The sequence below is a fragment of the Stegodyphus dumicola genome, chromosome 12 (assembly GCF_044657685.1).
Source record: "Stegodyphus dumicola isolate Sdum_Otavi_A_Nest chromosome 12, ASM4465768v1".
NCBI classification, from domain to species: domain Eukaryota; kingdom Metazoa; phylum Arthropoda; class Arachnida; order Araneae; family Eresidae; genus Stegodyphus; species Stegodyphus dumicola.
The window spans coordinates 32,879,576-32,994,120 of record NC_140779.1 but is presented as its reverse complement, the minus strand read 5'-3'; the positions used below and the strand labels follow the sequence as shown (position 1 = coordinate 32,994,120).

Below are 114,545 nucleotides of genomic sequence, written 5' to 3'. Positions count from 1 at the left end.
CGACAAGGATACTTAGCCGACAGGACAGTTAGCCGACACAAAGAGTTACCGTCAGGACATTTAGTTACGGGGCACTTAACTGTCAAGACATTTACTCAACAGGACACTAAGCCGACAGTGACGTTCAGCTGACACGCACAAATAATTCTTCAAACTTACTATCAATTACAAAATTTCTCAACTTATCCATAAGTTCAATATTTAAGTTATTTTTTTCACCTATCAGTAAAATTCATTTTTCGATTCTTCAAGGTCTCATATGTGCTTTAAATTCTTGTGTAATTTAGCATTGTTTGATAAGTATCGTACTGTTTGGTGTATATTGGCCAAATTGAAAAAGCGCTGAAATTTCTCGTCAGGGAATATGAATTAAATTTCGATAGGAAAAAAAAAATTTTTTTAGCTAAGTACGGCGATCACTGGATTACATTTTAATATGATCTTAAAATATTATCCGTAAAGTTACTTCATTTAATCAACTGGATTCTTTTGAACACCTTCAAATGATTAATAATTTTTCTTGTTTACTTAATGGCATTAATTTTCCAATCTCGCTCTTCCAAATGCTTTCAAATTTCTAATACCTTGATGTTTCATTACTATTTCACGTATCACGTCATGTTACATTCTTTCCCTTACAAATTCGTTTAGCTCCTCCCACTAATGAAATTTCTTTCCCTGTCATGAAAAATCTGAATAATGCAATAAAAATTGTTGTTATTCTTAAATTATGCTTTTTTATAGAAACATATGGTGGTAAGGGTTAGTTTAGCAAACATATTTTATTTTGTTATTAAAAACAATTAAAAAAAGTGAATTTTTAAGACAAGCAAGGGTATAAATTTTTTGTGACCTCTATAATTTGTTGTTCATGATGTTGTTCATTTTTGAGATAGAAATTCTGTAATATTTTATTGACCCCGTCTCTCGCTTAAAATACTTACTTAGGTTAATGTTTACATCACTAAATAGGAGCATAATGTTTAATTTAAAAGTAAAATATTCTTTAAGGTTTTGTTTTATTCATAACTGAAGCTGCAGAAGGAGGGGGCCACAAACCAAGCAGGCGAAGCAAAGCGTCACATCCTGAAAAGTGGTCGTAATGTAGTGCCATCTATCGATGCTGGATTTAACTAGATCAGTCATGTAAATACATAATATTATGTTCTATGTTTTGAAAGTCGCGATGTGTAATTTTAGATATAATAACTTATATTAACGTTGTTCTTATAAAATATAACTTTTCGCAATATCTGTTAAAAATGTAAAAATTTTCAATTCATTTTTCATTAATTTTATTTTTTTCCCTCTTTCATTCCTTCTCTTTCTCGTTTCCGGTTTAGCTACATGGTAATGGGAAAATTTTTGGTGCCCATTTTTCTGAATACATTTATAAAGTTCTAGCCTAAAAAGGCAATTTTCATTTGAAGAAACTCGTTATATATTAAGTAAAATGGTCACCCTATTTTTGTTAGACTCAGCAGAGGCCGAGCTTTAAAATCGTGAACCCTGGCATTTCGGTCCGAATTTCGAATTCCGCGAACAGACAGGCTGCATGGATGTTTTCGTGGTTTTCCCCATGTGTAACGTGTATACGAGCCAATTTTCATTAGAAAGTCGTCCACAACGGCATCTTTCCTTTGGCCAGATAGCCCTTTGGCTTTGGCGTAATTACATAAACCAAACCTACTTCTGTTAGGTGGCCGCAGACTAGGTTTGTGGCCCTCTCCTTCTGCAGCTTCAGTTATGAATAAAACAAAACCTTGAAGAATATTTTACTTCTAAATTAAACATTATGCACCAATTTAGTGATGTAAACATTAACCTAAGTAAGTATTTTAAGCGAGAGGCGTGGTCAATAAAAGGTTACAGAATTTCTATCTTAAGAATGGTGGCATGAATTGCAAATTATAGAGGTCACAAATAATTTATACCTTAGCTTGTCTTAAAAATTCACTTTTTTAATTGTTTTTAATAACAAAATAAAGTATATTTGCTAAACTAACCCTCACCAATATATGTTTATATAAAAAAAGTATAATTCAAGAATAACAATAATTTTTATTGCATTATTCAGATTTTTCATGACAGGGAAAGGAAATTTCTTTAGTGGGAGGAGCCAAACGATTTTGTAAGGGAAAGAATGTAAGATGATGTGATGAGTAAAATAGTAAGGAAACGTAAAGGTATTAGAAATTTGAAAGCATTTGGAAGAACGAAATTGGAAAATTAATATCATTAAGTAAACAAGAAAAATTGTTAGTGATGTAAAAGTGTTCAAAAGAACCCATTTGATTAAATGAAGAAACTTTACGGATAATTTTTTAAGATCATATTAAAATGTAATTAAGTGACCTCCGTACTTAGCTAAAAAAATTCTTTTTTCCTTTCGAAATTTAATTCATATTCCCTGACGAGAAATTTCAGCGCTTTTTCAATCTGGCCAATATATACCAAACGGTACGATAAATATCAAACAATGCTAAATTAACACAATAATTAAAAGAACATATGAGATCTTTAAGAATCGAAAAATGAATTTTACTGATAGTGAAAAAAATAACTTAAATATTGAACTTATGGAGAAGTCGAGAAATTTTGTAATTGATAGTAAAGTTGAATAATTATTGGGTACGTTTTAGCTAAACGTCACTGTCGGCTTAGTATTCTGTTGACTAAATGCGTTGACAGTTAAGTGTCCCGTAGCCAAATGTCCAGACGGCTAACTCTCTGTGTCGGCCAAATGTTCTGTCTGCTAAATATCCTGTCGGCTAACTGTCCGTGTCGGCTAAATGTCTTGTCGATTAATTGTCCGTGTCGGCTGAATGACCTGTCGGCTAAATGTCTTGTCGGCTAAATGTCCGTGTCGGTTAAATGTCCTGTCAGCTAAGTGTCCTGTCGGCTAAATGTCCGTGTCGGATAAATGTCGTGTCGGCTAAGTGTCCATGTCGGCTAAGTATTCCTGTCTGGTAAATGTCTTGTCGGCTAACTGGTGTCGGTGAAGTGTTCCGTCGGCTAAGTGGTTGTTTACCGATTAATTACATCATCTACCTCGTCATCATAGAACCCAATAACAGGGCATATGGGGCTATCAGAATTCTGGAAATTTCCCGAGGTACCGGATCCATAAGTCCACCTCTTCATCTAATATTAACCTGATATCACATTAATCGAACTACAGGACCCAAGCATCTATAAACAACAAGCTCATTGGAAAAAAAATTAATGGCTCTGAAGAGGTCCATTTCAGAGCATGGAACATGAAAAATGAACAATGCCCTCACAGGGTGACTCAAAAGGTGGTTACAACACTCCAAAAGAATTTAGTGATAAACTACTGATAAAATTAATCTCATCACCTAACACCTCGTCGTTAGCTCGTTGTAACTTCATATTTTCTGGATCGAGTTTTTTACTCCACAGCATAAAGCGTGGACATGAATTTTCATATCAAACCACTCCGACAATTTCTTAATGATGCCTTTATGCCAAGTCGGCTTAACGTTGTCGTCCTGGCATCTTGATGAAGATGACATTTTTCCTGGTATAAACCGGTCTTCGTAAGAGTATCAGGCACACTTGAAGCCAAACTCTGAAAGTTTCTCAGCACCTTTGTGCAAGTTGTCAGCACCGATCATACCAGCACCATCCACAAGTGCCAACGATAAGTTTACTACAATTAATGGACATTTTACAGAACCTTTTTTTAAATTTTAGCTCATTTGACCGGATTTAAACGAAACCAGTCTATTGTTTAAAAACCCATTCACACTAGCAGAACTTTGTGCCCAAGAAACTAACACGAAATTGATGATTCTCCTTGATAGCGAATGACATTAGTTCCGTACTCTCAACTGAAAATTCCTCTTGAAATTTTGAATAGCATTATCTATATCTTCAATGGCTCGACAGCCCGGGGTGGACCCTAGCCTTCTCCAGACGTCTTCTGCAGCCATCTCTGCTTTTGGCAACTGTTTTCCAGTTTTTAAAATTCAAAATATTAAGATTGTTTTCGACGCAATCAATCCACCTTAGCAGGGGTCTTCCCGAGGTCTATTTCTCATGGGCTTTGCCAGAAAGGTTTTCATGATCTTCAATTCATTCTAGCCAGATGGCCGGCCCATTTAAGTCTCTGTCATTTGACGAATTTTGCGATATCAGGTTGTTTGTAATTTTATAGCATTTTAAATTAGACCCTCTTCCCCATGATCCATTCACTTGGACCCCACCAAGAATGCAGCTTAAGAACTTTCCCTTAAAAATTCCCAGAGCTTCCTCGTCACATAAAGTCAATGCCCAAGTCTCTGATGCATAAATCAAGACAAATCTTATAAGACTTTTGTAAAGAAGCAATTTAGTTCTTAATTTAAGAAAGCTGAATTTTAATTACCTTTTCAGGGCATAAAAGCATCTATTTGTTACGAGAATAGCATTATCACCAATGTTATTTATTTGTTTCATGCAGTAAATAAATCGGTACTCTGGGTTTATCCCCCTTCAAAAGAATAAGTGTCCTCCTGCCCCTCTTCTAGTGGAGAAATCGATTTCGAGAGCATTTGCTGGACTTAAAATTCCGCTGATGTAAACAGACCTTCATTCTATGGAAGTGAAAGATTAGCTGAAGTCAAAGGATGATTATTAAGCGCAAGACACGCGTTTTTTTTTTTTTTTTTTTAATAAATAAGCAAGCAAGCAAAAAGAATGAGGGCCTCACAAATTAGAAATAAATTGAACAAAAGCTTGTGCAAGCTCCCTAAAGTTGATGATTGGTTAGAGCCCAATTAAGTACCCTAGAGCTTCTAAGAAATCCAACCTTCATGAAAAATACAGCCAACATTCGATGCTATCCCAAATCTTGCCCTTGCTTCTCACTGGGAATCCAAGCTCGGTGAGCTCTAAAAGCCCACTGTTCACTGCTATGCGGAAGTTTCGGAAAATGTCACTTTCTCCTTAAAATGAACTCTCTTATTTCCTACAAAAAAGACTTGCATTTATAAAGTATTAAGATTATGCAGTGGTAAAATCCTTTTATCATCTTCAAAAAACCTAAAATTTTAGAAATTAAAAAATAAGGACTATTGAACAATACGAAAAGTTATTAAATTAATAATTAAAACTGGCAATAGCTATTAATCCGGTTAAAATTGTAAATCTTTTAAATTGGTATCGAAGTTTCATGCGCAAAATTTAATTTTTGCTTCTTGTTTAGGTAAATAAAAATATGTTTACTATTTCTTTTACATAATTTAGATCACTACCAAATTTCTGTTATGCGCAGTGGGAAAAATCGATATCGCCGCCATGTTTTTATAGATTTTTCAAAGTAAACAAAACAGACGCTAACTACAGTATCCCTTGAGAATTTTTCAACTTGATATATATTGAGAAAATGAGGGTAAAAGTATTATCTAGCTTTTTTATTTGTTTTAATGTAATCAGAGCATTTAATTACATAAGAATATACGTATATTTTATAGATAAATTAAATATATGCCATATATACAAATTTCTGAAAGCCGGTTTCAGTACTGTGAAGTCGGTGACGGAAAAGCTGCTTTAAAAATACTTGTTGGAAATCTAATATGTATTTAAGAAAAGTATAATGTAAAGAAATCTTTCATGTTATCCTTAATTTGCTTAGCGAAATTGAGGATTTTATTGAGATGTGAAAATTTGCAACAACCTAAATGTAATTAATTTCTGTTGTTGACTACATTTTTTCTTTTGCGTAATGAAACAGGAGTGTGTACAGGAAAAAGCATGATTAAAAGTACCATTTTCCTTTTCTGTAATTTTTATTGAATTTTATTAGCGTATTTTCGTAATGTTAGCTGGCTTTGATAAGTTGACAGAGTAAATGTGCTTGTATTGAGCCATCAGATTTTAAAACAAGCTGTAAGTCGTGCTTGAAAACTAAAAGAACAGTTCAACTGAATACTCGAAACTCTTAGTTATTATCTGATATAATCATAATCTTGGTAGGCTGCTATTTTGAATCGGAAGGGTGTTTACTAAAAGGGTTTTTTCTGCTCATTATTATTTATTTTTTAAGAGGAAAGGGAACAGGGCTTTTTCTCTCAAAAAATATTTAAAATTTTGTATTACCAAATCAAATTTCTATTCTATTATAATTCTACAAATTTTTTATATTCTGCTAAAAGACTTTTAGTTCCAGGTTGGTCTATGCAATATACTCATGAAATGTTTGGTTTATTCAGATTCATAAGATTTAATGTTTCATTTATGTTTCTGATAAGTCATTCTGTGCAGTACATTTTTCTTTATGATAATCAAACTGAGTTATGGCTCATTTTTAGAATAATTGTATTTTTCATTGTATGCTTATTTTCAGCCACATTTGCTCAAATTAACATGTCACTTTTTGACAATCCTTGCTTGCTTAGGATAAAAGATTATCAACTTATGTAAACTTAAAAAATGTGCTTTACTTATGTTTAAAAAATAAAGTTGTAAAAGAAAAATCGGTTGATCTTTACATTATGGTAACTTGGCGAAAATTTGGCGACCAACTCTCCTACAGCAACCCTCTATTTTTTTTTCCCGCCGCCATTTTGTCTTCACGAAGTAAAGACATGTTTCTTTTCTTTTTATCTACTGAACACTTCTTCCAACAATCTACTAGCCGAATTACACTTATGCTAGAAATTTTATCTACAAAACTGCTTAATCATGACAAATATTCACTGCAAAATTGGGAAAAAGTGCACAATACCATACTTCTTATGCGTTTTTCAAAATAACACATACACATAAACCATGTCACATCGACTTATTTTTACTTGAAAAAACATCCCAGTATTACACAAAAATGGCATTGCACACACTCTTCACTATATCCATGTACACTGTTTTTTTCTTATAAATTAGAAAAATTTCATGAAAATACATGACAATTTTCTGAATCTTTAAACCCGGTAAAAAGAACATATATGAAATTACCTGATCGCGAAAAAGTATATACCCTTTCCAAATATGAACATTTCCACATATAAAATAAATAAAATATCCAAAAACTTTTACCTCTAAATCATCTATTATATTATAAACGTCACCAACGAATTCATACCGCAAGCATTACAAATACTTAGTGTCAAATATTTAAATTATTTCCATGCACGTTTACTTCAACTAAAACGTATACCAAATTCCTACAAACATAAAATTCACAAAATAACTATCATTTAATTAAAATATAATTAAATTCAAAAACACTACTTAAAATATAAATAAGCATATACATTAAATTAATAAAAATTAGCTTACAATCCTAATTACTTTAAACTAAATCATTGCTAATAACAATTTTCCCAATAATACCAAATTACTTTACTTCCACCTTACATTTAGAACAATGCATAAAAATAATATCCTCAAATAATTAAAAATACTAACTTACCTAATCTTCTTCAGAATCTTGATTACGTGTCCGATAAACTTTTCTTATTTCTGTTTCAGGATCTTTAAAATCATACTTATAGTTCACAGCAAGGTACCAGGTAAAATAAATAACTTAATAAAACATCTTTACTTCTATCTCGCACAACCTTAAAGAAACACTTATTACTACCCCTTTCAATCCCACTAAATACCCATTTCGAATTCACTTTAGTTAGGGCCTGTAACGTCGTCAGCTATTTTCCCACGGACTCCCACGAAGTCTGGGAAAAGGAGACTTCAGATGGGCGCCAGATGACCACCCTGATGACACTTACGAATTCTTGAGGTCGAACGTGACCCCCAACAAAGTGTGGAAAGCATATTGTTTTTACGAAAGGAGAAAACTTCCATACAAGTTCTCACGGGTTGTGGAGTGTCCATTGTGTGTATGCGATAGACTGTCGCCAACTGCCTGTTTCTCGAAATAATTTAGATAGACCTCCCAAAAAGACGTTCTGAATTTTCCCACGGAAAATTTCAGTTTCTCAGGCTGTCAAGACAGTATCTGAGAACAATCAGCGCCTGTTAACGAATGGAGAGATGCTCCGAAGAAGACGTTTAGCGAATCACTGCAGCAGACGCACAAGACACGCCCAGAAAACCTGGACATAAAAACAGTGAGTGAAAATAATTAGAGTTTTTTTTAGTCTGAAGAATACGCAGTCGTTGCGTAGAGAAGAGAGAGCCTTTCTCTTGTATTTTACGGCTCTTCCCGAGTCGCTAGTAAGCTTTAGAGAGCCCCTTTCTCTCTTGTGTATTTTACGGCTCGTCCCGAGTCGCTACTAAGCTCTGTCAAGAGTGGAAAAAGAAACCCTCAAAGAAGCGTAGCTGGACTTTTTCTCCGCTACCTCTGTTTGAACTCAAGTGATTATCATTTCCTATTGGAAATGGACTACTTTGCTAAGCAAACTACTTTGTTATGATAAGCAGTTGAACTTACCTTAAAATTCAATATGTGAAATTTAACACTTACCTTATTTTTAATTACGCTACCAATAAAAATTGCTACAGCTAAAATTGCTACAGGCCATGGGATCCAAAAATTAACGAACACTGTTTCACACAACACAGAATAAAGCCAAATACAAAATTTCCAGATTTTTTCCCAATTTCCCCCCTTTTCCGATTAAAGAACCATAATTCGTCCATTAATATCACATGACATATCCCATGATCTCTCATTTCCCTCACACAAAATAATGCGTAATCGGAACTGAGTACTGCTCACATTATTACCAAAGTCCCAGGTAGTAACCTTTATCGCCTCCAAACTGTCGCCAAACTACCAGTTACCATATTCTAAAGATCAGCCGAAAAATCATTAGTTTTCCGCTTTAAGTGAATCCAGTAGAAGTGCATGAAAAAAAAAATTAAATTTTTTTATTTGAAATAAGACAGAATATCATATTTCCTGACACATTTTCCCTTCCCTTTTTTTACTAATTTTATCCAAAAATCAAGAGGAAAAAAATTTGCGAATAATTCAGTTTCCACAGGATGAGCTTACAGTATCACCCTAACAAATTAAAAGTTAGTTGGTATGGATAAACTAGCAATAACTATCCCAGTATTCTTTCTTTTAAAGAAATCTACATAGTAATATTTAGAGTACATAGTAATATTAGCGTTACAATTTCTAATATGATATCTTCATTTCTACGTATCTGGAAACTCGAATCTCACTTCTTCTTATTGTTGTTTCTGCTACTCCTTAGACATCAAATCATCCATAAATAATTAGAGAAGGGTAATAGGCAGCTGACCAAGTGAAATCATAGACTGAATGTTAAGTTAATGTTTGCTTCACCGTGACTGGTCGGTTCTTGTATTAGGCTGGCATAAAGTTCAACAATTAAAAAGGGAAAGGATTATCGGCATGAGCTTCATAGGTAGTTTATGAATGTTGGTCTTTGTTAGTAATGCAAAAAAATTAGTACATGGATGTATCCATTTTAAAATATAAGGGAGTTCATTCTGTGAATGCATTGAGGAAGGGGGAGGAATACGTAAATATTTTTTTTTAATTTTCAGAACCTGGTGCTAAAAAGCTAGGAGGGAAATGCAGAAATATGGTTATTATGATAGATACGTGTTTAACATTAAAAAGATTGTTATCGTTAGTAAAAAATTTGGTTGATCTTTACATTATGGTAACTTGGCGATTTTTTGGCGAAAATTTCGCGACCAACTCTCCTACAGCAACCCTCTATTTTTTTTTCCCCGCCGCCATTTTGTCTTCACGAAGTAAAGACATGTTTCTTTTCTTTTTATCTCCTGAACACTTCTTCCAACAATCTACTAGCCGAATTACACTTATGCTAGAAATTTTATCAAACAAAACTGCTTAATCATGACAAATATTCACTGCAAAATTAGGAAAAACTGCACAATACCATTCTCCTTACGCATTTTTCAAAATAACACATACACATAAACCATGTACACGCCGACTTATTTGTACTTAAAAAAACATCCCATAATTGCACAAAAATGGCATTGTGCACACTCTTCACTATATCCATGTACACTGCTTTTTTCTCATAAATTAGAAAAATTTCACGAAAATACATGACAATTTTCTCAATCTTTAAACCCGGTAAAAAGAACATATATGAAATTACATGATCGCGAAAAAGTATTTACCTTTTACAAATATCAACATTTCCACATATAAAATAAATAGAATATCCAAAAACATTTACCTCTAAATCATCTATTACATTATACACGTCACCAACGAATTCATACCTCAAGCATTACAAATACTTAATATCAAATATTTAAATTATTTCCATGCACGTTTATTTCAACTTAAACGTATACCAAATTCCTACAAACATAAAATTCACAAAATAACTATCATTTCATTAAAATATAATTAAATTCAAAAACACTACTTAAAATATAAATGAGCACATACATTAAATTAATAAAAATTACCTTACAATCCTAATTACTTTAAACTAAATCATTGCTAATAACAATTTTCCCAATAATACCAAATTACTTTACTTCCACCTTACATTTAGAACAATGCATAAAAATAATATCCTCAAATAATTAAAAATACTAACTTACCTAATCTTCTTCAGAATCTTGATTACGTGTCCGATAAACTTTTCTTATTCTTATTTATATTTAAACCAAAATAAGAAGTCAAAGACCTACACAAACCAGGTGTCCATGTACACATCAACTTCTTTTAACTTTAAAAAAAATCAGAGAATTGCACAAACTAACCATTGTGCACTGCTTTAACTTTGTCCATGTACACATCGATCTATTTGCTCTTAAAAAAAAAATCGGGAAGCTAAAACAAAGTTTAAACTGTCATGGTAACCAGAAAAAAATTGCCTCTGTCTTAACATACAGAGACGAACAAATAACCAAAAATATACAGGCAGAGAGGAATAAACAATCAAAAACACATATTTCCTAGCATAAAAACATTAAACAACAAATCTTTTAACGAAAATTAATACACAGAGATGATAAATAAATGAAACGTCAATTTTTAACATGCCTTTTTTCACGTGCATATGTTTAGGCTTCCCACCACTATCTTCTCCATTCTCCAGGTAAGCAATTCAGTTAAATTGTTTGTCGTTCTGGCTCATTCATATCTATCAGCAATTAAACAAGCTTTCATGCAAAATAAAGCCATCATCCAACCAATACAAAAACCTCAAATTCACAATTTCATCATAATCCAACCCATCAACATTCATCCTCTTAGTCACGGACATACTCAAATGATGGTACCCACAGAAAAATAATAGCAAGTTCAAAATACAAGAGCACACCACGCACATTGCAACCAAGCATAGCAATTGAAAAGAATCGTAAGAACCAAAAATCCAGATCCATATAAAATGGTTTCTATTACAAAAAATAGCCAAAATCTAAATTTATCACAACACATTTGCCAATTTTCGCAGAAATAACCCCTTTTTAATGCCAAAAACTTTTTTAAAAAAATTCCCCAAGGCTAGATTTGCCAACATTATCAACATTAGTGTTACTGAGAAATGCAGCGGTCTTCCAGATTTTATAAACAGCCAATACCACTTGCTGATTTTTTCAGACAAAAATCAAGGGGTACCATACAGTAAAGATTAACCAGTAAGTCAAAGTTATTTTATATTTCAAATGAAGATATATTATATTCTAGAAAGATAAGGACAGTTATAAATTATTATAATTTTGGGTGCCTTTTTACTTTTAAAATTTCTGAAAAATATCCTTAAGTTTGTGCAGTTTGTATGTTATGGATCCTGCTGTAAAAGAATGGAATAGTTTATAAAAGTATGAACCGCATAAATTGTAGGAGGACTTCAAGCACCTGCTTAATTTAATGCACTCTTTCATTGGCATTATGCTGGATTTTAAACTGTGGAACTCAGACTTGAAGGAAAGTAAATTTAATGCTGTCAGTTTTAACATGGTTGGAACTTGCTTATTAATTAACTCTTGTTGGGTAAAAAGAGTGAATTTGATCAGTTTCTATCTGAATTAAAATGTCTTATTTTTTATATGAAACGTTTTGCAATCAGGTAAAACTGATTATGCCATTTAGTTACTTTTCGTTGTTATATTTTTGTACATTTATGTTATTTACAAACAAGATTTTGTAATTTTTTATAAAACTATCTTATATATTTCAGTATCTATAATTTTGTTAGGTAAGCCAGTTTTGATTTTGAGAGGGGACTTGAATCAGTTAAATTTATATTACATTAAAAATACATTTAAAAAAAATTATAAGTGTAGCAAAATTCAGCAAATAAATATTTTTATGTTCTGGATGAATGTAAACTTACTATTTATGAGAAATTCCATATGTTATTTACATGAATTAATTAAAATATTAACTTTTAATGCCCTTAATCTGTTAGCTTTCAGCTTCATGCCAATTTTCATCATGCATAGAAATCAAATAAATGTATGTGAGCTATTATTGAAATAGAAAGAGTTACAATTAAGATTCATGAAAAATAACAAATAAAGGATTATTAATGTTTTTTAACTTTTTAATATACATCTAGAAAAAAATTACGGAACTACCAAGTTGTGTGGTTTCATATCAATCAGATATTTTGGTGCTGTGGTCCAAGAGGTATAAATAATAAATTTTGGTCTTGTCATTACCCAAAAGGTCGAGTGACAGTGGTATTAGTTTCCACCTGCAAGGTACAGTTTTTTTTTTTTTTGTCCACTTGGGTAGCTTTTCCGTGAACCGCTGATAGTACTAGCAGTGCTTTGTATTACCCCGTCGTTGGTGGCTTGATGACTGACATTTTTTTGCCCTGCTGCTTTCGTACATTTGACTGTAATTTGGAATTGTTTCAATCCAAAGCATGCAAGATAAAATAGCCATCAACAAGTCCTTTAACGCAGTCTTTCACTTTTACTTCAAACACCAGAACACCATTTTCAGTGGCTGCCGTACCATCGACTATCTTGGTGACCTTGCCTAACACATTATTGGAAATGGCTACAATTTGTTGGAAGTGTATTGGTAGTCACTGCAGGAAAAGCAATTAAAGAAGATCTTCACCCTTTATGAGCCAGCCTCTCTTCACATCTCGAGTAAGAGGTGCGATGGTTTTTTGTCATCATGCTGCATTCTGTAAGTGAGGTCTCTAAGCCGCTGTTCTTCACTATTGGCATACTGTCTGCAGAGATGGTTCTTGATTACCATATACAGAGCTTTGGTTCGAAGGTTAAGAGTAACGTCTCCCATTATCGTTAACTCCGCAGGTCGTAAAGCGGAAACTGCATGATGGAATTTTGTGCGCTCCATTGTTACATCGACCAACACAAACTGGCATTCCATCTGCCGGAACCAGATTTCTAGATTTGCTGTCTGGAAAAGAGGAACTTCACCAGTACACATGTTATATTTCCAGCAGCTTGATCTATATCATTGTTTTCCATTTTAGGAAATGAGCAAAATATTTCATAAAAGAAACTAGCTTGTTGTAATTCTTGATGATAAAAAGTCCACTTAAATCCTTGTGCTTCATCGATGGAGTAAGATTAGCAAAATTCAGTCTATGTGCATACTCCGAAACCAGGTCATCAATTTATCATTTTATGTTGTGTCCATATCAGAATAATTGGCAAAATTTCACAAAGTGAGATGCAGCTCTTATTTATATTAGCATCAGAATTTATTTACACAAGCTACTTAAGCATGTGAGAAAATATTACAGCGTTTCCAAAATAAATAAATAAATAAAATAATAGGAGCTCTGAACAGTGTACCTCTAAACATAGTCGATAGTGTTGATGAGCTCCGATACCCTTTGCTTCACTCCTTGAGTAGCATCAGCACTTCTTCTCCTTTTCTTCATCCGAAGCACGCTTTTTCAAAATATAGTCCAGTGATCATAACCCTTATTTACTTTTTACTGTAGTCAATTAACTAGCTAGCATATTTTTAATTGTATTGATTTTTTTCCTCTTTCTTCTATTTTTAGCACCTTATAATGCAAGGTGAAAATATTGCTGCTCCTCCAAGCAATAATGGGAGTGCCCATACAAATATCAGTGCTCCTTTGCCATCTGGTAAGAATTTTTATATAGGTTATTTATTTCAGTAATACAAAATGAATTTCAAATCTAATATGTAATTAAAAATTTTCTTCATTTCAAAACATAAAATCTTATATGAGTAAATATTAAGAGTTAATACAGCATTTGTAAGGCCATACTTTAAATACTAATGCATTGTTATATAATAAAATGATAGATATTGTAGTATATTTAAAATTTCAAAATATTTGTAAATAAATTTGAATGTAAATGCATCTTGCTTCAATTCATTTTTGTATCTTATTTTGCTACTAAAATGCAATAACCACCCCAATGAACAGGGAAAACATCTGGGACAATGTCAATTAATCTCCTAGAAGTTGAAAAAGCACAGGAGAGTGGAATAACTTGCACTGTTATTAACAGAAAAATGGATTTTCACAATTAACCTTCATTTTTAAGTAGTTTTAATTTAGAGAACATGTCCATTTGATTATGTACATTAAATCAGCGTTCGAAAAGAGAACAACTTCAGAACTGAAAAACAATGTTTTTGTTTACATTGCTCTTGCATTTTGATAGGCATCGATTGGAAACAGGAGATTATTAACTGAGTCTTCAGCACTTTATATTTAACAGATGATTTAATGTTTATTTATTACAGTATATGTAAAATTAAATTATGTTCGTTTATGGATAAAAAAAATCTTGAATGTAATATCATGGCTATCATTGGTATGATCGTACAAATTTTCTTCCCTCCTCCCCCCACATTTAAAATTTTGCTTTATTCTAATTATTATTATGTTTTATTATTATTATTATGGTTTGTGATAATAATTCTGCCACAATGAACAAACCTTCTTCTTTTTTTTTTTTTTTTTTTTTTAAGACCTGTTTGAATTGCCCCCAGTTACTCAAGAGTTGATTGACTGTATGTCTGTACAGAATGTCTAAACCATACAGCTACCAGATACACATATGAAACTATAATACTTACATATTAATGCAACCACCTTGTGATCTCTTACGGATGAAAAGGTAAAAATAACTTATCAGGTGCAGGGTGGTATTGTCACAACACTTTTTTATAAGATTCCCAAACTATCAATATTTATTGAAAGTTGGCAAACATTATCAACATGTGAAAAGATTTTAGTAATTTAAAATACAAATTTCAATTATTAATTAAGTCTTACATGATACATTAAAAAATGAAATATATTGTCTCCAAATCTTTCTGTATTTTTTTCTACTATTCTTCCCCCTCCCCCCAAGTACATAACAATCTTTGTTTACACTTAAAAAAACATCAGATAATTCCAGAGATCATGCAGACTCTGGTAAGATTGGCTGTCTGCCAAATGTATTGTTCCATTTAGGAATTTTGCTTTAAAATTCTGTGTTTCTGAAAGAATTTTACCATATTTTCTTTCATAGCTGGGAAATTCCACAAGTGCATGTTTTAAAATTAAGTTTAAGGTATAAAATGTTACAATTTGTTTATAAAAGTCTGTGGAATACAATGAAAAGAGCATGCAAAAATGGCGACAACGTTGCTTTGACTTAATGATTGTTGTGAGCATGGTTACCTTAAGAATCCTTATATGCTTAGTTGCCAGAATTTAGCAACTTTACTAAGGGGGTTGTGATAACACATAAGTACCAAAAATATTTTTTTATTTTTTTAATATTAATTTCATAATGTTCCTTTTTATATATTCTTTTCAATTTTCATAGATATCAATCCAACTGAAAGCAACATGTCTATGAATACAGATCAGGATTCAAATATGATGGAGGTAAGCATTATTGCTTTCTTTTTTGCATTATTGCTTACTTTATTAGCCTTTTTTAAAATGAAATATTTGCTATCAGAGTTTTGGTCTTCCAGTCCATGTGAAAAACTTTGCTATGTGAGAACAAAAATGTACTAGATTATTTTTGAGAATTGGGTTTAATTTTAATATCAAGAGCTGCATATGTTACAATAACCTCTTTAATCATTTACAATTAGCTTAGTGATTAAGGACGAGCTAAGTGGTTATTGTAATACTGGTTGTCACTATTGTACACTGGTTATCATAGTCAGCAATTCACATATAAAGCACTGTAAAAAAGCATTAAGTAATAAATTCTGTAATTTGGGATCTATCCTACTTTTTTTTTCTATTAAAATACTTATGAATATTGTGTATTTAAACACAGTGTAATATAAAAATGTTGAAGTTAATCATCCACTGAATCCTGTTCCTAAAATTATTCCAATAATTTCAGCATTAATAAATATATACAGATTGCTTATTTCTACCATTTTCCTTAAGTGTTTAGTAATTTGAAGAGGGTCATTTTTGATACATTCCAATCATTGAAAAATACCTCACTCATGGATTAAATATGAATTTTAATGTTACTAAAATATATTTATTTACCTGTATCTCAAAATTACATTTTATGGGATTTAAGTGTACTAAATGTTTCAAATGATATAGGAGCATATGAAATTCTTACAGCTTTTATTTTTACATAACTTGCCAGAATGAAAGTAAAAAAGAGAAATGAAAAAGTTACTGAATAAGTTAATTTCAGTGGTTTGTAGTTGATATTTCCTTTTCTGTAGAAGGTCAAAATTAATTATGCAATAAATTATAATTATTAACTATGTCATGTATTTAGTTGATTGATGATCAATAATTTTAATTTTTTATACCTTATGCACTTGATTAATTTTTCTTAAAAATAATATAAAATTTTTAAAAAGGGAAGATTTTGGAACCATTTATTCTAAAATTTAAATATTGAGTATTATAAAAATTATAATATTCATGCTGTAAGAAAAAAAGATGTGTACTACAGTCAAAAGTCGTTAATTCGGACACCCATAATCCGGAATGATCTATAATCCGAACCTCAAAGCTCCAAATTTTCTGCGCATGTGTCACGTTGACGCATGCACGTAAGACCTTTACGGCTGCGAATATGCGTGTGCGCATGCGCACAATACGTTTACGCTTGCGCGTTTAATGTATAACGGAGGGTATAAGCTAAGCTAAAATTATCTAATTCAGTTAATGTTGCAGATTGCGTTGTTCCTTATTCTTCGAATTGGATCCGGCTTATTATTTTTTGCAGAATGTTAGAGCAATTTTATAAAAGTAAGCTTAAACTTTTGATTATGTCAAATAAAATTTCCGATATATATTTACTAATACGTAAAGGATCTGCAAAGCGAAAGTATGTTTCGAAGTCCATTAAACAAAAAGTGGAATTGCTGCAAAAAATGGATAAGGGCATAATCCTTTGTTTATCTAACCATTCCGAAATCTGTTTATCAATTTCACGCTGCTCTGCGATGGGGGGGGGGAAACGCCGCGGTGCGCAATGAATCGGAAGTTGATCTGTCAGCACTATCCTTATCTTCAGGGCAGATGTTTTTATTTTATTTGGCTTATAATTTCTTACTAAATGTAGTATTTCATCTTGATGTACTCTGTCTTTGATATGATTTAAATCAAATTCCTCGTCATTATAATTCGCTTCCGATAGTGATGAAAGTGGCACAGAGGTTATTGAAAACGAAAAAATTTCGATTGACAAATTAGTCAGTATTCTCGACACAGCAATTATAGGACTTCAACAGCGGAACTTTGTAACTGAACAAGAAATTATGTCTGTTTATAGAATTAAAGAGAAAGTATTATCACATAAAACGAAGCAACTTAAACAACTTATATTGAAAGAAATGTTTAATAAAGTAAACAAATAAATATTAAGTTTTTTTTTTTTTTTTTTTTTTTTTTTTTGTTTTTGTAAATTTTGATACTCTTTAGATCATAATTGTTCTTTATTTCATAAATTATGGTTTCATATTTTTAATTTTATAATTTCTGCATGCCATCTTACCAGATTTAAACTGATGTTCTATAATCCGGAAAAATCGATAATCCGGAATCGACGAGTCCGGATTAAAGACTTTTGACTGTATATCAAAATTAAATATTGTATATGATATTACTCAGCACTTAACACATATTTCATTCTTGTTCATTATCATTTTTACTAAAAAAATGTGTCATTTCCTTTGATCAGTATTCTACTTGATATATGTTTAACTGATTAATTGGAGTTTAAATGTTTTATGTATGTTCATTCTTATATCTGATGCATTACAATTGTATGTTTTTATGGAGTCCTTGGTCATTTATTATGCAAATTCTTGCTAAGAACGATTTTCCCCAGAAGAGAAGAGGTGGCTGGCCAAAGGGTCGAAAACGGCGTCGTGGACCGAGAGATATGAATGCACCTAAGCAACCTCTCACTGGTTATGTTCGATATCTCAATGAGAATCGTGAAAAAGTGAGAGGAGAAAACCCTGGTGCCAGTTTTTCTGAAGTAACTAAAATTCTTGCTTGTGACTGGAGTAAATTAGCAGCTCAAGAAAAGCAGGTATTTATGTTACATTTTTTTTAGTATTTGTTACATCAAAAGTTGCTTAAAACAAAAGCAGTAATTCTTTGAAGTGATATTACTGAACAGCTAAGTAATTAAATGTACTAAGAATGGAAAATTTTGAAGAATAAAAGACAGAAACATTCATAATTTTTAATTTTTTAAAAAACTGTTTCTATATGATGATTAATTAAATCCATATAATGTGCTTAAATTATAATTCAGCATTAAAATATCGTTCTTCTGAACAAAGTAAGCTTTGTTATTTTCATCAAAATTGAATAACTGTGACTGGTTATAAAAGTGAGAAAATAAAAAAAATGAACTAAAATATTTCTAAATATGTTGGAAAAATAATTTTATGTAATTGTTTCATTTTTACTTCCTTGTACAAAGTAAAAGACGTATTGTAATTTCAAAAAATTTTGGTTATCATGTTTCAACAAAAATGTCCGTTTTGATTATTTGAATCCTATTTTTGCTTCTGTACGTATGGACAGAATAAAGGACTGTTTTTCCAAAATGGATTCAGAAGATATTTTCTTCGTGGCTCTGTAGGTATGTATGTATGTATGTATACATTTCACATAACTCAAAAATGAGTAGCCTCAGAACATTAAAGCTTTATAAATGGGACTGCTAATAACATGTAGTTGTGCACCTTTCTTGGTTGCAATTGGCCACCCCAAAAGCATATAAATATATATATTTAAACATACCTGCTCTGTTACCCTGCTCGGTTAACTCTGTTTTTTTTATTCTTATATGTTGGTAAATTGTGGATTTTTTGCTTCAAAAGTGATTGAATTATGTTGTTCTTATGTTCAAGTTAAGGTTTTTATGCCTTAATTAATCTGCATGCAATAAATGTAGAATTATCAACGATTTAAAATTTGTTTAAGTGCTACTAAGCCTAATGAAGCTGCCATTTGTTTACATTTGAAATAGGTAGTAGAATAGTGAATCGAGTCAATTTCTTGCACCAAATTCAGTGTTTTTTTTTTTTTTTTTTTTTTTTTTTTTTGTTTTTTTGTTTTCCAAATAGGACCAAAAGTAAGCTTGCACTTTTGTGCACCAAAAAAATCTGTCTTCCTGCCCACTGTCCAAATTGCTTGTTTATGCAAAGAAACTCTAATTTTAATTGTAAAAATTGTTTTTCTTAACTGTTTTTAACTGTATTAGGTGTTTTATGTTTTTCTGTATTTTACAGTTTTTAATTAAAATATGAGTTTTTTTTATGCATTTTTGCCTTGATGCGAAGTGAGAACTGAATTTATTGAATGAGAAATATTTCTCTAATGAAATTCGATGAAATAAGTTTAAATGAAATGCAGCAAAAAGTGTGTATGATTTAATAGACCATACAAGGAAGTCATCATCATATCAGATTTTTTAATTTGTTTCATCATAGAACTATTTGAAAGAAGTTTTTAAATTTATTTTATTATTTTTGACTTTTAATTTTCTAATTTTTTTAATTGATTTTATCATAGAAATATTTAGAAGAAGCTGAAAAGGATAAAGAGCGCTATATGAAAGAATTGGAACAATATCAACAAACAGAAGCATATAAAATTTTTAAGAAACAGCAAGAAAAGAAGAGGAAAGGTAATTATTATATTCATTAGTAATACAGAATTAGAAATCAAGTTTACTTTTAATTTTTGATCAGTAATGCATTGTTTAATCTCTTTCTTTGAAAATATAATTAGAATTTGAAGATGGTGATGGATCTTACTATACTTCGTCCACTGTTGAAGTAAGTTATGTATTTTCATTTTTAAATATTAACAGAATAATAGACTATAAAAGTCATTTCTATTTTGTTGCTAGGTATGTTTTTGACATATTGAGTTGAAGTATTGGAATTATTGGATGATATCTTTCCTTTGATTAAGATATTTTATTGTTAATTAGTTTAAATTTATTTTTCAATCTTCGAAATTATTAATTGTATGGCGGATTTTTATTAAATCATCTACTTTGTAGAAAACATTACTGTGACATATCATATGCATAATAACTTTAGCTCCACAGCAAAATTATTAAAACTAAATCCACATCAAATAAATTTAATATCATATTAAACAAGCATTTATATATACTCATAAACTTTCTCAGTTGATGTTGCACAAAATTTCCTTTTTCATATTATTTGTCATCACTTTTTCATTTTGTGAAAAAGAGAAACTGAAGACTTTGAGGTCAGAGCTGTGATAATGCAGCAAATATGCCTGGTTAGTGTTCGAGTTTGGAGGTCAAAATTAAACAGTATAATGAAAAGCACACTGTATTGTTCAACGCATTCACTTAATTTAATTGAAAATACAAGTGCTGAATAGTATGTATGTGTTAGGCTATATTTTAATTTAGGAAAAAGAATCTGTATGTATTTTTTCATATAAGCTGGTAGATGGAGTACTTACATATTAATGTAACCACTTTGGTTCAGTTTGGCAGTTTTTTACTGATGAAAAAGAGCAATGACATAAATAATCATTTAGTTTGATTAAAAAAAAACATTTATTACATACAATAAATATTAGTGCACATATTTTACATTCTAATTAGATATTTGTACCAAAAATCAATCACATATATATTTTACATCTAATTATATATTTGTATTAAAAACCAATCAATAAATCTGCTTACTAACTTGTTTTTATAGCTTTTATTAATAGGAAATTCCATGACAGTTGTTTTAATAACACATTCAAAACAGCTTAGTGATTTTGTCGCAAAATATTGTATTCTTGCAGAAGTTTCAGTGCATTCTTTTTTCCCACTGTTGGTAAATTCCACAAGTGGTTATTTTAAAATTGAGCTTAATGCAAAAAAAATATCATAATTTATCTTTAAGACCATTGAAATTTAAAATACAACAAAAAGAAGACATGCAAAAATGGTGACATTGCTTGACTGAAGGATTGTTATGAGCATAATTGCCAGAGTTTGGCCCATTCCAAAAATTTGGTGACTTCTATTAACCATTCCGTCCTATCTACATGATGCAACGATTCCACTCCTACCAGCCCAGCGTCACGTATATGTAACTTTAAAACGGAATGATTTATTTGAATTTTTAAAAGCCAGTAGATGGCTCTAAGTGGTAACTGTTTTCACATGGGTTGATTCATATGACATTATTTTCTGTTTTGTGCTTCTGGTTTTGAAAGATTTATAGAAATAAACAAACTGGGAATCACAGCTTCTTATAAGTGTGCCTGTGAGGTAAAGGGACACAGGCATTTTTGTTTATTTCATCAGGATTTTCTTTTTTTCTTCTTTTTATTTTGAAACTTAACATAAGCTTTCTTGGTTAATTAAAAAGTAACGTTACAACATTATTACAGAAGGGAAAAGACTGTCAGCCTTCTCGGCGTGTAATGCTTCTTACTTGTCCACATTTCTCAGGAAAGAGCCAGAGTTTTTTTCTTACTCGATTTAATAGGTCATTATATATAATGCTTGAATGGTCATTATGTATAATGACACAGGCATTATATTTTGTATATAATTTATTTACTTTATATATAATGTATATATTGACATGATCTGTAATGGATATCCCGCCAGTGGGGGTCTTTCATTGATCACTTTACGGTCATCGTGGACACTGTCTCAGATTTAGAAAAACAGGAAGTTTTCTAATATAAACCTGATGTCAGACAGGGTTTGAGGATGAAATATTTCTGAGTGGCTTTTGAAGAAGTTTTGGGGCATATGTTTGGGTTATATTCAGTTTCATTTCCGTTAGCCATGGCTAAGATACCTTACTTAAAAACTTAAAAATTTGTCCAAAATCACTGGACACTCCACCTTTCCGTCTAACTGGAAGACTGTTTCTGAAAATTTACGTTAACAGAAAAGGTAATAAAGGTAGAAGAAGATGCGTTGTGTGCACTAAAACCAAGGAAAAGCTAAAGCCAACGTATTTTGAGTGCAAAATATGCAATGTAGGACTGTGTGTCGATCCTTGTTTTGAATTATTTCACACACAGCAAAATTTAATTGGAATTTAATTACCTACAGGTAATTGCATATTTGTAATTTTTTTCATGTTTATAGTATTTATTTCTGTGTTATGGTTATGATTTTAATATTTTGCCTGTTTATTTCTAATAATGTGATATTCTTTATATTGCATTAAATATGCAACTTCAAAAATTAAAGTCATAATAACAAAATGCTGATTTTATACTTTTTTTTTTTTTTGTTTGTTTGTTTGTTTGTTTTGTAAAATTAGGCTGCTGAAAGTGCACGGGCCAGTGGCAACGATCCATTTCAGCGGGTCCAATCCCGTGACTGCGCTTCGTTCTCCCGCCACTGGTCCTTAAGGAGTTAAAGTGGTTGTGATAATACATGATGCCATAAATGGAATGTTCTGGAATCTAAATTGATCAAAAATGAAATGCATTTCACTATTTGGAGACATGCTAGATGGTCATGCTGAGCAAATGCAATAAAAACATTCCAAAAGGGGTATAATAATGAATACAAAATTTTTCTCCAAGTTGGAAAAAATATAAGAAAACTGAAGTTTATTCTGATGATTGTTATTTAGGGCAGATTACTGGTAAAGATGAATCCATTCTCACAAATCCATTTAATGTATTCTAATTTAAGAACCTGTGTAAGTTTGTTATAAAGTTTCAGTGCAGTACATACATGATTTGAAAGGGAAGTACAATAAAACTGAAAATGAGCCATTAGCAAGAAATATCTGACAAAAATTTTCCATTAATGAGACAAAGTCATTTAACATTGCCAAGGGCATTTCCTGGTGCCCTTGGCAATGTTAAATGACTTTGTCTCAGTCATGGGTCTCCATCATGCAAGTTAAACACCATACCACTGTTACAGAGAACTTCTATAATTCTAATATTTAAACTGATTTGTGGTGGAATTATTTGATCGGGTCTCAGGATGAATACAAGCTTATGATTTTTTGTTCAGGTTATGAATATTCAGAAAGTGTCATTTATTTTCTTAGCTGTATTTTTTATAATCTAAGATATTAAAAGTAAATAATATTTATAGCCTATGAATGAAGCACATCATGATGGTGAAGCTCCAGGCTTTGACATTCCTATATTTACTGAAGAATTCTTGGACCATAATAAAGGTACGACTTAATCAGTTTGATTCTATTTTTTATAATAGCCTAAGCTTAAAATTTCTTGTGTGTGTTTCTTATATCTGCCTCCCCCCCCTTTTTAGTCTTTGCCAAATTCACAGCTTCACTTTACTTCGAAAAGTAAATAAAGGAGGAAGAAACTTTTACAAATTTATAATATTTGAAATTAAGAAATACTGACTTTAAAATGTCACTTCAATTATCATTCTGTACTTGATAAAAATAATTCTTAAATAAAAAAGGAATTTTTTCTATAATAGTGATTTTGGATAAAGTTTTAAAAAGCAAAAGTACATATACATAAATCAAGATTGTTGTTTTAGATTCTACTGCTTTAGTAGTTACTTTATTTTTAGCCTATATTGTATTTCTTGGATTTTTAAGATGAGCCCCCTTAACTTCAGATCACAAACTGAAGTTAAGAATTTTGATTTTAAGGAAAAAACTTGCTAAAATTGTTAACAAGTATTTTATAAATAATTAATTTTAATATAATGACAATAACAGTATTCCTATTTAATTTGGAATAATTTGTAATTTAAAAAAAAAAAAAAAAATCTGTTTCTTAAATGCCATTGATTCTAAAGTGGACACCATTTTTAATTATGCATATATGAGGGAAAAGGTGTCTTGTCTTCAAAGAATGTCAGCATTTAAAAAGTTGCCTTCAATATGGTTTAACAGAAAAAGAAGAAAGATTTATTGATTTGCAGTAGAATGAGCAATTGTCTTATTTTTTAATATATCTTTCTTCTGATGCAGAAAATATTTATCATGTGAAGCTAGTGCATTAGAAAAAATTATCATCTACGTATTTAGTCTGTATGCATTTACCATTTGGAAGAGGAAAGTGGGTTAGGTGCAGTCATTCATTATATACCGTAAGGAAGGTTATATGGTAATCTGTTCTTAGTAATTGAAGGAATTGAGACAATTTTTTCTATTGATGCAGTGTTCAAATAGAGTTGTACTTGGAAATTAATATTCTTTAAAAAAATTGATATTAATTTAATGTAATGAAAATTTTAATTTGAATAGAATTAAAATTGATATCAGTTTTTGTGGCAAGGATTGTTTGTATTCTGAAGTGTATGTAATTTACATCATAATTAAAAAAATTAAATTATCTTAACTGTTGTTGGAAAGGTGGAAATCTCATTATGAAATCTGATCCGATAAAAGACTTTGTTTAAAAAAAGGAAGAAACAATATCTTTAAATTTATCTCGTAATGTTTTGTGCTCATTTCGCATTTAAAACAATATTTCCAAAATCAAATTATTAAATTTAGGTAAAGTAGAAGAATGTTGTTTGACTGAGAATATCCTACGTGATGGAATCTGAGGATCCATACTCTTCTTTCTTTAATCACCACCTTTAAGATCAATAGAGTTTACATGCCACCATTCTCTAAAGACCATGGAGTCACGTTCATATTTCTCTTTATTCTAAACTTAGACCAGACTCATTATGAGGTAAATTCAACTTCCACCATACCATTTGAGCCACTTGTGACTTCTTGCATCTTTAAGTCAAATGTAAATTTTAGGGCTTGATAAAATATGTTATTTCTTTAAGATGTTATAGAAAAATATTTTTTATTTAAAAAGAACAAATCTAGCTCTTAAAAATTATGTTTCGGAAATTTATGACATATCCTTTCAGTTTTATGTAAATAAACAAAAACTCGTATGAAAAGGCCCTTTTATTTTCCCCTTGAAGAACATTGTATGTATAGAGCTCTTTTATGTTCAATGTATGTGTAGAGCTCTTTTATGTTCATTTCCTGTTATCTTAATCTTTTTATCTCTAAATCTTTCTTTTCTTCCCCTCCCTCCTTCATAATATTTAATCTTTTGTATTTAGCTCGAGAAGCGGAGCTGAGGCAGTTGAGGAAATCAAATACGGAATATGAAGAACAAAATGCAATCCTTACTAAACATATTGAAAATATGAAATCTGCTATTGAAAAGCTGGAAATTGAAAATGCACAACAGCGTAGCAATAACATAGGCCTGCAGCAACATCTGGAAGCTTTGAGAAATATGCTATTAGACAGTTTTGCTGATTTCCCTTTGCCAAGTATGAAATATTTTTTATAATTAAAAAATTATAGTATTATATAATGCATTACTCCATTATGTATTTTGCATTAATGATAACGCATTAATGATATTTAGCATTAACGAAAGTTTAAGTATTAGATTTAATTTTTTAAAACTTTGAGAAAAATAATTCAAAGAATAATTTAATGTGCCTTTTATCATTGTATACTGTAAGTAGCAGCTCACACTTTTGATTATTAGATGGGAATAGTTGTAATTGTCAATCATAAAAATGATTTATGTGCATGTGTTATTTATTGGATGCATTTGCATATTATTGTGTTCCTTTTTACTTCGTACCTTTTTACTTCCTTGTACGAAGTAAAAAGGAAGTATTGTAATCGCGAAAAGTTTCAGGCAGCATATTTCAACGAAAATATCCCATTTTGACCTATTTCAAATGCAATTTAACGATGTATTTCCGTGATATCTGTATGTAAGGACAGAATAAAACACTTGTTTCCTCCAAAAAAAATTATAAAACTGCTTTAAAATGAATTCTGAAGAGAATTTTTCGTGGCGTCTGTACAAACGTATGTACGTACGTATCTCGCATAACTCAAAAACGAGTAGCCTCAGAACGTTGAAATTTTGTATATAGGACTGCTATAACGTGTAGATGTGCACCTCGTATTTTGGTTGCAATCGGCCGCACCAAACGTATATAAATATATTTATACATATATATCCACTCTGTTACCTGGCTCAGTGATCTCAGTTTCTTTACTCTTATATGTTTGTAAATTGTACATTTTTTGCTTTAAAAATGATTGTATTATGTTTTTTTTTATCTTCCGGTTAAGGTTTTTATGCCTTTAGTAAATCTGTATGCAATATTTTGAGAATTATCAACAATTTTAAAGTTGTCTAAGTGCCGCTAAGCCTTTTTTATATGGCGGCCATTGATGTTTACATTTGAAACAGAGACTAGTGGATTTGTTGCCGATCTAGAGAAACTTAACTTTGCAACAACAAAGATAACGCATTCATTTATTATTGCAAATTAAATCATGCTTAATTCTTTCTGGAATTTTTTTCGAAGAAATAAGTGTTTAAGATTTACTTCGTAATTTTTAATATAGATATTTTGAGTTTTTATGCATTTTTGCCTTCTCGTGAAGTGAGAACTGAATTAATTAAATGAGAAATACTCAATCGTCTGTGAAAAACTTTTTTTTTTTTTTTTTTTTTTTTGTTGTTGTTGTTGTTTGTTTGCTTAATTTCTTTTATACATCATTCTAGCTTTATTATAGTATTTGAATAGAACATGTGGCAACGATTAGATAATTCTATTCTTTAAATGATATAAATTTTGTGCATTATGAGTTATAATATGAACGAAATATATAAGTTAACTGTTATATAATTATTGGATTATATAACAGTTAGTTTCCGTTATATAATTATTATATAAGTTAACTGTCATATAATTATTAATACTGTTAAGTGAATCTAGCCCCAGAGTGTCGCTATGGTAAACAAATACTAGAGTCAATTTTAAAGAATGCATTTATTCTGTTGTGGTTTATGCGCTGTCGGCGAAGTAGATTTAATTCAATCTAATAAGTTTAAATGAAATGCAAGAAAAAATGCGTATAATTTAATATTCCGTACAAGAAAGTCATGTGGTGTACACATCAGATTTTTTCTTTATGTGTGTATACACACACATAAATAAAAAAGGAACACAATAATAAAATATATATATATCATATACTGTATATACCCGCGTATAAGTCGAGATATTTTGGACAAAAAAAAAGACGTCAAAGTGGGGGGGTCGACTTATACACAGGGCCATAAAAAATTATAAATAGTGAATGAATGCATAAATAGTAGTAAAAGTAAAAGCAGTGCAAACCAAAAGAAGTAGTGTCAATTTTTAAAAACATCTAAAGGCTTTTCAGATTTTAAATTATGTCTAAAGGGACCTTCTGAATTCTATATTCGATGACAAATTACAGCTTATTTCATTTCATTCTTTAAGGTTAATTACAGCTTCATGAATGAATTGCAACATTAGGTAAAAATTCTCAATTACCTAATTAAAGTTTGGCTCACAAATTTCTTATACCATTAAATTTACTTGCCACACTTAAATGTTTCAGAAAATGTTTTTATTTAATTTTTATACAATATTTGCATATAACTTCTTCAGTTCTACATCTGCACCTTTGAAAGTTTCGGCATTGTTAGAGTTTATAATTCGGAAAACTCCTCTTCTTGACACAAAGCGACGAAATACTAGAAGGAAATGTCCAGTGCTTAGGCTAGAAACAATTTCAAGATAAACTGCACAAGTAAAGTTCAATGTAAACCTTGTCTCCATTTTTTGTGAACGAAAGTCCAGCAAAATCAACAGCTATGATTTCAAAGGGATTCGCTTCATGAATTCTCTCTGCTGGTAATGGAGCAATCACTTGAATGCCCTTTTTTAGCCTTAAATTTCCTGCAAACAAAAGTTATTCAAGCACGATTTTACAGCTTGTCTGCCTCGGATGATCCAAAACTTTTCTCAAATTTGAGTGAGTGCATCTGAAACACCAGCATGAAGCAAGTTTTCATGTGCTCTTTTAAATTAGCAATTTAATGAATCTAGATTTTTTTTTCGGTATAATCCATGAATGCTTTTCTTGAAACTGAAAATCAGAATGTTGTAATCTACCACCAAGACATACACGTCTTTCTGCCGTTAGGATCGGGTTTAGACTGTATAGTATATATGGAATCAGAATTAAGTGGTTCCTTTCATGTCAATTTAATAAGATCCTTTTCAAACTTACTTTGCTGTATAAAACGAATTCAATAGCGTTCAGCCTTTGTGAGTTCTTCAGCAGTTAGCACTCCTTTACACTTTTCAGAATTCCTCTTACAGTTATCAATAAACTGTAGGACGTATGCAGTGATTCAAAGAACCTTAGATAAGTCACTGTAACTGTGCAAATTTAACAAGTTATCGGTACATTCAACATATTTTGGTAAAGCAATACAGCTCTTTTTTTTTTCCCTCTCCTTTTCTGCTTCAAATGTATCAATGTCAGCATTTGGTATTTCTTCACTGTTTAGAACATCAACTTCTATTAGCCACAAGGGGCCTCTCCACCATGTTTCATCATTAATTAAAGATCTTTCTCTTACTCCCCTAATAAGTTTATCTGCTGGATTCAGCTTTCTGTTGAAAAATTCCAATTCGATGGATTTGTCTTTTCTTTGATTTCCAATGTTATATTGCGGACAAATTGGTTCCAATCGTTTGCAACACCTTTAATCCAATGTAAACATATTGTAGAATCTGTCCACATGAAAATGTCACTTTCCTTCAAAGAAGAAAATGTGGATCGTATATAATCAGACAACCGTGTGGAAATCAAGTTTCCTAATAGTTCTAATCGTGGCAAAGTAATTTTCTTCAGTGGAGCTAGATAACATTTTGAAATTATAAAACTTGTCGCACTTTGTCATAGTACCTAATCTTGAAATATGCGACTGCACCATATGTTTTTGTGCTTGCATCAGAAAATATACAGTGGCTCCCAAAAGTGTTCGTACACTTATGATTTTCATTGAAATAGGGCTGTATCTATTAATTACATGTAAACTTTCTGAATGAGATTTTAATATGATCTATAATTTATTTGTAACAAAATTACATGAAATATTTTTAAAATATAGTGAAACTTTACTTTTTAAGAAATTAATAATCAAAAATTGACAAACATTTTATCTCACAAAAGTCTTCGTACACTTCAAAAAAATCTTTACTTATTAGTAAATATTTTCATTTTTTGTTAAATTAATATTTAGTAGAATATCCTTTAGCATCCACAACAGTTTTTAAATGTATGGTAATAAATTTTACTTTTTTTTATTTATTTATTTATTTCTGTAAATGTTTATCCATTCTTCCATCATGACTTGAGTTCCTGAGTTCTTCTGTTCTCAAGTTGATTCTTGAGTTCACTTTTTGTTTTGGATGTCCTGTTTTCGTACTCTAACCTCCAGTTCTTTCCAAATGTGTTCTATGGGGTTTAACTCTGGCGACTGAGGTGGTGTTTTCAAAACCTGTGGTCAATTATAGAGACACCACAGGCGAACGTTGAGAGCCATATGCTTAGGATCGTTATCATGATTAAAAATAAAGTTGTTTCCAATATCCAAATTTTGGGCTGATAATTTTAAATTGTCTCTTAAAATATTTAAATAAAGAGAATTATTCATTATGCCATCAATAAATACCAAATTACGTAGTCCTGACGCTACCATCCACCTCCACACAAGAACACCGTCATGCTTAACTGTTCCAACTAAGTTCTTAGAATGAAATTCCTCATTTTTCCTTCTCCAAACAGTTATTTGACCATCGGAACCAAAAATGTTAAATTTGCTTTCGTCAGTAAATAGGACATTATTTCAGTACGTTTCAGGTGTACTTATCATTGATTTAGCGAATGAAAGCCTGAGCTAGTTGGAACACCTCTGGTTGAATATATGATTTTATGTTCTATATTTTGATTTTTCTTGGTATCAGTTCCTAAACTAATATTCTAATCATAACTGTCTAGCTTAAAATTGTTTTAAGTATTAAACTGCAATAAGCATATAAAGATTTAATTCCAATTTTTTTATTTTCTGTTTTTTATTTCCAAATTTTTAGGTATTTTGTTTATTGTTTTGAAACTTTAATGGTAAATTCTTTGATATCTTGTATTATAGTGTGAAATTTTCAGGTAGACATGTACTTGCAGTCACAAAAATATTTAAAATGAAGCAAATATTAATATTTGGACATTTTTAAATTTAAAAATGATACGTATTTTGCTGTTGAACATTTTCAACAATGTTACCAAACAGTATAGTTTATTGCCAGTAACAGGTAAATGTGATGTTATAACACACTCTTAAGAATTGTGCTTTGGTTTTGTGTAAAGTAAGCAAGGTTAGGTTTTATAAAAAAAAAAAAAAAAGTTATAAGCTTTAATTGCTATTTCTCTGTTGTTTCTGTCACATTTTGAAGAAATGATAACAGAACAGCAACCAGCGGAGTATTTTTAAATTTACAAGACTGGTTATGCCGATGTACAAATGTAAAACATCAAAAAGAGTATGGAGTTCATCAATATAGTTTAATAAAATACTCAGTGGAATAGCTCCACTGAGTATTTTATTGACAGTTTTTCTACTGCTAGAAATTGCTTGCATTTTTCACACTACAAGTTTTTGTTTTTTGACACATACAATTTTTTTCAAAATTTAAGTTTATTCTTTTTTGTATTTTTGGCATAAATTTCATTTTATATTTTCCTGTATTTTTAAATTTAAGCCAAGTACTTTTTTCATTCCTGACAAGCAAGATAATGGTATTTTTTTCTTTTGAGGTGATGCCATTTTCAACATTTGTAGAAATGGAGTTGTGTGCATACTACAAAAACTTATACCCAAATTTTAAGCCACCATAAGCTGACAGTTGGCTTTTGAAATTACATGTTTTGATATTAAAAGTTTGTTTTAGTTAAAGTGGTGTAAACAAGTTAGTTTCACCATTAATTTAATATAAAAATTCTCCTTTAATCATACAAACCAAAATCCTCAATATCACTGTTATTCTATATTTAAATTTTTTATTGAGAAATTAAACATGTAATATCATTTTAAGAAATTGTTCATCCTCCAGTAAAGTAAATGTATTGTATTGATCATTCAATGATTACAGTGAAAATTTATCGTGATAAAAGCAACTAAAAAAAGTAGAATATGCAACTAAATTAATTTTTATGGTTGAAAACTTGAATAAAAATAAAAATTTACGGAAAGGAAAGTTCTTATTTAGAATTGTACATCAGTCCAAAACTCATCCACAGTATCGTTTGCATTGATTATGCTCTGAACTGCTGCTCAGTATTTTAAGAATTTTTACAGAGTTTAACAGTTTATTTAATTCGGTGAATGAAAGAGGCAAAAAGTCCCATAAAGTTGAGAATTTTGAAAGCAGTTGCTGACTGTAGTGAATAAAAATAAAAGATAAACTTTAGACAAATCAATAGTATTTGCTTATAGTATTGATTAGTGATGTATAATAATATGCAAATCCATTTATAACATATTTTACAAAATTATTGTAAAATAACTAATCAGTGCAATTCGTAACAACACGTAATTAACATTTTAATTGTCCAATTTTAACCCTTTCTTAAAAAATCATCTTGCATTAAGCTTGCTGACCGTATTCAAGTAATAAATTCAAGTACATAAAAAAATAAAGTCAAAAAAATATCTGGAAATACACAAAACAAGAAATGGATTTTGAAATTTTGAGTTGTAAGTTTGTCTTTAATTATTAATTATATAATTTTATAATTTTATTTAATATAATATTTTATAATTAATTATTTACTTTTAGTGTTAGAATCTTCATTATTATTATTATTAATGTCTTTATTGTCATTATTATTATTAGATACAAATGAAGTTCCTACTCCAGAAACTATCGATTCTTACATCAACCAGCTGCATAGTATTCTTGAAAATCCTAGTGAGAATGAAGTGCTGATAAACAAAGTTAGAGAAATTGTTAGCAAATTGGACTATCCATAAAGGCATGGGTTGCTTTCTTTTCAGTTTGTAATATAGTGTATGTATTTATGTGAGATCAATGTTTATCATACTTTTCATTGAAGTAAATTGCATTGTTTTTAAATGCATAAAATGCACAAATGATGTAATAAAATTGATTAATTTTAATTAATGTTGAATGTTCCATACTGATAATCAGTTTATTTTTGTTCTCATTTCATTCTGTGCTAGTTCAGTTTGTATAGCAAAGTGAAGGAACTTGGATTGAATAATAACATGAAATTTCTCATGTAAATAATGACATTTATTTCATAGCATAAAATATGTTATTTTGAATATCTGAAAATCTATGTATTCAAATTTAGGAGTATTTCCAAAGTTTTGTGATCGTAATTATTCTTTACAATTAAATACAAAATTAATACACAGTTGTGTTATTTATATAGTTGACTCTCTGATTGGCATAATTTTTTGGATCTGTATATGAAGAACTATATTTAAACATGATTTATTAGCTAAATTTTTATAATTAATTATTTAAGTCTGTTTTCATAAACTTTCTTTCATTAAGGTAGCATTTAAATCATTTAAGTAAGAAAGCCAAATATTTTAAAGGTAAAATATACCAAATAACAAAAAAATCTCATGATTAAAGCTGGTCATGCCTCTCAGGGGATAATTCTTGATATAAATATCATGACTGCAATCCATCCTTTAATTAATATATAACAATATTCTGCTAAATAATGGTTTAAAATATTCTTAAAACCATATGTGGATGTGCAAGTCTCTGCTAATTTGCAGTAGAAGAAGTAAAACACTAAGCAGTTAGTTTTAAAGTGCATCAAAGTAATAAAAGAAACATTTTTAACACATTTTATATTGTATTTCTCATTTTGGTATTATTTGATTTGTTTTTAGCTTAGAAGATAGTATTGAAGATATTATTGAAAATTGTGAAGGGGTCGTTTTAGATAGGGTCATAGAAGAGTCCTGAATAGTATAACAAGTATTTATTAACAGGTTTTAAGTTACACACGGACATTACAATTAACTTTAAGAAAATTACAGAGCAAGAGTCTGATACAACCTATCAAGTGGGACGCTTGGCTTTTACTGAAGTATTTCTCTGGCTACTCACCAGAGGGCAGCCTTGTTGTCACAGTTAGTGTAACAGTTTATGTTAAGGATTCATTACAAACTCCCCGTCTGGCTCCGCCGACGTCCCTCAAGGAGACAGAACTGGAAGACTTGGGAGCTCTTGTAACATTGTCTCTAGTCTCAGTTTTTTTGGTTTCCTCGGCAAGGGGACCTCTCTTTGGAGCACTGTCTGGAATCACAAGTTCTTGATTATTTCAGAAATGCAAAGTAACTTTTGGCGGCCTACTTCTCTTCCTGAGCAGAAGAATGGGAGAAGTGGATGAGTCTTTGAAAGGTGTCAGTGCAGACGTATATTAAGTTTCTAAGAATTCGTTTGGTTTATGAAGGCTTGAAATGACATAGGAAGTAGGTGATTTCTGTGTCATTACCAAATATGGACCGTCACACTTTGGGTATGAACTTTGAAGTCATTTTGTTTTTTGCATTGCTAACGGGATGTAAATTGACCCATACTTTATCACCTGGTGAATAAAACACTTGTCGCCTTCCTTTATCATATTGCTTTTTACGTTGAACTTGCTTTATTTCGATATGCTCTCATATGTCCTTTGTAATAGTTGCGAATTGTTTAAGATAAGGGGTGATTTCAGGAACAAAGTTATCATTTTCAAACACAGCTTTGAAATCGTGAACAATGTCATCGGCAGTCCTCAGCTCTTTTCCAAACATTAGGAATGCTGGTGTATGGCCTTGTAGTGTCACAGACGGCCATATTCATAGCGAAGCGAATAACTGGGAGTTTCGAATGCCAGTTGTCATGCGCATCTCCTACTAGGATTGCAAGACGAGGTTTTAAGTATCTATTTTTCCGTTCCACAGGATTTGACTGAGGAAAGTAAACTGGTATCGAGTTTTGATTGATATTTAATGTGCAGCAAACTTGTTGCATGACTGCACTGATAAACTGGGTGCCGTTATCGCTGATGATTCTTCGTGGTATACCATGCCACATGAATACTTCTTCGATTAGGGTTATAGCGCAGCCGCATGCTGTAGCTTGAGCAAGAGGAAATAATTCTACCCATCGCATAGCACAGTCTTCCACAATGAAGATCCATTGTTTTCCAGTGTCAGTTTTGGCAGTGGCCCAAACAAATTAATAGATATGATCTCAAAACGTTGAGAATAGACAGGGGTTCTTAGCAGTCCAGCTGGCTTTTGGTTGGTAGCCTTGTAGCGGTTGCTTTTCACATAGTCAGATATGTACTTTTTCATACCAGTCCAATAATAGCGTCTGGCAATTCTTTGGAATGTTCCTTTCTCTCCATAATGTCCAGCGATTGGGTCATCATGCTGCTTCCGCATGATTGATTCACGCTCGGCAGTTGGAATTACTAACTGGGCTTTTTCTGAATCGGAGTCAGGGACATATCGGTAGAGAACACCTTGATTAATTAAGAATCCCCGTTCAGTCCAGTTCGCACATTCTTCAGTTTTCTGAGTAGATTCGAAACTTTCTGTAATTTTTTTAAGTTTTCAACTTTAAGTTGGGATTCACGTGTGTCTTTTGGACTTCTTGTGGGCATGTCCGCCTGAAATATATTTGAAATCTCGCAACGAAAACAGCTTTGAGATCGGAAAGGTGTTTGTCGAATCAAACGAAATCTGTGCAGCTTCCGTCATCCGGAGTCGGAGCTGGAGCCTGGGCAGGTGGTTGTGGCTTTGATGCTTTACTCTGCTCTTCCATATGGATAGGAGAAGGGATGCTGCGTTGAGGCTTTGGTTGTTGACGTCCGGGATTGTATGAATGTCCAGAAACAACTGAAGAAAACATGGGGTCCATGCTGCTGAGAGGAGCAGGCGTAAATTTAGATTTCCCGGCACCGTGTCCAGAAGGGGGGATTTTTTTGCCTTATTCCTGTTATTTGGGTGGTGACGACAGTAAAGCCAGTTACTAGCATGACTGCCAAGGCAGTTTGCACAAGTATTAGGCTGGTCTGGGTCCTTAGTGCACTGAGCCTCAAAATGCGGTTCAGCACATTTCAGGCACTTGATGGGAAGCATACAGACCGCCGAACTATGGAAAAAGCCCTGGCAGCGCCAGCACTGACTCGGTCCTTTGCGTCCAATATGTTTTTCAATGCTGATATCGAGGCCCATCATTCTAGTTTCCTCAAAGATATCAAATGCATTGAGGGATGGATTGAGCTGGATCAGGAATAAAGGCATAGGGTGCTGGGTTTTATGTTTTTTGAACTGAGTGACACTGAGGACACTGTATCCAATATAAGACAGTTTTTGCATTATTTTCTCCGTCTTGGCATTATTAGGGAGTCCCCGAATTACTCTGCCTTGATCGGACGATGTTGTTTCAAATTGAAGGATTTGTATTGCACACCGTGCGTTGTGAGAATATTTGCAACAATGCGGTAATCAGTTTCAGTTTGTACAGCAATTCTTAGGTATCTTCCTTTCATTTGGCATTGAGCCGAAGGTACTGCATTTTGCACTACCGCGACTAAGAATTCAAAATCTTTCAGGTCGACGGAGAAATAAATTCTTCGTGACTGGGGGGGAGCGCTACTCTCTCCTTGCTCCTCTGAATCTTGACTCAGGATTTGTTCTGCTTCAGCAGGGAAAACATTTTCATCTTGGAGGGGCCGCTGTCTCCGCGCTCACTCCAAAATGGGGGGAGACTTTGAGAGCCGACCGTTTCTGGCTGTGTAGAAACTTGATTTCCCGCGCCTTTAGTGACAACATGGTGGGCAGGCTCGGTAAAACCTTTATTATCGGTTTTTCTTATTTTCTTGGATTTAGGATTTCCTAAGCTTTCTTTTTTGTTGGATATTTAGGTTTTGAATTTTTTTACTGGTTGAAATAATTGCTTTTTCTGTTTGAAGTTTAGCTGGTGTTCAGATTGTTTTTTTTCTCGGAGTTTTGAGAATTTTGTATTTTAGATTTTCTAGGAGAATTATTTTTGGCTGCATCGCTAACTGAATTTTTGGCTTGGTTGTTTTGCCTATGATCAAAAACTGGTCTATCTTTTTCTGCGGAATCAATTTTGGATTTTTTTACGATGGAAAGAATTTTGCTAATGCATTCCTCCTCTGTAGGGGGAATGCTGAAGAGAGGTAACTGTAAGCATTTGGCAAGCATGGTAAGTGAATGCAATATTACCTGACTTTCATGTTGAACAACCTTCAGGTCGAAGTTGGCCAGAGGAATGGTTCTTTTGGCTCTTGCAAGCGTCTACTCTAGGTCGGTAAACTGCGCCTTCAGTTGATAAAGTTGCTTTAATTCCATTAGGAGAGTATCAAGATCGGGAACCGGAACTAGAGTCAGGAACAGGAACATAAGAAGTAGAAGGTAGTATGGTCGATAGCTGCTGCAGCGTGGTGTCCATAGCGCTAGGGACGGTGGTGCCGGCCATTGCTTCCGGCTTCTTGGTGGTTGCATCGTTCGGTGCGGAGCTCATGTCAGACACGTCTGTCACCCACGGAGGTCACCTTGTGAATCTCGTGAGGGTTAGGATGTCCTCAAGTCCATTTCGAAAATGGTCTATCAATCTCTGGAATCTTGCTGGGGCATGCCGAAGACCAAAGGGCATTCGTAAGAAACGATATGTTCCGAAGGGACATACAAATGCTGTCTTGTCTTGATCATCAGTATGAACCTTCACTTGGTGATAACCTGCATGAATATCAAGGGTTGACATGAAAGGAGTAGGTTTCGCCTCATGTAACAGTTTATCCATTCTCGGAAGTTGGGTAGAAATCTGGAATTGTAATCATGTTCAATTTCCGGTAATCTATGCAGAGGCTTACTGTTCCATTAGGTTTTGGTATTAAAACAACTGGGGATGCATAAGAGGATTCGCATTCATCAATTATTCCTTCAGATAAGAACTTATCAATTTCTTGCTTTAAGATTTCTTTCTTAGCAGGGTTCATTCTGTATGGTGGTACAGCTACTGGGGGATGGTTTCCAGTTTTAATTCGATGTTCTATGAAAGGTGTTGCTTCTCCCCCTGGTTGGAAGATAGTTGAATATTGACTCAATAGTTCATATAATTGTGATCTTTGATGAGCCGATAGATGTTGTCCTTCACATTCTCTTAACAGTACAGTGTCAATTTCTGACGTACATTCGGTTCGATCATTGGGTTTAGAATCATCATCAATAAACTTAAACATTTGTTGCGGATTATCGTGGTAAAACCACCAATAATTTTATAGATCTAAAACAATTCCAGTGCTTCTAAGAAAATCCGATCCTAAAAGTGTCCTGTTACCTTTGCTGAGGAAAGCACAAATAAAGTTACGTGGAATGATCTTCCTTCGATGTGAATGTTTACCTGGGTCATGTGAACCTCTTCATCCTTTTGAATACCGTCGGCAAGAGTGACCTTCATGGTAGTTTTCTTAAATTCTAATCCTTGTTCTTTCAAGAGATTATATAATATTTCTCCCGCTATAGTGTGATTAGCGCCAGTATCAGCACAGACGATTCTCGTAAATCCGTTGATTTTTACTCAGAGAGTAATTTAAGAGTCGTGTAAGGTGTCTCTACAGACACTGTATGTAAGTTTATTGCTTTAAAGTTGGCTGATTCTTTACTTAAAGGAGGAGAGCAGGTTCAACACATATCCTTAACGATGTCTGATTTTCCACAACCATAACAACTAACAGTTGGTCGATCTTCTCTTATGCCAGAATTCCTTGTCGCTGAATTTTTAACAAGTTGAGGGTTATTTTTATAATTTTTAGGACCACTATGTTGAGACGGCTTTGGAGTGTTATTACTGATGTTTCTACTCCTGATGTTTTTAGCTTCTTCATATAAATCTAAAATAAGGGCCGTCTTTTAATTTGGTCATATCATCAAATCTTTTAACTTCTCAAAAGTATTGACTTTTAATTCGCCAATCCAGCCATCAAAGAAATTTCTCAAATCGGAGTAAAAATCTCGCCATGTACTATCAGGACTTTTGTGATGTTGCGAAAATAACTGTCGAAACTTTTCAGCACTCAATTTAAAACGCTTTAAGAGTATTTGCTTAATGTTGTCATAATCTTGTGCATCACCAGCAGGTTCCTTTGCAATCAGTTTTGCAACATCATTAGGTAACAAACCTAAGAGATACACTACCCATTTCCCTTGAAGAATGTTCAAAATTGTTAGTTGCCTTTCAGATAAAGTGAGAAAAAGGGTCATGTCATCACTTTTTGGATTAAAGTGAGGAATTAAAGTTTGTAATTGTAACCTAGGGATATCCGTGTCAATGAGTTTCAAAGCAGGTACGGAATCATGACTAGCACCTAAACTAGCTACTTGTATTTTCAATTTCTCAAGCTCGTGCTTGCGTTCTTCTATGTCTTTCCTTTCGTTATATTCGCGTTCCTCACGCTGTTTTCATTCGTTAAATTCATGTTCTTCTATTTCTTTTCGTTCTGCAATAATGCTACAAAAAAGATCTTTAGTGAACTCTTCATTATCTCCTATACTCCTTAAAATGGCATCCTTAATATCAACTATTGTCTTTGTTCTGTAACATTCACACCAAGTTCTTTTGCTAGAACACACATATCTTGTTTACGTCCTTTAGCAAAAAAACAACATGATGACACATTTCACTTAAAATAAATTCTTCGATGAAAAAAAAACACTTTATTGTGGCACTAACTAGAAGGTTGTAATGAGGTCACCTTACCCAGTAACGATTTGTAGTAATTTTATTATAGAACAGCACTATACTAAAGTTAGTTGTATCAAAAGTAACACAGTGTCAAAATAATATCTAAAAAAGGCACTCTTCCTTAAAAGAAAACATTTTACAGGGCTTAGAAATAGCACAGTTTAAATAGCATCAATAAAATCCTTTTCCGTTAATTATTTCTATTCTCAAAGAACAAAATAAAACATTCATGGCTAGCAATACACTTATGAAACTAAAAGAATTACGCACATCTGAAACGTACCAGGTTGTTCAATAAGTTTGCGGAACGGACACGAAACCAGTTTTTATTTGTAAAAATGACTTTTCCCTCAACTTCAATACACTTATTCCAACAGTCTTCTAATTTATGGATCCCTTGACTGTAGTGGTTTCTCCGCAGCTCTGCAAAATATCCCTCCACGGCAGCTATTACCTCTTCGTTTGAAGAAAATCGTTTTCCACGGAGATATTGTTTGAGGTGTGGGAAGTGCCAGAAGTCGGAGGGAATAAATCTGGCGAATAGGCTGGATGTTGCAACAATCCATACTTCAATTCAGTTATTTTAGCAAAGGTTTTTTGATCTATGTGCGCAGGTACGTTATCTTGGTGGAAAATGATTTTCTTCTTCTGTAATCCGGGTCTTCTTTCACGAATTTTTTCGTCTAATTGATTCAAAAGGTTACAATAATAATCCGAATTAATTATTTTGCCAGTTTGAAAGTAATCTATAAACAAAATTCCTTTCACTTCCCAAAAAACTGATGCTAACACCTTCTTGGCTGATTTTTGCATACAAACTCGCTTCGGCGCCGAAGAGCCGGGTTTACACCACCCCTTAACCTCCTGTTTTGATTCAGGATCATGATGGTAGACCCAAGTCTCATCAATTGTGTTAAATCGATGGATAAAGTCGCTTTTATTCTTCTTAAAACGCTCCAAATGTAGCTGGTAAATTTGCATCCGAATGTGTTTTTGCTCCATCGTTAGAGAATGTGGTACCCATTTTGCACAAAGTTTTTTGAAACCCAAATTAAGACTCAAAATATATCTCATTGTTCCCAATGAAATGCCTAAAGCCTCTGTTAAATCTCTTTCAGTCAATCGACGGTCTTCCTATACCATATCTTGTATTTTTCCGATGATTTCCAGTGTTGATGCAGTTTTTGGACGTCCCTCTCGCAGATCGTCTTCAAGGCTGGTACGACCACTTTTGAATAAACTAGCCAACTTGCAAACCACTGTTTTGGAAGGAGCAGATTCACCCAACACATTCACCATTTCGGTATGAATTTCCATTGCCTTTAAACCTTTCTTTACAAAGAATTTGATAACTGCACGTTGCTCAATTTTATCCATACCTGAAAAAAGGCACAACACATTAGATATAAAGGGTGGTTAAACAATAAATAAATTAACAGATCGAAATGAAACTTTTGACGTGTTCCTAAGAAAGAACAAATATGAAAATGGCGTCGAAGTTTTAGGTCTAATATTGACGAATAGATGGCGTTCCACGAACTTATTGAACAACCTTGTATATCAATCAGTGTATAAAAAATAATACTTTGGCAGACAGAATCTTACGCTTCTTTAATTCATCAAATATAAACAATTTTCTACAATGTAAGCAGAAATGGAAGAAAAAAATATCAATAAATAAAACTGTTATGGAGGCAACAGGGTAATAAACATGTCACTGAGTCACTGGTTCGTCAAGTTAAGCTCAAAAAGAAATTACATTTATAAGATTGAATACATTCAGCATATTATAATAACAATTGTAATACAGAAATTTACTCTTAAAATGTCTTGCTTTGAATATATTACACCTTTTTATATTTTATTACATTTACCATTTCGAAACAAAACTGAATATTATGATTATACAGTTCTCGAGCACTCATTATGTGTAAACAAAATGAAAGAATTTCTTAATCACTTCAGGATAATACAATATTCATAAATGATATACATATATACTTTAAGAACACAGTAAAGTATTTTTATGTTTTCATATTTAAACGATTTCAACGTTAAGGACTAACACATTATAGAACATTACTGTTTAAATGCAAAACAAATCATATCATTAACGACAACTATTTGTTGCTGATAGGCCATCGAAGTGGCACGCACAAAAAAACCTCATACCTGACGGGCGAGGTATCTCCTTTCTAAAGTTTTAGGAGTTAGATCCAGTGGGTGTGGCTGCAAGTACTGTTTCTGAAAAAGAAAGTGAGCGAAAGCCAAGCATTCCACTTGATAGGTTGTATTAGACTCTTGCTCTGTAATTTTCTTACAGTTAAATGTAATGTTCGTGTGTAACTTAACTCTATTAATAGATATTTGTTACACTGTACAGGAATCTTCTATTACCCTATCTAAAACAATCCCCACACAAAGTGGCACCCAACGTGGGGCGCCACTGTTAGACTAACTACTCTAACAGTTTATGTTAAGGATTGGTTACAAAATATTTTTACATACATAGAATTCTTAATTATCTATAACTCGAGTATGAAGAAATTTTAAATGAAATAATTACTGTATTATTATAAATGATGCTAAAACTCTTATAATTATTTAAGTATTTTTGCAATACCCTATTCAGTATAAAAATTATTGGTTAATCTTTGGATTATGGTAACTGGGCGATTTTTTGGCGAAAATTTGGCAACCAACCCTGCTACAGCAACCTGCTAGTTTTTGTTTGGACGCCATTTTGTTTTCATGAAGTAAAGGCATGTTTTTCTTACTCAACATTTACAACATTTTTCCCAACAATCTGCTAGCCGAATTACGCTTATGCTAGAACTTTTATGGAACAAAAGTGCTTAATCATGACGAAGATTAGGTGCGAAATTGGGAGAAAGTGCAGAATCGCCCACTGCTTGCCGCGTTTTTACGAATTGCACATACACGGTATCATCCATGTATACGTCGACCTATTTTCACTTAAAAAAACATCCCAGAATTGCACAAAAATGGCATTGCGCACACTCTTGACTATATCCATGTACACTGCTGAAGTCCTAGCTAGTAACCTTTATTGCCTTACCAAAATGTCGCCAAACCACCTGTTACCATATTCCAAAGATTAGCCAAACTATTTTTACAAATTTCAATCTTTTTCCCTTATTAAAATTAAATTAATATCAATTTTATTTACCCATTTAAAATTAAATTACCTAAAAATAACGGTTTGTAAGTAGTGATATAAATAGCTTCAACATTTGATCATTACAAAAACTTATATACAGATTCAGTTGTGCATTTATTCCATCTCTTTTTTCCCCTTTTTTATATGGATATTATACAGTGTTTACCATTTCTAAAGCAGAAGTTCAAATATATAGCAGATTAAAAAATGGATGTGAATAAATCACTCCAAAAGGGGTTGTTAGTTTTTTTATGCTTTTTCAGAGCTCACAGTCTACCAGTTTGCTCTTGCACTCACTCCTGCTACCCCCTCCCTTTTGTGGTCTTTTTAGCTTTATTGTTATTTTTTTTTTTTTTTTTTTTTTTTTTTTTTCCTTACACCACATACGCAGCAAAGTCACAAAATTTTTAAAAGCAACAGATGTTTAAAATTCTCAATGCAGTATTAAATGTTGCATTTTTCTTTTTCCATTCTTTTCCCAGTTCATGATATCAGTGTTTAGTTTTCTTACTAAGATTGCTTGGCTTACAAAAATTTTTATTTGTCTTCTTTTTATTAGCTTTTTTGTGTTAATTTTATTTATTAAATTTCATGTTCTTTGCACATAAAATTCAATTCAACGGCAAAATCACAAAATATTCAAAAACAGAATGATATCTTTTGAATTCTCAATAGAGTGTTAGAGGTAGCCATGGTATATTTTTATATTTGTTAGATTCTTTCTCTCTCTCTCTCTTTTTTTTAAAGAAATGATATACCAAATAATACAGTCAAAAGTCGTTAATTCGGACACCCATAATCCGGACCTCAAAGCTAAAAACTTTCTGCGCATGCGTCGCGTTGGCACATGAGCACAGGCGTTTTACGCGTGCGCGTAAGACCTTGACTACTGCGCATATGCGTGTGCGCAAGTGCAGAATACGTTTTCGCCTGCGCGTTTAATGTATAATGGACGGTGTAAGCTAAAATTATCTAATTATCTATTTCAGTTAATGTTAACGATTGCGTTGTTGCTTAATCTTCGAATTGGATCCCGCTTAATATTTTTTGCAGACTGTAAGAGCAATTTTATAAAAGTAAACTTGAACTTTCGATTATGTCAAATAGAATTTCCAATGCTGGAACTTCCAAAGGATCTACAAAACGAAAGTATGTTTCGATGTTCAACAAACAAAAAGTGAAATTGCAGCAAAAAATGGATAAAGACATGAAGAATGTGACAGAGAGGTTAGTGAAAACGAAAAAATTTCGATTGACAAGTTAGTCGGTATTCTCGGCACAGCAATTACAAGACTTGAACAGTGGAACTTAGTAACTGAACAAAAAATTATGTCTGTTTATAGAATTAAAGGAAAAGTATTAGCACAAAAAACGAAGCAACTTAAACAACTTACATTGAAAGAAATCGTTACTAATGTAAGCAAATAAATATTAAGCTTTTTTTTTTTTTGTAAATTTTGATTCCCTTTAGATCATAATTACTCTTTATTTCATAAATTACGGTTTCATATTTTTAATTTTAGAATTTCTGCATGCCATCTTACCAGATTTAAACTGATGATCTATAATCCGGAATCGCCAAAGTCCCGACGAGTCCGGATTAACGACTTTTGACTGTATAGCGAATATAATATAATAAAAGAAATAATATAACTGCAGCAACTATTGCAGCTTCAAATAAATATGCCTTTACCCAAAGAAAAAGCATTTTTTGGATACTTCAGAATGTTGCTAATGAAAAATTATCAAATATTGTCGACTTGCCAACCATTTTTGTCACTAAAATCCATTAGAGGAGTTTTTTTTTTTTTTTTTTTTTTCTTTTGTCTAATTCTAATTTAGTTCTCCTAACAGTTCCAGTGTCAGCTTATTCAGAATAAAAGTTCTTTAAAATAATATTTGAAATGAAGATATGGAAACACAATAAATAACCACAGATTTAAAATTAAATGAAATACTTATTCATGAAGAACAAAACTACCATACAAAATGCACCAATAATAAATGAAGCAAATACAGTAAAATCAACTTGTATTCAAATAAACAAGCATTTATAACAGTATGCATTTGGAACTGTATTATGTCATGTGTGCTCATAACATTATCACTAGTACTCTATCCAGAATGAAAAGAATTTCAACTATTGCCTATTGTTTTCTTTCATTTGTTATTATTTAAGTTTATTTTATGCTATGGATTTGTATGTATAAAATGCTGATGTAAATGTAATAAGATATTAGTGGACATTAATGTTGTAGATGCTTATAACATTTGATAATAAAATGTTTTAAACAAAAGTATTCAGTCAATCATGGAATGTGTTAAGTTACATAAACTTGATGCTGAAATTTTAAGTGGTATATATTTTGATGAAATTACATTTTTAATTTAAATAAATATTTATTATCTTTATTAGTAACTATTGCAAAAGTTGTTTCTCTTATAATTTAATGAAGAACTCAATAAAACATCTTTAAGTTTTATCCTAATGTTAAATTGTGGAATTCAAATTCTTTATTTTTATTGTGATAATTTAAATAAGCTTATCACTAGAACTATAAATGCGTGAAATAAGCATATACATAAGGCAAAGCATACATTAAGTTGCTCGTATTTGTTAATTTCAATATTATGTAATGCCTAATTTTCTTTAATTTATTTTATTTGCCTTTGTTTGTTAAAGTTTAGTAAATATCGCAATAATAATTTTTTGAGTATAAGTTACAGAAAATAAGTTCAATGTGAAGATTTAACAAATGATAAAAAATTTAAACTTATAGCATTGTACATTCCATAATACTAACCAGGACATTGCAGTTTATATGCATAGCTTTACCATTTTTCAAGTTTCTATAATTTGTAAATTTAAAAATTAATAATATATATTTGTTGAAAATGTTTCCATAGCTAGAAATTGTGGGGGAATAACATATGAGGTTATTTCTTAACACTGGAAACCATTCTTTATTTTGCTCAGTTGCACTGTGCAGTTACTTTTAATGTTAAAAAAAGGGGAGCTCATTGCTAAAATTAGCTTAGAAGGGCTGTAATTTAATAAGTTAACTGTGTAATGAAATACATGCTTTTTCACTTGAAATAGAAAAAAAAATTACACTTTTGTACTACTTACCATTAAAAGAATTTTTGCCCTTTTTAAAATAAAATTGAATGATTTTTAGTTTGTTAGATAGTTAAATATACCAAACTTCTCAACTGGTTATTTCTTCGAAATATAAGGACGAGTCAAATGAAAGTGAGCCAACCCCTCCTCAGCAAGAATGGTTCGGTCCATCATCTGCGGTGCATGCGCGTAGCACAGAGACAGCCTTCATTTACGAAAGTAGCGCGAAAGTGTGACGTTAAAGTTAAGGCGCTCTTACACTGGGTTGAAGTTGGTAGCGTGACATAATGGACGCTGCAAAAGAGGAACAGCGTGGTGTGGTCAGGTTTAAATTTTAAGATAAATAAATTTTAAGATTTAATTTAAAATTTAAGATAAATAAATTTTAAGATTTAATTTAAAATTTAAGATAAATAAATTTTAAAAATGTATTGTTAGGGCATGGAATGACATGTATTCAAAATATGAAGGCTGTAGATGCTACTGTCTTTCAACAATGTAACAAATACACATGCCGATTCTTTATTTTTTAATAACAGAAATTCTAGGAAATTCAGCCATTGCCCGATTCTTACATAATTGAGACAACCCACTTCTCAAATTATGCATCAGTTGCATGCGCTTTTGATACCCAGAATACATAACCATACCTCTAAAATAGATTACCTAACTTACGTGCAATGTGAATAAGAATTAACTGTAAAAAATATGAAGAAGCAATTTCATCCCCATCTTAGAGACCGTGGGAACTAAAATAAGCAGAACACAGTCATGTGCATTCCAATACTAAATATATCAAAGCCAAATATTATAATAAATACATATCAGAAGCTATTGAAAGTTAAAAGGTGTAAGGGAAAAAAAAAATCTTAAAAGAAATAATGAAGTATATGTTTGGAAGTCCTGGACCGATGATGGGTTTAACATGTTAACAAGAGATTTCCAAGTTTGTAATTCTTAACATGTATGTACTTCTTCAGAGATGGATATTTAAAACATATAAGGGCGAGTCAAATGAAAGTGAGCCAATGCGAATATATGACAAACAGAGTACTTTATTTAAAGGTAGTCTCCATGAACATTGAGACATTTATCCCATTGACAAATGAGCCGCGTGATCCCCGTCTCATAAAACTCCTTGGGCTGTCGATTCAAAAAGTCTGTAACCGACTCCTTCACGGCGTCATCCGACACGAATCTGGTACCCTTGAGATGTTTTTTCAGTTTCCCGAAAATCTGAAAGTCGCATGGCGACAAATCTGGGCTGTATGGAGGATGTTGCAGCGTGTCCCACTTGAACTTTGCCAGTTGTGTCTTAACCACATCAGCGATGTGGGGACGAGCATTGTCGTGTAGCAAGATCACACCATTCGTCAATCTTCCAGGTCGTTTGTTCTTGATTGCGACACGCAGCCGATCCAGCGTTGCACAATATCACGAACTATTGATAGTCTCTCCATGTTTAGCAAATTCAATCAGTAATGGCCCCTAACGATCAAAAAAAAAAGTCAATAGCACCTTTCCCGAGGAAATGACAGCCTTTGCTTTCTTCGGGGGTGGTGAATTCAAATGTTTCCACTGTAAGCTTTGCCGGCGTGTTTCAGGTTCGTAGTGGTGGCACCATGATTCGTCTCCGGTCATAATTGCAGACAAGAAGTCGTCACCCTCATTGTGATACCGGATGAGATGAGTCAAAGCAGCGCCGAACCTCTCCGTCTTCTGGCGGTCGTTCAAAATCTTGGGCATCCATTGAGCACATAAAAGCCGATAACCGAGATGATCATGAATTATGGTGTGAACCGAACCGTGACTGATGTTCACACGCTCTGCCAGTTCATCTATGCTTATCCTCCGTTCTTGTCTAATCAGCTCATCAACCTGTGCAATTGTGTCGGGGGTGATTGCAAGTTGGCTTTGGCCCGGTCTTGGATCATCTTTGCAACTTTCACGTCCTTCTCTGAACCGTTTGCTCCAACACTTCACAGTGGCCAATGCGATGTAATGTTCACCGTACACAGCAGTCATACGGCGACTAATTTCATGTTGGGAAACACCTTCAGCTGTCAAAAACCTGACCACGCCACGCTGTTCCTCTTTTGGAGCGTCCATTATGTCACGCTACCGTCTTCAACCCAGTGTAAGAGCGCCTTAAAGAACTTTAACCTTACACTTTCGCGCCACTTTCGTAAATGAAGGCTGTCCCTGTGCTACGCGCATGCGCCGCAGATAATGGACCGAACCATTCTTGCTGAGGAGAGGTTGGCTCACTTTCATTTGACTCGCCCTTAGTAAGAATCGGGCAATGGCTGAATTTCCTAGAATTTCTGTTATTAAAAAATAAAGAATCGGCATGTGTATTTATTACATTGTTTAAAGACAGTAGCATCTACAGCCTTCATATTTTGAATACATGTCATTCCATGCCCTAACAGTACATTTTTAAAATTTATTTATCTTAGATTTTATGCTAATTTAAGAAATTTTTGACTTCATGATTTATTTAAAACCAAGTGTGTTACATTTTGGCAAAGATATTTTTCTTTCAAATTTAATCAACAAACTTAGCATTTTAAAAGGAATGTATTGCCGTTTGACAAAGCATAAAATATTTATCTTTTGAACTTAATCTATAAACTTAGCAGTTTAAAACCAATGATTTGACACTGCCCAAAATAAAATACTTTTATCTTGTGTGTGGCAATATATTGTTATTTGACAAAGCACGAGATATTTGTGTTTCAATTTAATCTCTCTGCTTTTAACGAAAGCTTCCCGCCACTACAAATATCGTCTGCACGTTGGTATGTTTAATCATATTTTGCCATTTGAAAGGAAGAGACTTGCTTTAGAACAGTGTTTCTTAACCTGTGGTTCATGGACACTTGGGGGTATTATTATCATATTTTGGGGGTCCGCCTACTGCTCCTAATTTTTAAAATGTTTGCATCAATATTTTAAAAAAAACTTTTTTTGTCACGGGCAACCTCTGTAAGCCGCCTGTCTGCCATTTCCCAATTATAGAGACCTCCACAATACGAGGAAAAGAACATTCGCAAACCATATAAAATTTGAAAATTTTAGAAACACAAAGTAGCCTTTGAATTTTACTTCACTTGGAAATAAAGTGACGTTAAAATCAGTTCCACAAAGTTCTTGCAAAGTTTTAAAACAAAATTTTTGTTTTACTTTTTCATAAGTTGTAATTAAAGTATTTTTTCAGGTGTTTTTTTCTTAATGTTTGTTCTTAATGTTTCATTTGATTATTTGAAACTTTTTGTAGCCCAAATTGTCCAAAAAAAAAAAGGAAGTATGATGAAAATTATGTAAAATATGGATTCTGTTGCATGAAGGAATCGGACGGTGTTAAAAAGCCACAATGCTTTCTGTGTGGAAAAGTTTTGGCAAACGCCAGTATGAAACCAACAAAATTGATAGAGCTTCTCAAATCTCTTCATCCTGAAATGCATCTAAGGATCTAGAATTTTTTACAAAGAAGAAAGCCCAGTTTTCGAAATCTGGAACATTAACCAAACTTGGATTTGGTATTTCACAAAAACCTTTGGTTGAGGCATCTTTCAGAGTTGCATATCGTGTTGCCAAAAGTAAGAAACCGCATACTATTGGAGAGACATTAATTAAGCCATGTGTGCCAAAAATGGTTGAATTAGTTTGTGGACTGGAACAGAGGAAAAAACTTGAGGCTATTCCATTATCCAAGGATGTGAATACATTCAAGAATAGTTGAAATTTCTTGTAATATCTTGAAACAGATCATCGATGAATTGAAAGCATCGCCATTTCACTTTTTTATGCAAGTAGATGAAACTACAGACATCTCGAATTGTAGTCAACTTCTTGTTTTTGTTCGTTACGTGTCTGCTGATACTATCAAAAAAGAATTCTTATTTTGTGAGCCTCTTTTGCAAACTACAAAGGCAGTTTGGTGTTTTAGCGATTTTAAATGTTTTCTTTTCCAAACACGACTTCGACTGGAAACAAAAACTTCGTCTCTTTTTACGGATGGACCACCTGCGATGCTTTGGCAATAAATCTGGTTTTGCCCATTTGGTAAAAAACGAGGCTCCTAATGTTATTGTTACACATTGTTTTTTACATAGACATGCACTGGCTACAAAAACTCTTCCAACCAGCTTAAAAGAAGTATTGTCAATAGTTATTAAAACTGTGAATTTTATTAAAAGTAGAGCTCTTAATCATTGTCCTTTTAAAACACTGTGTCAAGAAATGAACGCAGAACATGAGGTACTTCTGTACCACACAGAAGTGTGCTGGCTGTCACGAGGGCAGGTTTTGAAACGAATTTTCATGTTGAAGACAGGAAGTATCACTTTTTTTAAAAGAAAAACATAACTCACTCTTCGAATATTTCAAGAAAAAAGATTTTACATGTAAATTGGCTTACCTGGCAGACATTTTTAACCACATGAACGATACATGTCTTTCAAACACTGTGTCAAGAAATGAACGCAGAACATGAGGTACTTCTGTACCACACAGAAGTGCGCTGGCTGTCACAAGGGCAGGTTTTGAAACGAATTTTCATGTTGAAGACAGGAAGTATCACTTTTTTTAAATAAAAACATAACTCACTCTTCAAATATTTCAAGAAAAAAGATTTTATATGTAAATTGGCTTACCTGGCAGACATTTTTAACCACATGAACGATATATGTCTTTCAATTCAAGGGCCTGATACAACAATTATGGATGCCACTGAGAAACTACAGGCATTTTTATTGAAAATATCACTTTGGAAAATTAGAATTCAAAATGGATTATATGCAAACTTTCAAATGTTGGACGAAGTGCTTTTTGAAAATGGATCTCGGAAATATAGTTTGTTAATGAATAACTTAAAAATGAAATCTGTGAACACCTGGAAGTACTTTAAGTTTCATTTGAAAAATATTTCAATTCGGACGGAATAACTATAAAATATGAGTTGTGGATTCATAATCCTTTTCTTTGTGATATTGGCTGTATCGATGACATGAACCTTGCCAAAGATGAGCTAATTGATTTGAAAACAAAGTCCTTGTTAAAAATGGATTTCGATTCAAAAACTCTTGGAGAGTTTTGGTCTTCTTTAAGAGAAGCCTACCCATTGCTTGTAAAACGAGCTATGGCAGTCATTATTCTGTTTGCTACAGTATATCTTTGTGAAGCGGGATTTTCCACACTTGTCACAATAAAAACAAAACATCGAAATAGACTGAATGCCGAACATGATATTTGCGTTGCTTTGTCGAAAACCATCCCTCAATTGAATATATTAATCAAGGAAAAGCAGCAACAGCCTTCACATTAAAAATTTTAATTTCTTCAATTTTTTATACTATTGAAATAAAAATATTAAAATAATTAAATAATAAAACAGAATATATTATGTAATAAATTATGTTTAAGCAATTTTTTTTTCACAGAGGGGTCCGTGACATATTTAAAATTTTTAAAGTGGTTCATTGTGCCAAAAAGGTTAAGAAACACTGCTTTAGAACACTGTTTTGCTAAATTTTTAAAATAATATCGTTATCATTAAGTACCAGTATGCTACCAGATTAGAACATCCTTTACTTCCAATTCTATTGCAAAAAGCCAGCTACAGAATGTCACCAAATAATATGCAGTACAAAGTCCGTAATCCGGACGTCCATTATCTGGAATGATCTATAATCTGGGCTTCAAAGCCACAAACTTAAGCATGCGCGTAAAGCCAGTAAAGCGTTTACCCATGCGCGCTTCCGATAGTGAAGAAAGTAACAGAGAACGTTATTCAAAATGAAAAAATTTCAATGGACAAGTTAGTCAGTATTCTCGACACAGCAATTACAAGACTTGAACAGTGGAACTTAGTAACTGAACAAAAAATTATGTCTGTTTATAGAATTAAAGGAAAAGTATTAGCACAAAAAACGAAGCAACTTAAACAACTTACATTGAAAGAAATCGTTACTAATGTAAGCAAATAAATATTAAGCTTTTTTTTTTTTGTAAATTTTGATTCCCTTTAGATCATAATTACTCTTTATTTCATAAATTACGGTTTCATATTTTTAATTGTATAATTTCTGCATGCCATCTTACCAGATTTAAATTGAAGATCTATAATCCGGAATCTCCGAAGTCCCGACGAGTCCGGATTACGGACTTTGTACTGTATATAGCTTTAGGTAGTAATGTTGTACAGTGGTGTGGCTAGGGTGGGGCAAGGGGGGACGTCTATACCCGGGCACAGCATCCAAGGGGTGCCAAATTTGTGCTATGAAATTTTTTAATGAAATGTTTTCAATTTTTGGTACACAGAAAGGATAGCAAATTCTTTAGGCACTGAAAACTAGCTATACCCCTGATGTTGTAGCATATAATACTGTGAAGGTTTGGTATTGAAAATTCAAAAACAAGTGCTATGACATTCAAGAAGCAGTGCTCTATTCGGCCTGCAACAACTTGTGAAGGAAGATCAGTTCACAACCACTTAAGAGCTCGCTAACGAGTTAGACATTAGTGCCATGACCATTAGTCATGCTATGCATTGCATAAACTTGATGTACAAGTTCAGTCGCTGGGTGCTGCTTGAGCTGACTCAAGCAAATAAAGACAGATGTGTCTGTACTAATCTGCTCGAATACCAATGCAAAGACAAAATTCTGGACTGGATTGTCACTTGTGCTATCTTCCATTCTGTCCGAAATAAAATTAACCTGGTTTTGGACTCGCTACAAAAACAATTTTCACAACTGAAGCTACGAAGCCGTCTAAATTTATAAACATCGGGCAAAAGTCAATCCATATAAAAATAATAGCAATTTACATTATATTTTGCAAGAAATTTGTGAAAGTCTACACTGGCAAATTTCTTTTCAATAATATCTGAACCAAATGGTAGGTTATCTATTTCTTATAATATTGACTACTAACTGCAAATTCAAGGAAACTGCATACTGTTGGGAAAGAATTGAGTCTACCATAAAGAAGATATTAGTGACTATGCTACATAAGTCACCGACCCAAAAAAGTCTCTTTTATTAATGCCAGAGTACGAAACAAGAACTGATAAGATGGATCAAAACACTGAAGACTTTTGAGAACATCTCATTTTTCAATACAATTTGATCAATCGACTTTGCCAGAGAATAAAACTTACATCTTGCTTATGTGGGTTTTACGAGGTATCAATAAATGTGTCCATAGTTATAATTTGACCAAACTTTAGTAACTAATACTAAAAGAGAAACATTATTTCATATCATATATTTTTTTTTATCAGAAAGAAATTTCCTTGAATGAAATATTGGCATCAACAAATGGTTAAATGGTTTTATGGCAAATTTGAAAGCAGAGTTACCAGATACTGGCCATATACTGTTATTCACTAGCAACATCTAGATTTTCTAGTGAATGTACCGGAATACTTACATATCTCACTTTATCTCGTCATCGTGAACAAACAGAGAAGTAATTCTTTGAATGATAGATCGCATGCGTAGCTCTGTATCGAAAATTCCGAGTTTCTTTGTACAGAAGATCCTTTACCATCAGAGCAAGTCTGCTTGATCCCATTTCCAAACATTTTAGCTCATTGCTAGAAATTTGCGGAGGCAAAAATGATATAAAACTAAAAAACAGATGTAGCTTATGCGATTTTTTTTAAAAAATAAATTCAGTGAATGGGACCTTCATCTATAAGATGAGGACTTAATTCTAATGAAAATCAAAAATGTAATTTCTATGTTTGTGATAAGCTCAGATATATATAAAAGAAACTCAATCTGGGGAGAATACAGCCAGTTTCCTATTTTATCAAATGTTGAAAAAAAAAGAACAAAGATGTACTTCAATGTTGGTGATATTTGGAAGATCAGAAACTGAAATTCAAGAACTAATTTTAAGATATTTTAAAAATGGATTCTGGATCTATTTACTATTGCAAGTTCTGAAGCATATCCAAAGTTAGAATAAGAACTTATTAAATAAAAGCAAATGGAAGATTTGAAATTTAAATTTAGATCTTCACAGCAGGAGAAGCAGAGTTCAAGACATTATCATGATTTACGAAATATTGCAGAAATATTTCTCATGGCATTCCCTTTGTCTTAATTGGTGGAATGGGTGTTCAAAGCAGTAGCAACTCTTAATAATTAAGAAAAGAAATTAGTAACAGATTATGGATATTTGAGAATATTGTTAAGAAAAATTATGTTGAATATAGATAAATTGATAGAAATCCATGATAATCCTTCTCATTAAATATTTTTCTTACTAGTTTAGATAATATTCTTAACTGTTATAGGGTAATTTAGTTAAATATTTAAATATATACTATCAGTTTCATTAATATATGAGGGTTGGGGCAAAAGTCATGGCAACTCTTTTTTTCTTGTAGATATGCGAATGGATCACAAAACGTGTATGTGTCGTGTGGAAGTTATGCAGGCATAGTGTGTATGCAGAACAACAGATGGCTCTGTGGTAGCGAGGGCTCTGAAATCAGTTGGTGAGTGTCGTGCGAGATGGAAGTAACCCGTGTTGAGCAGCACACTTACATCAAAATAGCCATTTTCCGAGGGAGAAATGTGATGGAATGTCACAGTGAATTAGTAGAAGCTCTTGGGAATAATGCCTTATCATACCGTACAGTAGCACGGTAAGTATGAAAGTTTCAGTAAGGACGTGTGTCAACCAGTGATGAGCAACGTTCAGAACGACCGGTGAGTGTGCTGACTCACTTGGCACGTGCCGTCATCGAGCACCTCACGGATGAAAACAGACGATGGACATTACTGGAGTTAGACAGGGCAAGTGGCATCGCGAAACGCACTATCCAAAGGATATTGTGTAATGAGCTACAACTACGCAAAATCGCTTTGCGGTGGGTACTGCATGCACTAACGGAAGTTCAAAGGTGGGTGTGCTATGCAATATGCTCTGACCACTTTGCATGCTGGCAACAGGACGGCGATCAATTCTTGTCACGAATAATCGCCATCGATGAATTTTGGGCCAGGGCATACGAAACAGAACTGAAACGTCAGTCCGCAGAGTTGCGACATCTTGGATCACCAAGGCAGCAGAAGGTCCATCAGAATCCTTCCCCAATCAAATTGATGTTGATCGTTGCATATGACATCAGGGGTGTCATTGCCACTTTGTTCCTCATGGCATCATGGCAGAACAAGGACTTCCTGGTCAGACAGGTACGACGTGGCGTTCGGGATAAACGTCGAGATCTTGTGGCCAGTGCAATAATTCTGCACGCAAGACCACATAAAGCAGAGTGTGTACGGCAGCTACTCTGACATTGGGAATGGGAAGAACTGAAGCATCCACCGTACTCTCCTGACCTTTCGCCCTGTGACTTTGATCTCATTCCCAAGGTTAAGGAACCAATGCGTAGTAGGTGGTTTGCAACACAAGAGGACATTGCGTCAACAGATGACCCGATTCACACATGGGGCGGCAAATGCTGAGGCTGATGGTATTCAGCGCCTCCCACATCATTGGCAGCATGTGGTGACAATAGCAGAGGGACTACATTGAGGGTCTTTAGGTCCAGATTTGTCATGTCAAATTTATGTGTATAGTGTTTTCATTCTTTCACGTGGTGAAGGCTATATTGTCCTATATACTACCATAATAAATCCGTGTGTTACGATATTTCAGTGCTATTCATTGTCCACACATGTAGTTAAGACCTTGTCCTTTCGTCTGTATATGTCACATTTTGCAACCGGACCAGACTGGTAAGAAAAAAATAGTTGCCATGGCTTTTGCCCCAAACTACATACAAGTAGCCCAATCTCATCATTACTGTTTTATTTTATTGTATATTTTTATTGAAAAAAAAATATTGGTTGTTTCTAGGGAAGTGCTGAGCCAGTGGCGTAGCAAGGGGGAGCAATGAGGTGCATGATGCCCTCGGCCCCGCTCGCAGAGGGGTGCCAAATGGTCTCCAAACAAGATTTTCATCATATCACTGTGTTTTTTCCAGGGGGTGCCAAGAAGGTACTTTCCCCTGGGCGCCAGTTATGCTCGCTACTCCACTGTGCTGAGCATTCAGCTTTTCTAAAAATGGGTGTTAAATTCAAAACATTTGAGAAACGCATATGTAATCTCTTCTGTATTTTAATGATATTATCATTAACCCCTTTCTGAGGAAACTTTACGAGGTTTTGTAACATACGTAAACAGAAAAAGGAATTTTACCGCAAAAATAATATGTATGATTGCTACAAAATGATTATGTTCTATATCATCCAATGTAGCTGCTATCTTGAAATTGTGCCTTCCTGGTGCCGATCTTGACGTCAAAAAAAAATCGCCAAAAAACAAGAGGCACCCAATTGTAAACTTTTACCCAGCATTTTTCCAGAAATTTGTTTTAAAACAACTTACAAATGCAAGAAATGTTGGTTGATCTTTGGATTATGGTAACTTGGCGATTTTTTGGCGACCAACTCTGCTACAGCAACCCTCTATTTTTTTTTCCCGCCGAGTAAAGACATGTTTCTTTTCTTTTTATTTACTGAACACTTTTTCCAACAATCTACCAGCCGAATTACGCTTATGCTAGAAATTTTATGTAACAAAACTGCTTAATCATGACAAATATTAACTGCAAAATTGAGAAAAAGTGCACAATCGCAAACTCCTTGTGCATTTTTCAGAATAGCACATACACATAAACCATTTACACGTCGACTTATTTTTACTTAAAACAACATCCCAGAATTGCACAAAAATGGCAATGCACACATTCTTAACTCTATCCATCTACACTGCTATTTTCTCATAAATTACAAAAATGTGCACGAAAATGCAAAAAAATTCTGTGAATCTTTAAACTCGGTAAAAAGCACATATACGAAATTACCTGATCGCGAAAAAGTATATACCCTTTCCAAAGATGAACATTTCCACGTATAAAAGAAATAAAATATCCAAAAACTTTTACCTCTAAATTATTATATTATAAACGTCACCAACGAATTCATACCGCAAACATTACAAATGATTACAAATACTTAGTGTCAAATATTTAAATTATTTCCATGCACGTTTACTTCCACTGAAACGTATACAAAATTCCTACAAACATATAATTCACAAAACAACAATCATTTAATTAAAATATAATTAAATTCAAAAACACTACTTAAAATATAAATAAGAACATACATTAAATTAATAAAAATTAGCTTACAATCCTAATTACTTTAAACTAAATCATTGCTAATAACAATTTTCCAATAATACGATATTAATTTATTTACTCCTTACATTTAGAACAATGCATAAAAATAATATCCTCAAATAATTAAAAATACTAACTTACCTAATCTGCGAATTTTTCCTCCATTCTTCCTCCGCTAAATAAAAAGCAAAATTCTCTTTATCACAATGCCTAAATAGCCATTTCGAATTCACTTTAGTTAGGGCCATGGGATCCAAAAATTAACCAACATTGTTTCACACAACACAGAATAAAGCTAAATACAAAATTTTCAGATTTCCCCCCTTTTCCGATTAAAGAACTGCAGTTCGTCCATTAATGTCACATGACATATCTCATGATCTCTCATTTCCCTCACACAAAATAATGCGTAATCGGAACTGAGTGCTTCTCACATTATTACCAAAGTCCTAGGTAGTAACCTTTATCGCCTCCAAAATGTCGCCAAACTACCAGTTACCATATTCCAAAGGTCAGCCGAAATGTTTAACTTTTAAGCAACATCATTTTAATATTATATATATTTTTTCCAAACTGAAACCTGTATAAGCAGTATTTAATAATAAGAACTTAATGGTACCATAAAAATAGAAAAAGATTATGAATAATATAAGGTAAGAGGGTGATAACGTATAACTTTAAGGATATTACACTGAAGAATATGAAATGGGCTCTAGTGTAGAATTGGGTGCCCCTTCGATTAGCGCCAATTGTTTGTAAAATTTTGGCGATGAAATCTCATTCCTGGTTATCATGATAGTTTAACTTTGCTTTAGCCTCCTGATTTTTTTTAAATAAAAATAATTTGATGTGTACACGGACAAATTTAAAGTAGTGCGCAATGCCTAGTGTGTGCAATTCTGGGAATTTTTTTTTAGTGAAAACAGATTGATGTGTACATGGACACAGAGTTTATGCAATTCTTTGACTTCTTATTTTGATTTTGTGTAGCGGCCATCTTGAAATTGTGTCTTCCTGGCGCCGATCTTGACCTCAAAAATGAATTGCCAAAAAACAAGGGGCACCCATTTGTAAACTTTTACCATGAAATGCAGCAGTGCAAAAAGATCTAGTTATTAATCACAGAAAATTAAAATATATAAGCACAAATATCTTCAAAATACTAAATTATTTCCCTATTTTAAATATCATTACAGTAATTATGTTTCATCATAAAAACTACAGTTCCTTGAAAAAAAAAAAAAAAACTGTTGTAATGAATAAGATGCTTTCGTTAATAAAATTTTTCAATAATGCCAATTCACAAAATTTACGATTCCTGGAATATTCTTGTTTAGAAATTATCATTATTTAATATAATCAATTAAGTTTAATTATAGTTTACTATTAATACTATTGAAAAATACAAAGAAACAACTGCTGTAATGAACAAGATGCTTTCATTAATAAAAGTTTTCAATTTGCAAAATTTAAGATTCCTGAAATATTCTTGTTTAGAAATTATCAGTATTTAATATGATAATTAATTATCTAATTTTAATTACAGTTTACTATTAAAAACTTATCAGCTTTAATTTATTGCTTTAAAAGAAAAAGTTGCCGATAACATTTTTATTCAAAGTAAAATCTGAAAATAAGAAACAGCTCATGGGATTATCTCTGTACATCACATATATGTTATATACAAATTTATATAAAAAATACCATTTAAAATAATAAATAATATTTAAATAAAAAATTTTATAAAAAATACTACCAGTTTCATAGTATACAAAATTTCAGTTATTATTTTAAACAAACATAGATTTTTTAACATGATTGAATGTTTCAAAAAGGTTTAAATTTTCTGTTGGCACGCATTAATGCTATGCGTTCTTTGTCCCTTTCAAATTTTTTACGAAGTTCTTCTATTTGCTGCATTTTGGCATCTCTCAGTTGACTCGTATAAAAGTTTAGTAAAGTTTTTTTGGCCTGTGCACGATTGTTCTTATCAAGTATCTTTTTACCAACAGCTTCAGAACGTGGAATTTTAGGTTTCCTGCTATGTCTCCTTACAGTAATCCATCCTTCTTCATCAGCAACACTATCCATTTGTTTACACTTGTCTTTCTCATCTTCAATTTTTTTATCATATTCACTCATATATGATTCTATCTCTTTTTGAGGATCATCAGGGTCAATAAATTGGGAATTGTATTCACGTGACCATTTATTAATCAATGACATTCCAGTCATCATGTTGAAGTAGCCAAAGAAGAAATAGAACCTAACAAAATGAAATTAAATAAATCAAATAAAATATTAAATTAAATGTATTATTTTTAAATTAAAAAATATGTTAAATTTAAGCTAACAATATATCAAACTAAAACACTGATAACATACAGGAATAAAGGCTTAGTAGTACAGGGGAAAAAATGCAGAAATAAATATTAATAACTTCTGAAATATGAAGAAATTACAAATATTCCTAAGTTACAGAAATAAAAATTTTAATATAATTAAAAATTAGTAATTCAAATATGCAAATATCAATAGATGCAAATAGATAAAAATTTAATTGAAAAAATACTTGCTTTGGCAGGTGATTCCTTTTGAAGTGATACACACAGAGCCAAGGAGGTTAGAATACATGGAGATGCCCTGCGCGCAGTCCAAGTGAAGCCAAAAAGTGGGGGAAAGCATGCCCTTAGTAGTCGTGGCTTTAGAAAGATTGACGAGCTCTTCAGCCAATGAGGCAGAACCTAGCCACACCCAGTTTCGTAAATTAAAGACCGTGGATTCTTCGCGCGCTTTTTCCTTCACTTTTTCCCGCCATTTCATTTTATTTCTACATTTTCTATCATCTTGTAGACGGCTGCAATATTGTTCCGAGAAGCAATTTTTATTCCTGCCAAAATGGTAAATTCCTGCGTCGCTTTCGGCTGTACAAATAGAAGAATAGCAGGATCCGGTATTACATTTCACAGGTAAATATTCTTTTAACATATATACTATCATTTATTTAATTATACTTTGCTCAAAGTTAGATAAAAATTTGCTGTGCATGTTTAAAACATATCCAAGGAAACGGCTGCAAGTGCTGATAATTGTATCAATTCTAATGATTATCAGGATATGCAGAGGGAAAATACAGTACAAAGGGACTGATTCCATTAAAAAAATACAGTACAAAGGGACTGATTCCATTAAAATGAGTTAAATGAGAAATGCATTATGTAATTACATGCTGTCATTAATGAATGCTAGCAATAAAGGTATTGTGAAAATAAATAAATAAATACTCAAACCATTAATTGATTATATTTTAGTTGTTCTAAATATATACAGGTATAATTCTCAATTTTCCATGTTAGAAATACTACTTACGTTTTGAAAAATATTAAATTGCATGAACAATGATAAAAAATATTATTTAAATTCTGCATTGTTATTTTTAAAACTCCCACAAATTTCACCCCAAATTAAATCCTGTTATTAAATATTTACTTGAACAGAAAATAAAATTAAATACATAAAATATGACTTGTAATGTAATATGATCACACCTTTAAAATAACGCATTTTCTTTTCCACGATGAGCTGACCACTCCCCCTTCCCTTGTTTACTTACCGTTTTGCTTTTACAACTCAGTTAATTACGAGTATAATACTCAAACCATTAATTGAAGAAAAATCTGAGAATTATAGATGTTTCTTCGCGCACGTCACACCGAGAAAATACTCAAACTCTTTGCTGACGGCTTTTCAAACGCACATTTCAATTATTCTACTTATTTATGCATGTTAAAAAAACATTCTTTTATATGAAAATGAAATCCGAAATGTAGACATTATTTCAATGTAACCATTCAGTACCTTATAACCCTTTCACGTCTTCACATAAGAAATCAGAAAACACACTGAAAACTTCAAACAAGCTGACGTTTCACATAGTAAGGGAAGCGTTTTCTTGCCCTCACGAGACGTGGCTTATTTGCTTCCCCCGGCTTCACTCTCCACGTATTGCGACAGCAGAGACGCCATCTCCATGTATTCTAACCTCCTTGCACAGAGCACTCAACCAAAATGATGTAGGTTCAGAGTTGAGAGGTCAAAGTTCGCGGGTTTTTGCGCCTACGTCATTTCGCGAAAAGTCGATTCCAAGTCAATATCGATATTTCGTAGAAAAATTAGTTTGCTTAAAATTACGTGCATAAACAGTAAAAATGTATATAAACGTATTTTATATTTTTATTTGTTAACATAATTTTGCATTAATAAGTAGCAGATATTTTTCAATAATAAAAGTTTTTGCAAAAATTAAATTTGATAGACGACTGTGGGGAAAAAAAAGTGTTCCTTTTTTAATATGTGTGTCTTTAATGTTGTTTATAAATTAACTGAATGAAAAAGTTATCTGAATTTTGTAACTAAATCGGCAATAAATTGGATACCACTGCGGCGACATCATTCGTGTTAATGAAGCCTTAATGCAAATACTGTACCAACCCGATGACTGATTTTTTGTCTGTGTGATTCTATATCTAAAAAATGTAAATAAACTTATTGGAGTAAGAGCAATGTTTAACATTTCCTATATTCAAGACATGCACAACCACAAAGCGAATCCAGTGCAGCTTAACCGTAACCGTTCATTGAAATAATCTTGACTTAACCAACCGGATTTTGTTTATTGTTTTATAAGCGCTATTTTTTTAAAGAAGGCGCTGTGATCACGTATGATGGAAGCAGGATCTTAGAGGAGCTCCTAAATTTTCAAAGATGTTTTTCACAAAATATCCATTTATTTAAGAAAAAATTTCGCGAATATCCTCTACATTGTCTCGTTCTCAACACCGAAAGTTCTCCTGAAGGTCTTATCTTCCTTGCAATATTTTACAACACCAAGACGGAACATTCAGATAAGTAGAACTTCTATTCTCTAAGCTAAATCAAATATCTGTCACTAAAGTACCTTTAAATTCATTTATTTATTATGATCATTATTATTATGCTCATTTTATTATGTTCTGGCATTAAATACTTAATTAATTGCTTTAAATCATGTGGTTCCTTTTTTTGTTTTTGTTTTTTGGTTACCATCTCGTAGGGACGCTATCCTTATCAGTAGCCCTTATCAGTAGTGTAGTCTTTTAGCGTTACCCATCGCGGCCCCCTTGAGGAATTTCTCGAGAGGCAAAAAACAGGATCTTGGGCCTCAATGAATGTATAGATTTGTAGTTTTTGCTCCTTTAATCTATATTTCCTATCTATTTAAATTAAAAGCATATATTAATTCAGTGTGCCTCAAATTGATAAAATAGTACACATATAATAAATTATGACCTTAATATATAAATAAAATGCTTATTTTTTAAAAAAAAATAGTTAATATTAAAATAAAAAAAAACTCTGTAATTTATTTACTTATTTATTTTTGCTGATGTGTTCTCGCCTTGTTTTAGATTTATGATTTTATCTGATGGTGTTTTCTGAATATATGAATACGTTGGAAACCGCAATTGATGATGTTACTTAAGTTAATGTATAATTTTGCATGATATTATATGCATCTTGATCTTATGTGTCTTCTGTTACTGTGTCTCATGGTAGAGGCTAACATATTGTTTCCCATGTTAAAAAGTAAAAGATTAATTTAAAATTTTTAAATTTTAGTTTCCCTGTTATAGCAAAAGTTAGCTTCTAAACTAGACTGTTATGTGACTGGACCCTCAATATTTATATTTTATTATTAATTTTCCCCCATCTTCACATCTATTCAGCTTTACAAAACACACTCATTACACACACCTGTAAGACTCTATTTAATGTAAATGACAACAACTTCCTTTGACTACACTAATGGACACAATCGTGGTGTTTTTTTTTTTTTTTTTTTTTTTTTTTTTTTTTTTTTTTTTACAAAATTCTCGTACTTCCTTTCCTTTTCTTTCTATAGGCCCTTTTTTTTAACTATAAATTTTTTCCCCTCTCCATTATTTTTGGGCCATTTATTTTTTACTTTATTTTGTCCCATCTTTTCTTTCTGGCCTTTCGAACTCGTATAAAATATACGAAGTTCCTTTTTACTCTCCTCTGAAATACGAAATTGCCCCCCTTTCTATATACCTTTCCTTCGCACCTATGCTTGATTTTTCGCCCATCGGTGCAGAAAGACTTAGCGGGTGCAACAAAAGACATCTGTCTACTTTGTCTGTCTGTCTCAAAAATAAGACATCTGTCTCTCTCTCTTTCTCCCCCTCCTTTTTTTTTTTTTTTTTTTTTTTTTTTTTTTTTTTAATTTTCGCGTTTTTTTACAGGTTTTTGCAAAAACCAGCATCTTTTGAATTTATTAGCACGGAAGCAGAATTTTTTTCCCCTTCGTCTTGAGACAAGAAAATAGTTTTAATGTAGGTAAACAAAGAAATGTAATCCTCAATTGCATACTGCAGGGAAACAAGATTTCTAGCAATATATTTCGGTTATGTATTTGTTGCAAATACGGTGATGCAAAAATTTCAATATGTATATTCATTACCATTAAAAGCTAACATGAGTAACAACACAGCAGAAAAAACTATGAAGATAAATCGTATTCAAAGGTTTGAAGATATAAATTTAATTAACTTTTATTTGTTTATCTAAGAAAGAATTTTGCTCATGTTTTGTTTAATAGTTTAATTTTTTTACTGATACACCGAACTTTAATCCACAAAATCCTCTATGTAGAGAAATCAGTGAAATATACTTGACATAGAAAAGTAGCAGAATACTGTTTCTTTAATATTTTACATTAACTTATTAGCATTTCAAAGTCTTATAAGCATTTTATTTTGATATAAACTTTATTAGAAGGGATTAAAAAATTGCTTGAATAATACAGAGTGTCTGTCAGCGAGATAGCGGTAAAACTGTTGTACCCTAGTAATTCGTCTTCGAGTTAAGTTCCGACTAACGGATTTCCGTCATCTTATGCAAATAACCCGCGAATACTTTTCTTATTCTAAATAATTCGTGTTAGGAATACAATTAATTTATTTAGAAATTAATTCCAGTTTGTTATGGCTAGATAAATAACATATGCTTAAGTATTATGTAAATAATCTTAAAAAATGTGCCAATGCGAACGATAAGTTAGGAAAAGACCATATGTTATCTACTTTGTTTTATTAGGGTAATTAATTTATAAGGTCATTAAGTTATTTAGAAAATAATTTATAAGGTAATTAAAAGACAACTGAGAGCCCGTCTCCTGAACTTTTTAACTTCTGGGATAAACAACAATTCATATTTAATTTAATAATAATTATTAATGAAATATAATTAATTAATCTTATTTAATTTATTAATGAAATATAATTAAATAGTCATATTTAATTTGATAATTATTAATAAAATAAAATTAATCATAATTATGAATTGATTATTTAATTTTTAAATCATTAATAATTTAATAGCAATTTTATTTCTAAAATTTTGTTAAGTTCTTTATTTTGTTCTAACAAAATAATTAAATAGCGAATGATCACATGTAACAACAAACAGCTTATGAGCGTATTCACCACGTCTCCTGACAAAGTCACGTGATCAGCACGAAGATTCATCTGCAGAGTCACATGACAGCCGAAGTATAGCGCGTAAGAAAATATCCCTTCCCTTTTCCCTTTTCCCTAGCTTAGTGAAGGTTTAAACTTTCAACCTGAACTGTCCTCCCACTGTTTGGCGCCTATCGCTCAAGTAGGTGAACGCGAATTCTGGAAGTTCGCCAAGTGCCGGTTATCTGAGTATCACCATAAAAATAGAAAAAGATTAGGAATATTATAAGGTAAGAGGATGCTAATGTATAATTTTAAGGATATTACACTGAAGAAAATGCAAAATGATTTAGTTATTAATTACAGAAAATTAAAATGTATAAGCACAAAGATCTTCAAAATACTTAATTATATCCCTATTTTAAATATCATTGCAGTAATTATGTTTCATCATAAAAACTACAGTTGCTTGAAAAAAAAAAAAGAAACAAATGCTGTAATGAATAAGATGCTTTCTTTAAAATTTTTCAATAATGCCAATTCACAAAATTTACAATTCCTAGAATTGCTGTAATGAACAAGATGCTTTCATTAATAAAAGTTTTCAATTTGCAAAATTTAAGATTCCTGAAATATTCTTGTTTAGAAATTATAAGTATTTAATATGATAATTAATTATCTAATTTTAATTACAGTTTACTATTAAAAACTTGTCAGCTTTAATTTACTGCTTTAAAAGAAAAAGTTGCCGATAACATTTTTATTCAAAGTAAAATCTGAAAATAAGAAACAGCTCATGGGATTATCTCTGTACATCACATATATGTTATATACAAATTTATATAAAAAATACCATTTAAAATAATAAATAATATTTAAATAAAAAATTTTATAAAAAATACTACCAGTTTCATAGTATACAAAATTTCAGTTATTATTTTAAACAAACATAGATTTTTTAACATGATTGAATGTTTCAAAAAGGTTTAAATTTTCTGTTGGCACGCATTAATGCTATGCGTTCTTTGTCCCTTTCAAATTTTTTACGAAGTTCTTCTATTTGCTGCATTTTGGCATCTCTCAGTTGACTCCTATAAAAGTTTAGTAAAGTTTTTTTGGCCTGTGCACGATTGTTCTTATCAAGTATCTTTTTACCAACAGCTTCAGAACGTGGAATTTTAGGTTTCCTGCTATGTCTCGTTACAGTAATCCATCCTTCTTCATCAGCAACACTATCCATTTGTAGTGAGTAGTACATAGTAGTGAGCATTTGTCAAGATCCGAAGCGTAATACTCTGAAACACTTGGATTTTCTTGAGTTGGCTATTGGCGGCTGTCGACCAGATGGCTGCAGCATAGGTCAGGATTGGGAAGATAGTGTTCTTGTAGAGAAGGACTTTGTTTTTCAGAGAGAGGTGGCTGATACGGTTAATTAGGCTGAGAAGTTGATTTCTGGCTGTTCTGGCTTTGGCTATTGTATAATTGATATGGGTGTTCCAGAGTAACTTCGAATCAAGATAAACTCCAAGATATTTGTATGAGTCCACCCAGGGTATGTCTTCGTCAAAGAGCCTGAGTGATTGGAGTTCCAGGTAACGAGCCAGGACTCTAAGTCTGACAAGTACTGTTGGAGGTGCGTGAGAGTGAGGTGCAGTGATGGGTGCTGTGAGATGATGGCTGTGTCGTCTGAGTGCTAGATCAACACTAGGTGATTGTAGTATATCATTTACATACAAGTTAAAGAGAAAAGGGCTAATTAGTCCTCCCTGCGGGACGCCGTCCTGGATAGGACGAGGAGAAGAGACAGAGTATTTTAACAGAAAAGGAACGATTAGTGAGGTAAGAGAGCATTAAGTGCACAAAATTTGCCGAAATATCAAGTCGCATGAGCTTGAATAAAATTCCGATATGCCAATACCTGTCGAAAGCTTTAGCTACGTCTAAATAAACAATAGCTGTAGGCTTTCCACTGCGAGAACCTGTATGAATGATTTCAACTACCCTCAGTAGCTGGGTCTGAATGAGTGTTTAGCTCGAAAACCGAATTGCTGAGAAATAATAATGTTTCAGCTTCGGCAGAAATCATTCAGGTATCTAAGCAGTATAACTTCGTAAATCTTACTAAGTGAAGACAGGAGGCTGATCGGTCTATAATTTTGGGGGACCTTTGGGTCCATTCCAGGTTTTAGGATAAGAATGACGCAAGCATTCTTCCAGCTATCAGGGAAGTATTTTAACCTTAGCATTGAGTTGATCAAGACTGCTAGGTAAAATATGAATTTGACTGGTAAATTCTCAATCATGCGATTAAAAATCCTATCAAGGCCTGGTGCTTTTGCAGGTTTGAGATTTTTGACAAAAGCAGAAATCTCGGACATTGTTGTGATAATGGGTTCCTCAGGTTGATTTGAGGAGAGAAACTCTTCAACTTGGTGTTGAACTTCATGCGTGTGCTCTGCACAGGAATCGAACATGAGTCCAATGTTAGGTGAGAATTGTGTTCGAAGACTGTCCGCAATGCGTTCAGTCTTCTCAGTGTCTGTTAATGCCATCCGGTCATTGACCGTGCCCATTAGGGGGGAATGTCATGTTTAGGTTTGCGTAGCCGAGCGCTAGCTTCCCAAATGCTGTTATTTGAAGTGTTGAGGGACTTAAGATATTTAGTGTATTTCTCATCTGAGAATTTCCTAATATCAGACTTGATCTCGTTCTGGAGTCTTCGCAGTTGAGTTCGAATAGATTCAAGACGTGTGTTTTCCCAGTCTCTGCGAAGGCGGTTTTTGATTTTTTCTTTAATGTTGGCCGGTAATTTGGAATAATTTGTCTTAAACTTGGGTTTAGAAGCCGCATTAAATGCGTTTAAGAGGGTTTGGTTGAGCCTTTGAATGGCTGAGTCAACCTCCTGATTACTGCTAATTTGGATAGGGGGGAGAATGCCAGATTCCAAAACAAACCGAAAATCGTCCCAATTTGTTGAGACTTGCGCCGGTAAATTTTGATCGATTTTGTTGCTATTAAGAGTGAGGTGAACCGGGTAGTGGTCCGAAGACAATTCCGGAATCACTTCAATCGAATAAGCTAAAGGTATATTTTTGCAGAGAGCCAAATCAATAATGGAGGGAGCACCAATACCCCCAGGCAACTGAAAATGGGTAGGTGCATTGGGCGCAATAATTTGGATATGGGAGTCCTGAGCCCAGTTTTTTAGTTTATCGCCATAGTTGTTGGCAGTGACACAATCCCAACTTCTATGACGAGCATTAAGATCTCCTGCAATAATCAGGTTATTAGAAATTCCACTAAGTTTTCTGAGATCGGAGATAAAGACAGGTCCCAATCTCTGAGGCATATAGCAGAACGCTATTGCTATGGGGGAGCAATTTGGAAGATAAATTTGGATAATTGTTGCCTCCAAAGCCTCTAACTGTGGAGTAGGAATTCGTGATTGTTTGATGGAGCATTTTACATAGATGGAAGTGCCGCCACTAGCACGAATAGTGTCACTGTTGCTATCCGCCCTGTCATTGCGGTAGCAGATGTAATTCGCGATATTCGCACTAAGTCCCTCAACCAGATGTGTCTCTGAAATGAGGAAGAGGTCCAAGTGGTGCTCACTAATATAATCCCGGACTTCGTGGATCTTTTTCTGATGCCGTTGGCATTCCAGAAGCTGATTAGGAGAGGGTCTTCAACTGCCGTCGAGTTGAACTTGAAGCCTTAGTTGAGGAGGCTGCAGTATGCCTCGTAGATGCAAAAGGCCCTCACCGGCCCAGAGGAGACAAGTCTGAGCTTTGGTAGAGCCTCACGGAATGCTTGAAGAAGGATATTATGTTGTATCCCGAACTCCCGGGAAATCTGGAAAACGTTGCGCATAGTATCTGTGCAGCTTCCGTCATCCGGAGTCGGGGATGGAGCCTGGGCAGGTGGTTGCTGCTTTGATGCTTTACTCTGCTCTTGCATCTGGATAGGAGAAGGGATGCTGCGTTGAGGCTTTGGTTGTTGAAGTCCGGGATTGTGCGAATGTCTGGAAACAACTGAAGAAAACAGGGGGTCCGTGCTGCTGAGAGGAGCAGGCGTAAATTTAGATTTCCCAGCACAGTGTCCAGAAGGGGGAATTTTTTTCGCCTTATTCCTGTTATTTGGGTGGCGAGGACAGTGAAGCCAGTTACTAGCATGACTGCCAAGGCAGTTTGCACAGGTATTAGGCTGGTCTGGGTCCTTAGTGCACTGAGCCGCAAAATGCGGTCCAGCGCATTTCAGGCACTTGATGGGAAGCATACAGACCGCAGAGCTATGGAAAAAGCCCTGGCAGCGCCAGCACTGACTCGGTCCTTTGCGTCCAATATGTTTTTCGATGCTGATATCGAGGCCCATCATTCTAATTTCCTCAAAGATATCAAATGCATTGAGGGATGGATTGATTTGGATCAGGAATAAAGGCATAGGGTGCTGGGTTTTATGTTTTCTGAACTGAGGACACTGTATCCAATATAAGACAGTTCTTGCATTATTTTCTCCGTCTTGGTATTATTACGGAGTCCCCGAATTACTGCCTTGATCGGACGATCTTGTTTCAAATTGAAGGATTTGTATTGCGCACCGTGCATTGTGAGAATATTTGCAACGGTGCGGTAATCAGTTTCAGTTTGTACAGCAATTCTTAGGTATCTTCCTTTCCTTTGGCATTGAGCGAAGGTACTGCGTTTTGCACTACCGTGACTAAGAATTCAAAATCTTTCGGGTCGACAAGAAATAAGGAATTCTTCGTGACTGGGTGGGGGGAGCACTACTCTCTCCTTGCTCCTCTGAATCATGATTCAGGACTTGTTCTGCTTCAGCTGGGGAAGCGTTTTCATCTTTGAGGGGGGGCGCTCTCTCTGCGCTCGCTCCAAAATGCGTGGAGGCTTTTAGAGACGACCGGTTCTGGCTGTGTTGAAACTTGATTTCCCGCGCCTTTAGTGACAAGATGGCGGTGAGGCTCGGTAAAACCTTCATTATCGGTTTTTCTTATTTTCTTGGATTTAGGATTTCCTAAGCTTTCTTTTTTGTTGATATTTAGGTTTTGAATATTTTTACTGGTTGAATTAATTGCTTTTCTGTTTGAAGTTTAGCTGGTGTTAAGATTGGTTTTTTTCTCGGAGTTTTGAGAATTTTTTATTTTAGATTTTTCTGGAGAATTATTTTTGCCTGCATCGCTAACCGAATTTTTGGCTTGGTTGTTTTGCCTATGATCTAAAACTGGTCTATCTTTTTCTGAGGAATCAGTTTTGGATTTTTTTACGACGGAAAGAATTTTGCTAATGCATTCCTCCTCTGTAGGGGGAATACTGAAGAGAGGTAACTGTAAGCGTTTGGCAAGCGTGATAAGTGAATGTAATATTACCTGACTTTCGTGTTGAACAACCTTTAGGTCGAAATTGGCCAAAGGAGTGATTCTTTTGGCTCTTGCAAGCGTCTGCTCTAGGTCGGTAAACTGCGCCTTCAGTTGATAAAGTTGCTTTAATTCCATTAGGAGAGTATCAGGATCGGGAACCGGAACTAGAGTCAGGAACAGGAACATAAGAAGTAGAAGGTAGTATGGTCGATAGCTGCTGCAGCGTGGTGTCCATAGCGCTAGGGACGGTGGTGCCGGCCATTGCTTCCGGCTTCTCGGTATTCTCTTCGTTCGGTGAGGAGCTCATGTCAGACATGTCTGTCACCCACGGAGGCCACCCTGCGAATCTCGTGAGGGTTAGGATGTCCTCAAGTCCATTTCGAAAATGGTCTATCAATCTCTGGAATGTTGCTGGGGCATTCCGAAGACCAAAGGGCATTCGTAAGAAACGATATGTTCCGAAGGGACACACAAATGCTGTCTTGTCTTGATCATGAGTATGAACCTTCACTTGGTGATAACCTGCACGAAGATCAAATGTTGACATGAAAGGAGTAGGTTTTGCCTCATGTAACAAGTCATCCATTCTCGGAAGTGGGTAGGAATCTGGAACTGTAATCGTGTTCAATTTCCGGTAATCTATGCAGAGGCTTACTGTTCCATTAGGCTTCGGTATTTAAACAACTGGGGATGCATAAGAGGATTCGCATTCATCAATTATTCCTTCAGATAAGAACTTATCAATTTCTTGCTTTAAGATTTCTTTCTTAGCAGGTTTCATTCTGTATGGTGGTACAGCTACTGGGGGATGGTTTTCAGTTTTAATTCGATGTTCTATGAAAGGTGTTGCTTCTCCCCCTGGTTGGAAGATAGTTGAATATTGACTCAATAGTTCATATAATTGTGATGTTTGATGAGCCGATAGATGTTGTCCTTCACATTCTCTTAACAGTACAGTGTCAACTTCCGACGTACATTCGGTTCGATCATTGGGTTTAGAATCATCATCGATAAACTTAAACATTTGTTGCGGATTATTGTGGTAAAACCACCAATAATTTTAACGATCTAAAACAATTCCAGTGCTTTTAAGAAAATCCGATCCTAAAAGTATCCTGTTACCTTTGCTGAGGAAAGCACAAATAAAGTTACGTGGAATGATCTTCCTTCAATGTGAATGTTTACCTGGGTCATGTGAACCTCTTCATCCTTTTGAATACCGTCGGCAAGAGTGACCTTCATAGTAGTTTTCTTAAATTCTAATCCTTGTTCTTTCAAGAGATTATATAATATTTCTCCAGCTGTAGTGTGATTAGCGCCAGTATCAGCACAGACGATTCTCGTAAATCCGTTGATTTTTACTCAGAGAGTAATTTAAGAGTCGTGTAAGGTGTCTCTACAGACACTGTATGTAAGTTTATTGCTTAAAATTGGCTGATTCTTTACCTCAAGAGGAGAGCATGTTGGACACTTGTCCTTAACGATGCCTGATTTTCCACAACCATAACAACTAACAGTTGGTCGATCTTCTCTCATGCCAGAATTCCTTGTCGCTGAGTTTTTAACAAGTTGAAGGTTATTTTTATAATTTTTAGGACCACTATGTTTAGACAGCTTTGGAGTGTTATTACTGATGTTTCTACTCCTGATGTTTATAGCTTCTTCATATAAATCTAATTTATCAGCCAGTTGAAGCGGATCAGTCCACTCGGACCAATGTTCTCTATACTTGGAAGGGGACCGTCTTTTAATTTGGTCTGATGTCATCAAATAATTTAACTTCTCAAAAGTATTGACTTTTAATTCGCCAATCCAGCCATCAAATAAATTTCTCAAATCGAAGTAAAAATCTCGCCATTTACTATCAGGACTTTTGCGATGATGCGAAAATAACTGTCGAAACTTTTCAGCACTCAATTTAAAACGCTTTAAGAATATTTGTTTAATGTTGTCATAATCTTGTGCATCTCCAGTAGGTTCCTTTGCAATCAGTTTTGAAATGTCATTAGGTAACAAACCTAAAAGATAACCTACCCATTTCCTTTGAAGAATGTTCAAAATCGTTAGTTGCCTTTCAGATAAAATGAGAAAAAGGGTCATGTGATCACTTTTTGGATTAAAGTGAGGAATTAAAGTTTGTAATTGTAACTTAGGGATATTCGTGTCAGCTAGTTTCAAAGCAGGTACGGAATCATGACTAGCTACTTGTATTTTCAATTTCTCAAGCTCGTGCTTACGTTCTTCTATCTCTTTCCTTTCGTTATATTTGCTTTCCTCGAGCTGTTTTCTTTCGTTAAATCCATGTTCTTCTATTTCTTTTCGTTCCGCAATAATGCTAAAAAATAGATCTTTAGTGAACTCTTCATTATCTCCTATACTCCTTAAAATGGCATCCTTAATATCAACTATTGTCATTTGTTCTGTAACATTCACACCAAGGTCTTTTGCTAGAACACACATATCTTGTTTACGTCCTTTAGCAAAAAAACGACATGATGACGCGTTTCACTTAAAATAAATTCTTCGATGAAAAAAACACTTTATTGTGGCACTAACTGGAAGGTTGTAATGAGGTCACCTTACCCAGTAACGATTTGTAGTAATTTTACTATAGAACAGCACTATACTAAAGTTAGTTGTATCAAAAGTAACACAGTGTCAAAATAATATCTAAAAAAGGCACTCTTCCTTAAAAGAAAACATTTTACAGGGCTTAGAAATAGCACAGTTTAAATAGCATCGATAAAATCCTTTTCTGTTAATTATTTCTATTTTCAAAGAACAAAATAAAACATTCATGGCTAGCAATACACTTATGAAACTAAAAGAATTACGCACATCTGAAACGTACCAGGTTGTTCAATAAGTTCGCGGAACGAAATGAAGAAACCAGTTTTTATTTGTAAAAATGACTTTATTTTTCAACGTATTTTCCCACAACTTCAATACACTTATTCCAACAGTCTTCTATTTTATGGATCCCTTGACTGTAGTGGTTTTTCAGCAGCTCTGCAAAATATCCCTTCACGGCAGTTTGAAGAAAATCGTTTTCTACGGAGATATTGTTTGAGGTGTGGGAAGAGCCAGAAGTCGGAGGGGGCAAAATCTGGCGAATAGGCTGGATGTTGCAACAATTCATACTTCAATTCAGTTATTTTAGCAATGGTTTTTTTGAGCCTGTGTGCGCAGGTGCGTTAGCTTGGTGGAAAATGATTTTCTTCTTCTGTAATCCGCGTCTTCTCTCACGAATTTTTTCGTCTAATTGATTCAAAAAGTTAACAATAATAATCCGAATTAATTGTTTTGCCAGTTTGAAGGTAATCTATAAACAAAATTCCTTTCGCATCCCAAAAAACTGATGCTAACACCTTATTGGCTGATTTTTGCATACGAACTCGCTTCGGCGCCGAAGAGCCTGGTTCACACCACTCCTTAACCTCCTTGTGTTAAATCGGTGGATAAAGTCGCTTTTATTCTTCTTAAAACGCTCCAAATGTAGCTGGCAAATTCGCATCCGAATGTGTTTTTGCTCCATCGTTAGAAAATGCGGCACCCATTTTGCACAGTTTTTTTAAACCCAAATTAACACTCAAAATATTGCTCAATGTGCTCACTCAATTTATCACTGTGCCCACTGAAATGCCTAAAGCCTCTGTTAAATCTCTTTCAGTCAATCGACGGTCTTCCAATACCATATCTTGTATTTTTCTGATGATTTCCGGTGTTGATGCAGTTTTGGGACGTTCCTCTCGCAGATCGTCTTCAAGGCTGGTACGACCACTCTTCAACAGTGGCGTAGCGACGGGGGTGCAAGGGGGTGTATGATGCCCCGGGCGCCGCTCGCAGAGGGGCGCCAAATTGTCTCCAAACAAGATTTTCCGGAAAATTTCAGTTTTTATTTTGATCGATTTTTGGAAAATATATTTAAAATTAATAATTATTGTAATATAATTAATTATTTATTTTTTTTTATTTGTCTGATAAAATGTGTAATAAATGTTTATGCTTGCAGTACATGAATCAAATATCTCCGTATACAAAACGTTCTTTCTGACCACTTTATTCTTCTAAAATAGAGAATTTTTTTTTTTTTTTTTTTAATGAAATGCATGTATAGCTCCCGCTTTTTATTTTAAAACGATAACAAACAGTACAGTCTCATATTATAACCCTTCGACCTTGAACTGTTATTTATTCGGGGGCTGAAACTATAGCTATAGAAATCTTTGATATGCATTTTACTTTTTAACATCAACTTGACGATTCCATTTTGCGTCTGAAATTGTTATGTGATAACCACGTTCCGCCAAAGTTCCATGCCCGTTTTTCTCACAGCCGCACCGTCGACGGATACTCCCCAGCAGCAAATCACGTGGTGTCAGTGGTGTAAATAAGGGTATGCAAGGAATGCCGTCGCATAGGGGCCCGAAGGCTTAGGGGGCCCTTAAATGTCCTGTTGAACTACATTTACATGTTTAAACTTAAAAGACGAATTCTATTACATATATATAGAAGCTTTAATTCATTAACCCTGATGAGTTTGGAATTGGAGTTTCAAAAAAAGAAGATTAATTATTATTTATGTATATTTTTATCTTGTATTTTTTTCCCTTTTGTATAGTTCTCACAATGTAATAAACGACGGTACTTGCAATCTGTGCAGTCGCACCAGGAGGCAGGGTAAGGGACAGAAATAGTTTGGATTTAGAAGTACGATTGGTATTACAGTTAAAGGCGGATCGATTTTTTTCCTCGGTTTTTTACACTAATAAGCTGGAGGAGGGAATTTCATTCGTAAGTATCAATTGCTAACAGCTAACTCTAGAATATGTGCTTTTCTTTCCTTTCTTAAGGACACAAAATCATTGACGTAAGTTGAGCAGTTGTGCCATGAAAGGACTTTGCCCCACCCACATGTCGAAATGCCGGACAGGAAACGCAAAGAATTTATGACACCACATTTGGAAAGGAGAGATTTCCCGTTCCACTTAGGGCGAAATATTTCAGTTAATTGTCGAGGTAAATTGCTTTTGTTCATTAAATTTATCGAAATTCATTATTATGAATTAACTGCATTAACTGAACGCATTTATAGTACATTTATAGTTATCATTAATTATGCATTAACTGAAATGCATTTATAGTACAGAGGAAATGTACTTTTTACTTTTTCTTCACTTATGGGGAGAGGAAATGGAATGGATAAATATTTTTACTTGAAATAATGAGTAAATCAATATTTATCCAATTTTTCAAAATATTCTCACATTGCAGATAAAATGCCGGTTAGGAATTCTTTAAAATCCCTAATCGAGAATGAAATCTGAAGGCATAGCACTCGTAAAATATATCTTACTTACTAAGCATATTTTAATGCTGGAGGATTTAATACATTTGCTTTAGAAAAGAAAAGAGCTGTTGTGTTTCTTAACCTGTAAAATTACCCATCTACCAAAAATTCACACTTATCTGTAAAAGATAACTCTGAAGACATTAAATTTGTTTCGAAAGTAATATATTAATTTCCCTTCGTTTGAAAAAATACAATAAATTACAATTCATTTTAACGACGTGAAACATTTAAGCGCATAATTCAGTAATGCGCAATAACTTATACGTTATTTTAACGAAATTGAATTATTATATAATAATAAAGCACTCGAGGACTATTTGCCTAAGGGCAAGAACGCCTTTCTAATCGTTATTTGAAAGGAAATTTTACAATTTGCTTTGCTTTTGCTTTTAATTTACTTTCCAGAGCACTCAGTACGTGAAACCGTCAATAAAAATATAATAATGACAATAAAAATGGCATCACTCAACTAAAAGTAGATACTACTTCGTAAATGTTGATAAATTAATTACCGAAAATATTAAAAATATCAATGGCAGCATTGCTCTAATAGTTTTAAGTTGCATTTCAACATTTGAAAGAACGCGAATTACATTGCTATCTTCACCACACAAACAAATGGAATATTTCAGAAAAGAATTCGCCCCCGTTATTCCAATATTTAAATAATTTCGCAAGTCAAAATTTTAATTAATACGTTTTAATAGTAAATGATGCGATTTTCACTCATAAAATCCCTTTGTACATTATTATCTTTTATTTCAGCACCACAGCATTACTTTTCTAAGACATAAATAGCTTCCATTAATATATGTTCCCATACATTATATTTATTTTTTATATTTTTGTCATTAATAAATTAATGATAGATAGATAAAAAATTGATACTACTTAATTTATAAACAATGTAAAAACTGGAAATCTGAGGTCGTTAATTTCTGAGACATAAATAGCTTTCCAAGATGCAAATAAAACAGATAACAGTAATCATAAATATTAATGCTCCTAAAATATATCCGCTTTTCCTAACTGATTTTTGCTTTTTGATCCTTCTGGGGTACAACAAACCTATTTTCATTAAATGAAGTTTTGCGCATTTCTCTACGAAGTGCGCAAAGCTTGTTTCATACAACTTTATTTTAACTAATTATGAAGAAACATTGTACTTGTTTCCTAAACAAGTATTTATGTGTACTACTTTTAGAAACCACGCCACAGTGTGTGAGTACTCATCCTCAAATATACGTTAGTGTCGATAAGCTTAATTACAAATTATTAAACATTTCTGGGAAATTGAAACTTAGAAGGGAATCGTCATATTCTGCTATAGTGGGTATCTAAATTTAGATAAATCCTCATACCAATGTGTTTAATTTTAAAATTTCCACTTCGTATTACACAGTCATTTTCAAAGCTCTATGGATACATATCAATAAAATTTGTTTCTACCTGTTTATGATTTCATCGTAAACTTGTGAAGAATTTCCTAAAACTATTCGAATATCCACAATTTTTACTGTCAAAGTATTTAATAATTATGCATTAACTGAAATGCATTTATAGTACAGAGGAAATGTAGAAAGATATTGCAGGTCATGTATTATGTATCTTTGGAATATGACTATAATCATATTTTCAAAGCTCTATGGATACATATCAATAAAATTTGTTTCTACCTGTTTATGATTTCATCGTAAACTTGTGAAGAATTTCCTAAAAATATTCGAATATCCACAATTTTTACTGTCAAAGTATTTAATAATTATGCATTAACTGAAATGCATTTATAGTACAGAGGAAATGTAGAAAGATATTGCAGGTCATGTATTATGTATCTTTGGAATATGACTATAATAATAGTACAATTTAACTGGAAAAAAAAAAAAAGATGTTACAACGTTTTAAAAGGGAAGTGGACATCTTTACAGTGAAATCTTGGATGAAAGTTTTACTATGACTCAACTTGGGAAGACACTGGAAATTTATAATGGAGGCGGGGTCCCTTTCTTCGCTACACAGCTGTGTTGAAATGTGAAACGCTACCCCTCAAGTATACTTGTAATTGGCTGATGACTCAGAACAGTAAACTGAACTTAAACTTGCTCTTATTCTAATGCCATTTCTCTAGTCTGTGACGAGAACGAACAGAAGTTTTTCTTTAAAATTAAACGTGATCTCAAATATAATTCTTCATTATAAAGGTAAGTTATTGATTTGTAATATTACACAAACTAAATTCTTATAATTTAAAAATTCAATTCAGCTAAACTTTTAATCGATTTATTTGAAAATCCAAACTTATCACCATTAACAATTCAAGTGTCTACTAATATTAATAACGTATTGTTATATTAACATGAAATATTCTGATGATAAATATGGAATATAAATATAATATATGTTTCCATACATTAGGAAACATAATAACAGGCCAAAAATTAAAAACAAAATTGTTTAAACATGTCCTGCGCTATAGCTGTAGAATCGATTAATCAATCAATCGACTCGACAATCGAAAATCAATCGACTTGAATGGAGCTCATCAACATGTAAAAAGCGTTTCTATTAATATGCAAGATATGAGAAACAAGTTTGAAGACATTATGATATAAGCTGAGTTTATTGAAAATAAATGGGGCATAGAAACTAAATTTGAAAAATAAAATAAAAATAAAGACAAAAATTTGATGAGTTATGTGAGGATAACAGGCTTGAAAATTCCGAAATGTCTTTTAAAGTAACTGTTTTCTATGCTGCTCTCGACATTTTAAATTCTCAGTTAAAGTACAGAATGACTGGAATGACAATAATCGCAATGATGTTTTCATTTCTGGAACCTAAAACACTGTCATCGTTAACAAATACGGAAATTATTAATAATGTTTCAAAAATACAGAAAACATATAAAGAAGACTTTGCTAATGCACTGGAAGCACAACTTTTATTATGTATAAATACCTTCAGAACAGAAATCCAATGATCTTTGATCCAATGATGAGAAATCTTTATGATGAATTTTAGCTACCAATGTTATAATTACACTTATTGGGGGGAGGGGGGAATTAGAGAAGAAGAGCAGTACGGGCTGAGGGAAAATTAAAAGGAAACAGGAAAAAAATTTAGCATTCATATTTTTTTATAAAAATCATGCATTCAAGTAGTTTAGTGTACCAAAAGGATTTTTAAAAAGACAGAAAAAATTTTACATATTTTCCACAAAAATTGGATATTCAAACGTTTTCTTTTTGAAGTTTATGATAAATATGTTTTATATTTATCAAATGTATCATTTACAACATAAAAGTTCTTATTTGTTACTTATATATTATTGCATAAATCATGTTCGTAAGCTGAGTAAATCACAGAGTTCTATATATTAATGTAATGTCTTTTCTGTACGTTTATCAATTATATTGTCTGTCAGTTTATAATATAACCAATTATTTATAAGTTTGCTAAATGAAGCGAAAAAACTTAGATGGGTGCAGATTTTATATAAAAATTTAAAACATATAACGAACTTCTTGGATTTTATATAAAAATTTCCGCAAATCTAGGCTTTTTTCCTTTTCTTAATGCTATACTTTACGTCGACATGTTTCTTTTTTTATATAGACTTATTCATTTATTATCAGTATGTATTTCAGTGACAGGAGAGAAAAATCTGTCTCTCGCACTCACACGCACGCACACAAAATGTCTTAAATAACTGAATTAAAATCATCTGACGTTAAATACCCAGACTGAAGCAAATATGCATTTCGCCAGTTGGCCAGGGGAAACTATCTTCCTTTTTATTCTTTCTTCATATTACGTACCTTTCAACTGGTTCCCTAAGAACGTGCTTTTATTTTTTAACAATTAATCCAGATGTGATAAAAATCATGAAAACATAGGCTCCTGGAATAATCGATTTTTTTTTTAACATTTCACTTAATTTTTTTTTTTTTTTTTTTTTAAATTTTTTTATGCACATTAAATTTATTGGGATAGGGACCCAGGAAATTTTTTTGCATAGGGGCCCAAGAATTCTAGTTACGCCACTGCGTGGTGTTGCTGTTAGTGTGTTTATGAAACAGACCGAAGAATGCATAGGAATCTTTTCCAAGTCCCGAAATTGTTATTGTTGACTTTCAGTTTAAAAATACAAGTGCTTCAATTCTGTTCGAACGAAGACAGCCACGCTAGGCTTCTTTAGCTAGGCTTATTTAGCTAGGCTTGTAGAGACATTAGGTTAATTGGAAGCAGCAAAGATGAAAAATATGCAACCGCCTTCGCCGGGAATCAAACCACGGATCTCTGGAATACCGGCACAGCGTGCTACCGTTACACCACGAAAGCACGTTAGGGAAGTGGGAGAAATACCTTATATACTCCCCTTTTTAAAGGACGACTAGGGTTTTAGGGGACCTAGTCGCCAAATCCTGGGTGCAGAGAATCATCATCCACAACCCTTTTAGTTCGGGCGCCACTTGTAGAGACATTAGGTTAATAGGAAGCAAAAAAGATGAAAAATATGCAACCGCCTTCGCCGGGAATCAAACCACGGATCTCTGGAATACCGGCACAGCGTGCTACCGTTACACCACGAAAGCACGCTAGGGAAGTGGGAGAAATACCTTATATACTCCCCTTTTTAAAGGACGACTAGGGTTTTAGGGGACCTAGTCGCCAAATCCTGGGTGCAGAGAATCATCATCCACAACCCTTTTAGTTCGGGCGCCACTTGTAGAGACATTAGGTTAATAGGAAGCAAAAAAGATGAAAAATATGCAACCGCCTTCGCCGGGAATCAAACCACGGATCTCTGGAATACCGGCACAGCGTGCTACCGTTACACCACGAAAGCACGCTAGGGAAGTGGGAGAAATACCTTATATACTTCCCTTTTTAAAGGACGACTAGGGATTTAGGGGACCTAGTCGCCAAATCCTGGGTGCAGAGAATCATCATCCACAACCCTTTTAGTTCGGGCGCCACTTGTAGAGACATTAGGTTAATAGGAAGCAAAAAAGATGAAAAATATGCAACCGCCTTCGCCGGGAATCAAACCACGGATCTCTGGAATACCGGCACAGCGTGCTACCGTTACACCACGAAAGCACGCTAGGGAAGTGGGAGAAATACCTTATATACTCCCCTTTTTAAAGGACGACTAGGGTTTTAGGGGACCTAGTCGCCAAATCCTGGGTGCAGAGAATCATCATCCACAACCCTTTTAGTTCGGGCGCCACTTGTAGAGACATTAGGTTAATAGGAAGCAAAAAAGATGAAAAATATGCAACCGCCTTCGCCGGGAATCAAACCACGGATCTCTGGAATACCGGCACAGCGTGCTACCGTTACACCACGAAAGCACGCTAGGGAAGTGGGAGAAATACCTTATATACTTCCCTTTTTAAAGGACGACTAGGGATTTAGGGGACCTAGTCGCCAAATCCTGGGTGCAGAGAATCATCATCCACAACCCTTTTAGTTCGGGCGCCACTTGTAGCGACATTAGGTTAATAGGAAGCAAAAAAGATGAAAAATATGCAACCGCCTTCGCCGGGAATCAAACCACGGATCTCTGGAATACCGGCACAGCGTGCTACCGTTACACCACGAAAGCACGCTAGGGAAGTGGGAGAAATACCTTATATACTCCCCTTTTTAAAGGACGACTAGGGTTTTAGGGGACCTAGTCGCCAAATCCTGGGTGCAGAGAATCATCATCCACAACCCTTTTAGTTCGGGCGCCACTTGTAGAGACATTAGGTTAATAGGAAGCAAAAAAGATGAAAAATATGCAACCGCCTTCGCCGGGAATCAAACCACGGATCTCTGGAATACCGGCACAGCGTGCTACCGTTACACCACGAAAGCACGCTAGGGAAGTGGGAGAAATACCTTATATACTCCCCTTTTTAAAGGACGACTAGGGTTTTAGGGGACCTAGTCGCCAAATCCTGGGTGCAGAGAATCATCATCCACAACCCTTTTAGTTCGGGCGCCACTTGTAGAGACATTAGGTTAATAGGAAGCAAAAAAGATGAAAAATATGCAACCGCCTTCGCCGGGAATCAAACCACGGATCTCTGGAATACCGGCACAGCGTGCTACCGTTACACCACGAAAGCACGCTAGGGAAGTGGGAGAAATACCTTATATACTCCCCTTTTTAAAGGACGACTAGGGTTTTAGGGGACCTAGTCGCCAAATCCTGGGTGCAGAGAATCATCATCCACAACCCTTTTAGTTCGGGCGCCACTTGTAGAGACATTAGGTTAATAGGAAGCAAAAAAGATGAAAAATATGCAACCGCCTTCGCCGGGAATCAAACCACGGATCTCTGGAATACCGGCACAGCGTGCTACCGTTACACCACGAAAGCACGCTAGGGAAGTGGGAGAAATACCTTATATACTCCCCTTTTTAAAGGACGACTAGGGTTTTAGGGGACCTAGTCGCCAAATCCTGGGTGCAGAGGATCATCATCCACAACCCTTTTAGTTCGGGCGCCACTTGTAGAGACATTAGGTTAATAGGAAGCAAAAAAGATGAAAAATATGCAACCGCCTTCGCCGGGAATCAAACCACGGATCTCTGGAATACCGGCACAGCGTGCTACCGTTACACCACGAAAGCACGCTAGGGAAGTGGGAGAAATACCTTATATACTCCCCTTTTTAAAGGACGACTAGGGTTTTAGGGGACCTAGTCGCCAAATCCTGGGTGCAGAGAATCATCATCCACAACCCTTTTAGTTCGGGCGCCACTTGTAGAGACATTAGGTTAATAGGAAGCAAAAAAGATGAAAAATATGCAACCGCCTTCGCCGGGAATCAAACCACGGATCTCTGGAATACCGGCACAGCGTGCTACCGTTACACCACGAAAGCACGCTAGGGAAGTGGGAGAAATACCTTATATACTTCCCTTTTTAAAGGACGACTAGGGATTTAGGGGACCTAGTCGCCAAATCCTGGGTGCAGAGAATCATCATCCACAACCCTTTTAGTTCGGGCGCCACTTGTAGAGACATTAGGTTAATAGGAAGCAAAAAAGATGAAAAATATGCAACCGCCTTCGCCGGGAATCAAACCACGGATCTCTGGAATACCGGCACAGCGTGCTACCGTTACACCACGAAAGCACGCTAGGGAAGTGGGAGAAATACCTTATATACTCCCCTTTTTAAAGGACGACTAGGGTTTTAGGGGACCTAGTCGCCAAATCCTGGGTGCAGAGAATCATCATCCACAACCCTTTTAGTTCGGGCGCCACTTGTAGAGACATTAGGTTAATAGGAAGCAAAAAAGATGAAAAATATGCAACCGCCTTCGCCGGGAATCAAACCACGGATCTCTGGAATACCGGCACAGCGTGCTACCGTTACACCACGAAAGCACGCTAGGGAAGTGGGAGAAATACCTTATATACTCCCCTTTTTAAAGGACGACTAGGGTTTTAGGGGACCTAGTCGCCAAATCCTGGGTGCAGAGAATCATCATCCACAATCCTTTTAGTTCGGGCGCCACTTGTAGAGACATTAGGTTAATAGGAAGCAAAAAAGATGAAAAATATGCAACCGCCTTCGCCGGGAATCAAACCACGGATCTCTGGAATACCGGCACAGCGTGCTACCGTTACACCACGAAAGCACGCTAGGGAAGTGGGAGAAATACCTTATATACTCCCCTTTTTAAAGGACGACTAGGGTTTTAGGGGACCTAGTCGCCAAATCCTGGGTGCAGAGAATCATCATCCACAACCCTTTTAGTTCGGGCGCCACTTGTAGAGACATTAGGTTAATAGGAAGCAAAAAAGATGAAAAATATGCAACCGCCTTCGCCGGGAATCAAACCACGGATCTCTGGAATACCGGCACAGCGTGCTACCGTTACACCACGAAAGCACGCTAGGGAAGTGGGAGAAATACCTTATATACTCCCCTTTTTAAAGGACGACTAGGGTTTTAGGGGACCTAGTCGCCAAATCCTGGGTGCAGAGAATCATCATCCACAACCCTTTTAGTTCGGGCGCCACTTGTAGAGACATTAGGTTAATAGGAAGCAAAAAAGATGAAAAATATGCAACCGCCTTCGCCGGGAATCAAACCACGGATCTCTGGAATACCGGCACAGCGTGCTACCGTTACACCACGAAAGCACGCTAGGGAAGTGGGAGAAATACCTTATATACTCCCCTTTTTAAAGGACGACTAGGGATTTAGGGGACCTAGTCGCCAAATCCTGGGTGCAGAGAATCATCATCCACAACCCTTTTAGTTCGGGCGCCACTTGTAGAGACATTAGGTTAATAGGAAGCAAAAAAGATGAAAAATATGCAACCGCCTTCGCCGGGAATCAAACCACGGATCTCTGGAATACCGGCACAGCGTGCTACCGTTACACCACGAAAGCACGCTAGGGAAGTGGGAGAAATACCTTATATACTCCCCTTTTTAAAGGACGACTAGGGTTTTAGGGGACCTAGTCGCCAAATCCTGGGTGCAGAGAATCATCATCCACAACCCTTTTAGTTCGGGCGCCACTTGTAGAGACATTAGGTTAATAGGAAGCAAAAAAGATGAAAAATATGCAACCGCCTTCGCCGGGAATCAAACCACGGATCTCTGGAATACCGGCACAGCGTGCTACCGTTACACCACGAAAGCACGCTAGGGAAGTGGGAGAAATACCTTATATACTCCCCTTTTTAAAGGACGACTAGGGTTTTAGGGGACCTAGTCGCCAAATCCTGGGTGCAGAGAATCATCATCCACAACCTTTTTAGTTCGGGCGCCACTTGTAGAGACATTAGGTTAATAGGAAGCAAAAAAGATGAAAAATATGCAACCGCCTTCGCCGGGAATCAAACCACGGATCTCTGGAATACCGGCACAGCGTGCTACCGTTACACCACGAAAGCACGCTAGGGAAGTGGGAGAAATACCTTATATACTCCCCCTTTTAAAGGACGACTAGGGTTTTAGGGGACCTAGTCGCCAAATCCTGGGTGCAGAGAATCATCATCCACAACCCTTTTAGTTCGGGCGCCACTTGTAGAGACATTAGGTTAATAGGAAGCAAAAAAGATGAAAAATATGCAACCGCCTTCGCCGGGAATCAAACCACGGATCTCTGGAATACCGGCACAGCGTGCTACCGTTACACCACGAAAGCACGCTAGGGAAGTGGGAGAAATACCTTATATACTCCCCTTTTTAAAGGACGACTAGGGTTTTAGGGGACCTAGTCGCCAAATCCTGGGTGCAGAGAATCATCATCCACAACCTTTTTAGTTCGGGCGCCACTTGTAGAGACATTAGGTTAATAGGAAGCAAAAAAGATGAAAAATATGCAACCGCCTTCGCCGGGAATCAAACCACGGATCTCTGGAATACCGGCACAGCGTGCTACCGTTACACCACGAAAGCACGCTAGGGAAGTGGGAGAAATACCTTATATACTCCCCTTTTTAAAGGACGACTAGGGTTTTAGGGGACCTAGTCGCCAAATCCTGGGTGCAGAGAATCATCATCCACAACCCTTTTAGTTCGGGCGCCACTTGTAGAGACATTAGGTTAATAGGAAGCAAAAAAAATGAAAAATATGCAACCGCCTTCGCCGGGAATCAAACCACGGATCTCTGGAATACCGGCACAGCGTGCTACCGTTACACCACGAAAGCACGCTAGGGAAGTGGGAGAAATACCTTATATACTCCCCTTTTTAAAGGACGACTAGGGTTTTAGGGGACCTAGTCGCCAAATCCTGGGTGCAGAGAATCATCATCCACAACCCTTTTAGTTCGGGCGCCACTTGTAGAGACATTAGGTTAATAGGAAGCAAAAAAGATGAAAAATATGCAACCGCCTTCGCCGGGAATCAAACCACGGATCTCTGGAATACCGGCACAGCGTGCTACCGTTAAACCACGAAAGCACGCTAGGGAAGTGGGAGAAATACCTTATATACTTCCCTTTTTAAAGGACGACTAGGGATTTAGGGGACCTAGTCGCCAAATCCTGGGTGCAGAGAATCATCATCCACAACCCTTTTAGTTCGGGCGCCACTTGTAGAGACATTAGGTTAATAGGAAGCAAAAAAGATGAAAAATATGCAACCGCCTTCGCCGGGAATCAAACCACGGATCTCTGGAATACCGGCACAGCGTGCTACCGTTACACCACGAAAGCACGCTAGGGAAGTGGGAGAAATACCTTATATACTCCCCTTTTTAAAGGACGACTAGGGTTTTAGGGGACCTAGTCGCCAAATCCTGGGTGCAGAGAATCATCATCCACAACCCTTTTAGTTCGGGCGCCACTTGTAGAGACATTAGGTTAATAGGAAGCAAAAAAGATGAAAAATATGCAACCGCCTTCGCCGGGAATCAAACCACGGATCTCTGGAATACCGGCACAGCGTGCTACCGTTACACCACGAAAGCACGCTAGGGAAGTGGGAGAAATACCTTATATACTCCCCTTTTTAAAGGACGACTAGGGTTTTAGGGGACCTAGTCGCCAAATCCTGGGTGCAGAGAATCATCATCCACAACCCTTTTAGTTCGGGCGCCACTTGTAGAGACATTAGGTTAATAGGAAGCAAAAAAGATGAAAAATATGCAACCGCCTTCGCCGGGAATCAAACCACGGATCTCTGGAATACCGGCACAGCGTGCTACCGTTACACCACGAAAGCACGCTAGGGAAGTGGGAGAAATACCTTATATACTCCCCTTTTTAAAGGACGACTAGGGTTTTAGGGGACCTAGTCGCCAAATCCTGGGTGCAGAGAATCATCATCCACAACCCTTTTAGTTCGGGCGCCACTTGTAGAGACATTAGGTTAATAGGAAGCAAAAAAGATGAAAAATATGCAACCGCCTTCGCCGGGAATCAAACCACGGATCTCTGGAATACCGGCACAGCGTGCTACCGTTACACCACGAAAGCACGCTAGGGAAGTGGGAGAAATACCTTATATACTTCCCTTTTTAAAGGACGACTAGGGATTTAGGGGACCTAGTCGCCAAATCCTGGGTGCAGAGAATCATCATCCACAACCCTTTTAGTTCGGGCGCCACTTGTAGAGACATTAGGTTAATAGGAAGCAAAAAAGATGAAAAATATGCAACCGCCTTCGCCGGGAATCAAACCACGGATCTCTGGAATACCGGCACAGCGTGCTACCGTTACACCACGAAAGCACGCTAGGGAAGTGGGAGAAATACCTTATATACTCCTCTTTTTAAAGGACGACTAGGGTTTTAGGGGACCTAGTCGCCAAATCCTGGGTGCAGAGAATCATCATCCACAACCCTTTTAGTTCGGGCGCCACTTGTAGAGACATTAGGTTAATAGGAAGCAAAAAAGATGAAAAATATGCAACCGCCTTCGCCGGGAATCAAACCACGGATCTCTGGAATACCGGCACAGCGTGCTACCGTTACACCACGAAAGCACGCTAGGGAAGTGGGAGAAATACCTTATATACTCCCCTTTTTAAAGGACGACTAGGGTTTTAGGGGACCTAGTCGCCAAATCCTGGGTGCAGAGAATCATCATCCACAACCCTTTTAGTTCGGGCGCCACTTGTAGAGACATTAGGTTAATAGGAAGCAAAAAAGATGAAAAATATGCAACCGCCTTCGCCGGGAATCAAACCACGGATCTCTGGAATACCGGCACAGCGTGCTACCGTTACACCACGAAAGCACGCTAGGGAAGTGGGAGAAATACCTTATATACTCCCCTTTTTAAAGGACGACTAGGGTTTTAGGGGACCTAGTCGCCAAATCCTGGGTGCAGAGAATCATCATCCACAACCCTTTTAGTTCGGGCGCCACTTGTAGAGACATTAGGTTAATAGGAAGCAAAAAAGATGAAAAATATGCAACCGCCTTCGCCGGGAATCAAACCACGGATCTCTGGAATACCGGCACAGCGTGCTACCGTTACACCACGAAAGCACGCTAGGGAAGTGGGAGAAATACCTTATATACTCCCCTTTTTAAAGGACGACTAGGGTTTTAGGGGACCTAGTCGCCAAATCCTGGGTGCAGAGAATCATCATCCACAACCCTTTTAGTTCGGGCGCCACTTGTAGAGACATTAGGTTAATAGGAAGCAAAAAAGATGAAAAATATGCAACCGCCTTCGCCGGGAATCGAACCACGGACCTCTGGAATACCGGCCCAGCGTGCTACCGTTACACTACGAAGGCACGCTAGGGAAGTGGAGAAATACCTTATAGGGTTACTCTCATTTACTTTTATTTCTGTTCTAACTACCATCCTTCAAGGGGTAGCGCGGCTTAAATATTATTTTCCAATTAATCTCAATCTCGCTGCTAAAAGTGTCGGCCATGTTTGTTTAGTAAGCGTGACAATAACGATAGCATTATACCCCTTCACTAACTTTTCTTCATTATTATACACTTAGGCATATTTAATTGACTTCTTCTGTATAATTTTACCTTTATATTATGTTATACTCAGCAACTCTTTATTAGTATTTGTGCTTGTTTGCAAGTTATCTTTGTAATAGTATAATTAATTGGAATTCTGTTAAAGTAGTTGTATTATTGTTTAACAAATAATTATCATAATGTGAATTTAGTACTTAGCTAAAATTCAGTTTCTGCATCAGTTGAAAGCCTATCTTCAGCCAAACTATCTTATACGCATTATAACGTTTTATTATTATATGCTAGTTGATTATTAAAATTTAAGAACTGTGTATTTATTTTTATGTAGCATATGCAATATATTCTAGTGCTGAAATAGCGTACAAAAGATTTCTGAGTTCAAATACTTTATAACAATGGAAAATCAAAGGGATTATTTATACCAGAGGCTTATAAATCCTTTTAAACACTAATTGATCTAAGCTCCTCAATTTTCTATTTCAAGTCTAGAGCCCCCAAATTTCCACAGTAGCTAGCTTGTAAGGATTATGTTAATTTTATTAATAGTTAAATTTTGAGTTAAACTTTCTTTCCTATCGCTTCTAAACTTCAACTTACCACATCCGGCCAGAACATAGTTTTAGAAACACGTCTGAATACTAATGAGGAAGAGCGGTGAGGGAGAGAGATACCAGAGATTCTGCTTAGCACGCGTCCGTCTTTTTGGGCTACTCTCTCTTAACTCTTTCGCATCGACAGACGACCAAATCTGTTTTCAACAAACATCGAAAACGCCCGTGTTTACGATTTTGTCTTGGAATAGTTTTCCTTTCCCCCTTTTGCGGTTTCATCCATTCATCCATTGTGCGCAGTTTCACCTTAGGTCCGGATTGCAACTGCGAACGTCAATAGCTTTCCGTATTTCTCCTTAATTTGCTTCAAAAGAATGATTGACATGTCTTTTAACAACTCGCGAAACCAATGAGCCATAGACTAACGTGGAGGGGAAAGAACTAGGTAGGAAATAAACGAGGCGTTGGGGCGGTTTGCCGTTGCCTGAATGAACGGGCGCTACGGGCGATTTCGATGCCAAAGAGTTAAGCTATTGTTACGCTCGGCCGTACTTTAGGCCCTCCATAGCTCCGCAGTCAATTAGCGTTAAGGGGCCAACTCCGTTAGAATCTTGATAGCTTTAGTTTAAGATTAGTTTAGTTTAATTCTTAGTCTCTTCAGTTCAAACCCAAGTGTCCGTTTTATTGTACAACTCCAAGACGGAGTTCTGTTAAATCTTATTTGAATAATAAAGGGTTAGTTACCCTTCCATCTTGTTGTTTCTTGTCATTCGAACTTAAGCGATTATTCGCTAATTAGTTCTTAAAATTCTACACCTTCAACGTTAACTTAGCATTACACAGTGGGGAATCCTATAAACTTTATACAAAAATGCAACTCACATTTCTGTACCACCAGTGCAGGATTTACGTATAAGCTACACAAGCTTTAGGGCCCCTCCAAAAAAAATTTAAAATATAGTATAACAGACTTATAAAGGGCCACAGTTTTCAAATAGCTTAGGGCCTCATCAAGTTTAAATCCAGCCCTGCCTTTCACTAATAGTTGCAGAAATTTTCCATTTTTAATTGTATGTAATTGCCTTTAATGTCTTTTTATGTCTTTAATAACTTCTCTTCCCGCAACTGTCACAAATTATTTTTTATTTAGACTATGTCAATGCCAAGGAAAAAACTTAGCGGTTCTCAGAATCGGAAAAGAAAACTAGAGCAAGAAAAAGAAGCTCAGAACTCCAGAATAAGAATGGAATTATATTTAATAAACAAATCGCAAAAAGAAAAACCAGAGGTTAAGATGGATGAAGAACTGAAATCAGATTCAAACTGTATTTCTATTGCTGCTAAACGTTTATGTGATAACACATCACAACAAATAAAATACACTAAAGATGATGAAGTTGGGGGTCCAAGTACATCAGGAGTCCCAAATGCATGTCCATACTTAATAAGTACAAAAAATGCAACAGAAACACTCACTGCGATTCCGGATGTTCTGGAGTTCGAAGATGTTGCTTATTTAAAATTCTCTAATAATCGTTCAATAATATCGAACCATCTTCGCACCGAAATGATTATTCTGGGATCCCACATATTTCAAAACGAATCCAGTCTAAATGCAATAGCAACATCAACTAATCGCCTAATGCCAAAATCTTGGTTTTTTCGACGAATCGGTACTGAAGAAGAAGGAACTGAAATAAACCGATCTTGGTTATTATATTCACCAAAAAATAATGCAGCGTACTGCTTTTGTTGTTTACTGTTTGTTACATCAAACTCCGCTACACAGTCATCTTTCGCAACAGCATCTGGTTTTAATAAATGGAGGAAAAAAGATAAATTGATTAGCCATGAAAGAAGTCAAATTCATCGAAAATCGTTCACAACGTGGAAAGAAGCGGAAAGAAGATTAATTAATAAAACGGGAATTGATGAATCATTAGAAGCAAATATACAGTCTGAAAAAGAACGGTGGCGAAATATATTGCAACGGATATTAGCTTGTATGAAGTATCTGATTATACAAATTCTTCCTCTACGTGGTCATGTTGAAAATCTAGCGCTTCAAGACGGTACAAATGTCGGAAACTTATTATCTTTACTTAAACTTGTAGCTCAGTTTGATCCACTGCTAGCTACTCATCTAAAAAATGTCATAGAAACGCCAAGAACTGTCTCATACCTATCACCACAAATCCAAAATGAATTTATTCATCTTTTGGCATCCATAGTTCGAAATCAACTAATAAGTGACATCAAAAGAAATAAATATTACGGACTTTTATTTGATTCGACTCCTGATATCACTCATCGAGAACAAATGTCGCAAGTCTTTAGGTATGTAGATATTGATTTTACCAACAGAAAGGTTTCCATCAAAGAATCTTTTTTAGGGTTTATTGAAATACATGCTAAAGATGCAGCCTCAATTGAAAATACAATTTTAGAAAAATTAAATTCCGATCAGATTTCATTATCAAATTGTAGATCACAATGTTATGATAATGCTGCCGTGATGTCAGGTCGCATATCTGGCGTTCAACAAAGAATTATGGAAAAAAATAATAAAGCATTATTTGTAAATTGTGATAACCACTCATTAAATTTAGTAGGAGTCACTGCAGCTAAGCAAGATCCAATCGTTATAACATGCTTTGGAATAATTGAAAACATATATCTCTTTTTCTCACGTTCAACATTACGGTGGGAATTATTAAAAAATGCCTAAAAGAAAACTGTTAAACGTGAATCTGAAACACGATGGAGCGCCAAAGCAGAAGCGGTTAGCGTTATTGTTGGAGGACTGGAAGAATTAGTGGAACTATTAGAAAAATTAGCAGAGGATGGTACTACCACAAGTGACACCAGAAGTGAAGCTGAACTTTTATTGCAAAATATGCTGAATTTTAGTTTCATAACTTTAGTCCATTTCTGGCATAAAATCTTGAGAAGAATTGATCGTGTGCAGCTTAGGTTACAAGATCCTAAAATGAATTTTAGAGAAGCGTTTCATGATCTTGAGTCCTTAGCGACTGAACTTGCAGAAATTCGAGACGAGATCTGTAAAGATGCAATAGAAAAGGCTAAGTCTCTTTGCGAAAAGTGGGGTATTGATACAACAATACGTGTTAGAAGACGCCGAAGAATGCCCGGAGAATTGTCTAGAGACGTTGGCCTTTCTGCAGAAAGTGAAATTTCTCGCGTTATGAAAAGCGTTCTTGATCGTCTGCAGCAGGAAATAAATAAGCGATTCACACGACTAAGTGATCTTAACTCCAAATTTGGATTTTTACTGGACGTTGAAAAGTTATTAAACAAGGGTAATGTTGATAACGATCTTGAAAAGAATTGTAAAAATTTGGGTGAATTTTACAATACAGATTTTAATGAAACAGAACTCTATGTCGAAATATGTGATTGCAAGATGTTACTCCACAGTAGAAAAGAAATTGAACTTAAAACTCCATTACAGCTTCTTTCCTTTATAATATCGTATGGAGAAGATGTTTTTCCAAACCTGAGAGTCGCTCTACAAATACTCCTTACTATTTCAGTATCAATAGCTAGCTGTGAACGTTCGTTTAGCAAATTAAAATTAATTTTGACACATCTACGATCAACGATGGGACAAGATTGCCTAAGTGACCTAGCATTTTTAAGTGTAGAAAGAGAAAAATTTAAAATGATCGACTTTGATGAAAAGTACGTAAAATAAATAACATCCTTAATTTATTCTAGATGACCGTATGTCCGATTTTTCTACTGACAGACAGATTTCCGAATCCAATTCCAGTCTTGGTTTTTTGACAAGATTCTTTTGTCTCAAATTTAAAGTTTAACCTGAGCCTGTGTCCCTATATATCTCGAGAAACAGTACGGTATTTTATAGACGAGTACTTGCAGCGACTGTTCGTAATATATTATAGAATATTTTAAGTTAGGTACTGTAATCTTTTATTTTTGTCTTATATTTTTATTACGAGTATGTTCTATATATTACAGTACTATATGTTTTTCGGGAGGGGGGGGCGCCAAAAAGGTATCGTGCCCCGGGCGCCAGTTATGCTAGCTACGCCACTGCTCTTCAATGAACTAGCCCGCTTGCAAACCATTGTTTTTGAAGGAGCAGTTTCACCCAATACATTCACCATTCGGCTATATCCATATACACTGCTGAAGTCCTAGCTAGTAACCTTTATCGCCTTACCAAAATGTCGCCAAACCACCTGTTACCATATTCCAAAGATTAGCCAAATTATTTTTACAAATTTCAATCTTTTTCCCTTATTAAAATTAAATGAATATCAATTTTATTTACCTATTTAAAATTAAATTGCCTAAAAATAACAGTTTGTAAGTAGTGATATAAATAGCTTCAACATTTGATCATTACAAAAACTTATATACAGATTCAGTTGTGCATTTATTCAATCTCTTTTTGTCCCCTTTTTTATATGGATATTATACAGTGTTTACCATTTCTAAAGCAGAAGTTCATATATATAGCAGATTAAAAAATGGATGTGAATAAATCACCCAAAAGGGATTGTTAGTTTTTTTATGCTTTTTCAGAGCTCACAGTCTACCAGTTTGCTCTTGCACTCACTCCTGCTACCCCCTCCCTTTTGTGGTCTTTTTAGCTTTATTGTTAATTTTTTTTTTCCTCTTACACCACATACGCAGCAAAGTCACAAAATTTTTAAAAGCAACAGATGTTTAAAATTCTCAATGCAGTATTAAATGTTGCATTTTTCTTTTTCCATTCTTTTCCCAGCTCATGATATCAGTGTTTAGTTTTCTTACTAAGATGGCTTGGCTTACAAAAATTTTTGTTTGTCTTCTTTTTATTAGCTTTTTTGTGTTAATTTCATTTATTAAATTTCATGTTCTTTGCACATAAAATTCAATTCAACAGCAAAATCACAAAATATTCAAAAACAGAATGATACCTTTTGAATTCTCAATAGAGTGTTAGAGGTAGCCATGGTATATTTTTATATTTGTTAGATTCTTTCTCTCTCTCTCTCTCCTTTTTTTTTTTAAAGAAATGATATACCAAATAATATAGCAAATATAATATAATAAAAGAAATAATATAACTGCAGCAACTATTGCAGCTTCAAATAAATATGCCTTTACCCAAAGAAAAAGGTAAGCATTTTTTTGATATTTCAGAATGTTGCTAATGAAAGATTATCAAATATTGTCGACTTGTCAACCATTTTTGTCACTAATGTCCATTAGAGGAGTTTTTTTTTTTTTTTTTTCTTCTTTTGTCTAATTCTAATTTAGTTTCCCTAACAGTTCCAGTGTCAGCTTACTCAGAATAAAAATTCTTTAAAATAATATTTGAAATGAAGATATGGAAACACAATAAATAACCACAGATTCAAAATTAAATGAAATACTTATTCATGAAGAACAAAACTAACATACAAAATGACCCAATAATAAATGAAGCAAATACAGTAAAATCAACTTGTATTCAAATAAACAAGCATTTATAACAGTATGCATTTGAAACTGTATTATGTCATGTTTGCTCATAACATTACCACTAGTACTCTATCCAGAATGAAAACAATTTCAGCTATTGCCTATTGTTTTCTTTCATTTGTTATTATTTAAGTTTATTTTATGCTATAGATTTGTATATATAAAATGCTGATCTAAATGTAATAAGATATTAGTGGACATTAATGTTGTAAATGCTTATAACATTTGACAATAAAATGTTTTAAAGAAAAGTAGTCAGTCAATCATGGAATGTGTTAAGTTACATAAACTTGATGCTCAAATTTTAAATTAATTATTTTATTGAAATTACATTTTTAATTTATTATCTTTATTAGTAACTATTGCAACAGCTGTTTCTATTATAATTTAATCAAGAACTCAATAAAACATCTTTAAGTTTTATCCTAATGTTAAATTGTGGAATTAAAATTCTTTATTTTTATTATGATAATTTAAATAAGCTTATCACTAGAACTATAAATGCGTGACATAAGCATATACATAAGGCAAAGCATAGATTAAGTTGCTCGTATTTGTTAATTTCAATATTATGTAATGCCTAATTTTCTTTAATTTATTTTATTTGCCTTTGTTTGTTAAAGTTTAGTAAATATCGTAATAATAATTTTTTGAGTATATGTTACAGAAAATAAGTTCAATGTGAACATTTAACAAATGATAAAAAATTTTAACTTATAGCATTGTACATTCCATAATACTAACCAGGACATTGCAGTTTATATGCATAGCTTTACCATTTTTCAAGTTTCTATAATTTGTAAATTAAAAAAATTAATAATATATATTTGTTGAAAATGTTTCCATAGCTAGAAATTGTGGGGGGATTACGTATGAGATTATTTCGTAACACTGGAAAACATTCCTTATTTTGCTCAGTTACACTGTGCAATTACTTTTAATGTTAAAAAAAGGGGGGCTCATTGCTAAAATTAGCTTAGAAGGACTATAATTTAATATTTTAATAAGTTAACTGTGTAATGAAATACAGGCTTTTTCACTTGAAATAGAAAAAAGAATTACACTTTTGTACTACTTACCATTAAAAGAATTTCTTTAGACTAATTAAATGTTATTCTATTTTTGTTTGTTGGTTAACCCTTATATCATGAACTTCAAATGTAACAATCACAGTGTAGTAAAGATCATCAGCGCAAGTCAGTGTTGATTTCAAATCAAGGCTTTGCTAAATGATATTGGTCACTAATGAAAGTGTAGAATAGTGATCAAGTATCCAATTTTCAAAGGAAAACATTTTTAATGCAATAATTAATTCTTTTAAGTTTTTAAAATCAATCATTTTAAAAAACAAAACATTTAAAATTTTACTTACTTTAAATATAAAATGATTTCGTGAAACAGAGCACATTATCCATTTGCCCTTTTTAAAATGAAATTGAATGATTTTTAGTTTGTTAGATAGTTGAATATACCAAACTTCTCAACTGGTTATTTCTTCGAAATATGTTTTAAATATCCATCTCTGAAGAAGTACATACATATTAAGAATTACAAACTTGGAAATCTCTTGTTAACATGTTAAACCCATCTTTGGTCCAGGACTTCCAAACATACACTTCATTAATTCTTTTAAGATTTTTTTCCCCTTACAACTTTTAACTTTCATTAGCTTCTAATATGTATTTATTATAATATTTGGCTCTGATATATTCAGTATTGGAATGCACATGACAGTGTTCTGCTTATTTTAGTTCTCAGGGTCTCTAAGATGGGGATGAAATTGCTTCTTCATATTTTTTACAGTTTATTCTTATTCACATTGCACGTAAGTTAGGTAATCAATTTTAGAGGTATGGTTATGTATTCTGGGTTATCAAAAGCACATGCAACAGATGCATAATTTGAGAAGTGGGTTGTCTCAATTATGTAAGAATCGGGCAATGGCTGAATTTCCTAGAATTTCTGTTATTAAAAAATAAAGAATCGGCATGTGTATTTATTACATTGTTGAAAGACAGTAGCATCTACAGCCTTCATATTTTGAATACATGTCATTCCATGCCCTAACAGTACATTTTTAAAATTTATTTATCTTAGATTTTGTGCAAATTTAAGGAATTTTTGACTTCATGATTTATTTAAAACCAAGTGTGTTACATTTTGGCAAAGATATTTTTCTTTCAAATTTAATCAACAAACTTAGCAATTTAGAGGGAATGTATTGCCATTTGACAAAGCATAAAATATTTATCTTTTGAACTTAATCTATAAACTTAGCAGTTTAAAACCAATGTGTTGACACTGCCCAAAATAAAATACTTTTATCTTGTGTGTGGCAATATATTGTTATTTGACAAAGCACAAGATATTTGTGTTTCAATTTATTCTCGCTGATTTTAACGAAAGCTTCCCATCACTGCAAATATCGTCTGCACATTGGTATGTTTAATCATATTTTGCCATTTGAAAGGAAGAGACTTTCTTTAGAACTGTGTTTCTTAACCTAATAAAAGAAATAATATAACTGCAGCAGCAATTGCAGCTTCAAATAAATATGCCTTTACCCAAAGAAAACGGTAAGCATTTTTTGGATACTTCAGAATTTTGCTAATGAAAGATATTGTCGACTTGCCAACCATTTTTGTCACTAAAGTCCATTAGAGGAGTTTTTTTTTCTTTTGTCTAATTCTAATTTAGTTCTCCTAACAGTTCCAGTGTCGACTTACTCAGAATAAAAGTTCTTTAAAATAATATTTGAAATGAAGGTATGGAAACACAATAAATAACCACTGTTGTGAAATGAACTGACCAGCGTAAGGCGCTGCTGTTCGTGACGTCAGCCTGCGTGCTGAGTGTATGGAATGTTTTTTGCTTGTAGACGGAACGACAGCTGATCTCAGAGGAGTGATACTATTTTGATGGAAATAAAGAATGACTTATTAAGAATTTTTTGTCTTTATTCACAATGCACTCAGCTTCGAGTAGAGGCGTCCCGCAACTGAACGAACTGTTGTGAATATATTTGATTTATATATTTTCTATGTTCTCCATAACAACCACAGATTCACTGGTTCATGGACCCATTGGGGGTCCATGGGTCATATTTTGGGGGTCCGCCAACTGCTCCTAATTTTTAAAATGTTTGCATCAATATTTAAAAAAAAACTTTTTTTGTCACGGGCAACCTCTGTAAGCCGCCTGACTGCCATTTCCCAATTATAGAGACCTCCACGATATGAGGAAAGAACATTCGAAACCATATAAAATTTGAAAATTTTAGAAACACAAAGTATCCTTTGCATTTTACTTCACTTGGAAATAAAGTGACGTTAAAATCAGTTCCGCAAAGTTTTAAAACAAAATATTTGTTTTACTTTTTCATAAATTGTAATTAAAGTATTTTTTCAAGTGTTTTTTTCTTAATGTTTGATTATTTGATGTTTTTTGTAGCCCAAAATGTCCAAAAAAAAAAAAAGGAAGTATGATGAAAATTATGTAAAATATGGATTCTGTTGCATGAAGGAATCGGACGGTGTTAAAAAGCCACAATGCTTTCTGTGTGGAAAAGTTTTGGCAAACGCCAGTATGAAACCGAAAAAATTGATAGAGCATCTCAAATCTCTTCATCCTGAAAATGCATCTAAGGATCTAGAATTTTTTACAAAGAAGAAAGCCCAGTTTTCGAAATCTGGAACATTAACCAAACTTGGATTTGGTATTTCACAAAAACCTTTGGTTGAGGCATCTTTCAGAGTTGCATATCGTGTTGCCAAAAGTAAGAAACTGCATACTATTAGAGAGACATTAATTAAGCCATGTACGCTGGAAATGGTTGAATTAGTTTGTGGACTGGAACAGAGGAAAAAATTTGAGGCTATTCCATTGTCCAAGGATGTGATACATTCAAGAATAGTTGAAATTTCTTGCAATATCTTGAAACAGATCATCAATGAATTGAAAGCATCGCCATTTCCCTTTTTTATGCAACTAGATGAAACTACAGACATCTCGAATTGTAGTCAACTTCTTGTTTTTGTTCGTTACGTGTCTGCTGATACTATCAAAGAAGAATTCTTATTTTGTGACCCTCTTTTCCAAACTACAAAGGCAGTTTGATGTTTTAGCGATTTTAAATGTTTTCTTTTCCAAAAACGGCTTTGACTGGAAACAAAAACTTCTTTCACTTTTTACGGATGGAGCACCTGCGATGCTTTGGCAATAAATCTGGTTTTGCCCATTTGGTAAAAAAAGGGGCTCCTAATGTTATTGTTACACATTGTTTTTTACATAGACATGCACTGGCTACAAAAACTCTTCCAACCAGCTTAAAAGAAGTATTGTCAATAGTTATTAAAACTGTGAATTTTATTAAAAGTAGAGCTCTTAATCATTGTCCTTTTAAAACACTGTGTCAAGAAATGAACGCAGAACATGAGGTACTTCTGTACCACACAGAAGTGTGCTGGCTGTCACGAGGGCAGGTTTTGAAACGAATTTTCATGTTGAAGACAGGAAGTATCACTTTTTTTAAAAGAAAAACATAACTCGCTCTTCGAATATTTCAAGAAAAAAGATTTTATATGTAAATTGGCTTACCTGGCAGACATTTTTAACCATATGAACGATACATGTCTTTCAATTCAAGGGCCTGATACAACAATTATGGACGCCACTGAGAAACTACAGGCATTTTTATTGAAAATATCACTTTGGAAAATTAGAATTCAAAATGGGATATATGCAAACTTTCAAATGTTGGACAAAGTGCTTTTTGAAAATGTATCTCGGAAAGATAATTTGTTATTGAGTAACTTGAAAAATGAAATCTGTGAACACCTGGAAGTACTTCATGTTTCATTTGAAAAATATTTCAATTCGGATGGAATAAATATAAAAGATGAGTTGTGGATTCGTAATCCTTTTCTTTGTGATATTGACTGTATCGATGACATGAACCTTGCCAAAGATGAGCTAATTGATTTGAAAACAAAGTCCTTGTTAAAAATAGATTTCGATTCAAAAACTCTTGGAGAGATTTGGTCTTCTTTAAGAGAAGCCTACCCATTGCTTGTAAAACGAGCTATGACAGTCATTATTCCGTTTGGTACAGTATATCTTTGCAAAGCAGGATTTTCCACACTTGTCACAATAAAAACAAAACATCGAAATAGACTGAATGCCGAACATGATATGCGCGTTGCTTTGTCGAAAACCATCCCTCAATTAAATATATTAATCAAGGAAAAGCAGCAACAGCCTTCACATTAAAAATTTTAATTTCTTCAATTTTTTATACTATTGAAATAAAAATATTAAAATAATTAAATAATAAAACAGAATATATTTTGTAATAAATGATGTTTAAGCAATTTTTTTTCACAGAGGGGTCCGTGACATATTTAAAATTTTTAAAGTGGTTCATTGTGCCAAAAAGGTTAAGAAACACTGCTTTAGAACACTGTTTTGCTAAATTTTTAAAATAATATAGTTATCATTAAGTACAAGGTATGCTACCAGATTAGAACATCCTTTACTTCCAATTCTATTGCAAAAAGCCAGCTACAGAATGTCACCAAATCATATACAGTACAAAGTCCGTAATCCGGACGTCCATTATCTGGACCTCAAAGCCACAAACTTACGCATGCGCGTAAAGCCAGAAAAGCGTTTACCCATGCGTGCTTCCAATAGTGAAGAAAGTAACAGAGAACGTTATTCAAAATGAAAAAATTTCGATTGACAAGTTAGTCAGTATTCTCGACACAGCGACTTGAACGGTGGAACTTTGTAACTGAACAAAAAATTAAGTCTGTTTATAGAATTAAAGGAAAAGTATTAGCACAAAAAACGAAGCAACTTAAACAACTTACATTGAAAGAAATCGTTACTAATGTAAGCAAATAAATATTAAGCTTTTTTTTTTGTAAATTTTGATTCCCTTTAGATCATAATTACTCTTTATTTCATAAATTACGGTTTCATATTTTTAATTGTATAATTTCTGCATGCCATCTTACCAGATTTAAATTGAAGATCTATAATCCGGAATCGCCGAAGTCCCGACGAGTCCGGATTACGGACTTTGTACTGTATATAGCTTTAGGTAGTAATGTTGTACAGTGGTGTGGCTAGGGTGGGGCAAGGGGGGACGTCTATACCCGGGCACAGCATCCAAGGGGTGCCAAATTTGTGCTATGAAATTTTTTAATGAAATGTTTTCAATTTTTGGTACACAGAAAGGATGGCAAATTCTTTAGGCACTGAAAACTAGCTACACCCCTGATGTTGTAGCATATAATACTGTGAAGGTTTGGTATTGAAAATTCAAAAACAAGTGCTATGACATTCAAGAAGCAGTGCTCTATTCGGCCTGCAACAACTTGTGGAGGAAGATCAGTTCACAACCACTTAAGAGCTCACTAACGAGTTAGACATTACTGCCATGACCATTAGTCATGCTATGCATTGCATAAACTTGATATACAAGTTCAGTCGCTGGGTGCTGCTTGAGCTGACTCAAGCAAATAAAGACAGATGTGTCTGTACTAATCTGCTCAAATACCAATGCAAAGACAAAATTCTGGACTGGATTGTCACTTGTGCTATCTTCCATTCTGTCCGAAATAAAATTAACCTGGTTTTGGACTCGCTACAAAAAAAAATTTTCACAACTGAAGCTACGAAGCCGTCTAAATTTATAAAGATCGGGCAAAAGTCAATCCATATAAAAATAATAGCAATTTACATTATATTTTGCAAGAAATTTGTGAAAGTCTACACTGGCAAATTTCTTTTCAATAATATCTGAACCAAATGGTAGGGTATCTATTTCTTATAATATTGACTACTAACTGCAAATTCAAGGAAACTGCATACTGTTGGGAAAGAATTGAGTCTACCATAAAAAAGATATTAGTGACTATGCTACATAAGTCACCGACCCAAAAAAGTCTCTTTTATTAATGCCAGAGTACGAAACAAGAACTGATAAGATGGATCAAAACACTGAAGACTTTTGAGAACATCTCATTTTTCAATACAATTTGATCAATCGACTTTGCCAGAGAATAAAACTTACATCTTGCTTATGTGGGTTTTAAGAGGTATCAATAAATGTGTCCATAGTTATAATTTGACCAAACTTTAGTAACTAATACTAAAAGAGAAACATTATTTCATATCATATATTTTTTTTTATCAGAAAGAAATTTCCTTGAATGAAATATTGGCATCAACAAATGGTTAAATGGTTTTATGGCAAATTTGAAAGCAGAGTTACCAGATACTGGCCATATACTGTTATTCACTAGCAACATCTAGATTTTCTAGTGAATGTACCGGAATACTTACATATCTCACTTTATCTCGTCATCGTGAACAAACAGAGAAGTAATTCTTTGAATGATAGATCGCATGCGTAGCTCTGTATCGAAAATTCCGAGTTTCTTTGTACAGAAGATCCTTTACCATCAGAGCAAGTCTGCTTGATCCCATTTCCAAACATTTTAGCTCATTGCTAGAAATTTGCGGAGGCAAAAATGATATAAAACTAAAAAACAGATGTAGCTTATGCGATTTTTTTAAAAAATAAATTCAGTGAATGGGACCTTCATCTATGAGATGAGGACTTAATTCTAATGAAAATCAAAAATGGAATTTCTATGTTTGTGATAAGCTCAGATATATATAAAAGAAACTCAATCTGGGGAGAATACAGCCAGTTTCCTATTTTATCAAATGTTGAAAAAAAAAAGGACAAAGATGTACTTCAATGTTGGTGATATTTGGAAGATCAGAAACTGAAATTCAAGAACTAATTTTAAGATATTTTAAAAATGGATTCTGGATCTATTTACTATTGCAAGTTCTGAAGCATATCCAAAGTTAGAATAAGAACTTATTAAATAAAAGCAAATGGAAGAGTTGAAATTTAAATTTAGATCTTCACAGCAGCAGAAGCAGAGTTCAAGACATTATCATGATTTACGAAATATTGCAGAAATATTTCTCATGGCATTCCCTTTGTCTTATTTCGTGGAATGGGTGTTCAAAGCAGTAGCAACTCTTAATAATTAAGAAAAGAAATTAGTAACAGATTATGGATATTTGAGAATATTGATAAGAAAAATTATGTTGAATATAGATAAATTGATAGAAATCCATGATAATCCTTCTCATTAAATATTTTTCTTACTAGTTTAGATAATATTCTTAACTGTTATAGGGTAATTTAGTTAAATATTTAAATATATACTATCAGTTTCATTAATATATGAGGGTTGGGGCAAAAGTCATGGCAACTCTTTTTTTTCTTGTAGATATGCGAATGGATCACAAAACGTATATGTGTCGTGTGGAAGTTATGCAGGCATAGTGTGTATGCAGAACAACAGATGGCTCTGTGGTAGCGAGGGCTCTGAAATCAGTTGGTGAGTGTCGTGCGAGATGGAAGTAACCCGTGTTGAGCAGCACACTTACATCAAAATAGCCATTTTCCAAGGGAGAAATGTGATGGAATGTCACAGTGAATTAGTAGAAGCTCTTGGGAATAATGCCTTATCATACCGTACAGTAGCACGGTAAGTATGAAAGTTTCAGTAAGGACGTGTGTCAACCAGTGATGAGCAACGTTCAGAACGACCGGTGAGTGTGCTGACTCACTTGGCACGTGCCGTCATCGAGCACCTCACGGATGAAAACAGACGATGGACATTACTGGAGTTAGAGCAGTACCTCCTATATACGAAGCCAAGCCTCTAGGGTTGCTTGAACGGTCTGACGTCATCTAAGTCGTCATTCCTACTATCTTCCTCGCGGCAAAGAATGAAAGAATATACTTCGGTGTCGTAGCGTAGTGAACTGACTCTTGTTTGAAAGCGTAGTGTGCTCTAATAGAACATTTTTCATTTAAATTACTTTATTTATTTTTTATTATGCCACATAAATGCTGTGTTGCAACATGCAAAGGAAATTATAAGAATGGCCCGAAGGTGGCTGTATTTAGTTTTCCTACGGAAGAACAACTGAGAAAACAATGAATTTGGAACTGCAAACGAAAAGATGGATTCAAGCCTACGAAACATTCAAAGGTAAGCATGCATTTCATTTTTAAATTAGAAAATTGCTGAAAGATTAATGTCATTGAAAGAAACATGGCTTGAAAATGTGAAAACAAAAAATTCTGATTGCAAGGGAAATAATTTACTAAAGTTCCATTGCATTCAACCATAGAAAATAAAACGGAAGTTTTAATTACTTTCTATACAAGCATAGTTATATATTTATTTACTAGGCAGAAATTTCTCTTATCCCATTATGAATGAGTATTATTAATGAATTCTTTCAGTAATTTATATTTTCGGCGTCGGGATCTTTATAACACGCACATTGATTTGGGATTGATTAATCTTTCAGGAAGTTATGTTATACAGAGCTTATACTGAATTTTAAAGTGATTATAAAATGGACCCTTTTCTCAATAACTAGTCAATAGAAAATCCACCAACCTTATAATGTTCATATTATAACTTTAAGTAGATAAATATAAAATGCTTCAAGTCGTAATTTTAAAGCCGTTAATTTAAAGTTGTTTTAGATATAAGTATTTAACTGTTTGGGTATACTATTTCTTTTAATTTAGATAAGTCTCGTTCCACCTATTTTATTTTTCTTTTTTTCTTTTTAAAACTGAATGTATGCAATGCCCCTTTATTATATGCTAGGAGCATTTGAGAATGCATTTTGCTCGTAACTCATGTGAACAGGAAATTAATGCTAATTATACAATGTTCTAAACTTTATTAATTCTAAAATCCTTAAAAAAATTATGAAATATATGTAAAAGAAAACAATCGTATAAATGGACTAGTTTTGACAGTAATTATAATTTCTGGAATAAGTTACAAGGTGTTTAAATTAAACTGTCTTGTTCAAATAATATTGCCTAAGATTGTAAGCTTACTAGTTTTCATATACTAGTTTACATGTTACATAGCTTACTAGTTTACATGTTAGCATAAATCCTAATTAGCCTATTAAATTGTTTCATGCACGCACACATCTATAAAAGTACGAGTTTCTTATGCCAATAACACCTACCTTGTTACAGTGGTTCACTTGCTACTGGCAGTAAGTTCTTGTGGGCTTGAAATTTACATTAATTTCTTATCTAAAACCACTTATATAAGGGGTTTTGTTTATTTATACTTGTTGCAACGGAATATGAAAATGTTTCATTGTATTAATAAGTTATATAACTTTTAAAATTTCTGAAAAATGTTAAGAAAATTATATGGAAAATAAGCAATCTAGTGAGCCTTCCACAGTAATATAATGTCAAACACGATTGATGAATGTGAATATTTCACTCCAAAATTACATAAGAATAGCCTAAAATATTTAATTACTGCAAATAAACTGTTAAATATACAAATTCTTGTTTATTTCTTTGTGTATCATATTTTAGCACTTATACTTGTTTTCAATAATTCAAGAAAAATGAATTTTTTTAATGACTAATGATGTTTTATGCTCTTAAACATTCATAGGCACACAAGTAAATTTGTACTTCTGGTTGTAAACATATCATTTGTAAAAGTGTTTAGAAAAAGAGCCAGTAACTTTATATTTGAATGGTACGAATGAATGTGGTTAATCTTATTCTTATCCATCAACTGATGGTTAATCTTATTCTTTTTATAACTGTATTATCACCATTTTGAATGTAATTCCATAACCAAGTGTTGTTTTCAAATAACTGAAGAAAGAAATATTTAGGATGTAGCAATTATATATTACATGAGCAATTGTATGTTACCTGAGGATGTATCAATTAAATATTACTTATGTTATATGCATTTGACATATGACAACAAACATGTGCTAATTATTTGCACTTTTCAAAACTTTATGACAGCATCCATGGCTCGTTTTAGCCCAAAAGAGTTAATAGTTTTGTTTTAAGATTTTGCATTATTCACTCTAAATGGCTGCATCACTTTTTTGCGTTGTGCACTTTAAATGGCTATATCTCTTCAAATTGTTACCATCCAAACATTATCGCCCTGTATTATTTTTAAAAAAATTAAATGATGAACGTTTTCCACAACGGTAACCCTTCCCTTAAGCAGATAGCTCTTGAGTGCTTTGCCATGATTAAATAAAAATACAATAAAACCCTTAATAGACTGTGCATGTATTTAAAGGATGGCGAATGCTTACGATTTTATAATTGTTTAACCTTTTGATGCATGTTTATTTATTTGTTCTTTTTCATATTAAAAGGTGTGTGAACTTCACTTCAAGCAAGAGGATGTTCTGAGGCAAACTGAATTCTTTGATGAGAAAACTGGAAAGAAGATCATTATACCATTGTCATATCCTCGTTTAAAGAATGGTGCAATTCCAAGTCTGTTTCCTGATGGTCCGAGTCATCTTAGTTTCAGTGTTTCATCAAGGGAAACAGCAGAGCATAAAAGACTCAAAAGAGAACAAGATGCACTCGAAAAAGCCTTAGCCTGTAGCTTAGCTGAAAAGGAAGAGTATGAACGAAAACAAATGTTTTATAATTTAGATGAACTAAAAATTTGTTTTAATACTGTGAATTTACCAGATAACTGGATAGTTATACATAGGCCTATACATACTATGATTCTTAATATTTCTAATGACAATCATCCAAGAATTCTAAAATCATTATTTATTGATTGTAATTTGAATATATCTGTAGCAATTAGAAATATACCTATTAAATCACTGAAGCAATATGTAATCCCATCAAAAATTAACAATCTTAAAGATCTTTTAAGTATTTTAGAGAAATTAGACCTATTTGCCTCAAATGATTCATCTGAAGACAGTATTCAAAATTATTTATAAATTGTAAATGAATAAATGACAATTTTAAAAGAGAAAATTCCACATAAAAACAATGAAATAAATTTTCTCCTTGAGCAACTATCAAACTTGAATTCAGAAAAACAACAATATAGGTATTCTGCAGACTTTCTAATATTTTCCACTTTACTTCACACAATTTCACCACATGCATATAATTTTATTCGAAATTCAGAAAATATTATTATGCCTCATCCACGGACCATTCAGAAAATTTTTTCAGATTTTAATATATATCCAATAAATGAACAATACAACCAAAAGTTCCTAAGCTACATAAAATTTAAATTTTAAGAACTATCAGAAAAAGATCTGTTTGTTATTTTAATGATTGATGAAATTCATCTAAATCAAGCATTTGATTATAAAGGTGGTAATTTGTGTGGAATGGCATATAATTGCAAAAATGCTGCGTCTAGTGCATATGTTTTCATGATTCGCAGCCTATTATCTGTTTATAAGGATGTTGTACATATTTTGCCGGTGAAAACACTTAGTGCGGATAATTTGCATATTTATATTAAAAAAATTGTTGTGGGATTAGAAAATATTGGGTTTAAAATTATTGCTATTGTCACTGACAATAATTCGATTAATAAAAAGGCTATGTTTCTGTTTTCAGAACCACCTAAAGTTAGTATTGTTTATCAAAACCCTGTGGACAAATCTAGGCCAATGTTTTTTATTATTGATACAGTGCATATTTTAAAATGCATTAGAAATAACTGGATAAATCAAAAAAATAATAATCAGAGTATGTTTTTCCCAAGTTTTGATGATGCTTCACATATTGAAACTGCATCTTTTTCTTGTATTAAAAAATTACATGAATCTGAAACTGGTAAGTTATTAAAGTATGCTTATGGTCTGACAATAAAAGCTCTATATCCAACTAACTTAGAAAAACAAAGTGTAAAGCTTGCATTGCAGATTTTTAATGATAATGTTGTTGAAGCATTATTTTCTTTTGGGCAGCAGAAAGAAATAATAAATTTCCAAGAAACTGGAAACTTTATTAAAATAATAAACACATGGTGGTCAATTGTAAATGTGAAATCTATTTTTAAAGGGGTTCATAAAAATAATGTATTTGAAACACCTTTCACTGTGGCAGAAAATGATGAAAAATATGTTTTTATGAATAACTTTTTGAATTGGCTAGATAGTTGGAAAAATTTGAATTTAACCTCTGGTTGCCTAACCAAAGAAACTCACTTTGCAGTATACCATACAACGTATGCTTTAATTGAGATATCAAGGTATTGTATAAATGAGTTGGGTTTTAAATACCTTTTACTTGGAAAAATACAAACAGATATGTTAGAGGCTAGATTTGGTAAGTAGAGGCAACTGGCTGGAGCTCACCATAATATTTCTATCAGACAGGTTTATGAAATAGAGGGTAAATTAAGACTTCAGAGTACATTATCAACCCTAATAAATTCTTCAAAATTTGGAAATATTCCTCTTCATGTATCTGATTTTAAAGACACCGAAGAACAAACTTTTGATGACACTGATGTACAAACATTCATAGATGAAATAACAGTTGAAGATAGTGATATACACGACATAAAATTGGATGTACCTATTTTGACTTATATAGCTGGATATTGCTGTTATAGTATGCTAAAAAAGTTAAAATGTGATGTATGTAAATCCAATATTACTATTGATAAGGAGTTAGCTTTAGAAAACGAAAATATTCATCATGGATTAAGGTTTTTGATAGAGGTCTTATGTATCCTCATCCTGATATTTTACATGCTGTTATATACAATTTTATTGTTGTTAAGAAACTTATTTCAGATGAATATGAGCAAAAATTTTTATTTTCGGCAAATCCACGAGTTACAGTGTATAAAATTACTCTAAATTTACTTCATGAAAAATTTTTTTTAGATTGAATGACTGTCCTAAACTTCATGACCCTCAAATTATTTTGAAAAACATCATACAAGCATCAACGAATATTTTTCTAAATAATTACTGCAAAAAGTTGAATGATAATCTTTTAAGTAACAATTTAAATAAGCAACGGAAATTGAAAACATTAAAAAAATAATTTATGCATACAGCAGAAATGACATATAGTATGTTTATAAGTTAGTAAACTTTATAAAATAAGATAGTGACACTAATCTATTGTTTCTTATTATCTTCAGACTTAACTTGTAATTCATTTTATTTAAATGAATATTTTTTGCAGAATGTAGATAGTATGTTAAATAAAAAAATAGTGCTTTTTCTATTTGTGTCGTGAAATCTTTACCAACTCTTTCAAAATGCATGCACACGCACAAAAAAAAAAAAAAAGCATTTGTAATAGTTAACTAATTATGACAGTAAAGTGCTAAAGTTGTTAAGTCTCTTATATAATATCATTTTGTGCAAAATAGGTGTATTTATTGTAAACTAGAGAAATATTGATTTTTGAAGATAAAATACTTTGCCAATTAATATTACTATTGTTTAGATTTTGAAATCAGTATCTTGCAATTTTTTAATATTATTTTAATTGAAGCAGACATGTTTATTACATTAATTTTACACTGTAAGAAGAAAATAAATACAATTTGTTTTTACCTACAATTCCATATGAGTTATTTTTATAGATATTCATGCATTTTTATGGAGGAAATTCACTGTATTCTTATACAATATTTTCATTGTAATACATGCTAAATTCTGTCAAAACTAAAATGAAATACTTTGGAATTAAAATTTCTAATGATGTGGTTGTACATATACAGGGGAAAACTTATCAACAATTAATTGAGTAAAAAAATATTTTTAATCCTTCCCAGCTGTAAGGCTTCATACTAAACTATTTTGATATTAAAGAGACTTAACTGTAATAAAAAATAAGTAGCATCAAGTTACATAAATAAATAGTCATCCCACCCTTTTTCCCACTGTAGTATGCAATGCCATTTCCTATTACTTCCAGTTATAAATTTATTACTACAAAAAATTCAGGCCAAAAATAAATAAATAAATAAAATCCTTTTTATATGTTTTGCATCCTAATTGTGTTGCTTTCCTTTAATAAAAATCTGAATTATTTTGAAAATTTTAAATCTTACGTTACATCTTAACAATCAGGCTATATTTATTTTCATTTCTAATAGGAAAATACATAAAACTTGTTATTCTTTCAATTCTAAGAATTGAGGACATTTGATCTATTTAGATGTTTTAAAAGTTCCTACTGATTGCCCTGATAAAAATTCCAGTAAGTACATATATAAACTTCATATTTATCATTTGCTAAAAAATTCTCAAATAAGTTACAATGAAATGTTTTCAGGAACAAAAATTTACAAGTTACAAAAAAAATTATATGCACATAATTAGACAAAAGGGATGTTACAAACATTTAACAATAAGAATGAAACATAAGAATTTTGAATTCCTAACAAGTGTCAAGTTTGTTGAATTTTTACAATTTTTCATTTTTATTATTGGGGAAGATGCAGTTATGTATTCTCAAATAATGATCTAATTTAAGATGGCTAAATATATGAAATACCGTATTTTAAAACTACCAATGAATAAATATTGATAGATGCTAAAAAATAGTATTTTTCAAATCATTCTCCAGGTTTCTCATCTGTTAAGAAATTCAGTCCCACACTGAAGTGAAAAAAAGGCGGAAAATGACTAAACAATTATGTGTAAATTTGTATTTACGAGAAACGGAAAATGCCGTTATAAATTGATTAAAATTAATTTAAGGATTTTTAGTGTTACTTGCTTAATTATGCGTTATCCTCTTTGTTAATAAGAATATATTTAATAATGGAAGAAAATATTTAATAAAATATATATTCTTCAGAAAGCAAACCAGCATCAGCCAGATATTCAGTATATATTTATTACTACTAATCTGAAGTATGTTGAATTAATTTCTTTACTATACTATTATTATTTTAAGCGTAAAAATATATAAGGAAAGTAAGGTTAGGTATTTGAAATTAGAAAATGCAGTCGATGAAATCAAATCGGAATATATATCTTTGCACACATACATATATATATATTTAAAACCAAACGATACAGTAAGCCTTATGCAAGGAAATAAAAACTACTTTTCATTTTCTCTCCTCTTAAAGGAATAACAGCGATAAGTGCTTTCATGTGGCAACCATGCTTTCTGTACATAAGGACGACTTTAGTGACGTAGTGTGCGGCGCGCCGTGGCTTCGTTTATAGGAGGTACTGGTTAGAGAGGGCAAGTGGCATCGCGAAACGCACCATCCAAAGGATATTGTGTAATGAGCTACAACTACGCAAAATCGCTTTGCGGTGGGTACTGCATGCACTAACGGAAGTTCAAAGGTGGGTGTGCTATGCAATATGCTCTGACCGCTTTGCATGCTGGCAACAGGACGGCGATCAATTCTTATCACGAATAATCGCCATCGATGAATTTTGGGCCAGGGCATACGAAACAGAACTGAAACGTCAGTCGGCAGAGTTGCGACATCTTGGATCACCAAGGCAGCAGAAGGTCCATCAGAATCCTTCCCCAATCAAATTGATGTTGATCGTTGCATATGACATCAGGGGTGTCATTGCCACTTTGTTCCTCATGGCATCATGGCAGAACAAGGACTTCCTGGTCAGACAGGTACGACGTGGCGTTCGGGATAAACGTCCAGATCTTGTGGCCAGTGCAATAATTCTGCACGCAAGACCACATAAAGCAGAGTGTATACGGCAGCTACTCTGACATTGGGAATGGGAAGAACTGAAGCATCCACCGTACTCTCCTGACCTTTCGCCCTGTGACTTTGATCTCATTCCCAAGGTTAAGGAACCAATGCGTAGTAGGTGGTTTGCAACACAAGAGGACATTGCGTCAACAGATGCCCCGATTCACACATGGTGCGGCAAATGCTGAGGCTGATGGTATTCAGCGCCTCCCACATCATTGGCAGCATGTGGTGACAATAGCAGAGGGACTATATTGAGGGTCTTTAGGCTCAGATTTGTCATGTCAAATTTATGTGTATCGTGTTTTCATTCCTTCACGTGGTGAAGGCTATATTGTCCTATATACTACCATAATAAATTCGTGTGTTAAGATATTTCAGTGCTATTCATTGTCCACACATGTAGTTAAGACCTTGTCCTTTCGTCTGTATATGTCACATTTTGCAACCGGACCAGACTGGTAAGAAAAAAATAGTTGCCATGGCTTTTGCCCCAAACTACATACAAGTAGCCCAATCTCATCATTACTGTTTTATTTTATTGTATATTTTTATTGAAAAAAAAATATTGGTTGTTTCTAGGGAAGTGCTGAGCCAGTGGCGTAGCAAGGGGGAGCAATGAGGTGCATGATGCCCTCGGCGCCTCTCGCAGAGGGGTGCCAAATGGTCTCCAAACAAGATTTTCATCATATCACTGTGTTTTTTCCAGGGGGTGCCAAGAAGGTACTTTCCCCTGGGCGCCAGTTATGCTCGCTACTCCACTGTGCTGAGCATTCAGCTTTTCTAAAAATGGGTGTTAAATTCAAAACATTTGAGAAACGCATATGTAATCTCTTCTGTATTTTAATGATATTATCATTAACCCCTTTCTGAGGAAACTTTACGAGGTTTTGTAACGTACGTAAACAGAAAAAGGAATTTTACCGCAAAAATAATATGTATGATTGCTACAAAATGATTATGTTCTATATCATCCAATGTAGCTGCTATCTTGAAATTGTGCCTTCCTGGTGCCGATCATGACGTCAAAAAAAAAAATCGCCAAAAAACAAGAGGCACCCAATTGTAAACTTTTACCCAGCATTTTTCCAGAAATTTGTTTTAAAACAACTTACAAATGCAAGAAATGTTGGTTGATCTTTGGATTATGGTAACTTGGCGATTTTTTGGCGACCAACTCTGCTACAGCAACCCTCTATTTTTTTTTTCCGCCGAGTAAAGACATGTTTCTTTTCTTTTTATTTACTGAACACTTTTTCCAACAATCTACCAGCCGAATTACACTTATGCTAGAAATTTTATGTAACAAAACTGCTTAATCATGACAAATATTAACTGCAAAATTGGGAAAAAGTGCACAATCGCAAACTCCTTGTGCATTTTTCAGAATAGCACATACACATAAACCATTTACACATCGACTTATTTTTACTTAAAACAACATCCCAGAATTGCACAAAAATGGCAATGCACACATTCTTAACTCTATCCATCTACACTGCTATTTTCTCATAAATTACAAAAATGTGCACGAAAATGCAAAAAAATTCTGTGAATCTTTAAACTCGGTAAAAAGCACATATATGAAATTACCTGATCGCGAAAAAGTATATACCCTTTCCAAAGATGAACGTTTCCACGTATAAAAGAAATAAAATATCCAAAAACTTTTACCTCTAAATTATTATATTATAAATGTCACCAACGAATTCATACCGCAAACATTACAAATACTTAGTGTCAAATATTTAAATTATTTCCATGCACGTTTACTTCCACTGAAACGTATACAAAATTCCTACAAACATATAATTCACAAAACAACTATCATTTAATTAAAATATAATTAAATTCAAAAACACTACTTAAAAAATAAATAAGAACATACATTAAATTAATAAAAATTAGCTTACAATCTTAATTACTTTAAACTAAATCATTGCTAATAACAATTTTCCAATAATACGATATTAATTTATTTACTCCTTACATTTAGAACAATGCATAAAAATAATATCCTCAAATAATTAAAAATACTAACTTACCTAATCTGCGAATTTTTCCTCCATTCTTCCTCCGCTAAATAAAAAGCAAAATTCTCTTTATCACAATGCCTATATAGCCATTTCGAATTCACTTTAGTTAGGGCCATGGGATCCAAAAATTAACCAACATTGTTTCACACAACACAGAATAAAGCTAAATACAAAATTTCCAGATTTCCCCCCTTTTCCGATTAAAGAACTGCAGTTCGTCCATTAATGTCACATGACATATCTCATGATCTCTCATTTCCCTCACACAAAATAATGCGTAATCGGAACTGAGTGCTTCTCACATTATTACCAAAGTCCTAGGTAGTAACCTTTATCGCCTCCAAAATGTCGCCAAACTACTAGTTACCATATTCCAAAGGTCAGCCGAAATGTTTAACTTTTAAGCAACATCATTTTAATATTATATATATTTTTTCCAAACTGAAACCTGTATAAGCAGTATTTAATAATAAGAACTTAATGGTACCATAAAAATAGAAAAAGTTTATGAATAATATAAGGTAAGAGGGTGATAACGTATAACTTTAAGGATATTACACTGAAGAATATGAAATGGGCTCTAGTGTAGAATTGGGTGCCCCTTCGGTTAGCGCCAATTGTTTGTAAAATTTTGGCGATGAAATCTCATTTCTGGTTATCATGATAGTTTAACTTTGCTTTAGCCTCCTGATTTTTTTTAAATAAAAATAATTTGATGTGTACACGGACAAATTTAAAGTAGTGCGCAATGCCTAGTTAGTGCAATTCTGGGAATTTTTTTTAAGTGAAAACAGATTGATGTGTACATGGACACAGAGTTTATGCAATTCTTTGACTTCTTATTTTGATTTTGTGTAGCGGCCATCTTGAAATTGTGTCTTCCTGGCGCCGATCTTGACGTCAAAAAAGAATTGCCAAAAAACAAGGGGCACCCATTTGTAAACTTTTACCATGAAATGCAGCAGTGCTAAAAGATCTAGTTATTAATCACAGAAAATTAAAATATATAAGCACAAATATCTTCAAAATACTAAATTATTTCCCTATTTTAAATATCATTACAGTAATTATGTTTCATCATAAAAACTACAGTTGCTTGAAAAAAAAAAAAAAAAAAACTGTTGTAATGAATAAGATGCTTTCGTTAATAAAATTTTTCAATAATGCCAATTCACAAAATTTACGATTCCTGGAATATTCTTGTTTGGAAATTATCATTATTTAATATAATCAATTAAGTTTAATTATAGTTTACTATTAATACTATTAAAAAATACAAAGAAACAACTGCTGTAATGAACAAGATGCTTTCATTAATAAAAGTTTTCAATTTGCAAAATTTAAGATTCCTGAAATATTCTTGTTTAGAAATTATCAGTATTTAATATGATAATTAATTATCTAATTTTAATTACAGTTTACTATTAAAAACTTATCAGCTTTAATTTATTGCTTTAAAAGAAAAAGTTGCCGATAACATTTTTATTCAAAGTAAAATCTGAAAATAAGAAACAGCTCATGGGATTATCTCTGTACATCACATATATGTTATATACAAATTTATATAAAAAATACCATTTAAAATAATAAATAATATTTAAATAAAAAATTTTATAAAAAATACTACCAGTTTCATAGTATACAAAATTTCAGTTATTATTTTAAACAAACATAGATTTTTTAACATGATTGAATGTTTCAAAAAGGTTTAAACTTTCTGTTGGTACGCATTAATACTATGCGTTCCTTGTCCCTTTCAAATTTTTTACGAAGTTCTTCTATTTGCTGCATTTTGGCATCTCTCAGTTGACTCCTATAAAAGTTTAGTAAAGTTTTTTTGGCCTGTGCACGATTGTTCTTATCAAGTATCTTTTTACCAACAGCTTCAGAACGTGGAATTTTAGGTTTCCTGCTATGTCTCCTTACAGTAATCCATCCTTCTTCATCAGCAACACTATCCATTTGTTTACACTTGTCTTTCTCATCTTCAATTTTTTTATCATATTCACTCATATATGATTCTATCTCTTTTTGAGGATCATCAGGGTCAATAAATTGGGAATTGTATTCACGTGACCATTTATTAATCAATGACATTCCAGTCATCATGTTGAAGTAGCCAAAGAAGAAATAGAACCTAACAAAATGAAATTAAATAAATCAAATAAAATATTAAATTAAGTGTATTATTTTTAAATTAAAAAATATGTTAAATTTAAGCTAACAATATATCAAACTAAAACACTGATAACATACAGGAATAAAGGCTTAGTAGTACAGGGGAAAAAATGCAGAAATAAATATTAATAACTTCTGAAATATGAAGAAATTACAAATATTCCTAAGTTACAGAAATAAAAATTTTAATATATTTAAAAATTAGTAATTCAAATATGCAAATATCAATAGATGCAAATAGATAAAAATTTAATTGAAAAAATACTTGCTTTGGCAGGTGGATCTTGGATCTTATCTTTACTGCTGGCTTTAGCTACTAGGAGCTCTTACCAGTATATTATCATTTTACCATAGGCCATAAAGTTAAAAATTTAAGAGGTGTATTTAAAATACACTGCGCCCGAAGGCGAGATCAATAAATGAGAGAACTCATAAAATAA

General features: G+C 33.6%; 1 protein-coding gene and 2 pseudogenes across 8 annotated transcripts in view; 1 reads left to right on the top strand and 2 right to left on the bottom strand.

Moving 5' to 3' along the window:
- The first annotated feature begins 5,134 nt into the window (after positions 1 to 5,134).
- LOC118188990 (high mobility group protein 20A-like) lies at positions 5,135 to 44,535 on the top strand. 5 transcript variants are annotated; one of them, XM_085827603.1, is made up of 10 exons: positions 5,242 to 5,395; positions 13,941 to 14,028; positions 15,736 to 15,797; positions 18,220 to 18,441; positions 19,938 to 20,052; positions 20,157 to 20,203; positions 23,488 to 23,572; positions 25,450 to 25,665; positions 32,143 to 32,316; positions 40,173 to 44,535. In XM_085827603.1, the coding sequence occupies exons 1-9, from the start codon at positions 5,390 to 5,392 to the stop codon at positions 32,277 to 32,279; spliced, it is 978 nt and encodes a 325-aa protein (XP_085683729.1). In that variant the 5' UTR covers positions 5,242 to 5,389; the 3' UTR covers positions 32,280 to 32,316; positions 40,173 to 44,535. The 5 variants fall into 5 exon arrangements, with proteins under 5 accessions (XP_035215408.1, XP_085683729.1, XP_035215410.1 ...); XM_035359517.2 differs by lacking the exon at positions 5,242 to 5,395 and adding an exon at positions 5,135 to 5,209 and having other exon boundaries at positions 32,143 to 44,535; XM_035359519.2 differs by having other exon boundaries at positions 18,238 to 18,441; positions 32,143 to 44,535.
- Positions 44,536 to 58,157: 13,622 nt separating this feature from the next.
- LOC146993528 (putative ribosomal RNA-processing protein 7 homolog B pseudogene) lies at positions 58,158 to 97,848 on the bottom strand (annotated as a pseudogene). Of its 2 annotated transcripts, none has more exons than XR_015044381.1 (2): positions 94,651 to 97,848; positions 58,158 to 58,834 (listed from the first exon to the last, which is right to left on the bottom strand). The product of XR_015044381.1 is annotated as a putative ribosomal RNA-processing protein 7 homolog B pseudogene, transcript variant X2 (transcript). The 2 variants fall into 2 exon arrangements; XR_015044380.1 differs by lacking the exon at positions 94,651 to 97,848 and adding an exon at positions 59,145 to 59,756.
- A 15,623-nt stretch (positions 97,849 to 113,471) lies between these two features.
- LOC146993527 (putative ribosomal RNA-processing protein 7 homolog B pseudogene) overlaps positions 113,472 to 114,545 on the bottom strand; it is a 1,142-nt pseudogene continuing 68 nt past the window's right edge. Inside the window, exons 1-2 of the transcript XR_015044328.1 lie at positions 114,375 to 114,545; positions 113,472 to 114,064 (exon numbers count right to left, since the gene is read on the bottom strand). The exon at positions 114,375 to 114,545 is cut by the window's right edge and continues 68 nt beyond it. The product of XR_015044328.1 is annotated as a putative ribosomal RNA-processing protein 7 homolog B pseudogene (transcript). The remainder of the gene's footprint in view (positions 114,065 to 114,374) is intronic.

Coding starts and splice junctions, on each gene's coding strand:
- LOC118188990 (XM_085827603.1), top strand. Junction 23,573..25,449: donor ATTCTTGGACCATAATAAAG/GTACGACTTAAT, acceptor TTTTGTATTTAG/CTCGAGAAGCGGAGCTGAGG. Junction 25,666..32,142: donor TGCTGATTTCCCTTTGCCAA/GTATGAAATATT, acceptor TATTATTATTAG/ATACAAATGAAGTTCCTACT.